Source organism: Dermacentor albipictus, chromosome 6, assembly GCF_038994185.2.
Source record: "Dermacentor albipictus isolate Rhodes 1998 colony chromosome 6, USDA_Dalb.pri_finalv2, whole genome shotgun sequence".
Classification (NCBI taxonomy): Eukaryota; Metazoa; Arthropoda; class Arachnida; order Ixodida; family Ixodidae; genus Dermacentor; species Dermacentor albipictus.
In genome coordinates, this window is record NC_091826.1 from 92,702,488 (window position 1) to 92,846,666 (window position 144,179).

At 44.5% G+C, this 144,179-nt stretch overlaps 2 protein-coding genes across 6 annotated transcripts; both read right to left on the bottom strand.

The window, feature by feature from the left end:
• Nucleotides 1–12,228: 12,228 nt before the first annotated feature.
• LOC135907523 (uncharacterized) lies at nucleotides 12,229–65,153 on the bottom strand. Of its 5 annotated transcripts, none has more exons than XR_011515341.1 (8): nucleotides 64,955–65,153; nucleotides 64,529–64,663; nucleotides 55,591–55,729; nucleotides 50,644–50,783; nucleotides 47,305–47,413; nucleotides 34,092–34,744; nucleotides 14,895–15,039; nucleotides 12,229–12,362 (listed from the first exon to the last, which is right to left on the bottom strand). XR_011515341.1 is itself a non-coding variant. In XM_065439217.2 (6 exons), exons 1-6 carry the CDS (start codon nucleotides 65,022–65,024, stop codon nucleotides 34,168–34,170), a joined length of 1,170 nt encoding a protein of 389 aa, XP_065295289.1. In that variant the 5' UTR covers nucleotides 65,025–65,152; the 3' UTR covers nucleotides 32,833–34,167. The 5 variants fall into 5 exon arrangements, 1 of the variants encoding a protein (XP_065295289.1); XR_011515342.1 differs by lacking the exon at nucleotides 14,895–15,039 and adding an exon at nucleotides 16,377–16,395; XR_011515343.1 differs by lacking the exon at nucleotides 14,895–15,039 and having other exon boundaries at nucleotides 12,230–12,362.
• A 34,745-nt stretch (nucleotides 65,154–99,898) lies between these two features.
• Nucleotides 99,899–124,638, bottom strand: LOC135907522 (uncharacterized). Its single transcript, XM_065439216.1, has 6 exons — nucleotides 124,508–124,638; nucleotides 124,088–124,225; nucleotides 116,947–117,085; nucleotides 111,005–111,144; nucleotides 107,636–107,744; nucleotides 99,899–101,024 (listed from the first exon to the last, which is right to left on the bottom strand). The coding sequence occupies exons 1-6, from the start codon at nucleotides 124,575–124,577 to the stop codon at nucleotides 100,622–100,624; spliced, it is 999 nt and encodes a 332-aa protein (XP_065295288.1). The 5' UTR covers nucleotides 124,578–124,638; the 3' UTR covers nucleotides 99,899–100,621.
• Between the last annotated feature and the right edge of the window lie 19,541 nt (nucleotides 124,639–144,179).

The window sequence follows — 144,179 nt, forward strand, 5'->3', positions numbered from 1 at the left end:
CCTGGGTATGAAACGACTAGGGTAGTCATTGCGGGTTAGTTCACGGTGGATCGTCCGTAATTTCTTCTTTAGTGCATCGTCGCCTGAGCAGACGCGTACGGCGCGTGTTATCAGAGACGACACTACGGATGTCTTATGGCCGACAGGGTGACAAGAATTAAACTTAAGATAACGACCTGTGTGTGTAGGCTTCCTGTATACCGTGAAGGCGAGAGCGCCCCCATCCCGACGAACCAATACATCCAAGAAAGGCAACGAGTTGTCCCTCTCGTGTTCCACAGTGAATTGTATGTGCGCATTTTGGGCGTTCAGGCAGTCCAGAAAGCGTTGGATGTCTTGTTTCTTCAAAATACAGAAACAGTCATCCACATAGCGGTAAAAAACTTTAGGTGCCGGGTTGAATGCAGCCAGCACTTTCCCTTCCAAGGCTTCCATTACTAGATTGGCCGTGGGGACCCATATTGACGCTCCCATTGCCGTGCCATGCGTTTGCTGATAGAGGCTGCCACCATAAGAAAAATACGTGTTGCTTAGACAAAACCACAGCAGCCCGCTGAGTTCGGGGACATCGAAGGGCGTGCGACCAGCAAGACCACTGTGTGCTTCTAGGGCTCCTTTGCATGTGGCTACTGCCAAATCCACTAAGATACTAGTGAAAAGCGATGTGCCGTCGAACGAGACCAAGGCGTCATCTTCACTCAACGTGATGTCCTTTATCTTTGCTAAAAATGCGGATGAGTTTTCGACGTGCGTCGAGGTCTTACCGGCAAGAGGGCTCAACACCTGGTGAAGGTAGCCCGATAGTCGGTAGAGCGGTGATCTGGTGAAGCCGACGATAGGACGAAGTGGGACGTCAGGCTTGTGGACTTTTGGCAGGCCGTAGATTGCAGGGGCTGATCCGCTCGTGCAGAGAAAACGGTGATAGAGACCCACGTGGTGCGGAGGGACCAACTTGAACAGTCTGGTCAGCAATTTTTGGAGTTCGCTTTGTAGTCTGCTTGTAGGGTCATAAGCCAGAGGAGCGTACGTATGATGGTCTTCAAGAAGGGCCAACATCTTCTTGTGGTAGTCGCTCCTATCTAGCAGGACCGTAGCGTTCCCTTTGTCGGAGGGTAGAATGGCGATGCTACTGAATGGCTTGCTTCTCCTTTACCGACGAATGCTTTCTTGCACCGTGTCTCCGCATACCGGAAAGTACACCAATGGCACGGGTGCAGGCTTCTTCTTGCACTTCAGAGGGAAGTCGACTGACCGCACGTTCGACTGCACAGACCACATCTCTTGGCCTTGGCGGTTTTTCCGTGTTGAAGTTTAAACCACGGTACAGTACCGCAGCCTCCTTCTCGGTCGGTGTGTACGAAGATAGGTTGATGACGTCTTGTGCGTCTTGTGACATATCCGGGCGGAGTGCCTGTAGTTTCCTGTCTTGTGACTTCTATGAAGACGTTCTCTCGTGGTTGCCATGTAGTTTGCATGCAGCTGCACTTTTGGGATGTCCACTGGGATCAGGTGCTCAAGCTGCCGACGTGCAAAAAACGTATCTGTTTCCAGCTTTCGAAGTTTTTCGCGGCATTCAAGAATACGCGCTTGTAGGAGCTTCCGCTCAGCCTGACGGATAATCTAGTGGCCCCACGACGTAGTCACTGGTCTTCCTAATCGCAAACTCCTCGACGTTAAGTCTACGTAGTCGCTCTCGGCAATCCCAAGACAGCCTTCAGAGTTGTCGCATCACTTTTGTGACAGTAGAATAACGAAAGCAAAACGCCGATGCAATTGTTATAATAGATGTTATGAACGCCAGCTTCAGATACAAGTGGATTCCAAACAGGCATCAAGCTAACAGCAAAGACACTCGCAATGTTTGTAGCTGACAACGCGGACTTTGTGAATGCACGATGAACCGATGTCGCTCGTGTGGTGTTCGCATTGTGTGTCGTCCGATCCTCGGATACTTTTCTCATTGTCTTCATATCTCGGCTGCGTCACTAACATCGGGCGGTTTTTTGTTGCCTGATATCCTGCACTATAAGCTCATCAAAGTTTATCATTCACTTAAAATAGGTGCAAAATTCTCCGACCCCACCCAGTATTTCGCCGGCGGTTTGCCTGCGCAGCCACGCATATGAGTGCCTCAATGCTGTACTGATTGCTTTGAACTATCATCGGAACAGAAAATTAGCACTAACATACGTGCGGGCATCACATTTGGCGGTACGCTGGAAGATATGCTACAAATGCGCTGTATTACTTATCGACGCTGGCATTAATGCGTCTGAAACGTCTGGAGGGCCCTGTAACGGCTTTTGCAAACAGCGCATTCATGTTAGCGTTCCAGTCTCATACGATAGCCCACAGCGTTTGTCATACAACCTGCCAGCGCATATCCTTCGTCTGCGAAAAAAATGAATAATGGAAAAGAAAAGCCACCCGTTCCGGCGCGCATGGCGCGCAGAGAGAGAGAAAGAGACAAAGAAAAAAATGAAGGAGGAAAAGGCGCTCACACTCCTCCGAGCGCGCACGCCCTCCCGCGCGGATCTACTGCGCATGCTCGGAGCTCTTGCGCATGCGCGGCGGTGCGCCGTCTCAACGAGTGCACCAGGCACGTAAACGGTTGTACCCAACGTTACTAGACTACGTTCAGTTTTCAAACTCCCGTGACTGCGTGGACCCACCACCCATCTCGTGGCGCTGCTGTCGCACTTTGCTCGGTCAGCGCGGCGCGGACAGGGCGACGAAGCACTGTCCGTTGTTTATGCGTTTTGGCGCGTTGTATATATGCGTGTTTTGCTGCAGTCTCGGTGCATTTTTGCGACACTCTTATGCGTTTTAAATGCCCTGTGGGTTTTGAAGAGTTTACGGGCCGTATCATCCAATTTTATTTACTGACGCGAATGCATATTTATGCAACGTTCCTGCAGCGATAACTTACTTTGAATGTGCAAGTCTGCTCGCAAGGGATCAAATCTCACGTAGGTTTCAACATTGCACTTGTGAATGCGGTGCTCTGATGAAAGAAATAGTGCTAGCTTCATTTTTTTATCCCGAAATGAAGCGCTGAGAGTGTGTATATACCGTGTTTCCCAGCTAACTTCAGCCAGAGTTTTAAAATATGCGAATGCTGCGTAGCTGGGCACAACCAAGGTAATGTTCGCCGTAGCTTTGAGATATTCAAATTATAAATCCGCCCAGTTAGGTAATGCGTAGTTAATTCATTATTAATTAAAAGTTATCCAATAATTGTTGGTGTACTTCTTAATTCACTAATGAATAAATTAGTTCATCTATTTATGTAATTCGTTGCCACCACCAAAGGTCCAGGTTTCAAGGACCGTGGGTTCGAGTGCCTTAACTCTATTTTAATTAACTGTGCCTTAATTAACTTCGCCTAATTCACTGAGCCTTGACTGGCCTCGTGAACTGCCTCGATTGGTTCGCTTGGGCTCCCGTGACTTTCTTGGACCATCGTGTGGTCGCGCTAACATCGCCTCATGCGTTCGCATTATTATTTAATTAGTACTAAGCAGCAGCAGCTGATTACAACTACTAATCAGCTACTTACAGCTACTCATCAGCAACAGCTGATTAATATAGAGCGCAGTGGACGGCCGGGGCTGCTGCGGCTCTGGACTAAGGACTCCACAGCGCACTCTGGGGCAGCGCAGCAGCATTTTCACAGCTACGTAAAGTTTTTCAATCAATCTCCTAAACGCGAGACTATACAAACATTTAAAGACGCATCGGTGAAAACACTTGCTGAGTACGCAAGTTGTGAAGTCTGAGGACTCAAGCCCCTTCGCCAACGCAGAGCTGCGCCCGCGTAGAGCTACTTGCGGTCCTCCCGCCCTCTGGCGGCAAACCAAGACAAGGGGCCACCCGCGATGTATGGCGCCTACGGAGAGTTTGACAACTGAACCTAGTCTAGTAACGTTGGGTTGTACCGGTGTGCGGTGTCCCCTGAACATTGATGTCTGTGTATGCGTGTATTCTTTGTGGCATCACACGTCAACTGCACTGCACGGTAAGCTTTAGCAAAGATGTTTTGCGTCAAAGGTCATGATTATGTGAGCGCATTTCGTAGCGCGAACCGGCTGCATGTAGCGCAGGCGACTTGGGTATCGTGTCGGTTTGTCGTTGACATGGTTTGATAACGCGCTCTTGTTCTCGCTTCTGCTATACCGAATGTTTTACGGTGAGCGATCGCTTGGGCTTGTTGATTTTAGCATTATAGTTTACGTGCGTAAAAAAGGAAGTACACCAAGTTTTAACTTGATACTGAGCTACCACTAAGCGGATTGTGTGTGTTAGGCAGCCAGTGTGGTAGATCTCATTTCGTGGCGCTGATCCGGCCGCGATGAATGCTGCACCGCATATGTAGTGAAATTCTCGTGCCACGCTTTACGTATATATCTCGAAATTGTGTTAGCATCAAGAATTTTCAAACAGACAGGCATAGTTGAATAACTGCTAGCGTACTCGGATGAAAGGCCGTGTTTGCGGGGCATTGTTACGTTTCGCCTACGACGCGCGGTATAGCCGGCGCGGATGCAACGGACGTCGGGGCTTCATTCAAAGCGGCGGACATTTTGGCCCGTTCGGAGCAGCCGCAACGCATCCCCGCCAAGCGCGTCCCGGCATGTTCAGCGCCACGTGTCTTTGTGTGTGCGTGTGTGTGTGTGTGTGTGTGCCCACGCTTGTCAGAGCGCGGCAGCCGGGGAGAGGAGCTCCCCAAGTGTGAAGCGAGGAGGTCTGACCGGCGCCGGCCCGGCTGATGTGTCCCTACACTCGTCTCAACATGTCTCTCAGCTCGTCCGTAGCCCGCCGTCACGTGGTCTCATCCCGTGACCTTCCTTCTTGCCCGCGACGCCAAGAGTATAAAAGCAGCTGCCCCCGGACGCCGAGAGAGAGGCTCCGATTTCTTCTGTTGAGTAACGTGCTCTCCCGTCTCTCCACTTCGGTCGACCTGACCGCCCGCTCTTTGCGATGTTAGAATAAACAAGTTGTTCTGTTAGCAGTCGACTTATGCTTTGCGGGGCCTTCGGATGCTTCCAGTGTGCCCCAGGCCACAAGGCCAACGCTACCCTTGGGGCTTGCGACCCATTTGCAACAACTCGTGCCAGCGGTCCGATTGCAATAACGGGTGTCAGCACTGAGGTTCCAACAGCATCCATCAGCAGTGTGTGCGCTGCCGTTTTCGCATAGCTTAAATGTAGCAGTATTTGTAAGGTTCCTGGCAACCAATCTAAATGTTTTGGGAAGTTACAGCAAGCAAAACACGATACTTGAAGAAATAGCTAGCAGAAATCTCTAGATTCACCCAATCTATTTATATGCAACCACAAGCGCTCTTGGATCATGAAACCTACGATGAGCTCAATCACTCGCAGCTTCGCAACTTAGCCGAAAAAATTTGAGAACAATAAATTAGTCGCTCCGGGAAGCACCGTTACACGTTTCAAATTGAAGGCATAGCGTTTGACAGTAGTTGGAAGATTTGTTTTTTGCCTATTTTTTAAACAGTTTAGTAGCAGAAGTTCTCTTTCGAGCTATATGAAAAACGTTAAGCGCCTTCCGATGCTTCGGCGTTATGCAATTTACGTGCTCTTAATCACAAGCAAGCTGCTGGCGCAGATTCGCATTGTGCCAGTCGTGCATGGTATGAAGCCATTTTCGTGCGTAATAATTGTTCCGGTTTTCATTACTGTTGCATGTAGGGCCGTCGTCTTGGACAGACTGCAGACAATATGCGCTGTACAAAAGAAAAAAGAGCCAGATTATCAATTTGGTGGTCTTTTCTTAGTAGATAACGCACAAATTATTCAAATAATTTAGTGGACATTGCATTTGTTCTACCCTTATCAACACACCTTAGAGATCGTAACATGTTTTAGTTGATAAGTAACCTGATCAGTACGCCCCCATTTATGTGCATTTTACTGAAAGTGTGGCAAATGTATTCATCTCGAAGTGTGGGAAAAGAGACTTTGCAGACTGTTCTAAGCGGAAATAAATTGCAAATCTTAACTTGATTGTTCAAAACTGCAGTCAGTATGCTGCGCATGTTCGTTCGGCACGGGCATATTGCATTAACACCTGAAAAATGTGCACAGTCCAGCCGGGTATCTTTGTTTCCACAAGTATTATTAGAGGAATCGTTTGGGATTCTCGCATTTCCTTTATTTTTATATGTACACTGTGTGTCACATGAACCTGTCTTGAAACAAAACGTACCGTTGCTGGCACCGGCGACCATTACGGTTGTCTAACTGCTTATCATACTGTAGTATAACGAAACATCATAATGGTACTGATTAATAGTGCCATGTAATCTTTAGTCAGAGGTAAACAAAGTGAACTAGAGGCATAAGTGATGAGAGCAAATTATATTGAAAACCACTATTGAGCCGTAAAAGTAACTCGTTGTATAACTCATTGTATAGTTTTGCCTCACATTGTTGCATTTGCTTTACGTGTGTCTGTTTCTTCCGTGCTGTACTCGTGTGGCCATCAATTACCAACTTGCCGAAGCCCTTGTCAGCTTTACTAATCAAGGGATTCAAGTCAGTTGAATCTATTACTGCATGTCAAGTGACTGACGTATTATTCGTTTTATCTAAATATTATGGACTGGCAGTACTTGGCAAGCATTAAACCACAATATTTTTTATTGCACTTAAGCTGCAGGCGTCATAGAATGCCAGAACATTTTAATGAAAACAGCCAGGGAAGGCTTGGAAAAAGATCGGGAAATTTTAATATGGCCACATAGGTATGCTGTCTTGTTATATGTCATACAAAGTTTCCAGAGAATCTCTGTGTTGAATATATTTTTAAAACGTTTCACCTGATAAAAATTGAAGGAAATTGGTTCCATTTATTGAAAAAAAAGAAAGTCAAGCATACTGACAAGGCATTTCTTACTCAATATGTTTTTTTTGCGGTAACTAAACGTCCTGAACCTCGATAGCCTAGAAAAAGCTTTCATCTTTCAAAGCACCATACATAATTTACTGTAATAGAATTCATTCGAACTATACTATCAGTTCTCTTTCCTAGGAGGTGCATATCTGTCGTGCCATGACACAAAGTGCTCGTGTGGTATTTCCGGTGCTCATGTGGTATACCGAACTTGGAAACCTGTCAGCGCGCCCAAGAGGCCTCATTACCTGTAAGAAATTAAGTGACCATATCAAAATAATCAACCCATCTGCCTTCTGTTGAAGTTATGGCCAATGACCCATTGATTTAAAAGTATGAGAAAGACATTTAAATGTTTATTAAGCAAAATAAATTACAATCTTAGGCATGATAGTGTGAATATTCCAGTCACGTCTTCTGAAAATATCCCTCTGCACGGGCATACTTAGCTAACAGCCAAAAAATGTACAAACAGCCCAACTGGGTAACGTTTCAGCAATAAGTATAGAGACCGTTTGGGATAAGTATAATAATGCATCATATATGAACTTGTCATAAAAGGGAACATACTGTTGCTGGCACGAGTAGCAGTTGTGACTGTTTAATTGTTCACCATACCGTGCAATAAAACATTGTACAAAGGTACTGATTTGTATTGACAAGCAGCCATTAGTCATAGTTAAACCGCATTAGGTATTGACTTAGATGGTTTGAGCAGATATATTAAGCTGCTTAATGAACATACAAAGAATACACACTTGTTATTTTTGCCTCATATAGCTGCATCTACTTATTTGCAGCATACTCCTGCATCACCTTTGGGACTAATGACACAAAGGTCAAGGCCAGCCCGGCGACCATGCTTGCCAAGGAGTAGTGTAAATATTTAATCTGTTTCCATAATAGCATACGACATGAATTTAAGGAATTCATCTAATATATCGAGCAATAAAAACGGTGAATGCATTGCCGGTGCATTTGTTTTATTTTTCGCACTGCATAATTCAGCACTATATAAATTCGTTCTGTTTATGCAACATATATGAAAGTACAGCTGGTTCAGAAGCAGTATTAATCTACCAATGGTAATGCATAAGTGCAGATGAAAAGGAACAGGTGCACATGCATAAATACATTCAAAACTTTTTGCTACCGCATGTAAACAAAAATGTAAACTAACTTGTAGATAGCCGTTATGGAGTTATGGCCTTATACACTCTTTGTAGACTTGTCTATAAAATGTCTGTGTCTATAGAGTGTCGATAGATTAATGAAAATTCATGTTTGTTGACAAATGTCTGCAGAATGTCATAGAAAAAAAGTGTATCGGACTATAAAGTCTGTTTTTGTAGACTGAAGTCTATAGAATGTCTATACGCTATCTATATACATTTGTATATAGACATTCCTTAGACTTCAGTCTGCAAAAGTAGAACTGTATATATAGTTCTACTTTTGTAGACTGAAGTGTATAAAATGTCTACAGACAAATGTCATATGTAGACATTCTATAGACTTCAGTCTACAAAAGTAGAACTGTAAGCCTATACACTTGTCCATAGACAGTCTATAGACTCAGACTTCTTATAGACTAGTGTATGAAAAGTGTATGGCCAAAAGTCTATAGACAGCCTATAGACAGTCTATAGAATCAGACTTTTTATAGACTAGTCTGTAAAAAGCATGGCCATAAGTCTATAGACTGTCTATAGGCAGTGTATAGACAGTCTATAGACTCAGACGTTTTATAGACTAGTCTGCAAAAAGTGTATGGCCATAAGTCTATAGACAGTCTATAGACTCAGACTTCTGATAGACTAGTCTATAAAAAGTGTAACCATACGTCTATAGACAGTCTATAGACAATCTATAAACTCAGACTTTTATAGACTAGTCTATAAAAAGTATGGCCATAAGTCTATAGATTGTCTACAGACTGTGTATAGACAGTCTATAGACTCAGACTTTTTATAGACTAGTCTATAAAAAGTGTATGACCATAAGTCTATAGACTGTCTATAGACTAGTCTAAAGAAATGTCTATAGACAGTCTATAGACTTGATAGACAAATGTCTATAGACTGTCTATGGACTTTCTATAAAAATTTTTGTAAGGGAAACATTCATATTTATAGCACAACACGCTATATTCCGCAACGTCAGTGATTATTTGTTTCTGAAATGGGGTGGACTGCAGCAGGTTATTGATTATTCCATAAAATCATGTGTTCTTCGTGTAAGCAGCTAGATCATTTAAGGCACATTTGGATGTCTGTTTCGTGCCTTCGATTAGGGGCATGATTATGTCTTACCTAAATAACATTTGTCCAAAATATCTATCCACTCCCTCGAAACTAGTTTTCATTCGCAGGCACTAATGGTATGTAGTTATACTTGTGCCCTTTCTTTGTTTTTGCCTACAGCATTTTCCTTCAGAATATGAAAGTCACTGGACCAATAAGGCCATATGTACTTTCTCCACTGCTAAATGCGAGCATACATATTGATTCGGCACTTGCACTTGGCTTCACAGGTTAGGAATATCGTTGGTGCCAGCAATGATGCGAAGGCGGTGGTTGACAAATCAAGTATTGTCAAATGTCCTTCGGTATCTAAAGTGAACACTCAGTATTTGGTAATACGGAACGCTTTAGAATAAATTTTTAATGTTTTAATTCGTCATCTGAGTGCTGCGATGCATGAAACTGGAGAAGAGGTGTGAGAAATTTTATCTCGGCAGCCGTAGTACTTGACATCGCCAGGATTACACGTAGTGCATCGCAGATACCGACCTTTCGGGCGACACCACCAACCCTCGCACTCATCCCAGAGCTCTCTGCGTATCCGAACCAACTGCTTACTTGTTCGGAATGCCTTATGTGTACCTTAAAGGGACACTAAAGTGAAAAATGATTTCTTCTGCATCAGTAATTTACCGTTCTACAACACCAAAACCACCACTCTTACAACGATAAGACGTTTGGTAAGCCAGAAAAAGCGCAAGAACAAAATACGGGTGGCGACGCCTGCATGAGTTCCCGCACCTGGGGGCTGTGACGTCTCGGGTTTTGATGGCAGCTTCTAGGGCCTACTAATTATATATAGCGGTACAGATCGACTACATTGTGTTCTAAAGGAACCAAATAATAAACATGGCAAGTTTCGGGAACCTTTATTCAGCCAACGTTGCCCAAATGCGAAAACATACTTTGGAATCCCTGACGTCACGCTGACGTACCGGCGCTGGGGTTTCGGCGCGGAATTCAAATACTGATACTCGGACCTTCATTTTCTCATCTAATAATCAAACTATTTTTTGAAATGACTGCCTCCAGGGTTCTCAAACAATGCTTCATTAGTCTAAAGTGATTTATTGTTTTGCTTTAGTGTCCCTTTAAGAAACAACGCTTAGTAATGTGCGGTGGAATAACGGAATCTCAATAACGTTGTGAATATACTATACAGTGTGAATATTCCTTTATAATAATAGCGAATTCGTGTATTCAATGTACATTAAAACATTCAACATCAATTCGATTCGTGTCTGGCGCTGTGCGATTCAGTCTGAAAGATAAGTATTCGCACACCCCTAAGAATTGTCCGCGTGTTCGACGCGAGCAATGCCTTTTCCTTTAAAGACAAGCTTAGAAAACACTTGCGTGGCCATTCAGCGAAGGGCCGAGGAGTTTATCAGAACAATAGGCATCCTTTGAAGCGCATATCTATATCTTTCCAAACTGTGTAATGCTGGTACCATTTACTCGCTGCCAATCTGTTTTGTTAAAGTTGACATTGGCAAGACTGGCCGATGCATTAACATCCTCCTGACAGAGCACAGCAACTCGTTCAAAGGCGTACACCTAACCCACGTTTGTCAAGTCGTTGTCTGTCGCGCTGTTTGGCTCCGGATACCAGCCACCGTGTGAAGTACACCGACAACATTGCGGAAGCTTTCCACATTCGCACGCACCAACAGTCTTGCATGAGCCATCTTTCAGTATCTCTAGCAAAACGATAAGTGCTCCTATCTGAATTATCCTTAACCACACGCGCTTAAGCGTATGCGTGCTTTTGTAGCCTTTTATTATCGGTATTGAATGCTATCTTTCTGTTGTAGTTTTGTTGCATTACGTTTGGCATGTAATTGTCACATGCTTCCGTTCAGCCTTCAGGCCAAAGATAACCCTTGGCTCGTCCTTTGATTCACCGTCAGTGTCTGTTTATTGTACTTCTGTATCAAGGATATATTTAAATGCCGCAAGGACGCTATACCATTTTAATGACAATTCAATGAACTGTAAGTCTGGCTTACCTCCTACCTGATTAAGCTCGTAATACAGCTCTGCGCCACGCCTTAGAGTCAACCAATGTGGAGGTGCCATCGTACAAGTGGCTACATTCCCTTAACTGTCGTTTACACGAGACACTATTAATTTAAAATTTATTGATCTAGCAGGCCACCATACTCACTTACACCACGTAGTTACACCACGTAGTTTCCATTGGCTGAAAATTTAGAATCTCAGCGTCTGTAGTCTGCTTTATAGGCTCTAACGCATTGCGTTTAAGGAACTGCGATACCTGATTTTGGTGCAGAAATATATATTCATAAATTTGGCACGCCAATATATTTTTACGCTAACAATTACTCGAAATAGTTGTAATAAAACACGACGCCAAAAATCAATAATTTTCTTCCAGGGGTCGCCAGAACTTACCCTTTTCTCTCAAATGCAGCAAATTTCATTAAAATGGAATCAGTGGTTGTTTCCCGAAAGCATTTTTGCCTTTTACATGCATTTCAGTATGTTGATCCCAAGCGAAATTAGCTTTCTAAGCTGCGGGTCATTCTTAGAATTTTTCGTTGCCTGCGCGACACAGTAAAGCGCTTCCTTCACTATTGCGTCATAGAGGCCTCAAAGAGTGTTAGTGAATTTCGCGAGCGTAGATCATTTTCTTTACTCTCCTTCTTCCATCTCTCATCTCTACCTTCATTTGTAGCTGCATGCCATGCATATATCTTGGGTAGCTTCTTGGAATACTGACAAACCTTTCCTGTTTCTTTGTAGTACTTCTTTTCTTTATTGTAATCCTCCAATTTAAAATATGCCGAGAGTAAAGTCAATTTTATACTTTTTTCCTCTAGTGGCTGCAAATATCCTATATCAAGCATCTAGTCCTCGGGCCACCTATACTTTGTGCATTGTTCGTATACTTGCGTATTGCAGCCTTACCATGTATGAGGTGGGTGTTTGAAAACATGGAAACTTACGTTCCACAGCAGCGTAAATGAAGTAGACTGCTTACCACGGCACACATTTTCGTTTGCCATGGCCTTTTGAAACGTTGAGTACCCTCTCTCCATCTTCTCAAACTGCTGTCTCTGGTGGTCTGGACAGAGGGCGTAGTCAGACATGCAGTCCTTTCCACTCGGAAAGAGGTGGGTGCTGCAGGAAAAATAAAGAATATAAGTAAGAGCAATAACAATATGTCGCACGTGCCCGTGCACGGGCCCCATGTGCCCTTTTCAAGGTCTCTTTACCTAGGTTGTGTATGTGCGACTTTGACAGAATATGTACACAATCTCTAAATATACTTAGACTAGTGTTGTACTTCTCTTTGTGTAACCGTTGTTACCCCGAAAGGCATCGTTTGTCGGTCGTCTTCTACTAACATCACTGCGTGGATGTCTTACACCGTACAATTGCCTTATTTCGTGTTTGCATTTTAGCATAGCTTGTTCGCCGTGTAGTACACAAATAGAAAAATTGCAGGAGGTTAAAGTTCAATTCTCTGTGGCGTATGAAAATAAACATTGTATGAGGTTTTTGAAGTCCTAGGATGAACTTCGACAAAATTATATGCATAGCCGTTAAGTGCATAGCATGTAATTCGCCTCTCTAATAAACTTTCGCTTCACATAGATTCCAATACATGCATTGGATTTACATGAGCTCTTTATTAAAAACGCTTTAATTACTCACCAACTTACACCGCAAGCAAATCAGTTTCCTCATAATGCAGAGAGGAAGCGCTAATCATGTGTGATAACGCGCAAACATCGTACCATGGCAGGTAATGAGCGGGGGCAGAGCATCCACGAATAAGGCCATGGAAAGTCTTTTCTAGAAAAGCGCTTTTTGCTTCGGGCAGACAACCACGTTTAACGCTTCAGCAAAAATACCTGTCCTGCCAATGAGCTCATTTTCTTACCCTCTCTTCAAATCTCTCTTGAAATAAAATTTTTCATGTTACGAAGTCTAAACTACCTCTGCAGCAAAGGAGAAGCTTTGCGACGAATTCTCGTAAACAATGCTTCGCTCCAATCAGTGAATTTCAGATCATCGGAAAATGATTGTAATGGCTTACCAGTTATTTGCAAGCGCCAATTTTTTGCCAATGAGTGACCGAGACTTGTGTCCCCATGCAGAGTCGAAACACATGCTTTGCGTTTCCCATGCAAGAAATTTTGTGACCTACCTAAGTAAAATGCATACAAATTGAAATATGGATGAGTTGGCCATGTTCCGCTGAGGTCGAGGTGCAGGTTCGAACCCAACTGCGGTGGCCCTCTTTAGATCGGTGCAAAATGGAACGACGTCCGTGAGCTAACATTCAGGAGCGTGTTCAAGAACCCTCCATGGTAAAAATTATTACGGAGTCCCCCTCCACGAGATACCTTATAATAATATCGTGGTTTCGGCACGTAAATCCCCACACTTTACATCAAATTTTTAATCAGTTGGCACTAATTCAACGCTGAATAACAGCATGAAAATGTATGCCGACAAAGGAAGCTGTTTTAAAAAAGCGCTGGCTCTTAGGCAATTTTTAAATACATATTGAGCTCCACAATATGACCACAACACCCACAATTGATTAAATTATTAAGCTACGTTTGGGCCTCTGCCTATATACATTGGTATGCAAATAGTTCCCCTTCAAGTTGTGCCCCATTCGCATCAGTTTGCGTCGTCTTTATTAATTCGCTGGACTTGCGTAATCCTCTCCTTCACGCTGTATGTAGTGCTTGGAAGTGTGGTCACTGCCCGACTGTAGACCCGACTTCCTCAAGGAAAAGGTTGATTTTGCTAATTTGGCTCATGGCTGGAAGAGACCATATCGTTACTAAAACAGCGGAATTGAGCGCAAGTGTACAGATCGAACATTCTCCATATGCATTTCTCTTGTTCGTGTTTAGTTCCACCGAAGCAACAAACGCATCCACTTCAGCATGCCTGAATCTCTTGTTTATAGCTACAATTGAACACAGAAAAACGCATTACGGAAGAATGTATACGTAAAAACGTACACGGAGAGATGTCACGCCATTTTTTTTCAGTAACACACTACCATATTCCAGCGTGGAGCATTGCACCTACTTAGCACCGCGTTCATGGGTGGATAACGTTATGGGAGATAACGGGTGTATTCTAACGGTATGCGACCCGTATTTTATCTTGATAGCAATTACATGAACTCTCGACGTGCGTTCGCACTATAGCGGCCATCGCTGCCGTCTAGCGTTCATATTAACAATGGCGTGTGCACCGCCCGAGTGTGTTTCATTTGAAATATGCATTTGCTCGCTTTGTTTGTTGTTTTATAACGACTGATAAGGAAGGGCGAGGTAAGTTACATCATAGCCAGCCTTCCCAGTAGAAAGGCAATAAATGGTAGCTACACTTTATCTCTACAAGATGAACACTGCATACTACGCACACAGAAACATACTAAACGTAGGCCTTAGCAAGTACGCGGGGTCCTTGGCATTGTTCAGGATTGTATGGATCCGCGCCCACTTGTGCGATCCATTTTGTCTGTGTGCGTCCGTGGGAATTTGGACCACGGTTTCCTTCTACTTTGTATTCAGTATCATGAAGGTACCGAACACGTAAATCGCGGCACGATTTAGTCGTTTCTGAGGTTGCTATATGGTGAAACCAAATAATTATCATAAGCTTGTGCTTGAGACAAACCTGTTACAGAGGTCATTCAAGTAGGTCTTCCCCGCACCTGGCCTCGAACTTAGAACGAGACGTTTGACGGTGAACGTGTACGCCACTTCCTAACAGCACCAGTGACGTCTTTCTACGTTGCAGCCTCCAGCTCTCTGGTTTGCTCCTGGAAAACCCGGCGAACTTTCCAAAGTCATGAAATATCTCTTCCCTCCGATGGAAGAAATATATTAGCGCATTTTCTGTTTCTTCCACTCGGGAAGTTAGAGCGAGGGTACAAGGAATGTGTGAGAATTGCCGAAACTTAGCTCCTTTCGAACAAATCAAATTCGTTAGAATATGTCCCAACATGACGGATCTGAGAGTCACACAGGGTTGTGCGGCGAAGCAATCTGCCGGGCATACATTGTTGCCACTGCAACTGTAAAGTTATAGCACACCGCTTGGGCGGTGTGCTATAACTGCCAGGCCATTCGCTCCGTTCTCTTCTTGTTGACCTTTTTTCGCAATAGATCGGAAGGACGCAGTTAAAATTATTTTATCAGCGCTGCGTGAAGGCCCACGCTTGCAGTGGTAAACGTAAGAATACCGGTGCGCACACACGTGTGAGAGCTTTTTAATTAGTTTAGACTGCTTCTGTTTGTCCATTTAAAAGAGTGATTAGTTAAGAATGAAGAGCTTTTTTTCTTCTTTTTTTTCTTGTCGCCAACTCTAGGACTGTTTTGCTCTAAAATTGCAATCCCTAAATCGTTTGGTGCAATATTGACACTGTCATAAGCCGCTCATTGATTGACGTGTGGCATTCTATTTATGTATGTATGTATGTATGTATGTATGTATGTATGTATGTATGTATGTATGTATGTATGTATGTATGTATGTATGTATGTATGTATGTATGTATGTATGTATGTATGTATGTATGTATGTATGTATGTTATTTCGGACCCATTTGCACCGGTTAAAAACTGTTTTATACGCTTTTTCTACTGCGCAGTTCATACTACAGAAGCAAAGGCATGGAAGCGATAGTTCGGTGATGTTGGTGCCCTTCTTCCTTTTGTAACGGAATTAGGTACGAAAAGTGGTCCTACTCAAATGGACAATAAAATATCTATACTGTCCAGAAGCCTTGTTTCCCATGTATGGGCAACGGCGGCCGCATTTCGATGGGGTGAAATGCGAAAACATCCGTGTACTTAGACTTAGGTGCTCGTTAAAGAAGCCTCGGTGGCCCAAATTTCCGTGCTTCCTCGCTGCGGCGTGCCTCATAGTCATATCCTTGTTTGGGTAAGTAAAACCCCATAATTTTTTTCATACAGCTGTCATCCATATTATTGAGCACAAACACAATACTACATTCCGTGCAACGTGTGTGACCTCGTTACATTGGCAAATGGTTCGTCTGAGCGGAATTCTTACGCAGGCAGGGTGCGGAATCCCGACCATATGTAAAAGATGTAGATAAAATGAAACTACAAGAGGTAGTTAGAAAGTGCTTACCTTCGCACGCCAGTGACACCTGCAAAAGAAAAGCTGTCTGGAAGAACATGGTAATAAATGGACTATTTTTTACCGCTTCCAGTCACCGTAAACTTGCAGGAGGGCTTCACTTTCTTCAGTATCGCCAACAATTGGTTTGGTAGGCCACCCTATGTAACGCCGGTGGAAGCTCTCGAACTCAGTTCGTTGCTGGAGTTTGACCTAATTTGAGCTCTGGTGTCCAGGCAGCGCCCTACTTTGATCAGCTTGATATTGAATGCTGATCAGCTCGTGAATGCTGATCAGCTTTGATCAGCATTCACGAGCTTGATATTTAGCTGAGTTCACCGAGAGAAAGTCGGTGCGCAACGTAATCTCACCTAGGCTTTTTTTTCATGAAGAAGGAACTCTCGCTTTAAAGGAGGGGTGACTATTCGAAATTCCAGGTCTTTCCTGCAGGTTGCTTTTGCTTAAATTCTGAGTACACAAATTTGCCAGTGCATCATGTTTAAGTGTAGGCTTCCCACGAGGTTTGTATCTGAAAAGATACGACCGATCCATCGTACTTAGAATGTGTGTCGAACAAAGCTTTCTGGAATTGTTTGAAATGATCGAATCCTGTGTAAGTATCTACATAATGTGTGCAATAGTATTAATTGTTCACTCTTCCTGCCTAGACGCAATCGCAAGTTCACATAGATCATCGTAAGCCATGTGTATAAAATGACGTTTTTCTAATGGAGGGGAAATGGAAAACAGCTGTGTTCTTATATTTAGGAGCATGTTAAAGAAGCCCAGATCGTCAGAATTACTCAGGAGCAGCCCACAACGCTGTACCTCATTTCTTATTGCCTCATATCTGGCATCGGCCAAGTTTACTGACACAGCGTGACTGAGTCTGGACGAGGCGCACTAATCCAGAGCGTTAACTTTCGTGTATACGATCACCCTCGCGTGATTTCGAATGTCTTGATACCGAACGCGTCGAACTAAGGTTAAGGCCGATAGCATTTCTTGCACTCTGCGAAGACAACGAGCTCCTCACAGTGTTATGAATCCTCTCGCGGCAGTATACTTCGACGCGTTCGGTGTAATGTCATGTGAAATCTAGCGGAAGTAATCGCGTCCCCAAACGTTATCGCATCGAAAATACCAGTCGGCAAGAAATCGATGGACGGAGACACACAGGTAACCCGTAAAAAAGGGCTACATGAAGAAAGCTTGACTTACAGAAAAAATACTAAATAACAAACTCAAGCTTTCATTGGGTGGTACACACAAAATAACAGAAATACTACATCTTCACGCACAAGATATAGATGAAGGGCACAGTCTAAAAATACGCAAATTAGCGGTCTTTAGGTGTGAATTTTATTGTCGACAACACCGAGTTAATTAAAAGCTAACGTCTACTCAACGCCCATTTACCGTTTCGATTTTTCACTGCCGCTTCGTATCCTGGCTTATCTCGCACTGTTGTCTAACGAGCTCAGGCGTAGCCATAAGCTACGTGCCATTCGAAAGCAATATAACGTCAAACATGTGGGAAGACTGTCTAAAACGCGACCACTTCCTTTATTGGCAAGCGCTTCAGAAAAGCTTCTCGGCCTCCTCTCTTTACGAAAACTAGTGCGGTAGTTTTTCAGAGTGTCGTCCACTGGGCATGCTTAGAAAAAGCTCGACCTCGGGAACTCGTGCCTAAATGTATGAGAATGGAAAGATCATTTTTATTGGCCTTAACTACAGTGAAATTGACGATGTTCTGACGCATCTAAAAGAAAGAATAAATATATACCCAGTATTATACGCAACTTTTTTTCTATTTAGGCCGTACATTTTTTTGGCAATATGGTCAAAATTGCAAAGTTCAAGACAGCTGTAGCGCGGAATTTAGAACACTGTAGCGCAACAATGAAAAGTGATATCATAATTATATTACATGCACTTCTTCACACTTCTAACCGGGTAGAATGTGTTTATTATAAACATCTCTGGAGTATACTACTGATATGCCAGCAGGACTATTACACATCCCTCTTAAAGGTTGTAATAATTTTACATGAACAAGGACATTACAAATAACATTTGACCGCTTCAGAGATTGTAACAGTGGCAGTGTACAGCACTGTGGTATCTTGTTTTGGTGCAACGTTTTGTACTTTTCAGCACTGTGCTTCAAATTTCTTATCCTGCCAGTTTTCAGCTATTTTTCTGTGAAAGTCAAGCCCTCAATCAAAATCCTGCTGCTTCAGTCCTAGAATTTAGCTTGCTCTTCAAAACGCAAGAAATATATTCACATCGGCTCCGCGGTGGTTTGATCATGGGAGAATAAAATCTCGTTCTGATGCTACATTTAGTTTATCTGCGTTTCACGTGGACTTGAATAGCGCAATCGGAGTTAGCGTCGAGGTAAATCTCGCTCCTAAATGAAGCCTGTAACTACACTCTAAGGAAGAATGGCACGCTCGCAGCTCATTTAGCACCAGTAACGACATGCGTCATATTTAACTCCATTCCTCAGTTTTCATTCTTATGATCAGTTATTCCGTCATGTATTCGAATAATGTGTGCTACACCAGTTTGCGATACTTCACGCACAACATAGGATGTCAAATTGAATGAAGAGCTTGGAGCAGAAGCCTACGTACAATGTGCAACCAGGACGTTTAAAAAAAGCAAGAACCAAACACGCCATAATTTGCTGGCGAATACGAAATATTTACATCAGCAATGCGCAGTAATTTGTCTCGCACGATTTTTTAACACGACGTCAACAGCACATGAACGACATCGATAATAAACACGTTGCGTCGACTGCCCTGGCAAAATACTGCGCAACCATATCAACAGGGGCAAAAGCACGTGTGAGTGCTACGGAGTAGAATCTATCTTCATGCCCATATTGGGAGTCATTGTGGTTCCAAGTGACGCCGCGCATCCTTAATGGCAACGACGGCCCCCAGTGTGTGCTAAATGCCTCAATCATGTACTGCGTTGTACAGGTGCAGTCAAAAGTAAATGGAAGGCGCGAGAACGTAGCAAACCGTGTCGCAGCTCTTTGTAACGCCGGCTCTGGTAACTCATTAGCCCGGCCGCCAGCAAGCAGCACGCGCTATCAGCCGACCCTTATCTGTAGCGTACGGCCATCACTTTTGGAGGCTCGAACGGATGCTTGTTGCTTTTCAAATGCGCCGCCAAGGATTTCTCTGGCGCTACCTGCGATGTGTTTGATGAGCGATTCGCGCAGCTTGATAATACTCAGCAGCGAGCACTGCCACGACCAACGCTGTTAGACTAGGTTCAGCTGTTTAACTCTCCGTAGGCGCCGTATATCGCTGGCACCCCCGAGCCTTGGTTTGCCACCAGAGGGCGGGAGCGCCGCAGGTAGCTCTACTCGGGTGCAGCTCTGCGTTGGTGAAGGTGCTTGGGTCCTCCGACTGCGCAACTTACGAATGCAGCAAGTGTTTTAACCGATGCGTTATTTAATGTCTTTATAGTCTTGCTTTTAGCAGATTGATTAAACTTTACATAACTGTGAAAATGCTGCTGCGCACCCGCGGAATGCGCTCGGGAGTCCTTAGTCCAAGGCCGCAGCAGCCCCGGCCATTCACTGCGCTGTACTAATCAGCTCTTGCTGATGGGTAAATGTAAGTTGCTGATTGGTAGCTGTAATCAGCTGTTGTTGATCAGTACTAATCAATTATTAATGCGAATGCATTGTATGACTCATGAGGCGGTGTTAGCGCGACCACACGATGGTCCAAAAGCCAAGGGAGTACAAGTGAGCCAATCGAGGCAGTTGACTACGCCAGTTAAGGCAGAGTGAATTAGGCGAATTAAGGCAAGGTTAACTAAAATAGAGTGAAGGCACTCGAACCCATGACAATTGGTGGCAGTGGAACCCGTGACCGTTTGCGTTAATTAGGGCGATGTTAAATATAGTTAGGGTTAAGACATAGTTAGTTAAGATATAGTTAGGGCACTCGAACCCGCGACCTTTAGCGGGCGTCGAACACAGTGCCCTTGGTGTTCATTAAGGCGAAGTTAATTAAGAGAGAGCGAATTAGGGGCATATTTAATTACGATAGAGTTCATTATGACACTCGAACTCACGATCACTGGTAGGAGTCGAACCCACTAATTTTTGTGATAATTAAGACGAAGCTAATTAATATTGAGTTAATTAAGGTACTCGAACCCACGATCGTTGGTGAGAGTCGAACTCTCAACCATTGGTGGTGGTAATGCTTTCGCATTTGTGCACGTAGGGATAAGTCTTTCTTTATGAAAACATAAGATATACAAATCAGACATTTCGTCAACGCAGTGCCCCTCGAGTTTTCATTATTGATCATGTAAAAAACAATTAGCTTATTAGTACTAAAGTTGCATAATCAGCCATTGTAGCTATCCCCAGGTCAATCGGGTAATTAATTAGTACTAATGGGCGCTAGTCATAAGCAGTTGTAGTGGTCAACAGGTCGATCCAAGCACGTTTAAAATAGCAGGAATAAATCCAATCACCTTCTCTCGATAAACAAGGTGTCCCAGCTAACTTTAGTCAGAGTTTAAAATATGCGAATGCCACGTAGCTGGCCAGAACCAAGGTAATGTTATTTGCCGTCGCTTGCAGATACTCAAATTATTGTTTTATCGCGCATAATTAGATAATTAGTCCTACTTATTTAATGAACTTCGCAAATATTGTAATTAGATTATAAGTGTCAATGAGAAAGTTGTGGAGCGACATTTAAAACTCCCGACACAGCTTTTTGTTCCTCAGTACGTGCTACATAAAAGTTTTTCCGAGCGTGAAAGCAGGCCGGGAATGCACACAAAGTGCCTCGAGCGGCGGGATCCTTTCACACTCGGAAAAACACTTTTATGTAGCACGTATTGAGGAACAGAAAGAAGCGTCGGGAGTTTTTCATGTCGTGCTACAATATTACCATTTACACTTTTCATACAATTATATATTTCGGAAATTTATGAAATAATTGGGACTAATTATCTAATTAGGCGGAATGAAAAAAAATATTTCAGCATCTCCAAGTGACGGCAAACAACATTACCTTGGTTTTGTTCATCTACTTGGCCTTCGCATATTTTAAAACTCTTGCTAAAGTTCACTGGGACACCCTGTACATACAAACTCTCAGATCTTCATTTCGGGTTGAAAAAGAAATGATGCTAGCGCCCTTCCTTCCATCAGAGCACCTCATTCACAAGTGCAATGTTAAAACCTACGTGAGCCTTGCTCGCTTGCGAGCATACTTGCGCATTCAAGGCAGGTTCTCGCTGCAGGAATGGAGCATAAATACGCATTTGCGTCATCAAATAAGATAGGATGACATGGGCCGTAAGCGCGTCAAATTGCACACGGCATTAAAAACGCACAAGAGTGTCGCAAAAAGCACCAAGACTGCGGCAAAACACGCGTGTAATGAACACCGCTAACACGCGTGAACAGCCGCGAACAGCGCTTCGCCGCCCCGTCAGTGCCGTCCTGACCGAGCAAAGTTAAAACCCCTCAAACTTCGTAAAGTAGTGCCACGCTTTGAAGAATTCCGCCTCCTCCTCGCGCGTTATGGCCGACGCGGCGTCGCTATTGGCCTAATAGCATCACGTGGGCCCTCGCGCCGTGCATCAGCACCATTTTCGCTCGAGAAGAGTCTACGAAGTGGCGACGAGTGCACGGTGGCGCCGTTGCTGCGCTCGAGCAGTGTAGGCGGCGCCACGGTCGGTGAGGGAGCGTGAAATAGAGGAGAAACGAGGAGGAGTGATGGCGGAGGAGGAGAGTGTCACTCTTTTACGAAGTTTAAGGGGTTTAAAGCAAAGTGCGACAGCAGCGCCACGAGATGCAAGGATCGGTGGTGGGTCCACGCAGTCACAGGAGTTTCAAAACTGAACCTAGTCTAGTAACGTTGGCCACGATTGTTTAGTCATGCTTTCGCCGTGAGCGACGGGGCGCATTTTGCGACGCATCTGAAAAGCAACAAGCATCCGTTCGAGCCTCCAAAAGTGATGGACGTACGTTACAGATAAGGGTTGGCTGATAGCGCACGCTGCTTGCTGGCGACCGAGCTAATCAGTTACCAGAGCCGGCGTTAGAAAGCGCTGTCACACGCTTTGCAATGCTCTCGCGCCTTCCATTTACTTTTGACTGCACCTGTACATGGAAACCTCCCACTGTGCCGGTTTTCACTCATTCTGGACAAGGCTCTCGCGGCGGAGCCTAAACGTAAGAAAAACACTTTTAAATCATTTTGGTCGTTGTCCTGGATCTCGCCTTTTTGCTACACAATTTAATTTTCACAATGATTGCTGGACTTTCAAAGTCTGACATTGTTGTTTCAACTAAACTTTATGTCTATTTATTTCTGTACTACTAGTTTGGCTTCAGTACCATTCAGGAGGAGCATCCCCCTGATAATACCTACAAACACTAAGTAAGAAAGAAAATTTCGTAATGGTGGTTTTCAATGGAAGGCTTCGGATGTACACGTCGTTTACTTCCATTGGCTAGTTCTATCCGAACATAGCAGGGTATCTCGCGATACCATTGTGTTTGGCTGGGATACAAAAGGGGATCTTTTCACTTTACAGCGGCTTTCTTCTTTTATCAGATACCTGTCTTTTGCTCCGCGTCAGTTTTTTTTTCATACCTCCGCCTGATAAGCAGGGAAGGCAACGAGAACTGGTTGAGTACGTGTCGCACTCGTCAAATACATGTACGGATATTGTAGAATGGGTGGATCGGCATTTTTAGTGCGCGGACACACGCTGACACTCGCAGTCACGCCCTCCACGGAAGAAACGAGAAGAAACAAGAAGCACACAACTAATTTGCTTTCTTGTATTTTTCAGTAAATGTTTTATTGCGATAGACATTATAGGGACACTGCAGGGAAACTTTTGCCGTCGGCGTGATTTTCCCGATGCACAGACGCCTAGAGAGAGAGATAAATTCATTTGGAGAATGGCAGAGAGGTCGGCCTGAGCTATAATTTGATCTGTCCTACTTCTCTACACACGCCTATGCATCCATAAATATATATTGAAATAAACAAAAATAAAGGAAATGAGCCGACAGCCGGATTCAAACAAAGAACGCCTAACACAGAAGCCTTATACTCGAGCCATTAGGCTACGGAAGTTTTCCTTAGTAGACCGAATAGAACACCCTTAAGAATGTCACGCGTGCGAGAGACGTGCGAGTCCGCTTTTCCTTCTACCCAGCTGGAGTTGCCTTGCGTGCTGCGCCTCACCAATATTTCACGACCGCGTATACACTGCACATCGTTCCAATCGTAGCTCATACCCACTATAGGTACTGGCTAATAAATGGCCTGTGTGCACAGAACTGTTATGTCGTCTACAATGACGTATATTCAGGGGCACCAACGTGTTTCACACGGTAACGTCTTCCGCGAGATACCACTCCTCCTCTACCTATCCGAAACGTCGATAGAGATCCAGGATAGAGATCATTCCTGGTTACAAATGCGACAACGACGCATTCGCCGAGCTGCTGGATCGACCTTTACAAGCATTTGCAGGTAGCCACACTCTAGCCGCGGAACGTTCCCTACCAACTCACCTCGCTTCCCCATATGAGTTGTGGCGATGCCTGTTCCGTAAAAACCTCCGACTGGATGGCCGTCACAGTGGTGTACCTCTCGTCCGAATCACTGAGAACGGACGTAAATAGCTTCATTGTGCAAAACACAGTGCCATATGCCTCGGGGATGCGCGGGTGCTCATTAGCGGCTACTTCAATGTTCACGCCCTCTGTCGCGACGAGTGCCTAATCATGTTCCTTTATGCCGAACTTGGACGTCGTAAACTATTGGACGTCGCGCAACCGTCGACATGCAACAACACGTGTTTACATCTTGTCTTTGGAAAGTGTGCCGCATCCCAGGTGCTCTGTGTGCCATTTCCCACATATTTCAGCGACCACAAGGCGCATATCGCGGTATCCGATGATACTCTTCTCAAGTGTACATTTTGGGCGCGTGGCAACGTTTACGCGTGTCTGCTTTGCAAGCTTACAGTTATTGGAATTCATGCTGCCCTGAAATGCGGTCCTTACTTCTTCTCATGTGAATATTCTGAGAGAAATTATAGGAACGTTCCAGGCTTGCGGCCGACAGCACGCGAGGCTCGCTCGCCCAGAGTTGCAAGTGGCATGACCTGCTGACACTGCGATGGCGGCCACCTCAATCCGACAGTGACTCGAGAAGGCTCTTCTCCTGGTAGCTTCATGTGACTTATCTTCCCCGGGCCATGTATTATAGTAAAGTGTGTTCTTCTCAGTTTATGACGTGTCAGTAGGGAACGCATGCGCGTTGAGACAGTCACGCGTTGGCCACGGCAGGCGATTCACATCGCACCAGTGTTCTAATGGAAGCTGCTCCGGTAACCGAGTTCTCTCCTTTCGTGTGTGTCAGCGCACGTCTTCCGCGCGTGTTTACTTACGCATATTATGTTTACTCCAATTAATAATGCCACTAAATCTGAGTACCTTATACTTGAGTATTATATTTGAGGATACGTCTGCTGACAACACACAGGAACATTAGGTAAGCTTCCACTACATACTTGAGGTGCTCAAGTGACTGAAAACAACAGTCCAGCAGTTTCTGTACAATAAGTTCTATCACTTCATTGTGCAAGTGCAGCAGCCAACTGGAAATATGCTGCTGCAGGTCCATTTTGCCTGTCAAAAGCATGAAATCAAACAAAATATTTTTTATCATGCTTCAACACAAAAACAGGGTACTTGTTGCGGGCAAGCTTATACTGCACCAATGGAGTCCAATCAAGGAGGCTTTCAAGCTTCATGCATTTGAAAGGCCCATCACAACTGATAATGCTGTAGAAGAGGATAGCATGCTCATATCTTGTGTGGGCAGTTCTTAATAAGAAAAAGTTATTGCCATTACTGGCAAGAATAAGCCTAATCTCACCAAAAACAGGAGCGCTATCCGTCCGCCTCATAACAACAAGCATGTCCTGTTTGTAAAGCATGCCACGGATAGTAGCTTGACTGGCCGAGAATATATTACCTTCTTCAATGATCACATCGCGTACTTCCTTTTGTATTTCTGGTGTGCAAAGCTCACTAGAGAATGAGGAACTATTGACTAAACCATGAATAGCTGCTCCTGTGTCCTTATATGCCTCAAAAAGCTGATGGCACTCAGAAAGTGTACGCATCAATTTCCTGAAATTCTGGCAATTTCTTGCACACTTATGGAAATGGCTGTGCTTACTTTCACACCTCATTGTCCACATCTTTATCAGTGGGCCAAACTGTGTAATCAGAAACGCGTAATGAAGCAGGTAATGATGCTTAGGCTTCATGGCAACATGAGGGAAGAGGTGTGCTCTCCCCGTCATGTAGTCCTCTATAAGGTCTTGCAGCCTCATAACCATGGGGAGTGTGATACTGTCTGCAGTAACAAGATGGGCGATTTCAGGAAGCAAAAGAACTTGTTGCCAGATATCATTTTCAGTAGACTGAATTGAACCAAGTAGAAACAATGGAACAAAGCGCACCATGTTCCAGTTTTGAACCGCATGGCCTCCTAGTGGTTTTTTGAAGTGAACGTCACACAGCCGGTCCGCCAAATCATCATGTGTAAAATGAAAACAACTTATGCGCTGATTAAGGTCTTGAAGCAAAATCCACTTGAGAACCGTTACAAAATGGTTATTATGCCAAGAAAGGTCAAATGCAACAACACCCTCAAATAAATCATGGGCCAAACAAGGAGGGAGACCTGGAGCACACACATGGAAGTACTTCAGTTGATTGAATAAGCAATTGAACTTCACTCCTTTTTCTATACTTGAACCATTGGCTTGAGGGCTTATAATGCACTATTGTTATTGGCTGGTGTTCTGATTTCTGAAATACCTGATAGTGCATTTAGAGAAAAAAGTCAGCTCTTTCAGTCATGCAAAACCACTGATGTGACTTGCAGAGCTAAACTTTTCCACAAAGCCTCCAATTCCGTGGCTTCCAAGGCTATCTCCAAGGATGGCAGTCACAGTGCCAAACAAACGCATTCCTCTTGAAGTTATGAAATGGCCAGCTTCCAACTTCTTCAGATCATCAAGCAAAGGCAGAAGCACTTTGGCCTGCCCAAAATATGCAAAATAATTTTCATTAAAGAGCAAGCACAACTTGAGAGAATGAGCTGCATATCTTTTCCATGGATAGAGATTACCGATGAGTAAATAAACAACAAGAAGTTTGTGCTGCTTGTTTGCAGAACCAATTGGATTCACGACCTCAAATGCATCTTGAAAGAGTATATATAAGCTTCAGTGCTTCAGGATGCTCTTGTAAAGTGGAATAGACTGGAACATGTTTCCATCAGTGAAATCTTTCAGGACACCAGGGGTCTCGGGCAGTATCCTATCGCACTGTGATATCACATCTTCATTTTCAAGCGTGGCTTCAAGTGTACTTAGAATTGGTACGTAATGAAAAGTAGCGTTCTTGTTCTTTTTGTTTTTCCCCAACAATATTTCTACAGGTGATACACACAGAAACTCTTTCTTGAAGAAAGAGGAATGGCTATGTTGTGTCCTGAACACACCATCTCGTGCTCGATACAGTGCCAAAACATAATCACTTTCATGTTTCATCTATCAGCTTATATATGTCATCACTGTTAACAGCATTTTCCCTGAGTTTTTCTTTGAGACAAGAAGCCATTGCTGAAGCATTTTCATTCTGTATGTCATATATAGCCTCAGAAATAATTTCACTGTAGATGATGGCACATGGCACTCAGATAAGAGTCGCAGTTACAGATGGGCAAAAGCATTGCTAACGTCGTTCTTACAGCTTTCTTGCATGCTGCCCTTGATGCGGTGCCAGCGTACTAGGTAACTCTTCCTTCTCAGATGAATTGCTTCCAGTTTGTTCAGCATCGTGTGGAGGGGTCGCAACAGTTGCTGAAACAGGCCTAGGCTATTGACCTTCCACATCTGATACTCAGCAAAGGTAATTCCCGTGGTAACGTGAAAGATGGAAAGAAAAAGATGCCTTCTTATTGTATGCTTTCTCACATAACGGGCTTGTCACTTTTGCACTTTGAACAATGTGAAGTTTCAGGTGGGCAATTAGAGCTTTATGTTCTTTACAAACTTGCATGCAGCTCTCCATAGTGCAGACTAAGTCACAACGCTGCACACTGATGCAAACAGCTTTCTTGTTCAGCACGTCTAACCCGTCTGTGTTCCCGACAGAAGTGACTGTAGAGCGAGCCAACTTGGCAAAATTTCTTGTAGCAGTCTTGAATAGGGCATTTCACATAAGAATTATTCACATTTTTGTGCAAAGCCACATGCCTGAGAAATGTGGAAAGTGTAGAGCTAACACAGCCACATATACTGCAGGGGTACATCTGAAAAGACCACAACAGCAACGAACAGCATTACTCAAACGAAACATACTGGGGAATGACCACACTGTCCGATGTGCAATTTAAGAGTAATCATCCAACCTGTACACACTGCATTGATCCCGCATTCCTTTCACATTTTGGTACATGTTTTTAAATACTAGTTAGCAAAAATGCTCAAACAGCAGTATCGTACAAGTAAGTTTAACACAGGTGGCTCTTAAAATACAGCATTGTAGTGATACAAGCATATCGAATTCCAGTGCGTAATGACCAGCTAGAATTTCCAAGACAAGTGACGCAGATTTTCGATAGCCATTGTATTTTTAGAAGTTTTGATCAGCCTTTTTAGACTTAATTTACCCGCCGTGGTTGCTCAGTGGCTATGGTGTTGGGCTGCTGAGCACGAGGTCGCGGGATCGAATCCCGGCCACGGCGGCCGCATTTCAATGGGGGTGAAATGCGAAAACACCCGTATGCTTAGGCTTAGATTTAGGCGCACGTTAAAGAACCCCAGGTGGTCAAAATTTCCGGAGTTCTCCACTACGGCGTGCCTCATAATCAGAAAGTGGTTTTGGCACGTAAAACCCCAATTATTATTATTTAGACTTAATTTTTATTTATTTAGATGTGGCTCCCAAATTTCATCTTATGAATTGCCACCTTTTTACTGACTAGAAAAGCCTTCCTCATAAACTCTAAGCACTGGATCCAAAGAATCTGTGGTCGAAATTCCTCAGTATGGCTACAGTGTATTTCTCAGCACGCAGAGACCACAGCGCATCCTACTGAGCGCTCTGTTTAAAGGGTGCCCAAGAATGCTTTTCCAAGCTAAATTGCTGTCTTGTACGGTTAAGTTCAAAATAATTTCGCACTGACATTTTTGACGGCAAGATTTTCTTTTAATACATTAGCAGCGTTCCAGACTGATTTACCATTGATTAGTTGGAAAATTCATGCCACCTTTGCTGATGCTGAATGAACTGAGGCAAATTCTGAAAGAGATAGTGCTGCTAATGGAACTTGCCAAAACTTCACTGCCATATGCCCTGCCCAACTACCTATATATTCGCAGTAAATGGGAATATGACACAGTTTTATACGCATGCTACAGGGATATGTTCCAATGGCATAGGAACTGAATGGCACTCGGCCTCGACAGACTCCGGCGATGCTTCATGAGAACTTCAAAACACATTCAGAAGCTTCAGCATTGCCTTACTGCACCGCAATGGTGCTGCTGCTGCCATCAAATTTCACTTTTGTTTGTTTGCTCATCTTCACCATGTACAAATGCAGATGTTGGTGGTCATTACGCTGTCAGCAGCCGTCGCTGGCATATCGATCAGTACTAGCTAGACCAACGACGACACCATATAAGCAAAGATTCATGTTATCCTTGTCTGACAGGTTTGTTGGGACAACGAAGCGACAAATCCGGTCATAGGATGATCGCCTGACCTGTCCTAAGCAGATCGGTGGCTCAGCAAAACCTAAGCGAATGAAGCCATGGCTCGAATAGCTCAGCTTGTCTGATACCTTGTGAGTGTTAGAAGTCACCGGACCGAGCTACATTTCATACGTGCACACTTCAAAAGACATCAGCGATAAACATTTGCTAAATTCTTTCATATTAATGGACGACGGTCCCCTTTTGTGAGCTCCGAGTCTGCAGTGCTTGCGACTCCTACGCAATGTCAGCGACTTGGTTATCAAGTGTTTCTCAGGCGGGCGATCGCATAAGCGCTTCCTAAAGAATTATTGCACTGCGTAAACAAAGAAACGTACAACCAGTGCAAAAGATAAGAGATCATTTATTGTAAGAAGAGCGCAGCTCGCGTTTTATGTTATGCCAATGAGCAGTGGATGTCTGCACACGGCTATGTAAAGAACATCGCACTAGAGTGCTGTCATCAGCATATTCCTGCGGAAAGTCCCTGCTCATGCAGTAAATGCGGTATAGTTTACTGTTATCTTGAAGGTAACCATTTAGCGAGTGCACGAGCTTTTTGCTAAAGAAGCAGCAGAAGAACGCAAGCAGTAGATATAAAAATTATCACCCACAGAGCCAAAGCAAGTATCTGGCGCGGCTGAGCGGGCCGGGGCGAAATAATGGCTAAAGCAGCTTCAAACCCAAATATCGACTTAATGTCATTGATAAATGTCCTGTGGCCTTGCAAATTGGCAGTCGTGTTGATGACATTCAGTTAGACGGCATTTGGAACGACCGCGAAGCAAGGGTATGATTAGTTCCTTATCTCATGCGAATGCAATAAACGGGCAATACTTTCAACTCTCCAGAGTGTGTTGACCCATGCACCGTAAGCATTCTTTGGCGAGTACTCGAGCGAGGTCACGCAAAAAGGGCAATACCTTGTATATGCAGAAAAATGTGTAATTCGCAGACATTTGATCCTTATAATATTGTAAATGTAGGTGATTGGTAGCTTTATAAGAAACAAGAAACAATTGAAGCAAAAACGAAACATAAAGAGAATACCCATATAGATACATAAGGCTCCTAAAAAATGCATGGGAAAATTTATGGTAGGGGTGGGCCTACTTGAAGTTTGGACGTGAGCCTACTGCAAATTGGGGGGGGGGGGGAGGAACTTGGGGTGGGCCGACTAGAAATCGAGAACTGGGCCGAGGCAACTTTGGGGGTGGGCCAACTAAATTAGGCAACTCTAGTGCCGGCATTCTTTTTCGAACGAAAATGAAAACGCACTATCTTAAATCTCGCGACATCATCTATGTACGATATTACTTGTGTCTCCATAAATAAAAAAAAACAGTAACAAAAATAACGTACTCTTGTGAGCTCTACATGGACGAGAAACGAGTTTGAAAATTCCGCGCTTTTCGAGTCACTGCACAGACAACCAATCACGTACTTCCCAAGCTTAAAAACTTCCCGCGGTTTATTCACTCTGATTTTGTGGTGCGGAAACCTGCCAACAAAGCAATATGTCTGCACCTTTAATTTTCGTGCAGATTATAGTGCTCATCCGCGTTCCTCACTTACATGCTCTCTTTTCTGCGCGCTGTGTATCCTTTATCAGACACAGTGAAGCAGAAGTGGCGAATCGGTGGTGAAGCGGCTTTCGAGCCCAAGCCATTTCGAAAGAATAGCATTCGCTCTCAACGCAAACGCAGGTGTGCCTTTGATTCTTTGCAAGCGCATAACGACGCTCCAAACTAGTTTTGGAGACTCCTAGTCTTAAGTTCTCTAGTGGAAGAGACCTGTAAACTCAAGATTTTGCAAGGTCCCTCAGCGATTCATTTTAGATGCCCTTTCGATAGCAGTACAGGCCCGCAACAAGAATTCCAAAAGACAACATAAAATGTATCATTCATGCCTTTAAGAATGTGCACCACTCACCGTTTATGTGAATAGCCTGTACGGTGAAAATCACAGACGCAGCTTGCCGATACCGCCGCCGGTCACGTCCATCATACATTAGTCCCGTCAATGCATGAATGCAGGACCCCAGGAAAAGTAAGGACTCCGGAATGTATACTGTTTCTCATTTTGCGGGTTAATATTACGCACTATAACTTTTTGGCGCAAGATATGCGAAGTGACTCATAAAGAGTTGCAAGTATATTTTTAATCACATTACTTTTGTTACAAATATGCCCACGTGACCAACCGTTCGGTGATTTGGGGGGTAGCAGCTCCAAGAACAGAAAATTTCAGTTTTTTTCGGGAACGTGTGTCTGTTAAGGGTGTAAAATAGATATTTTCTCTATGAGAACAAAAACGTTCCGTAAATATACCTGTTGTTTGACACACATTTCTTACAGTGTACCACTGTTCGTAGCACGCCGAATTATCATTATTGCAATGGTTCTGAGTAGTACACACGTGCTGATGGGCGAGTTGGTTATAGATTAATAAAACGAAGGCGCCAAATAAAACAATGGACGAAGGAAGGTGACACGGGGACACCACGTAGGTGCACGTAGGCGGACAACCACTTGCTCTTACGTGGTTGTCCCATGCCGCCTTCCTTCGTCCGTTGTTTTATTTGGCGCATTCGTTGTAAATAGGTTTAAATATTGCAAATGTTCGCTACATACAAAATTTTGCATAGTACGAGAGAAACTTTACTCCTCTAATGTTATATTGTTTCCCTATAGTATCCAGCGCTGTCCAGAGCTGGATTCGACAAGTTCCCAAAATAGCACTACGTGCAATAAATTATTCTTAAGAGCGCAATATCGCTAACGTTAGAAAAATTTAGGATGCCCTTATTATTGAAAAATCGCACATGAAGTCAATATAAATTCTGTGACCTGTGACGTGGATAATGAAACGTTTCACGACAAATTTATTTTTACCGTGCTACCATTACAGCATCCTACATATGAGCAGGTATCGTAACCATCGAGGCGCTCATATAATAGCGGGGTTCGTAAGAATATGCGCCGACATGTTTTGGCAGCGAACATCATGTTTGTAGAGGCAGCAGGCCTCTGACAAACAGCCTTTACGACCCAAAGGTTTTTGCGGTTTCGGCTCCTCATTTTTCCTTCATCAGCTCCGCCCTCCCACTGCTACACAGTGCGCCGCCACTGATCATACCGCTGGTGAGTTTCTTCTGTGGCGACATAGCCTGTGGTCGCCAATACTTAGCGCGAGCATATCAGCAGAAACAAACTCTGAAACTTCGGCTATTCGATTTGAAAGCATACCTTGCAGAGACAACTTGCTGCGCCAGGCAGACAGTGTCACTCTTGTTCTCACACAGAAGTCTTTAATCATATTTGCATAACATTCTCGAGCAACGCCGTACTCTCTTTACAGCAGGGTTCACTTGTACCTAGAGTGAATGCGCACTGGCCGAAGTGCTCCGCTTCTTCTGCGTCTGCAGTGGGTGACCACTATAGACTTTGAACGTGACCTGGTACTACAGCGACGGTCCACGAAAGCGCACATAAGGGTGGGAAGTTGAGGGGCGATCAACCTGTATACAATGAACAATGGCTCATGAATGAATGCACAGCATAAGTCTACTGCTGTTGCAGGGCATGAAGCATACCTCCATGGATGTAATCTAATTATTTATGCAAGGCGAGCAACCCAAGTGAATAACAAACTATAAAGATAGCTGCGTATCAATTTTCTGCCATTTTTCTACGCTAGCTGTATCATGGTCATGAGCATATTTTACGTGCACCTGGAATAATGTAGTGCCGGATTGAAAGCTTTTTTTTCCCTCAAAAAATAAATTGTCTGCACTCATGCATATCGCAAAAAAATTACGCAATCAATCCTAACCGGACTTTCTTTTTTTTCTTTTTTAAGCAGGTAAGCGGAAAATCTATCCTGTAAAAAATTTTGACAGACTTTTTTCTTTTTTTGCACAGAGCAGACTTCTAGGCACATGTGGCTTAAGCCTGCGTTGGCGTCTGAAAGCGGACGCTAGCCGGTGATAGGTTGTTCATTATTTTTACCAGGCCCAGTGACAAGTTTATTAGGCCTTGAAAACTTTGTGTAAAAAAGTATAAACTGTGCCATTGTGCCGCACTTGAGATCATGGAGGACAATGCCCAGAGCGCCAATTCATGAAATAGACAAGATCAGCACAACACCCAGGTGTTATTTTCATATTGCAATGACGCGGGAAAAAAAATCGTAATGATTGGATTTTTTTTAATGCCTTCTTCCTTTATTTTGACGTAAGAGAAACATTTCGGTAAGTAAACTGACAGTCCATCTTTTACGTTACCGTATTCAGGTATACAAGAATTGACATATCGTCGCTTTGGTGCTCCAAGCACATCTTTTTAAGCTCGGATCCGGTTTTCAGCCGATGTAGAATACCTGCGGCCACGAAAACTAACCCTCGTGCCCGAGGACCCTACAGAATATTACTATATCAGTGTTTCCCTACTTTGTTACTGGCCGATATTTCTTTATTTCGTCCAACGAATGATGAGGGTCATTACAGCAGAATCATACACAACACATGGAAATCACTACCAGGAGTGTTTAGTTTATCGTTGACAAGCATACACTGGTTCGAAGGGACGTCTCAATTGTCATATTGCTCGCGACAAGCAGAGTACTTAGCTTATCATCGACTGCGCAAGTTAAGATAGCTACTACATAGAAGCACTGACATTTATAACGTTCAGACCGTGCAACCAAGTATGTCACCTTTTGCCGAAAGAATACGTCTCGCACACGCACTGATGACGATGATCTTTCCAAGCCCCTAATTGTAGTCCTCAAATTTACACTTTGAAGTTACCCCAGCCCTGTAGTTTCTCCGCAAGACGGTGGTGTAAACAAAAGTGTCCTCACCTTTTTCGCTGATCACAATTGCAGATCGCGCGTGCACCTGGTGACACTCCTCTTAAAATTTCTAAGCACCTTCAGCTCAAATCTTGAGCAAGCCAAGTGCGACTAGAACAAGGACTCCCAGTGCGTTCGTAGCGGGTGCGCTACTGTGGGGCGCTTTTGTAGCCGCTGGTGTTTGTGCAGTCACCGTAAAAGTTTCCACTGATGTCGCAGACGAAGTTGACGTGTGCTCCTGCGGCGTCGTGTTCACAGTCGTGACCTGAGTGCTGGCCTCGGTATACTTGGTCGTCGAAGGCACCTCAGTGGATTGCGACGTGCTGACTGGAGGCGCTTTTGTAGCCGCTGTTGTTTGTGCAGTCGCCGTAAAAGTTTCCACTGTTGTCGCGGACGACGTTGACATGTGCTCCTGGGCCGTCGTGTTCACAGTCGTGACCTGAGTGCTGGCCTCGGTATAATTGGTCGTCGAAGGCGCCTCGGTGGATTTCACCGTGGTGACTGGAGGCGGGGTCGGCTCGGGCTCCGCGTCCCCGTCGAACCAGTTGAGGTTTCTGGTGGCTGTCAACACCGACTTGACTATGTCGAGATTCTCGGCATCAGTGGCATTGACGCACTTTTCCACTGACTTGTTTACGCACGCGCTGAATCGCTCGACCAGCCTGTTCGAAACCAGGGGACACAACGTAAGCGTTATAGATAAATTCGCTCGTACAATACCGTCAAACACGAGTATGCAAAGACAAGGCAAAGCAAACAACGTGAAAGGGCATTGAAATAACAACAGACACTGTATTTTGAAGCATTGAGTAAACGACCGAGGTGGCTTAGCGGCTGTGAAGTTGCGCTGCTACGCGCGATTTCACGGCCGCATTGAGGTGTAACCAAAATGCAAAAAAGCTCGTCTACCGTGCTTTCGCTGCACGTTAAATACCGTGGATGGAAGAAGGAGACCTGTCAGAAGCTGTGCCAATATGTGAGTCAGTCAGTCAAGAACTTTACTGAAGTCCTGAGGAGTTTCAATCCGTTGGAGATCCCACGCGGAGAACTCCTCCGGCAGAAACCGTAGGCGACACCCAAGTCGGGACGGGAACGTGGTGACGCTCCGCCAGTTCTTGGGCCCTCTGGACGGAATATGTGAGCAAGAATCTTTTTTTTTTGCCCACAGAAAGCACACGCGAAACGCAATAAACAGACGGTGCAAATCAATGAACGTCGATTATTGCCATCTGTTTCATTACTTTCTCTTTCTGCATTTAACATAGAATGCGTCGGGATATAACATCGGTTGGTAGTCATCTGTCCTGGGCTTTCTCGCTCTCTAATTTGTCTTCGCCTACTCGCGATCTACGTAATACTGTCAATGTCACACCAACTTTCCCCAATATGATGAAATATGGCAGTGCACTTCGACACATCGGCGTAACCTATTTATTCCCTACAGCATATATGTCTTAAATGTGCAGTGACCCTCCTTATGCAGAAGTTGCAGATTGGCATAGAGAACCTATGCTACATGATCCCAGTATGGAATGGTTCGTAATATATTCCCGTCTTCATGATGGGGGCAGTTAAGTTCTGCAGTCACCAGGTGTTCGAAAGGAACCAAATCCCGTATTGTAAAATAGGTCCAATGCTACAGTTCTTCGCAAGAGTGAATTTCAGCCAATCCTGACATCTGATACATTGTTAGCGAAGGCGGTGGACCACTGTCAAAGACCTTACGAAAGAAAAGCTCCATGGATTCGGTCCAACTTTACTTTCCATAGATGCAGTGCAGCGCTGCACCTGCGTATAAATTCGACTGGGCGAAACAAATTACTGAAACGAAACATTTTGTTTGCATTGCGGACCCGTTGCTTGCGCCCGCATTGTTCTGTCTCTTAAAGGGCTTTTGACCTCAACCATAAGTTGCGACATTCCGCGCGCTGGCAGGTTTTGCTCCAGTCGTCCCATTCTGCGCGATGTCCAGCCAACAAATGTAATGCGGTGCACGAGCCCGGCTGCCCCTATATGGCGTCGTTAGCCCAAATCTGCGGCGCGAGTATTCGCAATGAGATGAGGCTTGCGTTTAGTGCGGCGAAAATCCGGAAACCGCCCAGCGCGTCCCAACGGAATGAGAAGGGATTGACGCAGCGAAACCCGTAGATAACGTAGACCTGGAGCGCATGGATTTAATGTGAACGGCAGCATCAACCCGTCAGCAGGCTAGATAAGCAAGAGACGTTTAGAGTATTGGTAGGAAAAAAGCAGGAAAAACTGTGATACGATCCTTTACTTTACACAGTAGGTAGACGAGGTACAATATGTACAATGCAGATAGAGAAGCTCAGAGGGAAAAGAACATTAAGGATATCTGTACTAAAATTCTACAATTACCTACATTTATAGCATAACTGATTAAACCAAGCAGGCTAGGTGATCATTTGTCACCGCCGAATTTCAAAAGGGATGCCAAATAATCATTATCATCATCCGGTGCACTAGAAAGCGGTCGTAGACCGACCGCACGATACCTTAACGTGCCCATATCCTCCCTCTTCACCTGTTGCCGAATATATTCACAGGACACATCCAGGGCCTTTCTTCAGCTCTGCCTCGAACATTTTGACGTCTGGACCATCTCGCTCTCCAGTGGCCCCTTATTTTAAGGCGAAAGCCTTATGTGGCTAGGTGCAATGGCTCACACCCGAAGAAAGTGGCGTCTAGTCCAGTTATGCAAAAAGTATTGTCATTAGGAATGGCTCATACCTACGTAAGCAAGCAGGAACTTATTGGCCGAATATAGGTGAAGAAATGAAAGATAGAAAGAAAGACCCAAAGAAGAAACAAAATAATAAAGAAAGAAAGAAACGGGAAGGAGAAAGGAAGAACCTTGATGTAGTGCATTAGGCGCTCGCAAGTGTCCTTGAGGAGGTCGACCCACAGCGCCATGCGTTAACTTCACACTACGGCTCGATATGCGTTGCAAGAAGTCCTGAGACAGATGGTACTATAACTTAATGCATTACCACGTGTGCAGCAGGCCTTCGCCTGCATGTTTTGCGGGAGTGTAACATGCTGCCAAACTTTTTTTCCGGTATGTTTATACATTGTTACCCATTGATTTCGTGGCATTTATGTATAAGAATGATTTGTAGTTCTAAGTAAACCATGTTAGGAGTCTCACACCATTTATTGGCTCTGAACTTGTGGCTTATCGTAGATGGCAGAGTTTATAAGGTTGATGGCGTCTCTTTCCTTCTTTTTTGTTTTGCACTTAGCATTGCAGTTATTAAGCATTTGATGTATAAGGGAATTGCCGCGTTGTGTGCCCACTCTGTAGTGCGATGATCTTCGTGTGATACCAGTATCTTATCGTGTGTAGCGTTTCCATATCTTAGTTTTCATTTGAAATGCGTGTTGTTGTGTTTTCATTTCAATGCACGTTTTCAATTATGCACTGAACATGCGGGCTATATTTTGTGCAAATAAAGCTTTTTGTTACGTTGACCTCGTACAGTAACGCTTCTTTTATGTTGATGTAGCTTTTGTTATTCTCTTAACCAATGCCTTCCTCAAGTTCTGTAAGATAATAATAATAAATATTAACAATTTTTTTAATTTACTATAATAAAGATCGTGCGGAGACATGCGGATGAGATAAGACGCAGACAAGACAGGCGGATTTAGATATTCGGTGTAATTACCGGTTAAATCATGCTGTTCATGTTTATGGTAATGATTGCTTGAGCCGCTACGAGAATGCACTAATAGACAAGAATAATAATTATCTAATGGTGGTGGTGGTGGTGGTGGTGGTGAATTGTAGCAACAGGCGGGTTTAGCCTGGCGAACAAGGCCGGCAATTGCTCCGCCCGAGCGTCTCGCACAATACCGCTGAAGGGTTTCACCACGTGTCCATCAAACCAGTCTCTCTTAAAAACTCGATGAGGAGACGTGAAGTTTCTTTTCGGGCTATAACTGATCCCGCGGGAAATATAAGGTGTTGCAGGCGCGCATGCGGAAGGTTCTTGCTTTGCAGATTCTTCAGGAGAGTGTCTCTTTCATCTTGGAATTGCTGGCAGGACCACAAAAAGTGCTCAATGTCTCCTGTCTCGTTGCATGCCGAACAGTTCGGAGAATTGATTCGCCCCGTTTTAAATAACCAGGCCGGTGTATTTGCAGATCCTGTCCTTATTCGATATAGAAGTGTGGCTTCCTCTCGGTGCAATCGCTTGGTTACGCAGGGCATATGCGGTGGAACCCAAAGCGACGCAAAGTGATTTCGAATGTCAGATTTTTGCACTTGATTACTCTTTGGGGCCTTGATTTTGGGAGGATGATAGAGCGCGGCGTATGCAAGCGCATCAGCTTTTTCGTTTCCTGAGATACCAATGTGGGAAGGAATCCATTGAAACTTTACTGTGAAGCCTTTGTTGTTGAGCTCTTTCACGATGGCTAGTGATTTGCGTGGGAACTTGAGGGATGGCAAACCACGGTATATTTGTTGTAATGCGGCCTTTGAGTCCGTAAGGACAACCACATTCTGCGGAGGCAAAGCCTTTAATTTGCGCAGAGCAGAAGCTATTGCTGCGCCTTCCACAACTGTCGACGAGGCTATACAGTCCAGACGGCCAGACCACGTATATCTTAGAGAGGGAATATAGAATGCAGCTGCACAGCGGTCTTCGTCTGCCTTGACAGAGCCATCTGTGTATACTTGTAGGTGACTCGGGTAAATCGTGTTCAGGTGTTCCAGGACTAATGACTTGGCTTCTGCAGATGGAATGCAGCTCTTTGATTGCAATCGTGGTACACTTAAGTTGCATGTGATGTCCTCGAATGTCCAGGGTGGTTCTATCCTTTCCCTCGATCTTGAGCAGCGCAATCCTAATACGCGAAGCGTGTTCAATGCTGCATAAAAATGTGAGCGCGGCCTGTTACCTATACGTCGTAAGAGCGCTCTACCGGGCGTAGACTCACTCAATCGTAGGAGCTGGATCATCAGAGCCTGGGAAGCCTGAAGCCGTATAGGGCGTGACTCAGCTTCGTAGAGCACTTTCTTGTTTGACGCTGGCTGAGGGACTCCAAGGCAAAGTCGGATACCTTTTCTGTGGATGGCTTCTAAGCGCTCGTATTGGCTGTCTGAGGGTGACATCAGAGGTAGCCGATACAGGATTCGACTTGTAACCAACGCTGTATGTAGCCGTAGCATGGACGTCGGGTGGTTGCCCCAGCGTATGCCAGCGACTCGCTTGAGCACATGTAGCCTGGGTGACGATGACGCCACAACGTGGTCAACACCGCGGCGCCAGAGTAGCCTGTGGTCTAAGGTAACGCCCAGAAATCGGACGTTGGTGACTTGTCGAATCTGGTATCCGTCCAAATTCAGCGTCAAACGTGTAGATTTTCTTTTCACTCCAGGAAATAGTACGAATGATGATTTTTCTGCTGATAGTGATAATCCAATCGTTGCCAAGTGGCCCTGAATTGCTTTTACTGCTCCCTGGGCTATTCGTGCAAGGCGGCGATGCTGGTAGCCGGAGACCCAAATGCAGATATCATCGGCATATATAGATATCTTCACTGGTGTTCGATGGTTTAGTACTGTTGGGAGGCTACTCATGGCAATGTTGAATAACAAGGGAGCTAAAACACTCCCTTGTGGCACACCACGAAATATACGTATTTCATCGCTCAACGTGTCGCCAAGACGAACTCTGATGCGACGATCATTGAGGAACGTATGTATGAAGTGCAAGAGATGACCCGTGACGCCTATAACTTGCAACTGGCTGATGATGGCTCTTTGAGACACGTAGTCGTAAGCCTTAGAAACATCCATGAAAACAGCAAGTGTCGACAGGCCATCCGCACTGTAATGCTCTATGTGGCTTAGAAGGTCCAGTACATTGTCTTGAGCGCTTAGACGCTGCCGAAACCCAGTCATGCACGATGGTAGTTTTCGACCCTCCTCGACATACCAAGTGAGTCTTGTGCACGCCATCTTCTCCATTAGCTTCGCTGCACACGAGGTCAGTGATACCGGTCTGTATGAGTCCAGAGCTGCAGGATTCTTTCCAGGCTTCAGAACCGGTACCACCCATGCTACCTTCCATAAATGTGGGATAGCCCCACTGGCCCAGACTTGGTTAAAAAATGCCAGCAAATCACGCCGTCTCTCAACCGGTAGGTTAGTCAGCATCTGATTACTGATGAGGTCAGGTCCCACCGCACAGCGACGTCGGAGGCTGCTCATAGCTAGTTCCAGCTCTCTGAGTGTGAAAGGAGCATCCATTATAGACGACGATAGCGGCGGTGGCGGGTTGGTTGTGCCAGCTGACCTTCCGGAAGAGTATATTTCAGCGAAGTCATTCGCAAGGCAAGCGAGTGTCTTGCCTAACTTCAATGCTAGGGCTTCAAATGGCTTGTTTGGTCGAAAGTTTCCAGCAAGGTTATTAACGACCCACCATATCCGTGGAACTGGCGTGAAGACCGATAGGCTTGCACAAAATGATGCCCATTGATCTCTTCTTAGTTTCCTTGTATAACGTCGAATTACTGCGTTAATCCTGTTATATATAGTCTTCATTGATGGGTTGCCTTTCGTCCTCATCAGCCTCCGTTCCGCTCTTCTACGGGCAGCGCATAGATTTTTGAGCTTTAGATCGGGAGCGGGGAAGTGGTCGGGTAGCTTCAGCTCAGCGGTAGCCAATCTCTTGCTACGTAGCATGTCCGCGAACAGGTTTCCAGATGATTCGCTTAGGCCGTCTCTGTATGTATCCCAATGCGTCACAGGACAGGATCTTCGGCCGTTGGTTCGATATCCAGCAATGTTAACGAAGACAGGAAAATGATCACTGCCCATTCTATCTTTACTAGTCGTTGACGATGCGAGGATGTCCGTTGAGTGTAACGTCAAGTCAATGACACTGTAAGAGGCCGGTGGTCGAAAAAACGTTGGCTGTTTGTCATTTGCCACGCAGAGTCCCTCGGTGTTTAAAGCTCTAACAATTTGCTTTCCACGTGCATCAGTCGCCTTGTCGCCCCAGAGAGTATGGTGCGCGTTGAAGTCGCCACATATAATCCTAGGAGCTGGGCAGCGGCTGCAGAGGTCTCTGATAATTTCTCCCATCGAGACCTTCAGGCGAGAGCTCACATACACAGAGGCCACGCTGAGGCTTCGATTTCCCAGCCGCAATTGTACAGCAGTGACTTCCAAAGCACTGCTGCAAAGGTCTTGAACTGGAAGAACGTAATGTGGTATTTCACGTCTCACATATAGCATGGCGCTTCCGTTCGGAAATGTTGGAATACTTTGGTTTCCATGTGCGACGTAACCAGCAATTGTTCTGGAACCTGGAAGACCAGCCTCGGACAGGGCCAATATTGGCACAGGCATGTTGCGTAAGAAAAGCGACAGTTCAGGTAAATGGCACGCAAGACCCGCACAGTTCCATTGCATAATAAGTGGCACCTGTGGATGAGATGGTGAACATTGTGTCCTGACCGCAGCCATATTGTTAGGTGCTTTAAGAAGAGGTAGAGCTGAGAATCACTGACTCGAGAGCGAGGACTACTTCGAGCATTTCCTTCATGGAGCTAGCCGGCATCTTCTCTATGTGTGATCGCAAGGCCTTGAAGAGAGCACGTAGCACCTGCTGACAGTTCTCCTGTGGTGTGTTTTCATCGCAACGCGATTGGGGTCGCTGCAGTACAGACACATAACTTCGCTGTTCCGGTTGTTCAGCAGTCTTCTCTTCTACGGGGCCTCTGTTCATTGATTTGACTGTTTTAGCCGGTCCGCTGCGCGATGGCACCACTGTGTCCTGGATTCCTGGAGAAGGCTTCAGGCTTGGAAAATCAGTTTCACTCTTTGAGCTCAATTTCATTGCGTCTGACTCTCTATGTCTTTCTGTCGTTTTCTTCGTCGTATTTTTCTCATCGTTCCCTGTTGGCCCCAAGATAAACGTTTTCTTACGCTTTATTGCTGCTGCCCGCGTAGGACACTTGCTATAACTAGCTGGATGACCACCACTACAGTTTGCACATAGAACGTTCTCTCTGCACGCGCATTTTTTGAAATCGTGCGGTCCTCCACATCTCTTACACCGCTGCTCACCACGGCAGTACTTGGCCACATGTCCATAGCGCTGACACTTGAAGCACCGAGGTGGTGTCTCAACGTAGTCAATGGTCTCGTGTCTTGTGAAGCCCAAGTTGATCTTCTCTGGACGGTCTGTATTTGGAGCGAACGTAAGAACCACGGAGCTGGTTCGCCTGGACTCCCAATCGGTTTCGGAAATTTGGACGCGTCGCATGACTCTCCTTGCATGGTAAACTCCTTGTGGTTTAAGGTATAGCAACAGTTCCTCGTCAGTGTACCACTTCGGTACTCCTCTAATAATGCACGTGTTTTGCAGGTACGAATTGGGCACGCGTGCTGAGATTGCAGTCCCTGAGATCGACTTGCAGCTGAGAAGGGAATTCACATGCTCTTCTGTCTGTACATCTAGAAGCAGGGCTCCTTGAGCAGTAAATCGGCTCCTAACTGGCGATGCGCCAAGAATTTTTTCAATATCCGTAGACAGAACAATGGGATTTACTTTTTTCAGGTCGGCTCCTTCTGTAGCTGGCGTAACAATCACTGGGATTCCGATGGTCCTCTTCTTGCGGTGACGCACAAGCCTGAAGCCTTCATCGTCCAGATCTGTGATGTCAGCTATGTCACAAGCGTCAATAAGCGTAGACTCGTCGTCTGTTTCTGTAGCCTTGTATCGCTTACAGTCACGGTTGCTCTCAGGGTCAGTCGGTGGCCTCTGCCCCGGTGTCAGGTCAGGCGTAGTCATGACGGGGCGCTCGCCGCTACCAGATCGGGCTCTTCTGCAGGCTCCTATCGAAGCGACGGGAGGCGAAGGCCCCCCCGGCCTCCGGTAGGGAAGGTACCTTGGCGAGTCGTCCGACGTCTTCGACAAATCTATTTGACAAAACGTCGAAAAAATTCAAAAACACTAGGGAGCGAGACAGCAGTGCGACTGTGCCGAACCAAACTTCTTCTTCTTCCTCCAATAATTATCTAACTTGTAATTTCACGCTTCGTGCACAATCTCTCACTCCATACAGCATTGAAGCTTCGGCACGCAGCTGGAGATGGTGCTCAAGCGTAGGCCCGTCACACTGTGAGCAGCAATACACACAGATTTTCCTTAATCCGCCGTGAAACCTTTCTTACAGCGTGCTGCACCTTAGCTAAAACATTCATTGTGCATTTTCACTTCCAGTGATACTTCACCCCGAATATTGTCATTTGAACTGGCTCACAATGGACGCTAACAATGTCAACACTAGAAACGTATTTCAATAGGTGAATGGAAGGGGATAACTGGCGGCTGTGTATACCTTCTTCTCTGACGACTGTGATATAAAATTTGTAAACAGGGATAAGGTGCCTCAGAAAGGCTGGCCAACGTTTCGATAGGAGGACCTATCTTCGTCAAACCCGCCGTGGTTGCTCAGTGGCTATGGTGTTGGGCTGCTGAGCACGAGGTTGCGGGATCGAGTCCCGGCCACGGCGGCCGCATTTCGATGGGGGCGAAATGCGAAAACACCCGTGTGCTTAGATTTAGGTGCACGTTAAAGAACCCTAGGTGGTCAAAATTTCCGGAGTCCTCCACTACGGCGTGCCTCATAATCAGAAAGTGGTTTTGGCACGTAAAACCCCAAATATTATTATTATTATCTTCGTCAAAGGTGGCCTCGTCATCCTCGGCATGCTAGATTTAAACGGTTAATGCAGGGACGCCACTTTAAAATCAGCCGCGAGTGACAACACCCGCACGTGACGTCACTGCACTAACCGTTTAAAGCTAACATGCCCAGGATGACGAGGCCGCCTTTGACGAAGATAGGTCCGCCTTTCGAAATGCTGTCCAGCCTTTCTGAGGCACCTTATCCCTGTTTACAAACTTTATACCACAGTGTGCTATTCCATCTGTCAGCCCCTTTCTTGATTTTGGACTTCTTTTCTGACGACAAACTTTCGCAGAGATATAGATAAGATAAGATATAGATAAGATAAACTTTCGCAGAGAACCCCTTCTACATATCCACGTAAATGTAGTGGTGTTATGCGTATGCGAAAAAAAAAGACAGATTTGAGAATAAATAAACGCCGACATACGCTTCGCCCCTTCTACACCTTCAGTCATCATTTCCCAATCAATTGGGGATCATAGAGCAGGGCAACATTCTTTTTTGTCACTTGATTCAAGCCGCAGCAACAGTAGCAGACCACTTGAAAGCCTCCTCAACGCCTGAGAAGCCCTCGCCTGTGAGCGCCACGGAGCGCAGAAGATGCCGGCCACACCAAGCACAAAAGTTACATTCTCTCCGTTCTATAAACCGGCCAGCACGCGCAAATCATGGAGCTCATGCGTCAACTAAGAAGCGTCCTTGGCTGGATGCGCTAGTGAAGCGCGGTTTTGGCCATGTCCCCAGCATTCGCCAAATACGCGGTGGCGCGTAGCTGCACATAAAATAATAATTCGGAAACGAACTCTTACGTCGTGCTACCCGGTGATGCGCGCTTTAAATAATTTTGTGCACTAGTGCATGTTTTAGGCACGTGCGGATATCCATGTACAAAACCTAGTGAACGTCTTGATCAACACGTAGAGTAGTCGTTAAACCAGGAGTCCAGCAGTTATCAATAGCGATTTGGCGTCATGAGCTCGGATTAAATGTCCCATTGCGCGAACACTACATGCATGTAGCATCTCCATACCGTTTGTATTAATAGGTCATGGACAGGTGTGGCAAAAAACTTTGTGTGGTGGAATTTAGGTGCACCATCAAAAACGCTGCCTAGCAAAAAAATTACCTCGAGCTCTTCTCTTCAGCTCCCCTTACCACTCACAATGCAGCTTCCGAACGTTAAACCGCGCGAGGAAGAAACTAGAATTGTACGAGTTTATTTTTACCACTAATATTACTAAATAACCAGTCAATAAGATCATCAACAAACAGCTAGACTTTTCGCGATGATCCAGTTGTTTGTTGTTCGTTTGTTCATAGGATAATAATAATAATAATAATAATATTTTTTTTATTCACTTCAATTCGTACAACGGATTAAATGACGGATGAGAGCCCAGTGGGCTGTTTTCCGCAAAATTCGTGTGCAATTCGACTCGGAGAATTTACTGCTGTGAGAACCCCCAAAGCCAGTGCTAGTATAACGTGCAAGTGGTTCAAACAATATATTCTTCCTGTTGGCGCCGTTCCCGCAGAGTGAAAGTTCTTGAAAATTGCTAAGTTCTGCCTCAGATATTTTTTTAACGTACTGCGTTTCATCTTTAACCAGAAAACAAAAACTACAGTGACGTTTCACTTCGTGAGCACGGTCTACGCGCAAGCGCATCGGTGCCATTCCTATATCACTGCGATAGCAATTATGTTGGCACTCCAGGCGCATTTCTGCCATCGTAGTCACCTCGCTGTCCTGTATTAAGTCCACGGGCGATAACGTCCTGCCCGCGACCCGCATGCTGTATGTGCGAGTGAAAGTGTGTGGCGGTGAGCCACCGATCGTGCGCTGAACCTCGTGCGCGGGCGCAAGAGGAAAGTGGGGGAGCCAGCGCGCTGTCATTTGTCGCGTGGTAAAAGGGGGTCGGCGGCGTTGCACTCTGCCAGCAACTTCGTGTTGTAAGGCCGCGTGCGCATTATCTTCAAACCGATCTGCAGCATGTAGGCGCACCGACGGCGCCGACGACTCATAGATGCCTGGGCGCTGTGTTCTCGCCGCTTAGTTAGCGTTGAAGCGATCGACAGCACGAATGTCACTTCGCTCGTTGCTGTAGCCGCGCTTCCAGAACGGAGTACCCTATTTGCGCGGTCAGTGCGGCTTCCTTAGTATTTTAGAACAGTAATTTACTAATGAATACCAGATTTCAAGTATATTTAGGTTCTTCTTTGAGTGGCTACTTCTCTTTCTGTTCTCTCACGACGGTAATACGACATCTTGCACTGGCTGCATGGCTGAAAGAAACGAACGGATGTATACGCAAATAAGGGCAGACAAGACGAGCGCCTGTATCCATGTGTGTTGGCGCCTGATCACAGGTCGCGATCTTTCGCCAACTAGCCCTCAACAAAGAACACCTCCCTGCACTGACTCGTTCCCCCTACACAACGAAGTATAGCATGCTAGACGAGAAGAAAGTGGGTTAACTGAGATGCCCGATTTTTATTACTCATATCGTGACAAGCCAACAAACACTGACACCAAGAACAACAGAGGGGAAATTACTTGCGCTTAATAAATGAAATAAATTGGTTGAGCATCGCATGCGAAATGCGAAGGTTGTGGGAGCGTTCCCAACCTGCGGCGTTTTTCTTTCGTCCATTTTCATTATCAATAATTCATCGTTTCTTTATTTCATTTATTAGGCACATATAAATGCCCCTATGCTGTTCTTCGTGTCAGTGTTTGTTAGCTTTTTATTATATAGCATCCTAAGCATTTTAACACCATTATGGGTAACAAGAAGGGTGTTCATTCGGTGCCACGGCTCACAGCCGCTCTTTTGAAGGGGTAAGGTCGAACTGTTCATAGAAACAAACTTAGTTTTGTTTCCTTGCAATCTTTTGTGGGAACCAAATAAGACGATAGCTGCAACGGACAACACAAAAGCTGCGCGTACTGAACTGTAATAACTATCGCGCTCTAACTATCGCGTCATGCATTGACGCGCACATCAGGAAGTTCAAAATTATTAAGATTTCAATTGCGCTTTCTCCCATAACAAGTGTAATTCGAGCTCACTGTTGCCTACAATAAAGTTTGCGCATCCTCAATGCTGAGGGTGTTAATAGTGGAACAAACGTCGGTACACGTACGTCTGTCAGAATATTTAAAGTGTAGACCAGTGCCAGCGACCACACACCATAAAGGCAGTTGAACTCCTTTCCAACGTATTTTTTTTTCTCACAGCAGCAATCATTGTCTAACTTCTGTCCGTGCGTTTTATTTCCTTAACGCTCCGCATCCCATACTTGCAGATCACATGAATGTAAAGCGCAATATCAGCGTGAGATAGAATTCTTGACTAGAGACAAAGGAGCGCCGAGGTTTCTACAAAAGGAAGGAAGCAATGCAGGGAACGCTCGTTGTTGTAGGACAATGATACGACCCAAGAGGTGTAAACAATTTAGGGTGGTTTTGTAAGGTCGATATACTCACGCAAAGGTTTCTTTTCTGAAGTCGCGCAGACGCTGAGCTGCACGGGGCTTCTTGAGAGCACACTTTCTCAAGACAGAGACGTCAACACAGTGGCGGAGGAACACGGGAGCTGGTGAAGGGAGAGTAATAAGCATTAAGTATAGTGATTCTGTGGAAAAATGCGGCGAGTTGGTTGTGTGTTCAACTGCAATGTTTACAAAAGTCGCCTGAATCACTAATACGTATTCGTTTAATCTGGTTTCTCTATTCTGACTCTACGCTTTTCTCACACACACTCGCAAAGTTTCAGTGTTGGTTGCTAAGCAAATTGCTTATTCATTCAATGTGAGAAACATGATTAAGTCACCACATTTCATTGTTTTATTGTTACAAATGTACTCTCTATAGTTAGGAATAAAGTCAGGTCGTCTTAATTTGTGTTCGTGCCGAAATGTGTTCGGAATTTGTTGCCCTAGACAAGTGAAGGTACTGATCACAGAGACATTCAGAATATAGTTCAGTGCTTGCACATCACGCATTCACATGTATAGAAAGCAACTTGTAAACATGAGTTTTCACTTCAAGCAATGAAACCGATGAAATCAAAGAAGCCTTGAGCTCTGGCCCAACTGTGCTTTTCCTACCTAAATGCACGTGAAGCAGAAAGTCTCATATTCACCAGCCAATGAACCTATTAAATAGCTGCATTGAATAAAAAAAGTTACGTTCAAGTTTAGCCAATGCTTTTTAGGAAATTTTGGTATTTGACAGCTTTTTCACTAAAACTGGGAAACATTTCACGAGAACACCAACATTCATTCTGTAGGCTCAACTTCAAAACACATATCGTGGTTCTGCGGGTGACACTTTGGGAGTGGTTTACAAAAGTAACTTAGAAAGTATGAATCACGTTTTACTTGAAATTCTCGTCGAAGAGTCTGGTTTAAAAAATTCTGGGGGCGTTACGTGCCAGAACCAGGGAAAATCGCGAGGCATACTGTATACGGGGGGTAAGCTCCACAATCATTTTTGCCCACTTGGGTAACTAAATCTAAGCTCACGGGTGAACTTGCGTTTCACCACCACCTAAATGCAAACATTCCCCAGCGGGATTCGAACGTCTGACCTCGCGCTTACCAGCGCAATGCCATACCCGCGAATCCACCTTGACAGGTGATCGTTTACTGAACAACGAAAAGTCCATATTTCCTCGAGAGTGAGGTATGCTCCACTCCTATGTAATGCGTATGCCAGTTTCGCCCATTTGAAGTGCTGCTAATAAGTGTTATCTGTAGAATTTCGGGATGTATTCTGTTCTAGTTTTTTTTTCACCGTGCCGTATGTGTAGCCTTTTCTTTTTGCTTTTGTGACTTCTATTGTGTTGACGCCAACCGTCCTTAAAAAGCCTTAAATGCGATGGCTTGCTACAACCGGTGTAATGAAAACATGTTCTAACATTATCGCTTTTATCTTTGCAAGCATACTACCCACGCCCCTCACTTTGACATCCGTGCGTAGAGGGAAGAAACTATCATTCCATCCTGCAGGTGTCGCGTGGTTAGATGGCGCTGTTGTCGCACCACGCACGATGCAATCGGGGCTAAATTTAGCCTTGCGCGTGATGTTTAGAGTCATCGCTTGTCATACGTTTGTCCATCGTCGTAGGAACGGTCGTGTTTGAGAGAGCTCACTATGCCATAGTAGGCAAAATTTGTAAGAGTGAAACGGATGTTTATCAGTAGATCTAACGCATACAAATGTGCAATATCTTGAAATAATTTAACGCTGCCCTCCTATGAGCATTTCTTTCCTATCCGCCAGCATGCAAAGCTCGTTCATATTTTGTAACTTTCAAAAAACATTAACTCATGCAATGGCGCCTTTTAGTCACACATGTCTTTAAACAAGCGATATTGCCAGTGAAATAGTGTAAATACAAAGGGAGGAGCTCACAAGATATATGAACTCGTATATGGAAAGTTCACGTCGCTAGGCACTATTTAAACATTTAAAGGAAATCACACAAACGAAAACAACGAATAGATGCATGTTTGCCAATATCTTTTTTTTGTGTTTTTGCGCTTCCATACAACAAAGGAAAGCTTTACATTAAAGCACAGGTGTATCTACTCGCCACAGCGGAGATGCTCTTGGTTGTCTTTCAAATCGTTGTTGACGTGTATCAGCATACGAATTCTCACAATTTCTGCGTTGTTTATTCACCTGTCTGACCTGTCAACTTTATCTGTCGCAGTCATATTTTACTGATTTATGCCACGCACTAATATTTTAGGAACATCAACCAGGCCACACTTCCACCTTTTCTTTGTGCATGACATAGGGGAGTAAACGTCCTGTCAACGTCGAGAAGCCGATTTCCCAATTAATAAGAACTGTCAACACTGCGTTCATTTCGGAGCACATTACCGCCGTTTGTTTGCACGCAATGTGGGTGAAATGCGATACAATAGCCATTGTATTGTAAAAGCGCATTCAAGTTAGTGAAAAACCAAAAACCTGTCGTTCACTCAAGGCAGGCTGACGGTGAATACATTATATATGCTCGATTTGGCTTAACTGTTTACGAAAAAGAAAGCATATATCCTATTCATAGATGAACATTATTACAAATTTTCTATGTCTGTGAGCATAGGCTCCTATAAGGTTGGCAGCGTTCATTAGATCGGTAACACTCCCATTTACTACCTGTTACAAAAAGGAATGCTTATGGAGAAAAGTAAGTTTTGCCGCATTTTCGTAACCGTTGTTTGGCGTTCGAGAATTGTGGATTACCCGAAATACCAAGTTTTAACCAAAAACAAAGAACCCTTGCTTAGACGTCAATCAGGGCGCAACGCTTGTTTCTTTTTTTTTCCACGATGCGATCAACCGAAGCGTCTGAATAATATGGCTATGCGAAGAAACTGCCAATTCATTTCGAATGGATCGTTCAGATTTTCAACAAATGAAGCTTTATAACCTGCAACGCTAGGGCAGAAACTTGCTTAACATTGTCAATACAGGCATACGGACATCGTTTGAAATCAATAGCGACAACAACTGTTACATTATTCAAAGTCAATTCGAAAATCATTCAACATTCTATTAGTATCAGATTTGTCGTCAAAAATATTTCATTCCTGCACCCATAATTGATGTTATTTCAAGTGCAGGTATATCAAGTTGGAGCAGCACCTGAAGAAACATCTTACATGCCAATTACAGACACACAAAAGCACAGAGCGGCACGGAGTAAATTGGTTCAGGTGGGGAAATAAAGGTGAACTTCAAGGGATGCAAATACAAAGACGCACACGACAATGCTCTCTGAGCACACAATAAATGTGCGGCAATACTCACAGACGCGAACATCGCGGTTAGTGATCATGGAGTGAAGAAAATTGTAGCCCTGTTCGTGCCGAAGAAACTGTTGCTTTTCACTTTCCAAACAGCCCGAGTAGAGGAATTTGCACCGAGTGTGGAGCCGGAACTCCTCAGGCCTGTAAATAAACGTTTTTATAAGTGTGTTGTATGAGTGTGCTGTAGTAGTGCTAACAGCTGTTGTCAATTGTTCAGGTTAATGCACATGCATTACAGATTCTGCACATATGTACACACGAAACGACTTGTCTGCACTCGCCAGTTCTTCGCACTTCCACTTTATTTCTAGAAGCGCCCTTTGGGATCTATTGCGTCAGACCTGAAAACACAAGAAATTGAACAACACGCTGCTTACAATGTTATTCACAAAGTACTGTTCTGTCCTCCATGGTAACAGATGAATTAGCAGTATCAGTGACGTGGTAGAGCAAGCATTGCCAGTGCGCTGCTGTGAAAAAAAGTTCAGTTTCCTCCGCAATGGCGAATCATTGCTTGCGATAGCAAATTAGTAGACAGCTATACGAAGTGAGGATGGTAGTTTTCGCGGTCACGTAAGCTTGGAAACATTCGCTTACTAAGTGAACGAATTGCTGGCTATACCGTAATTGCGAGTAAATGTAAGCGTGAAATGACAGCCGTCAAGTCAGATTGGGTGGCGGTAATATTAGCCATGGTTTTAAAATGAGCTTAGTGCATGTTCGCAACGGCACACTCCACCAAACCACGCCGTATTGCCCACTGGTCCATATGGACACTGTCCAGGTAGAAGAAATCCGACTGAAGGTGGCGCGACAGGCAGCCACAGACGCTAGGGAGACTGAGCTCACTGTCCAACTAGAAAAAAAGAAAAGCGCCTACAGGAGGCGCCAAGAAACGTGGCGCCATCTCTCGATGTGAGATTCCAGGTTTATTTTAGGCAGACGCCATTGTGGTGCTGGCTAACAAGCAAAGTAATTTGCAACGTCTGGCTGATATCTGTGGACAGGAAGGCAATAGTTTAGGTTTCGAATGTAGTGTTCGAAATATGGTGTTGTCGTATTCAATGAAAACAGTGACCAGACAGTGGCAATACAGGGACAGGAAATACCTCGGGTAAGAAAATATAAATACCTTGGTATAAGAATAAATGAAGGAAATAGATATACGGAAACACAGGAACAAACAATAACAGTAAAGGAGAAAAGAAATGCAGCCATAATGAAACACAGAGCGCTACGGGGATACAATAGGTACGAGGCGCTTCGGGTTTTTGGAAAGGTGTAATGATTCCAGGACTTACTTTTGGAAATGCGGTTGTTTGTTTGAAATCAGGGGTACAATGAGGACCAGATGGCAACCATACGTCAGTGGGACGCCTCGTATTGGGCGCTCACAGGAAGACTTCAAATGAAGCTGTGCAGAGTGATATCGGCTGGACTAGTTTTGAAGTGAGGGAAGCGCACAATAAACTGATTGTCAAGAACGACTGAGGAATATGGAAGAAATAAATGGGCTGGGAGAGCATTGACACATCTGTACAGGAAAAACATTGATTCACAGTGGAGTAAAAGAACTAGGAAGCTTACCAGCAAGTATGCCGCCTGTAGGGTGGGCAAACCAGCAACAATGAATGTCAAGCGGAAAGTCAGAGAGGCTCAAATAATATCGTGGATGGTGGCAATGGAAAAGAAACCTGCCATGAGCCACTAACTTAAGAGCAAAAAGCTAAATCAGAAAAAAAATCAATTTATGGTAGCTCAAAAGGAACTCATTACATTTGGAAGCGAGATCAGGATGCCTTAGAACACGCACCTATAAAGCGGGATATAAGATGGAAGATGAAGCGTGTTCTTGCTGCGGTGAAGCTAGGGAAGCGATGGATTATATTTTATTATAATGTAAGGACATCTGCCTAGCGGTCGGTTACGGCACCACTGGCGTCCTTAAAGCCCTTGGGTTCAGCGAGATCAGGGGAAAAGTGTGGATGTGCGCCTTACAGATTAGTAATGCGCGATTGGAAGACTGTTGGAAGAAAAGTAGGGAAATGACAAAAGCTGCAGACGTACAAAAGCAAAATTTGCAATTGGGAGTCAGAGAGTTTCATTGTGGGAACTCATACATTGTTTTCTTTTTTATTCTTTTTTAACCTAGGTAGGAAATTAGGCAATATAATAGCAAGAGCTTGGTGGCACAACCCGCCGCCCCGTTCCAATAGGTACGCTCATAACATCCATCCATCCATCCATCCATCCATCCATCCATGTCGGAAATGACAAATAAAACTTCAGCGCACTAGGAGTTACAGCTTAGCAAGAACACGGAAACAATGTTTTGTGACTTGTTTGGGCCGTAACTAGCTCATGTAATGTGGTCCTATACAAAGGATTAGGGGTTAGACATGACGTAAGAACATTATTTGAGTCCTAAAAACTGAGATCTAGGGGAGCCGAAGGCTCTCCCAGATCAAGTCGGTGGCTCCGCCCCCGATGGGACCAGGAGACAAAGTCCCGCCGCAATGTCGTGAGCCCTCTGTACAACCTGGAGTTGAAAGTCAAGGTTGCTGCTCTTGAGGGATTACTCCTATTGCTCCGTCGTGATTGGTGAAGAGGTGTTAAGAGCTGGGCAAAGCCAGAGCATGTGATCAAAAGAGCATGAGTCGTGACCACATTTAGGGCATGACTGTGAGGGATGAGTGTCTATCCGCTTAAGGTAATGAGGAGTGGGATAAGAACCGGTTTGCAGAATTCTGAGTGTGCCATCCAGGGGCTGCATTTTCTTAAGTTTTCACTGGTTGGCCGGATGACCCCGTTTTTTTCGCAACTAGCCGGGACGTTCACGTTTTAATGCTCGGATAACGGCACTGGCTTATGATTCCATTATTGGGTCGCAGACAGCGGGAGCTAAAAGCATGCCATGCTTAATAATTAATACCGAGCATCGCGTCAGCGCGCACAAGAAAACATGAACACATCACATCAGATAAGCGCGGACCCTCGCTGTCAAAACGCTGGTGTAAGCAAGCGCAGCAGCAGCCGCGAACGAAATCACCTTCGTGCTGTTTATCGCTTCAGCGCAAGAACGGTGAGAACACACATCGCTTTCATCGTGTGCACATCGCTTTCAAGATACGGCGTCGTGACGATGCGCAGCCGTGCAAAGTACGGTCTTGTTGGTGAAGTCGAAGCCACACCTCCCTCCCTCCCACGCTGCCTGTATGTATGGCGCGCGATACTTACCCGCGAAGGTCATTTCCCCTTGAGCACGGTGGCGAAACACGCAGTCACTGCCGGAGCACAACACCACCCCTCCTCCTTCCCTCCCATCCTCCAGCGGCCTTTCGAGCGACGGAAGACGGCGCGTTTGCTCTCCACTCTCTTCCTTCTTGCGCGCCAGATTGAGCCGCGATCATCGTCTTTCCTCGTCTGCTTTCATTTGAACAGACGGCATACGACGCGCGGCGACGGTCTCGTTGCCCTTGGACTTTATACGGAACATCACGGCGATGGCGGTAATGCGCCTGCAGTGTCCATACGACTGCTATCGCAATAAAGGTTTGGCAACGAGGCGACAATACACGCTATTTAGGCGAGCAACGTTTTTTTTTTTTATGGCCTCTGCACAGCGGTTTGTGTGAGGGCAGTATAAAATAAGGCACGTGGCGAAGCGAACCGGTGTCGAACTCGAACTTCTGAAATAATCATCAGCTCGCAATATGGTGGCGATAGAATAGGGTGTGCAAACCCTACTCTGCTTCCAACAAGGGCACGCTGATATCATATGAATGTCGTGAGTGAATGAACCTACATTGTATAGTGGTTCTGTATAAGTTGTAATGCGTAGATGAGGTTGTCAAGGTGAAGATGAATGCGGCAGATTGGGGACATAAGGTGAGGTATCCATCTTGTCTGATGAATGATTGTCTCGTGAGCTGTATTTGTCTGTCTTGTGCTTGGGGAGATTTCTTTCTTTAATTTTTGCTTCTTCATTGTTTTTCTCGCAGGTATTTTTCGGGAAAATTTTGGTTTAGCCGTGTCAAAAGAGGGTGTCAAAGGAGGGCTTCCTTTCCGGTTTTTTTATCAATTTAAATTAGGGAACACCTGTTTCGTCAGGTGTCTATTGATCACAGTGGCGTGCGAAACAAACAAGCAGGAAGTCGGGCACAGCCAAGAAATTTTTGGCTGATGCACGTCTGTAAGTAAACAGCAACTATTATCACCTAATATCTGACATCGTTGCTGGTTTTCCGATGCCGCTCTCCTCCCCCGTAGCTCCCAATCTGCAAACCTGTACAGATGGCGAGGTAACTTCATTTTCTTGCAAGTTTCACAAATTAGTGTGAAATATTTGTGCACCTAAGCCACCACATTTTCTCAACACATCACTGCCGTTTAAATTGAGCAGGCATGATTCACTTCGGTCGAACGGTGACCAAATGGCAGCGCTCTTTCAGGTGACGTGTAATAGAAGAGTAGAGATGAGCGCCCTTTCAATGCCCGACGTTTCGTATACGCTATGTTTTCTCTCCATAGCCACATGTCTCGCTAAAAAAAGTCTAGGTTTCGTGATGAGGAACAGCGATTGGGCGTTGGAGTGAAGCTTAAATGTGCTTCCCCTGTTCTTATGCTTCGCACCGAGCCCTAGACTTGACGCTATTCATGTTCGCGCGTCAGGTGTCGCGATGCACCGGGGCCAAGTCACCAATCACTAGCCACGCATGTGGTCGTTCTTGTTCATCTTTTCCTTGTGAATAAAAATCTTTATCTGATTGCGAGAGTAGACGACAATCGTACTGTGGGAGCGAGTGCCAGTAGAAAAGTGAAAAGGAAAATGAAAGTCTCCGGCCGCTACAGCTTTCAATTAGTGGCATACTTCGCTGAAACACAATTTCTCCTGGCAGCTTTTAAAATCAGGACCTGTAATTGTAATATTAAATTCCAAGTTACGTACTTGTGGCAGAAGAACAGGGCAAAATTATGGCTCTTGCGTGGAGCAGAAATCCAGCATTCGATGATAAACTTCATGGACAACTCATGGTAGCAATGGTAGGCGACCTCCGGGATGCACCAACCACTCTTGCTGTCGCTATCTTTGTTGGACAATAGGAAGGAAAAAAAGATGTTGCAAATAGACATCTACAATAGTTTCATGATTACTTACTGCAATTCTGCGGCAGAGACACGGAGCAAGTCACCGAAAGCTCTAACATTGCGACACTCATTTATCTGTTACAAATGCAACTTTCCATCTTTCGTGCATGTGTGACTGAAATAATGAAAACGCAAACTTTTTGCACTCTAAACACATTCTTTCTTTTATTCTGACTTCATTACTTAAAAATGTGCCTATTTTACCGAGTCATTTCCGCAACTCCTTTGAGAATTATTATGTCCCATCTTCGTAATATGTTCAATCGATAAACTTTTCGTGCAATGACAAATCACGAGGGAAGAGCTCCGGACCGCGTTTGCACACTCCACATACAACGCCTATAGCGATTCGAAGCTATACCGTGTAGCCAGCCACTGGAAGCCGTCGCAGTCTAGCGTTATGCGAGCGGAGGACAGTTGTAGAGCTGTGATGTTACTGTTCCGTTAATTGAGCTGTCACTCTTGACAAGCAGGGCTCGGTATGGATCATTCGAATATATATATATATATATATATATATATATATATATATATATATATATATATATATATATATATATATATATATATATATATATATATATATATACACATGTATAGTCAAGCACTCCACACCCTAGACATGCACTGAGTCTAGCTGTGCGCACTGGAAGCTATATGCTCAAGAACACGGTGTTCCTTTCATGTCACCATGCGTACACTTAGCTCGCTGCACACTTGAGTGGCTTTTTACAAATTGTGGCTTCCGAACACTTCTTTAGCCACGGCAAAGTAGTTTTTTGGCCAAGTGTCTAGATGCTATCGTCAAAAAAATTGGACAGAAACCATCGACACCACTTGCCAATGTAAGTGAATATCCGAGCGCTTCTAGAAAGCTGTTCCTTTTTAGAATTGAAAAATGCAGTTTACGCTAATGCAAGAATGCATGAGGAGATTTAGGTAGTGTTCGGTGTTTTATTTGGTAAAAGCGTAGAAAACACAGACATCAAGTGTCTCTCAAAGAGGTGTAATAGTTGGCGTTCTGCCAATTCACGTAGGAATTAGTTAATTTGAGAATTTTATTTATTAGCCAAATCAACGTGGCGATTTGTCGGGCACATTATGTCCGCCTCAGCAGGAAATTCATCGCAACAGACAGAATGGCGCCCCGACTGTCTTGTCGCAAAAAAACCGGTTTGAACTGAATAAACAGAGATGGTATTTATATATATATATATATATATATATATATATATATATATATATATATATATATATATATATATATATGTACTGCGCACTATTTGTTTGGTCGCATTAAAGAGAACTGAAACTAAAATACGGGTCAGCGCGACGGGGCGTGATTGGGAGAAATTAATTTATCAAGCAAGTTGCGAAAGTAAATAAAAGAACTGGCAGAAGGCTTAGCTTGGTTAAGCCTGGAAGATTGCGAAAGCAATACCCTTGGCTACGCCTTGGTTCGGCTGACGGTGTGGACATGGTTGCCCTTTGTTAAACTTATGGCTATACATCATCCGACATAGCGCAAGGCAGCGCGCCGACCACTGCGAGGAGCCGAGCTGTAGCCCCATTTATCCTCCTAGCGAGACATCACACCAGCGAGCGCCCTCTCTCGGTAGCGCCGCAGCAGCGGCGCGCAAGGCTTCGCCTCCACCATCGATGCCGCGAGCTGGGGCCCCGTCTCTCGGTCTGGCGTGACGTTACACGGTCACGTGACGCGCAGCTGTATAAGGAGGCGCCACGACCACCGATGGGCTGAAACTGCGAGCAGTATTGCTTTCGAAATAAAAGAGACTTGCTACGAACAGTGCTGTTAGACAGTGAACATAAGCTACAAAAGTGATTGCCTCCGTTTTCCTAAATTCAAGGTTTCATTATGTTAGCATTCTTAGCTTACATCAACCATTTCCTGTCTATCTATCCACCCTCGTACGCCACCTCTTCCACTTAAAGAAATCCTTACGAATTTGATCCTTTGCTAGGCGATATAGAGCACACAGATTGCTCAAACATAGCAGCATTATATTTAAGCGCTGCGCCATGAATACCTATGGGCATGGAAGGAACATTTCTCAGCGTTAGCACGCAACGACTGCCCATTGGCGCGATGTCGGAGGCCACGCAAGAGAAACGGGCCGTCACGGCCGTTCCGCCAGCTGGCGCACAGTATTCACACAGAAGAGTGGCAGAGGAGCCCGGCTGCAGTACATGGTTCATGCGGGAAACGTTTCGGCACGCACCGACGCACCACCGAGGTAATCTCGGAGGCCACGCAAAAGGGCGAAGACTTCGCCGGCGCGTCGCTCGGACAGTGTCTCAGAGGAGATTGCGAGAGAGGAGCTCGGCTGCAGTAAGGATTATTACATGAGCCGTTTCGGCGCTGGCAATATGGTTGTCACCACATTCCTTGATTGCTAATCCCATCGACAACCTTCGCAATATGCGGTCGGTAGGAATTCTTCATTGCCTCGTTTTTTTTTCTTTTGCTTTATTCCTTTACGATCTAGAGCTCCCATGATGGGTCGGCCAGTAACCATTCACCATCTGGAGATGTTCAGGAGTTGATAGTTAAAACAGTGTACTTGGTGCAATAAAATATTCATGCTGCTTGGCGAAGATGGAAACCTTTGTGCTTAGGTTTACTTCGTCCAGCATGAAAGTATGATATACAAGCGCAGGAGTAAAGGTACAGTAAAAATAACTAGAAATAGGAAGTCCAGCTGTTACAGTATATAGCAGGCTGTGGCCAATACCGAATTAGTTCTCTCGCATGATATTTCCATTCATATGCAACTACAATCGCAGTGTCACACGAACTTGAATAATGTGTTCCTGGCTGTACTTGTAACATTGTGGTATTTTTATTTATTAATTGCGTTATTGATCTGGGTATTCTGGCGACTTGCGCAAATTTGCCTAAAGCAAGAATTTAGTGCTTTTGCAAAGCGTTCCCTCTAGGCTCAATATGCAACAAGTTTATCTGCAGAACGCGACAAAAGCTGGCATTTTAATCTATCCATATCCCATCCTGTCACTAAAAAACTCCCATTATTGAAATGCTTAGCAGTGTATGACAACGCACGTTCGGTATTGAGGTTTTTATTACCGAGGTTATCTGACAAGTCTGTAACAGAGGTTCAGGAACGGCTTGGAGCTGCATGCTGTTTTTGTTACTCCGCGCATATTTCTGCGCACCCTCCGTCTTCTTATCATCTGGCCCAGCATAACACAGCTGCACGCTGGACTGCATGGTTGATAGAACATAGCGCTACCACCACGGTACACCCGATGGCCTGAGGCATGGCCCCTCGAGGGAATCACTGCGGAAGACGTCGCCTCGGCCATCTTCGCCGGCTGGATTCCCGCTTCGGGACCCCTCGCCGCGTCACCACCGACCAAGGACGACAGCTCGAATCGCACCTTTTCCGGCTGCTCGGGCTGACATTCGGGTTCGAACGCTCGCGGACCACCAGCTACCACCCATGCGCCAACGGGATGATCGTACGTTTCCACCGACAGTTCAAAGCAGCCATCATACGCCACCCGAACTCAACCTGGCCTGACGCCACCCCAGCCGTCACCCTAGGTCTTCGCGCCATCCTCAAGCCCGACATTCAGGCTACACCCACAGAGCTCGTCTACGGGGAACCCCTCCGTCTCCCAGGCGCATTTCTCGCTGCACCGCCATCCACCACCGCGACCGGAGATCCCACTGATTTCATCGCCCGGCTCCGACGCACTATCGCTGCCCCCCGCCCGTCACCTGCAACTCACCACTGTAAGACCGCCCCCTTCGTCTTCAAGGATCTGGCAATGTGCTCGCACACATTTCTCAGCGACGACACCATCCGCCGGCCTTTACAGCCACCTTACAGCGCACCCTACCCAGTTCTCCATCGCGACGACAAAACCTTCACCCTGCGCATTAACGGGGACGCCGTCCGCGTCTCTATCGACCGGCTGAAGCCGGCCTACACCCATTCCGCGGAACCAGGGAATACCAATGCACCCACAGACGTCCATCCACGACCACCGAAATCGCAGCCTGCTTCTGTCACTACAGGCAGCGTACGTCGCGTACGCTGCCCAGATTTTTTCAAGCCCTGCGGGCTCTCCACTCCACGAGGGGGGGGGGGGGTAGGGGGGTTATGTAGCGACACACTCCATGCATATTTCTGTGCACCCTCCGTCTTCTTATCATATGGCCCAGCATAACACAGCTGCACGCTGGACTGCATGGTCGATAAAACATAGCGCCACTGTCGCTTCACCCGAGGCATGCGTCACCGATGGTGGCTACACAAACAGGCTGCCTGGCTGAGAAAGACCGCCTTCTACCTTCCGCTACTGGGACGAACGTAGCGTTAGCATGCCCGTCCGCTGCCATCGTTAGTCGAATAAAGAAGCGTTACGTTTTTATGTTGGGATTCGTCTTTCGGCAGACACGCCATCCCACACTGCCATCGCTTCAAGGACGACAGTTTGGCGCTTCCTGGCGAAAAGATGCCAGCATTCTGAGCATGTGTTGGTATCGGTTGGCGAGCGTTAGTAAATAAGAGCAGGTGACCCGCTTCTCGCAGCCGAGCTAGAGCCAGTTAGGTACCCAGCTAACGATGTCATATATTATCCACGTATTTAATCAAGCTGAATAGCGTAATGAAGGTATATAATTTTTCTTTGCAAACCGTTAATGCCAATGCCCTGCAAAAGATACCTTTGTCAAACATGGTGTTCGTCAGCTTTAGCTGTATATTACCTAGTTAAGACTAGTTTTCCATTACATCTAAGGACTTTTATAAGCGGTGCTGTTAATGTTACTTTTATTGTTGCAGGCCTCCTGATAAAATTATCCGCCGAGAAAGTGTAAGAACTATTTTTTGAAATAATTGCAGCAAGCAATGAGGAAGATGCCTAGCAATGCGATGGGGTATATCGCGCATGATTTATTTCCGAAAATGAAAAGGTATGTTTAATTGAAACCTCGGTGAATTTATATATAAATCTATAAGAAATATTAGACATTTTTTTGTAAGACAGCAAAAATACGAATCAAATTTAAAGTTTCATAGTACAGAACGAGCATTTTTCTTACTAAAATGGAGAAGACTTTGTACAACTTTGTGCCTCAATACAAAAAATTAAAGAGCCAGCAAAATTTGAAGCATGCCTCAGAAATCATGATGGAACTGAACTATTCGCCGCATCAATTCTAAATGTCTGACTGCAATAAAATTCGGCAGCAATATAGAGTGCCACTGGACCACCTTCGTATATAAAATTCATCCTGTGTACGTATGAGAATATGTACATGACTAATATACATATTTCGATGTAGATCACAACAAAGCACTCGCAAAATTTAGAAATTTCAAATTTTTTAGATCGGAATGATACCTAAAATGTGAGAAAAATATACAAGTAGCACAATAGGGTCTCCCAGCAATGAAAATGGTAAAAAGAAAACACTACTTCCTACTACTACTATTAGGATCACTACTAATTATTTTAGGTTAGCGAAGGCTAGGATTCACCTCAGTTTGAAGAGAGCACAAGTAAATCTGGTCAAGAAGAAACAGGTCAACTTAGAGGCAGCAAGGGTAAAACCAGATAAATTTAGGCTGGTACTTGCAAACAAAAATGCAGCCTTATAACAGAAAGATGATGATTATGACATAGAGATAATGAATGAAAGCGTAACTAGGCTGGCTTCAGAGGCTGCAATTGAAGTGGGAGGCAAGGTACCAAGGCAACACGTGGGCCATCTCTCAAGTAATAAAGGACCTAATAAAGAAAAGACAAAAATGAAAGTGTCAGACTCAAGAGATGGAATTCGCGGAACTGTCAAAACTGATCAACAAGGTGAAAATAAGCGATATTCAAAACTATATCGCGAGAAAGAGTGAAGAATCCGTAAAAAATGGGCGCAGCCTGAAATACATGAGAAAGAAACTTGCCATAGGACAAGCCAAGATGTAAGCTCTGAAATATAAGCAGGGTAATATCATCAGCAACCTCGAAGATATAGTAAATAAAGCGGGAGAATTGTATACTGACCTGCACTAAGGAGTCAGGATAATTCCATTCGAAACAGTAATGGACAGGATACAGAAACTTCTATAGCTAGCGATGACGTCAGAAGGGCCTTGCAAGACATGAAACGAGGAAGAGGGCAGGAGAGGATGGAGTAACAGTCGATTCAATCAAAGATGTAGCAGACGTATAGCTTGGAAAACTGGCGGCTCTTTACATGAAGTGTCTGTCGGCTGCAAGGGTCCCAGAAAACTGGAAGAATGCAAACATTATGCTGATTCACAAAAAGGGCGATGTTAAGGAATTGAAAAATTATAGGCCCATTAGCTTACTCCCAGCATTAAATAAAATATTTGCCAAAATATTCTCTAATACACGAAAGGCAACAATGGACTTTAGTCAACCGAGGGAATAGACTGGCATCAGGAAGGGACACTCTGAAATGGATGACATCCATATCATCAACCAGATTATTGACAAATACGCACAGTACAATAAGACTCTCCATAAGGCTTCCACGCTTTCATGCTTTCATAGATTACGAAAAGGCATTGCATTCAGTAGAGATATCAGCAGTCATAGAGGCATTACGTACTCAAGGAGTACAGAACGCTTACGCAACCGCCTTGGAAAGTATCTACAGAGGTTTACAGCTACCTTAATTCCACACAAGAAAAGCAGGAAGATACCTACAAAAAAGAGGTCAGACAAGGAGGCAGAATATCTCCAATGCTATTCAATGCGTGCTTGGAAGAAGTATTCAAGCTATTAAACTGGGGAAGGCTTAGGAGTAAGGATCGATGGCGAATATCTCGGTAGCCTTCGGTTTGCCCATGACATTGTTCTATTCAACAACAATGCAGACGAGTTACAAAAAATTAATTACTTTGTTTAAAATACTTTCAGGGTCCAAAGGAACTACAGAAAGAAACGGGGGGGAGGGGGAATAGCAAGGCATCCAGCAAACAAAAACAAATATTACAAGGCGTGTTGTAAAGGAATCTTGAACTTGTGCTGGTCAGTTATACTGGCGATTGTGGAGGGAAGGTGGTTCCATGTGACATTTGTTCTAGGAACAAAAGGGTCATTACACAATTTTTTCCGACAAGAAGGTAGATTGAGGTAAATGAGTGGTGAATGATTGAGGACGTTAAGAGAGAGAGTGTAAGAGTGGTTTTGAAGATTAATATGCAGAAGACAAAGATAATGATGAATAGCTGGGCATGGGAACAAGAGTTCAAGATCGCCCGTCAGCCTCTAGACTCTGTGAAGGAGCACGTTTACCTAGGTCAATTATTCACAGGGAACCCTCACCATGAGAAGGAAAATATTAGAAGAATAAAACTGGGTTATATCGCATACGGCCGACAATGTCAGCTCCTGACTGGAAGCTTACCAATATCATTGAAATGGAAGGTTTACAATCAGTGCTTTTAACAGTGATGGCATGTTGGGCAGACTTGCTGACTGAAAAAGAAGCTTGAGAACAAGTTAACGATCGCACAAAGAGCGATGGAACGCAGAATGCTAAGCATAACGTTAAAATACAGAAAGAGAGTGGTTTGCATGAGAGAGCTAACGGGTATAGATGATATTCTAATTGACATCAAGAGAAAAAAATGAAGCTGGGCTGGCCATGTAATGTGCCAGTTAGATAACCGTTGGACCATCAGGGTTACAGAATGGGTACCAATAGAAGGGAAACGACGTCGAGGACGGCAGTAGACTAGGTGGAGCTACGACATTAGGAAATTCGCGGTCGCTAGTTGGAATTGGTTGGATCACACAGTAATCACACAGGAGTCATTAGATCGCAGGGAGAGGCATTCGTCCTGCAGTGGGCATAAGATAGGCTGATGATGATGATGATTATGACATAGGAAGAATATGTGAGCGATTGGTAATTAGCTTATCCGAGGAGCCACTTCATAAGCAGGAGATGAAGCATCTTGAGCAGAGAGGTGTTTAATAGGTATAGTCGAATTTGTATATAAGTAGACATAAACTATTACTTTCTCATTTCTTATTACACACTTAAAGCGTTTTATCACACTAGAGGTGGCAGCATGCGAAGCATCGCTGGAACAACACATGTTGCGCGCATGAAATAGCTGCCAGAAGGCGAAGCCCGTCGCGATGATGTCATTCCATCTAAAAGACGACAAAAGAATCGGTGATGACAGTACCACAAAACTTTCGAAGTTGCCTTCACATATTTGCTTAGATCATGCCATTTAGTTATCTGAAATCATATAGTGGTTTTGGTACATAAAAACCAATATTTGAATTTATTTTAATGATTATTGTATTTGCCAAAAGCTTATGATATGCACCTTTCTCGCCATTTCCTTTTGAATGCCTACATGCATCGCAGGTATTGAGACAAGCAAATCAATACATAAATACCTAGGTAAATACATAAATATGCATACTACAGTTACTGACCATGTTAGTGCAACTTACGTGTGGCCTTGTTACATTTACTCCCACATTTTTGTTTTACCTCAAATTTGTTGACAACAATAACGAAGGATGTTCGTCTATACTGCTTTTAATTCCTGGCCCTTCTTTATTATTTTTAGAAAGTCCCACATTCTCTTAGAACAAGCCAGGATTTCTTGCGAATGTCTAACTGTTTTTGCGGGCGGATCCCAAAGATGGTGCAGTCTAACACAGCAGTAAGAAAACGCGGAGTGATACCGCCTCACCGTGCCGTGGCAGCGGTCCTTGAGATGCTGTCTCACTGGTCGGAGCCGGAGACGCCGTTTGGGACGCTGAACTACGGCTCACAGACGCTACATGGCTTTTGGAACTGGTGTTCGAGGAAGTGGCACCCGGAATACCTGTCGAAAGGCGGAGTAGAAAGGCGTGGTGGAAACGGGAGTGGTGCTCATTGTCCACAGCTCAACACAGTGTCACGAATAACAACCTGCGAAATAATGCTAAGCGCTTTCTTAGATGGCAACTGGGGTTGGTTCTTTATATTTATTTTTTGGCTACCCAAAAGCGATACAGTATGTGGTATTCGCGTTTATATTCAGACCATACTCTTCGCTAGAACGTTTCCACTTGATACGATTACAAAGTCCAAAATATATTACACTCCTAGATGTGAGCCCTGATAGCTTGCTTACCGCTTGCGATCACCGTTCCCACGAACAAGCAGCAGAGTGCAGCAACGACGTTAAAAAATCGAGGCGCCATATTGATAGGCTTCTACTGAAGGTGCTGCCAAGATCCAAATACAACTCCATACGCCGGCGCATCGCTCTTGTACTTATAGCCCTATCACATGCACGAAAAAAATAGATAGGTAAAAACGAATTCCTAAGTTTTATCTCAAACGTCATTGACGCCCTTCATTGTCTGAACAGGGAACTGACAGCGCGGTGTTCGCCTCGCCAGCCCCTAGTTTTTCCGTTGTTCGATCTGTTACTGTCAAAGCTCGCAAGGCGCTTTCAAGGCCATGCTTATGAAAGCATGCGTATTTCAGGTTGTTGCTTGGATGGGGCGTGTTCATAGCCCCGGTAGCTCTTTTACTATCGACTGCTGGAATGCGAAAGCACGTTCATAGTTTTGGTAAACAACGATTAAAAAAGGTTTTAGAATAGTCATTCAGCTTTGGACTTTATGTGTCCAGCAGATAAATATTGCTAATCAGGATCAAATCGGGAAGAAAGCAAGCATTTATTGAAATCTTTTATTTTCCTTACTAGAATAGATAGTATTTTTTATGTGAAGTCTGTAAGCACTTGCATTTTTTTCACTACTTGATCTAATCGAAAATCGTAAACTGCTTCATCGGTTTGTTGGTTTTAAATAATTATTTATTGTTCTAACCTGACTGCTTTTCAAAACACCGTGATTTCCTTGTTGCGACCGTGTAGTCTCCTTGCTGTGATGCCTCATGCGATCATTTATTCACCAGTGGCCCTTTCCAAATTAGACATTCTAGGTAACTCCTGTGGTTACACACACACACACGCACACACACACATGCACACACACGCGCTCACACTCACACACCCACACACACACGCACACACACACACAAACACACACACACACACACACACACACACACACACGCTGGATGGAGCAAGAAAATTATTGGAAGAGAAAGTCGTGCCGCACGACTTCAGCCATAACGTATGGGGCCAACACGTGATGCTCACGTCAGCGTGCGCTTTAGGTTTAGTGCTCCCACCCTGCAGACAAAGCTACGGCAGGCGGGCCTTACGAGGGCGTATCAATTAGAAACTACCAGGAACCAAACGTTCGCTGCCCGTACACTGATTCTCAGAAGTCGATTGCTGGGACGAGACTGCGAAGGGAACGGCGGCTCGTGCCGTTTTCTTTACGAGGATGGCTGCTCACCTTTAGTTTATTTCCTGGCTCCAGAAGAGCTTCGGAACTAGGCATGCGGGAGGTGCGAGTTCCACTCCCGCCTGCAGGCAGAAAATTGTCCTTTCTTACTTCTTGCTTCTTTCTGTCCTTATTATTTCTTGAATTGCATGATATATATTAACCGTTACTTTCCTCTATGCTCTCGGAAGTCTTAGTGTCTGCGGTCACGCGTGGTTATACATAAGGAACAAGTCGAACCCCTCGGTTTCCTTTTGTCTTGTCCAAAAACAAATATTTGTATTTTTTATTCTGTATAATAATAAATATAACTTATCAGATTACTGTAATAATAATAAATATTGTAAGTCAAAATGTGTTTTTACACTCCGAACAACAATTAGGAAGCCTTTGTGCATCCGGCGACAAAAGTTTATGGACCACGATGTCTACTAAAACGTTCAATAACCGAGCAGTCTTTAGCAGTAGCCAGTAAAACTGTATACGACTGTGTTGTTAGCATATTTTGGTCGAGGATCGAAATGTAACTAAGAAGCTGCGTCGGCAGGTAGCGGAGATATTCAGCTTTATCTGAGGTTTCACGGTCCGTAATGTTTTGTCTGCGAGTGTACATTGGGCGTTGCACTACTACACGTAAGGCTATGCCAAACACAGTGAAAGCTGTAGAAGTAGTGGAAGTATGAAATATAGAAACAAATATCAAAATTCAAAGTAGGGTGGGAAGGCCAGTTAATATTACGACATGATCATCTTCAGTTTTACATAACAGAACTAATGAATATAACCCCGGAACATGTTTATACACAGTGTCTCAAGTAACATGCACGAAGATTTTAGCACATGCAAATGCCGCGCAGCTGGACGGAACCAAGGTAAGGATGTTTGCCGTCGCTTGAAGATATTCTAAGTGTTTTTTCGCATGCCGTCTAAGTACATAGTTAGTCATAAAAACTGATTTGAGTTCTCAAATAATAAAACTAGACGAAAAATATCCTTGAGTAAATTGAAAATCCACATGAAAAACTCCCGATACAGCTTACGGTTGCTCAATTTGTGCTACATAAAAGTGTTTTTCCGAGCGTGAAAGAAGCCCGTTAATGCACGAAAAGTGCCTCGAGCTCACCTCGCGCGTTGGTGATTTGGCGTAACAGCCAATGAGCAGTTCCGCTGCTGCAAGTACCACCGGCTTTTTCACTCGATGGGCCACTTGAAGCTTTCGCATGAAAATGAAGTGCTGAATAAAATGTCATAAGAAGCATGCCGAAACACACGCTTTGTGGTTTGCAAATTAGAATTGCGGTGGTTTACCAGATCCCACTTTCCTGCGAAAAATGCTACATATACCAGACGGCGTTATCCCTGCACTATCACCTGAAGGAGCACCGGACCGCATTCAGCGCTCTAGCCAAAGCCGGCTGCTTCACCTACCACTACTGCAAATAGAAATGCTTCCCGTGTTTTGATAACACACCTGTGCTCAGATGGCTCCGCAGTTGTATTGGTATGAAATTATTCGAAGCTTTTTGCACATTAAAAGCTGCTGTTGGATGCTTAGGCAGACTGTCTTTGGCTCTCGGAAAGGAAGAAGATTCATGTCGCGATAGGAACCTTCGAGTCAATGCTTTGTATCGGCTAGTCACCCGTGATGGTCTGTCCTTTGCTCTATTGTCTGCGCATTCGCTTACCCATTTGTCTCCGCATTTGTTCGCGCATATGAAGGTCCCCATGCGTGTCCTTGGGTGATTAAGATTTGTCAGTTGAAGTCGAACGCTGTCTCCTATCCTTTTTCCATTAAACATTTTCCTGCGCTAGACATTATATTGCAGCTCAAGGAACAGCACTAACTAGCCCACCTCTCTACTTTAGTTACGCAGCTATTTCCATATTTTAGTCATAAGAAACAACAACATAACAAAACTCTAAACACGTGTCGAGATTGACAAAGAAAAACTGAGCGAAACAAAACAGGAGAAAACGTTTTGTAAGAAATGTTATCCGTGCTCAAAATCCGAACCAAACAATTATTTTGTGCTCAAGCTTAAAGAGTGAAAAAGAGCGCAAGCACAAACATGCTGTTTTAATATATAAACACGCTCATATTTTCCTGTTCACAAAGAAATGAGCAGGTTGATGTCAGTGAGCGAAACCGGTAAATTATCCAATTCAGATCTCCGTTTTCAGGGAGAAGTTCCTAGCCTAAGTATTTTCTGCAAATTACGTTTGTGTCAGAGTTGCAATAATCACGATGGACTTGTCGCTGCTTGCATAGTGTGAGCACTCAGTGAAACTGATGCACAAATGTTTCCGCGATGTCAGCCTTCACAGAATTGGATCAGGCGTTTTCCTCTGTAAGGTGGAAGACGAAGGGCGCGCAGGTGTCATCTCCATCGTAATCAGTGCAGGAACGCGTCCGGACAACTGTAGATTGGTCGGCTTTATTGTTTTTAAGGAAGTGAAGCCGAAAAAAATCAGTGCTGCCAGAGTGTGGCATGGCACACATCGTCCAGCCTAATTTATGTCGAAGGTAGACTGGAGAAGCTTCGAATCTGATGGCCAGAAAGCAGCTGGACGCAGCTGGACGTGGATACAAGACGTGGGAGCTGATTTATCCCTTTCTTCATTGCTTCATATACCACAGAGGTTCGGACTGTTGTAAAAATGAATCCTATTGCCAAATTATGCCGCAATAGTTAAGGTTTGGCGTTTTGATGGAAGCTAAAGGGCAACATATTCTAAATCACTAGTGGTGCGATTTCCTCCAGGGCTCATTGAAAGTGAGAGAGAATTACCTATTCCCTCCTCTATGAGCGTCGGGCAACAATTCGCACAACTTGGAAATTATTTGTGCTCCGATCTCTTTATACCTTTTTAGAGATAACCGATTATTTTTCTGCGTACGATACGTCTCAATGGAAAAAAGCGGCTGACGATAAACATGTGCTGCAGTTTTATCTGCAAATACAGAAATCAAACTCCCTTATAGCTCTTTCAAGGCGAGTAGAGTCAAAGATTTGAAGCTTTATGATATTTTTCGTGACTTCTTTTCAAAATATAATTCACTACCTCTCATAACTGCCATCAGTTACCGAGAAAGAGGGTTCACATCCAGACATAGACCGTGTTACTGTCTAGGAAATAAATTCCGAAGCGTTCGCTATGAATAGGCTGGCCAGAGGCTGGCCTCCTGTCAACATGAGGCTAAATCCGTTCCTGTTCTTCATGCAGTTCCTTCTTTTCTGGACAGTCACGGTCGGCGCGTTACAAGATGGAGCACAACCTTTTATCATCGCTGCCACCCGTGCCCAAGATTACGCACATGACTGGCAGCACTACAACGACACCTGGGCGTCATCGCGCCGTGGACTATCGACGTCACCCGCAGCTATAAAGAGCCCGCCTTGGTCACGACAGTGAGTCGTGACCAAGGCTAAAGGCTAAAGGATAAAGAGCCCGCCTTGGTCACGACAGCCTCCTGTCAACATGAGGCTAAATCCGTTCCTGTTCTTCATGCAGGTTAGTAACGAAGTTTGTACTGTGAAATCGGACAACCCGTGCTTTTTCCAGCTGACGTGCCCACACTGTCTTTGCATTCTCTGTCTGAATGTTCGAAATGTACTATCGCTACTGATAAGTGGGGACGTGGAACCGAATCCTGGCCCCACGGTAGACCAACAACTCGCTGAGTTACTTAAAGGGCAAAAAAGCATCCAAAACAGACTCGACGAAATTGAATCCAAGCTTAATATTGTTGAGGCAGCCACATTAGCTATCACAGAAGTTAAAACTGAGGTGCTTAGGCTAGAAGGGACTATTCTAACTATGGAAAGTAAGCTGATAGAACTAGAAGACCGATCCAGGAAAAATAACATTATTGTGTTCGGGGTTAAAGAGCAAGATGATGAAACGACAGATAATTTGAATGAAAAAGTGATTAACGGCGTTTTTAGCGAGACCCTAGACGTGACTGTTTCTTCGGCCGAACGGATTCACAGGATAGGCCGCAAGCAACTCAACAAACGCCGACCCTTGATAATAAAACTGACGGACCACCGTGAAAACATGGCCATTTTGAAGAATTGTCGCAAGCTGAAAGGGAAAGAGGTCTCGATTTCGGAAGATTTCTCAGCCCCAACCAGATTGAAACGTCAAAAATTCTGGCAGAGCACCTCAGAATTAAGAAAAGCAGGCGGAAAAACCCAGTTGGTCAACGACAAAATTAAAGTTAATGACGAACTGTTCGAATGGGATGCTACAGAAAATAAAAGGGTTCCTGTTAGAAAGCCTGACGTCAGTAAGAAGCAATGAACTGAAAGTGGCAATAAACAGCCATTTTGTTGCCTGAACCTTAATGCTCGTAGCATTATGAATAAGTCCGATGAAATAGAAAGCATCATTCTGACGTACAAGCCACATTTAATAATAATAACCGAGACTTGGCTGCACAGTGAAATCAGCGACGATGAGGTAACGCCACCGGGCTATCAAATTCACCGCACGGATAGGGATTCCCGAGGTGGTGGTGTCGCAATTATTTTCCAAGAAACGCTACACGTGGAGAAGCTTCCTGGCGTACCTGGTATCGCGAACGTAATCTTAAAGGTCTTTCTCGATGACTTTAGTCTCGTAGTAGCAGGATTTTACAGGCCGCCTAACTCAGGTAACTCCTTTTTTGAGAAACTTAATGAGTTTTTATGCGCTAGCAAAAGTTATTCTTGGAATTTGATTCTAGGTGGTGATTTTAACGTACCGTCCATAAACTGGAACAGTAAATTCCCAGACCCCTTATGCAGCTCTGCCGAGCCTTTCGTTGATATTATTCTTTTCCATGACCTAACACAACTAGTTAGCGAACCAACTCGGATACAAGGGGAAACCATGTCTATTCTAGATCTTTTTCTTGTCAGCAATAGCATTCTTAATCGCAACCCGACAACGTATGTTCTCGACGGTATATCCAATCATAAGATGGTAAGCCTATATGTAGATTTCAATTGTATAAAGAAAATCAAGAAACAGACATCTATGGTACCGATTTTTGCGCGTTATGATGATATGAGTATATTGGACCAGCTTGACATCTCGTTTTCACAATTTCTTGTCCACTCTGAGTCTGGGGAATTTTCCGTTGATGACTTGTGGCTTTTCTTCAAAAACCTTGTTTTAAGGTGCATAAAAGATTTTGTACCATTCCGAGTGAAGTGTGTGCAACGCTCAAACCCATGGATGACCAAAGACATTGTACGCTTGGGACGAAAGACGAAAAAGATCCGAAAGAAACTTCGTCGTAGTCCCTCCGAAGATACCGCGCAAAAACTTTCGTACATGCGCCGACAGTTAAAACACGCTATCAAAAATGCTAAGGTCAATTATGACAGTGTAACTATGAAAAAATTTCTTCTTTCGTCCCCGGCAAAATTTTGGCGTCATTTCAAAAAAAAAAAGAGTACAATATCGAATCTATGTATTGATGGTAGACCTGTTATGGATCCATTTGCCATTGCGAGTTCATTCAATGATTACTTCTGCTCAGTGTTCACGAAAGATGACGGCAATCAGCCACACTTTACACTACCTCACGAATGCCCCGCTATAGGTGACATATCAATAACTGAGGAAGGCGTTCTCTCGCTTCTTTTGAAAGTGGACAGCAAAAAATCCCCTGGAATAGACTGCATACCCAATGCCTTCCTCATTAGGTATGCCAAATGGTGCTCGAAATATTTAACCATAATATTTAAAGAATCCTTACGGCGAGCGGAACTTCCACATGATTGGAAGTATGGAAGAATCGTCCCCGTTCCTAAATCACAAAATCCATCACATATTGCGATATACCGGCCGATCTCCATTTTATGCACATGTGTGAAGACACTTGAACATGTCATTTTTAAACATATATCGGAGTTTCTTGAAAATAACAACCTGATCGATTCCAGACAGCCTGGTTTTCGTAAGAACCTGTCAACGGTAACACAACTACTCGAAACCGTTCATGATTTTGCTTCATCATAGGATAGGCAAAGCCAGGTAGACATCATATTCTTAGATTTCGAGAAAGCCTTTGATCGCGAGTCCCTTCCTAAACTGCTTATCAAAATGAAAGCAATATTCAAGAACACTACATTATTATCCTGGATAGACGCATATCTTTCATTGCGACAGCAGAGTGTTTCCATCGACCGCATTAGTTCCAGTCCGGCCGCAGTTTTGTCAGGCATACCGCAGGGATCCGTCCTGGGACCAGTGTTCTTTTTAATTTTTAATAATGACATTACTCAAGACATACCAGTGAAAACTAAGTTGTTTGCTGACGATTGTATATTGTATAACGTAATTCAGCATCCGAATGACCAGGCTCTTCTAAATTCATCTCTATCTAAAACAGATCATTGGTGTTCTGAGTGGCAAATGAAGGTAAATGAGAAGAAAACCGTATCGATGACAATCACAAGAAAACGGATTCCCCTACACTACCAATATTCAATAAATGGCCGCAGTCTTTCTTCAGTAGAGACTTATAAATACTTGGGTGTCATGATCACGCCTGATCTCAGGTGGAACACGCATATCAACTACATACAAAAAAAGGCCATGCAGAAGCTTGGGTATCTGAAACGTTCCCTACGTCAGTCGGCAGAAGAAATAAAGTTACTGGCACATAAAACACTTATTAGGCCGATTCTTGAATATGCTTCCGTCTTATGGGACCCATTTACTGAATTAAATATAAGTAAACTCGAAAGTGTCCAAAGGAAATCAATAAGATTCGTCTATAATTCATATAGCTGGCACACATCTCCGACTCAGCTGCTAGAAAAAGCTAATTTAGAAACACTTCAACTAAGACGCCATCGTGATAGGTTGAAATATATGTATTTAAAATATCATGATAATTTACGTATCAATAAGGAATTGTACATTCAACAGGTGACTCGTCGTTCCACACGAGGAAATCACTCGAAAAAGCTCAAAGAATTCGCCTGCAGAACCGATTGCTTCAGTAATTCATTTTTTCCTCGAACTATTCGAGAATGGAACCGTCTCAGTGCACACATTGTCGAGAAACCCACCATGCAGTCATTCTTAAGTGCTTTATAATTTCATCAGCCTTCAATTTTCAGCAACACTTATCATCTCGCGACATATGCTATGGTTCTCCCGCAAAATGCTTCGATAAGTGATGCATTACAGCAGTTTGTCATATCGAGCGACGCGCATGTGCAGCTTGAATGGTCCATGTTCTGATTTCTTCTTTCCTTGTCAAGCACTCTGTCAATATATCATTGTACGATTTTTTATATCTGCAGCACGAGTTTGTATGCAAGCGACCTGCAAAGTATTGGTCTTTCGCTACTTTTCAGTGCGTAGTGCGAGCCTTGTGTATTTCATTCTTGTCTTGTTATTTTTGATCATTTTTTCATATGTACTGTCCACTCCTGCCTACGGCCTTCTCTGAAGGCTGGCAGTATTTCTCAAATTCTCACATCTATTACAAAACTTGTACACTACTCATTGATTGTTGTGTTAGAATAACAGCTGTAGAAAATTACATTTTTGTTTGCCTGCGAACGTTTGGAACGGATGGTTTCTTCGTATGGGTTATCCGGGGACTATACAACATTGAACGAGGCACACCAGAACATATCCTGAAAGTTTGTACAATCACATTGGTTAAACAATGTTCAGTAGGTGAAACGTATGTGCATAACAGGAATGGATTACGTTATCGCTTGATGAAGCTGTAGCTTTATCAATCGTTCAGGATTGCCTCCCTGTGCGTCGCTTGAGGTCACTGTACCGGACATCCATGGTGACGAATAAATTGCGCTGAGAAGGGTCTTGTTCAATAGGAAAGAAATTTCGAGGCTCCGGTTCACACACTCATTTGTATGGCATGCATGAGGGCATCAGAAACGGGGCTTGGCTAGCGTAATTCCCAGTAAGCAATCAACCCGTACAGCAGTAGCTAGCTCTCTACTGAATAGAAATTCGTATGGGCCTCTGACACTTTTTCATGAGAAAGGGGGCATGGTGTGCTTCGAAAGGTCCATGCCGCCCTGCATCAAAAAGCGTGCCGTATTATCGATGCTACCTTGATGTATGCCTGTCATTCAGGCACAATTCGAGCCAGATGCACATAGAGAGATGTCATCCTTATAGATCAAGATAATAATTGGGAGGGATGATAGCGGCGAACGCTATCGATTCGTATTCTAGTTTAGGCAGTCTTCCCGGTAATGCTCTCCAAGCAATAATAATGGGTTAAATGGTTAGCACCCTGGCCTCATCCCCTCCCCCGGCCTCTAGCTCTTTCGTCGTATCCAGATTATTTCTCTGTGATTAGGTAAAACCCACAATTTAAATTGCTGGTCACAAGGTAAATTACCTCGTGACGAGGGTCAGTCAGTCGTGATTGACCTCGTAACGAGGTCAATCACGAGGGTCAGTGAAGCTGCTGCCTCGAGTAAAACTGCTACATCAGCCCTTGACGTAGTCCGGACAGTACTGTACTATCCATGCCAAAAGCGGATGGAGAAATAGATGCATAAAGCAGCTTAGATAGCTGGGTAGTCTGAAGAACGGTTTTCAAGATGTATTCATAATTTGCCCTTATATTTTATTTAATGATCTAAGAAAACATTGCCAGTTCGAGGGTCCGACATGTCTGCCAGTATAGGGCAGACATTTTAAAGTCTTTAATGAGAGCTTCCTGATCGAAAGTATGCATTCAGTAAATGTCACCAGTACTATTTCAAACTATTGAAAGTTCTATTACAAGGAAAATGGAGAACAAAGAAACGATGAAACTACCTTTTCTAATAGAAATCTTGAGCACCTTGTAGGAGTGGCATACGTGGCTTATTGCGCGGCGAGAAATAAACATTTCTAATCTTAGAGTCTAAGGTCAATATATCCGCTCAAGCCTAGCGATCTACGACTTTCTCCATTTTAGCACTTTCTCGTTAATAGACGGCTAACTCAAGCCATGAACTGCCTAATATCACTCGCATACATAGGGAATAGTGCTTGAACTGACGTGAAAGAAAAGGAAGATACGATATATGCGCTGTCTTTGAACTGAAAGTGCATTGGCACAACTGTTAGTCGACCGATGCCTAGTCTGAGTTGACCGGAACGTTCGTATTTGACGCACCTCGCGCTATGTTCCACAACGTCGACGATTATTTGGTTTTTATAGGTGCGGTGGACTGCACCAGGTTATTGACTAATCAATGCAATCATGTTTGCTTCATGTAAGCAGCTAGATATTTTGAGGCGAATTTGGATGTCTGTTTCGTGCATTTTATCACGGTCCTGGTTATGTCGTATCTAAATTATCTGTTGTCCAAACTGTCTGTCTATTCCCTCGAAACTAGTTTGCCTTCACAGGTGGTGAGTCTCTTGTTATGTGGTTACGCTTCTTTTTACCTCAACCTGCCACATTTTGCTTTAGCATATGAAAGTAACTGGACTAAGCGCACATGTCTTTTCTCCACTGCTGAAAAGCGAACATGCGTATAAGATTCTGGACATGTGCTTGATTTCGCAGCTCATGAAATTTGTTGCTGCGTGCAATTATACGAAGTCGGTGACTAACAAAGCAAACATTGTCAAAGCTGCATCGGTATACTTAGTGAACACTTATTATTTAGTAATACGGAAGGCAATACATTCTGATTCTTTTAATGCGTGGCTTGAGTTTTGTCACATTTTTTTCTTTCTTTCATAGTGGTTATTATAGTAGCATTCAACCAGACGTTCACCAGTTCTGCATAGTCAGAGAATGGAGGGCACAATGAAAGTCACACACAAAAAAGGCAACGTTCCTACTGTGAGTAGAAACGTTCGTTCAACTTTAGAAGGGTGGCAAGGATAAGCATCTCACCAAAATAGGGTACCAGTCTGGTTGTACACCGAGTCCATCATAAACATCTTTTAGGTGTAGGGTCATTTGGATAAAATGTACCTTTGTAGGTACCAAAGTTCCGGCGTTTCGGTCCATCATTCGCGTTTTCCACAAACTGTGCACTCCCATGACAAAAAACATATCGAAAGGTGCACTAATATCAGAGGTTGGCAGCAGGTATCGCACAGTATGAGCGTTAATCTCAATGTCTTTCTTTAAAGTCCGTTGGAGTAAATCCCAAAATAGGATGGCGTTGATGCAGCTAATAAAACAATGTTCAGTTGTCTCTGGTACTTCACAAAGGCGACAGTTACCCTTTTTACCCTTTTTCCCTTTTTTCTAGCCATGTTTTAACCGGTATGGTTTCACTGCGAACTTTATAAAAAATGTTTTGCAGCAAGGGGATAAATACATTTTGCGAACTCGCTTTAGTACATCGTGGCCTGGCCTTTTAGGGTATATTGATCGGTAAAGTGGAGGCGGAAATAGCATGGACCGTAAGACTTTGTACAACGTTTTGCGCGGCACAGAATACAAGTATTCAGTGGAAAACCGAACTCTCAGGAAACGAACCGCCAAGTAAACTTCTTGCATGAACCCCGCCAAGCATAAGCGCGAAGAAAAATTTGAAGAGATAACTGAATGTGACTTGCATGAAACTGAAACAACATGAACTGAAATGTGACTTGCATATATGACCGAATTATAGGATGCGAAGTATCGCGAAGAAAGAACAAACGAGGCACTATTCACCGCACATAAAGATGTACTAAGCCCAGCCCACCTTCACTAACAGGCCTCAAAATATTCTCTCGCCTTATGGGCTCAAAAGTTGAAGAACATACGAAGGTTGCAAAGATAGGGTGAAAGCGTTGGATGTATTGCCTAGCACAATGAATAACTTGCAATACATAGAAAATATTTGTTGCCAAGAACTCCTTGCAGGCTTCGGCTTTCCCCAAAATAGAAAGTCGTTGTGGAAGGAATGTCTGGGCATAACTTTGCAGGGCCGAAACCCGTTCTTTCCTGCAGTGTGCGCTTAATTTATAAGCGTCTAGCGGCACGCCAATATACTTTGGCGGGACATCAGTCCACTTAACGCCTGCAAACTTCTCTTGTGTATAGCACCATGAGCAAAACCATGAGCCTAAACTTTTTGAGGAGTTCATTGGCGCTCCTGATACGCTGCCAAATTCTTCTAATATCAATGCTACCTTTTCAACACCGGGCTTATCCGTGCAGAAGAACGCTAGATCGTCTGCAGAAGCTAAGACTTTTACTTCATTACCCAGTATATTGAAGCCATGAATGTGACTCGACTGAATTACGCTTAAGCATAGTGGTTCCAGGTAAAGGGCGAATAGTAGTGGGGACATCGGGCATCCTTGTTTGGCTGATGAGCAAATAGAAGTTAGTTTGGAGAGTTTGCCATTAATAACTAAGTGAGTAGTACAACAGATGCCACAGACTTCATGTGGGCAGCTTTGGTACTCTACATTGCTCGGCTATACGTAGCGCATTGTGGATGCAGTGTTTTCTGGCCAATTCACCATCCTTCGCACTCATCCAAGAGCTCTGAGTATTCGAACAAACTGCCCACTTGTCCAGAATGCCTTATGAGTGCCTTAAGAAGGAACGTGCAGTAATGTGAGAGGCAATAACGGAATCTCGATAACGTTGTTTATATACTTGCATGTGAACGTTCTTTTATAATAATGGCGAAAGGGTGCATTCAGTGTTCGAAATGTATTGAACGTCAATTCAATTCGCGTCTGGCGCTATTCGATTCAGCCTCAAAAATCACTATTCGCACACCCCTAGATAACTATCAATGCGTACGAGGCAGCCAATGTCTATTTCTCGAAAGACAAGCTTAGAAAAATTTGCCCAGCCATTCAGCAAAGGGACGAGTAGTTTATCAGAGCAGTAGGTGTCCTTTGAAGCGCGTCCCTATATCTTTACGAGCTGTGTAATGCTGGCGACCTCTACCCGCTGCCAATCTCTTCTGTTAAAGTTTACATTGGTAAGACTGGTCGATGCATTAACATCCTCCTCAGGGAGTACACCATCTCGTTGAAAGGCCTCCACCATACCATGTTTGTCGTCATTGTCTGTGGTGTTGTTCGACACCGAATAACGCGCAACATATGAAGCGCACCGACGACATTGAGAAAGATTTCCACATTAGCACGCATCAACACGCTTGCGTTAGCCATCTTTCAGTATCTCTAGCAAAACGATAAGTGAGGCTATCTGAGCTATCATTAACCACGCGTACTTGCGGGTATGCGTGCTTTTGTAGCCTTTATTTATCGGTTTTGGTTGCTATCTTCATGTTTACGCTTTTGTCGCGTTCCATTTTGCATGTAATTGTCACATGCTTCCATTCAGCCTTCAGGCAAAAAAATGCAACGCTTGTCTCGTCCCTTCATTCCACGTCAGTGTCTGTATTTTGCACTGCTTCGTCAACGATGAAATTAAACGCCGCAAAGACGCTATATCCTTTTGATGCCAGTTCAGTGAGCTGTAAGCCTGGCGGAATAACCGGAGTAAGGTCGTGTTACAGCTCTTCGCCACGCCGTAGGCTCAACCAATGTGGAGGCGCCATCGTACAAGTGGCTGGCTGCATTCACTTAACTCTTGTTTACACGAGACACTATTTATTTAAAATTTATTTGTGTAGCAGGCCATCGTATTCCCTTTGGGCTGTATACGAAGGCATGCACCACGTATGCCTAACTTTATATGAACCAGAAAGTTAGCTGCCTCGTCTTTTTAATGACTTCTTTGAATAGGCCGAAATGAGGCAGTTGAAATTTTTGTGAGCAGCACTCTCGTGAGGGTCCACGCCAGCCCTGGTGAAATTAAGGATAGTGGTGTGGGCACACGTGTGAGAGCTTATTATTCAGTTTCAATTGCTCCGGTTTGTTCATTTCAAAGGGTCATTAGTTAGCTGTGAGGAGCTGTTCTTCCTTACTTTGTTTTAGCGGGTCGTCAACTCTAGGGCTGTTTTGCCATAAGGTTGCAATGTTTAAAGGGTTTCGAGCATCATTGGCATTACCATAAGGGCTTATTGATGTGTTGCGTGTTATATATATATATATATATATATATATATATATATATATATATATATATATGTGTGTATATATATATATATATATGTGTATATATATATATATATATAGATATATATAGATATATTCGTCATATTGTATGGTGAATTACTGTTTTGATGTATGAAACAGAGTTTGTCTAAAGTTTGTATTACTCCTCCTGTATAGGCCCTAACCTGGGCCTGCATCTTTTTTAATTATTTCATTGAATGTGTAAACAATAAATAAACAGATATATTATGCGAGCATCCGACGATGTTCATCCTATGGCTCGAAGGACCGTGGAGCATGTGCGATGGGCATCTGCGTTCGCATTCTTTTCGCATCGAAAACACAAGAAACAACGAATCAGAAGTTTTCAAAGTGCAGTCTTCGAAATCAAATCAAAATTACCGCTTTCGTGTATTAGTGTCTCAGTCATTTACAACGCAGAGAATTTAGATAAACCAGAAAGCGCGTATAACAGCTAGGTCATGTAATCATAACTTTTCTTTGTACTGGCGCCTCTTTCACTGAAATTAGATACGAGAGGAAGACGGCGGGCACCACAGCTTATATAATTGCTGTCGGCAAGAGGCTCTTCGCCTGCAAGCAGTGTTGGCAGTTCGACATGGCTCTGGCTCAGTTCTATATGAAGCACATGGTAAATATGAAATGAACGTTATTTCCTAATCATGCTCACGCTGAGGAGCAGCAGGCTCCCTGAGCGTGATTTTGAACATCACTCCTCTTGAAGAACTTAGTGCCTTAAATGTGTCTTAAAATGCATGTTATCACCCACCGGTTTATGAGTGGGGGGATACGTAATAATGCGCTACCCGCATACGTGTTTCTCCGCAATCCGGAATTCAATTCCATCACGTTGGCTATTCCAGCAGGAGATGTCTGCGTAGCCGTTAAAAAACTATTCTCTATGTTGAAGTCGCATGCAGAGCTGCCGAAGGCAGGAAGTGTACACAGACTATGCCTGTGCGGAGCAGATTATAGTTCCAGATTTAACCGTCTGATTACTGGCAGGATTAGAGAGTTTTATTTTTCATTAGCACGTGATATGTTACAACCATACGTAATCTATAATTGCGCTAACGCATGCGCATCGCACTGTGCCAATTACTGTGGCGGTTACAACCGGTAAATTTAATGGTCACCCTATAACAATGATTACGCTGCTACATGGCAGCACCCCATAGAGCTTAGATTGTCTGGTTCAATGCCGATTCGCGTTTGTCACTGGCTTTCGGCCCTGACAGCAACAAATGAATTGCAATAACCAACATCACTTTGTCGCATCTCAAGCTCACGTACGTTCTCAAATACGCATCTCAAACTTTACCTACGTTTTGGCGTTATTATTGAGATCAACTGTTTGTTTTTTGGTGGTTAAGACTACATAGGCATTGCCAAGCAGTAAAGCTGGTTTGATTTGCCTTAGCACATGGCCCCACAGCATTAGTGCTGCTGATGCTTTGATGATGCGGAACGTTTCGAAGGCCTAAATGTTGACTGCGTTATAAATTTAATACTGCTCTCGAGGAAACGGCAAGGAGAATCCGAGGAGATGGTGCGGCGCGTCTGGACATTAATCAGGGAATAAGGTCCTACTAAAGCTGACTAAGGGGGCTGCAATGAGCTGCTGAGAAAGCGTGCAGATGAATCGACGCCCCGCTGTTCCACTCATGAAAACGTAGCCCTTAGTTACAACAGTTACAACCAAAAAACTTTTGTTCCATCCCTCGACCAACAGTGAGGCATGTATTGACAACATGGCAAGCCGACGCAGAGCAGAAGACGGGGCGCGGATGAACACATCTTCTGGGGTATTTAACCTTCTTATTGGTAAAGAAGGCCTGGAGCCCCCCTAGTTCTGCGGGGAACATCTGAGATGGAGTCTACCGAAACTGGGACACCATAACTACTAGTTTTACAGCGAAAATATTACTTAGTCGGACGGGATTTTTCGTGGCGTGCTCACTCGAAAAACGGCAGCTGTAAAAGGTGTTTGTGTTTGAGTTTACGCGCAACTGAATTATATTTTCCAGTGTATTCATGTCGGTAGGTTGTGTGTAATTTGTACTTTACGAATTCTGTGACATGGTTTACTTTGAGAAATTGAAATAGTTCAATAACACTTCTACCAGGTGGAGGGCCTAGAAGAATGAGGAGGCACAAGGATGGACCTGAAAAGGCTGCTGGGAAAAGGCTTTGCCTTTCAGTTTCCGCGTAACAGTATTGTGTACATGTTATCGTCCCTGCGGAATTGTGTCGTGATTGTGACTTAGTGTTCATATTGTCTCTTGATGAAATAAAGTTTTTCTCAATACAACAGTATTATGTTTTTTTTCGTATACTGGCATTACAATCCGAAGCTATTAGCTCTGCAGTTTGTGTGTAAGTCGTACTTAGCGCATTTCATGACGCAATTTACTTTTGAGCATTATTTACTTCTATAAGGCACTTAAGTTTCGATGACGGTCTAGAAGATTGAGGATGCATATATGCTGCACTTCCGCAGACATGCGTTATCGCGTGATGTTCTTCGTTTGTTATCGTGGTACTAGTCTAAGGTACGCAGTAGTTTCGCTGTATATGCACTTTTACCGGGTGAAATGGAGGCGGACATTCTTAAGATCCGTCGGGAAGCACCAGCATTTGGAGGGTGCCGGTAATCTTGATAGGACAACTACCAATATGGTGTGTAGGTTGATATAGTGTTTATCCTCTGAAAAACTAGGGAAGCCGTCATCGAAATGTAGAGCATTTGGCATGTAATTTTCGTAGTGTTCATTGCACCCGAAGCCATAAACTTCAACACCATGGTGCACCCCGGGTGAAAACGTTCAGCTGCTTAAAAAGTGCTTTGTTTTTGTAGCACCGATTTGTCCAACCTAAAAACTGCTTTATTCCCATTTTCTACTGTGCAGTTCAATACTATGGATGACAAGGCCTGAAAGCGACATTTCTGTGATGTTGGTGCTCATTTATTTTGTAAAAGAGTTAGGTACGTAAACTGGCACTACTAAACTGGGCTCTACAATATCAACACTATCCAAGATGCATTGTTTCTTACAGATGGGCCATGGCGGCCACATTTCGATTGGGCTGAAATGCGCAAACACCCGTGTACATAGATTTACTTGCACCTTACAGAACAACAGGTAGTCCAAATTTCCGGAAGCCCCCCACTATTACATGCTTCATAATCACTTCGTGGTTTTGGCACATCAAACCCCATATGTTTTTTGTTATAGATGTCATGATATTATTGAGCCCAAACATAATTCTACGTTCGTCAAACGCATGTGATGCATTGGCAATTGGCGAACGTTGCATTGGCAAATGGTTGGTCTCAGCCGAATTCTTACGCCGGCAGGATGTAGAATCGAGATCATATGTATAAGATGTAGATAAAAGGAAATTACAAAAGGTAGTTAGAAAGTCTTTACCGGCGCAGGCCAGTGATACCAGCAGAAGGAAAGCTGTCTGGAAGAGCATGTTGATAAAAGTACTATTTCTTACCGCCTCAAGTCACAGTAAACCTCCATGAGGGCGTCACTTTCTTTAACATCATCAGCAATTGGTTTGGTAGGTGGCTCTATGTAAAACCTCTGAAGTTCTACAAGTCTGTTCATTGTTGGAGTTTCACCTAATTTGAGCTCGGATGTCGCGGTACAGTCCTGCTTTGATCAGTTATTCACGAGCTTGATATTTAGCTAACTTCACCGACAGAAAGTCGGTGCGCCATGTAATCTCGCCTAGGCTTTTTTTTCTCTTTTTTTCATGAAGAGAAAAGTTTCACTTTAAAGAAAGAGTGACAGTTCCAAGCTCGACGCTTTTCCTTGACTTGCTCTCTTTTATGTAGCTTTAAATTCTAAGTAGACAAATTTTTCCAGTGCATCATATTTAAGTGCAGGCTTCCCAGGAGGCTTAAGAAAAATGATGAGACAGATTTCGCTCATATTCTAATGTGTGTTGAACAAAGCTTTTAAGGAATGATTTGAAATGGCTCCTATGTGAGCATGTACATAATGCAAGTTATTGTATGACCTGGTAACTGCTTCTGCCTAAACGCCATCACAAGCTCACATACATCATGGTTACGTTTCCCGCTTGGGCCGAAATGAAATGCAAAAACACCCGTTTATTTGTATTTAGGTATACATTAAAGAACCCTATGTAGTCAATATTCTGGAGTCTCCCACTACATTGTACCTCATATAAGATCGTTGTCTTGACACGTAGAACCCCAAAGTTTATTATTATTTTTTCCTAACATAGTCTCCAGGGTAAACCCATTTCTTCTTGCCTCGTATCTGGGACCGGTCCAGTTTAATGACACAGCGTCTATGGGTTCAGCCGAGGAGCGCTAATCTAGAGCGATAGCTTTCGAGCATACGGTCACCGGGTGATTACGCAAGTCTTCGCGCCGAACGCGTTGAACTATGGGTAATGCCGGTAGAATTTCTTGCACTGCGCGAATATAACGAGCTCCTTACAGTGTCATTAACGTTCTTGGCGCGTCTGGTGTCCCTTCATGGGAAATCTAGCGATAGGAATCGCGCCCCCAAACGTTATCGCTTGAAAATAAGCAAGAAACAGATGGACGGAGAGAGGTAGGAAAATCGAGCAAGGGGGCTAATAAAGAAGGCTTAACTTAAAGAAAAAAACACGAAATAACAAACAAAAGCTTTCCTTAGTTCGTACACACAAGATGACACAAATACTGCCACAACGGCACGCACAAGCCATAGTTCAAGAGCAGAGTCTGAAATACACAAATTGCTGCCTTTAGATGTAAATTTCATTGACAATACCTTGTCATTCAAAAACTAACGTCTACTCAACGCCCATCTAGAGATTCGATTTTTCACTGCAGCTTTGTATCCTGGCTTACTGCGTACTGTTGTCCAACGAGCTCAGGCGTTGCTATAAGCATTGTGCCGGCCGGATGCAATATAGTATCATACACATGTAGGCAGCCTGTGTAACTTGTGGCCACTTCCTTTATTGGCAATCGCTTTGGAAGAGCTTCTCGGTTTCCTGTCTTTACTACAACTAGGGCGGTAATTTTTGAGAGTGTTGTCCACTGTGCATCCTTAGAAAAAGCTCGACTTTGGGAACTTTTGTCTAAATGCATGAGAACGGAGAGATCATTTTTGTTGGCCTTAACTACAGTGAAATTGACGAAGTTTGGCGAACTTAAAAAAAGAAAGAACTTTCTACCGACTCTAATAAGCAGTTTTTTTTTATTTAGGTCACAGATTATCCTACAAATATGGCTAAAAAGTGCAAATTTCGAGACGACTGTCGCGGGGAGATTGTTTATTTATTTATTTATTTATTTATTTATTTATTTATTTATTTATTTATTTATTTATTTATTTATTTATTTACTTATAAATGCAGTGATCCTAAACAAGATCTTAGAAGCGTGGTGAACGAGTAAGTTTTCAAAACAAAAAAAAATAGAAAAATGGGGAACAGCACTAAAAAAAATTATTCACACAAGCGCTTCACACAAGCGCAAACAACAGGCGCTAGGACAAGCGCTTGATCGTTACTTCAGTGATTCTTCCCAATCATACAGTCAAACAGTGCTAAACAGTGCTAAAGTGATAATGAGTCCTGTGTTACAGTTTAATTGGCCACCTTATTCCGAGTTAGTATAGTTCAAGGAAAAAAGGAATGCTTGAAGCAGTTGGCACGTGTTGTAAATAGAGTTACAGCTAGTGAGTGTCGCTGTCTAGTAGAATAAACTGTTCTATAGGTGATAATGTGGGACGTGTCGATGTTGTAGTGACCATTTATTAGTTGGAAAAAGCATTTTAGACGACATCATCATCATCATCATCATCAGCCTGATTACGCCCACTGCAGGGCAAAGGCCTCTCCCATACTTCTCCAACAACCCCGGTCATGTACTAATTGTGGCCATGCCATCCCTGCAAACTTCTTAATCTCATCCGCCCACCTAACATTCTGCCGCCCCCTGCTACGCTTCCCTTCCCTTGGGATCCAGTCCGTAACCCTTAATGACCATCGGTTATCCTCCCTCCTCATTACATGTCCTGCCCATGCCCATTTCTTTTTCTTGATTTCAACTAAGATGTCATTAACTCGCGCTTGTTCCCTCACCCAATCTGCTCTTTTCTTATCCCTTAACGTTACACCTATCATTCTTCTTTCCATAGCTCGTTGCGTCGTCCTCAATTTGAGTAGAACCCTTTTCGTAAGCCTCCAGGTTTCTGCCCCGTAGGTGAGTACTGGTAAGACGCAGATATTATACACTTTCCTCTTGAGGGATAATGGCAACCTGCTGTTCATGATCTGAGAATGCCTGCCAAACGCACCCCAGCCCATTCTTATTCTTCTGATTATTTCTGTCTCATGATCCGGATCTGCCGTCACTACCTGCCCTAAGTAGATGTGTTCCCTTACTACTTCCAGTGCCTCGTTGCCTATTGTAAATTGCTGTTCTCTTCCGAGACTGTTAAACATTACTTTAGTTTTCTGCAGATTAATTTTTAAACCCACTCTTCTACTTTGCCTCTCCAGGCCAGCGAGCATGCATTGCAATTGGTCCCCTGAGTTACTAAGCAAGGCAATATCATCAGCGAATCGCAAGTTACTAAGGTATTCTCCGTTAACTTTTATACCCAATTCTTCCCAATCCAGGTCTCTGAATACCTCCTGTAAACACGCTGTGAATAGCATTGGAGAGATCGTATCTCCCTGTCTGACGCCTTTCTTTATTTGGAATTTGTTGCTTTCTTTATGGAGGACTACGGTGGCTGTGGAGCCGCTATAGATATCTTTCAGTATTCTTACATAGGGCTCGTCTACACCCTGATTGCCTCCATGACTGCTGAGGTTTCGACAGAATCAAACGCTTTCTCGTAATCAATGAAAGCTATATATAAGGGTTGGTTATATTCCGCACATTTCTCTATCACCTGATTGATAGTGTGAATATGATCGATTGTTGAGTAGCCTTTACGGAATCCTGCCTGGTCCTTTCCTTGACAGAAGTCTAAGGTGTTCCTGATTCTATTTGCGATTACCTTAGTAAATAGTTTGTAGGCAACGGACAGTAAGCTGATCGGTCTATAATTTTTCGAGTCTTTGGCGTCCCCTTTCTTATGGATTAGGATTATGTTAGCGTTCTTCCAAGATTCCGGTACGCTCGAGGTCATGAGGCATTTCGTATACAGGGTGGCCAGTTTCTCTAGAACAATCTGCCCACCATTCTTCAACAAATCTGCTGTTACCTGATCCTCCCCAGCTGCCTTCCCCCTTTGCATATCTCCTAAGGCTTTCTTTACTTCTTCCGGCGTTACCTTTGGGATTTCGAATTCCTCTAGACTATTTTCGCTTCCATTATCGTCGTGGGTGCCACTGGTACTGTATAAACCTCTGTAGAAGTCCTCAGCCACTTGAACTATCTCATCCATATTAGTTATGATATTGCCGGCTTTGTCTCTTAACGCATACATCTGATTATTGCCAATTCCTAGTTTCTTCTTCACTGTTTTTAGGCTTCGATCCTCCATTCCTGAGAGCATGTTCAATTCTATCCATATTATACTTCCTGATGTCAGCTGTCTTACGCTTGTTGATTAACTTCGAAAGTTCTGCCAGTTCTATTCTAGCTGTAGGATTAGAGGCTTTCATACATTGGCGTTTCTTGATCAGATCTTTCGTTTCCTGTGATAGTTTACTGGTATCTTGCCTAACGGAGTTGCCACCGACTTCCATTGCACACTCCTTAATGATGCCCACAAGATTGTCGTTCATTGCTTCAACACTAAGATCCTCTTCCTGAGTTAAAGCCGAGTACCTGTTCTGTAGCTTGATCTAGAATTCCTCTATTTTCCCTCTTACCGCTAACTCATTGATCGGCTTCTTATGTACCAGTTTCTTCCGTTTCCTTCTCAGGTCTAGGCTTATTCGAGTTCTTACCATCCTGTGGTAACTGCAGCGCACCTTGCCGAGCACGTCCACATCTTGTATGATGCCAGGGTTAGCGCAGAGTATGAGGTCTATTTCATTTCTAGTCTCGCCGTTCGGGATCCTCCACGTCCACTTTCGGCTATCCCGCTTGCGGAAGAAGGTATTCATTATCCTCATATTATTCTGTTCCGCAAACTCTACTAATAACTCTCCCCTGCTATTCCTAGTGCCTATGCCATATTCACCCACTGCTTTGTCTCCAGCCTGCTTCTTGCCCACCTTGGCATTAAAGTCGCCCATTAGTACAGTGTATTTGGTTTTCACTCTTCCCATCGCCGATTCCACGTCTTCATAGAAGCTTTCGACTTCCTGGTCATGATGACTGGATATAGGGGCGTAGACCTGTACAATCTTCATTTTGTACCTCTTATTAAGTTTCACAACAAGACCTGCCACCCTCTCGTTAATGCTATAGAATTCCTGTATGTTACCAGCTATATTCTTATTAATCAGGAATCCGACTCCTAGTTCTCTTCTCTCCGCTAAGCCCCGGTAGCACAGGACGTGCCCGCTTTTTAGCACTGTGTATGCTTCTTGTGGCCTCCTAACTTCACTGAGCCCTATTATATCCCATTTGCTGCCCTCTAATTCCTCCAATAGCACTGCTAGACTCGCTTCACTAGATAACGTTGTAGCGTTAAACGTTGCCAGGTTCATATTCCAATGGCGGCCTGTCCGGACGACATACACAACTTTTATCACTTATAGTAGGCAAGCCACTCCGAAATAAAAGGTTAGTGATAGAACGGCGCCCATGCGTGTTGTAGATGAATCGAACGGCTTTTTTCTGTAAGCTTTCTAGCTATCCAATATCGCTTTTAGTGAACGGGTCCCATATAACTACAGCATATTCTAAAACAGGGCGGACGAGTGTTTTGTATGCCAATAGAAGAGATGTTATTGTGGAGGATTTTAATACACGTCTTAGAATAAACAACTTGCGGTGACAGTTTGCTATTACTGCGTCAATGTGTTTTGACCAGGAAAGATCATTTGTTATGTACAAGCCAATGTACTTATAATGCGCTGCCTCTCACAAAAAAGCGTTTTCTGTGCCATAGCAATATAGCAGTGGCTTCTTTTTAAAGTTATCCGCATAGAACTACGTAACTCAACAATGAATATAGATATCATAATTTTAGTAGGTGCGCAAAAAAACTCAGACATCTCAGACATCTTGACTGGGCAAAGTAGGTTTATTATAAGCAACTCTGGAGTACATATACTACTAATTTTTCACAGAAATCTTGCAAATCTCTCTTAAAGATTGTAAGAATTTTGCGTTTACAGTAAGAATAAATATAACTTGTGGCCTCTTCTGAGACTCTAAGAGTTGGAGTTGACAGTAGTGTGGATTCTTGTATTGGAGCAGCGTTTTGTACATTTAAGCACTGTGCTTCAAATTTCCTAACCTACCTATTTTCGCCAATTTTCTTTGGAAGTGAAGCCCTAAATGAGCATCCTGTTTGCTGTATTCATATGATTCAGCTTTGTCAGCTAAAGTCAATTAATTTTATTCAACCCGGCTCCACGGGGGTCTACTCTTGGGAGAATAAAATGTGATTCTGATGCTATCTTCAGTTTTTGGGCGCTCCACGTGCACTTGAATACGATAATCCGAGTTAGCATCGAGGTAAATCTCACTCCTAAATGGAGTCTGCATCCGCATTCTGAGAACAAGTGGCATGCTCGCCACTCATTTAACACCAGTAACGGTATGCGTCCTATTTAACTATATTTCTCAGTTTTCGTTCTTATGACCAATTATTCCGTCATATATTCCAATAATATGGAAGCAGAAGAGTACGTACAATATAAAACCACGAAGTTCCTAGGAAAGCAAGAACTAAACACACCCTCATTGGCTGGCTAGTGTTAGAGACGTAAATTAATAATAAGCAGTAATTTGTCTCACACAATTTTTAACATAACTTCAACGGCAAAGGAACGACATTAATAAACAACCCTTGGGTCGACTGCCCTGGCAAAACACTACGCAACTACGTCACACACTGTCAGTAGAGAAAAAAACTCGTGCGATTCCTAAGGATGGGAATCTATGGTCGCGCCTTTATCCGCAGTCATTGTTTATGAAAACCACATCGCATCACGTGTGATAAATTCCTTAGTCATGTCATGTCTCCTACATGGTAACCTCGCACTGTGCCGGTTTTCACCGACTGTGAACAAGGCTTCCGTGGAAAAGCCAAAACATCAAAAATGCTTTAAGGTCAACTTTGCTATTTGTCCAGGACTTTGCCACTTTACTGCGCTGTTTATTACTGACAATGATTCCTGGGCATGCAATGTCTGGCTTAGCCGGTCAGTTACATACCCACTCTATACTTGCAACTGTACTTTGTATCCCTTTATCTCTACATTTCCAGTTTTAAGTACCGTTCATGGGAAGGATTCTCCTGACATAGCCCACAAACAGGCATTAAGAACGGAATTTTCGCGATGCTGGATTCCCCTGAAGGGGGGGGGGGAGGCTTCGGATGCGCACCTAGTTATCTTCCATGACCTAGTTCTGTCCGAGCATGTTAGGGTGTCTCGCGATACCATTGTGTTCAGCGGGAATACAAAAGAGACGCTCTTTCTTATATAATATCTTTCTGATGTGCTTTTATCAGATAACTTTTTTTGCTCCCTGTGTGTTTTGTTTTTTCATACGTCAACCTGATAAGCAGAGGCGGAAAAGAGAAGTCGTTGAGTACGTGTTGAACTCGTCAAATGCACGTGCCGATATTCAAGAGTGGGTGGATCGGTATGCAGAGCTCGTTGACTTAGGCTGACACACGGAATCATGCCCTTCATGGACGAAACAAGAAGAAGAATCAAACAGCACACAACTAATTTGTTCGTCTTGCATTTTTCTATAAAGCTTACATTACGATAGTGATTACATCGGCACTCCAGGGAAACTTTCGCCGTCGGCGTGACGTTCCCAATACACACAAGCCTATGCATATATAAATATATATTGAAATAAATAAACATGTAGGAAATTAGCCGAAAGCCGGATTCAAACAAAGGTCCTTTAGCACAGAAGCCTGATACTCGAGCCATTAGGCAACTGACGTTTTGCTTAGCATACCGAATAGAATGTCACGCGTGCAAGAGACGCTTGGTATTTTCCAGTCCGCTTTTCCTTCTACCCAGCTGGAGTTGCCTTTCCTGCTGCGTCCCGCCCATATGTCGCGACCGCGTATACTTTACGCATCATTCCAGGAGTTATTGTTCACCATTCCAGTAGTGGCTCATGCTTTATATTGGTGCAGGTCAACAAATGGCCTTTGCGAACGGAACTGTTATGTCGTCTACATTGACGTATATTCAGGGGCACCACCGTGTTTCACACGGTAACGTCTTCCACGAGGTACCACTCTGCCTCTGCCTATCCGAAACATCGATAGAGATCGAGGCGGACATTCCTGGTTACAAATGCGATAACGACGCATTCGCCGAGCCGCTGGATTGACCTTTACAAGCATTTGCACGTAGCCACACTCTAGCCGCGGAACGTTCCCTGACATTTCACCTCGCTTCCCCATACGAGTTGAGGCGATGCCTCTTCCGTAAACACCTCCGACTGGATGGCCGTAACAGTGGTGTACCGCTCGCCCAAATCCCTGAGAATGGACTCCAATTACTTCATTGTGCAAGACTCCCGTGTGATGTTCCTCGGGGATGCGCCGGTGCTCCTAACGTTTGACTTCAATGTTCACGTCCTGCGTCGGGACTAGTGCCTCGTCGTGTTCCTTTATGCAGAACTTTGACGTCATGAACTGGTGGACGGCACGCAGCCGTCGACTTGCAACAACACCTGTTTCCATCTTTTCCTTGGAAAGTGTGTCGCCTCCCAGGTGCACTGTGTGCCATTTCCCACATATTTCAGCGAACACAAGGCGCATCTCGCGGTAGCCGATGATACTCTTCTGAAGAGTACATTTTGGGCGCGTGACAACGTTTACGCGTGTCTACTTTGCAAGCTTACAATTATTGAAATTTATGCTGCCCAGACAATGCGGTCGTTATTTCTTCTCATGTGAATATTGTAAGAGCAATTAAAGGGACCTTCCTGGCTTGCGGCCGATAGCATGCGAGACTCGCTCGCAGAGATTTGCAAGTGGCCCGATCTGCTGACACTGTAATGGCGGCCACCTCGATCGGACACTGAGTCGAGAACGCTGTTCTCCTGGTAGTTTCATGTGACTTCTCTTCCCCCGCGCCTGGTAGTAAGTGAAGGGTGTTCTTCTGAGTTTATGAAGCGAGGCACACTTGCAATGGTGAAGAAAATGGCCGCACGGAACGTATGCGCGTAGAAGCAGCCCCGCACTGCCCACGGCAGGCCGTTCACATCACACCAGTTTTCTAATGGAGGCTGCTCCGGTCAGCGAGTTCTCTCCCTTCGTGTGCCTCAGCGCATGTCTTCCGCGCCTGTTTACTTGCGCATATAATGTTTACTCCGATTTATAATGTCACTAAAACTGAGTACCTTAATTGAGTATTATTTTAATTTGTTCCTATCAGATGCATTGTTTTTATCTTGTAGAGAAAATGTATGATTTTCTTTCGCCTCCTGGATGGTTGAAAGATCGAAAGTCCAAATATTTGTTACAATTTTCTTTAGTCATCGACACAGCCATAGAAGTCAATTGTATTTCGTAATGGGCATTTGCTGAATACAAATCCATGTATCCATGTATTCATCAAGTCTCCTAGATCAACGAGTGGCCCAACTTGTCTAATAACTTCTGCCACTAGGCATGTATTCGCGGCGATGATGCCGTCATGTTCATTGCTTCGTCATCATTCCAGATTCGCCATCCAACTCTGACTGAGCCAGTTTTATTTGGCGCCTTCGTTGCAAACATCCAACTGCCATCTTGCCACCATCGTCGCGTCATCTTCTTCATGTCATCATCGTCACGCAGTAATGATCTTAGAGTCGTCATACAGTCGACATGCATTCGTCGTGTCGCAATGGGAGCGGCGTCACCTTTTCCGCGAGCATTCTGTTTTCAATGGCAGTCTTGTTCTCACCCGCTTCAGAGGTGCCGGCGTCCGTTCCTTGAGGTCAGCATGGCAGATACTGTTAGAGCGCTGCCATTGGCTGATACGTGCCATCAAACCAGAAGCGTCTTTGTATCAGTGAGCTTCTTCCTGATGGTATTGTGTGAAATAGCTTAGGTAGCGATCGAAAGAGTCTGAAGTAAGAGAAAATCTGTGCTTCGTATCTCGATAAGAGTTGTGTGCTTCCGTAAGAAGCCTAATAAAGTCAGCTCACGCTCGGCCAAGGCCGCAAGTATAAGAATTAAACTTTGGCCACACTAATGGCCGGGAGCTTTGAACACTCAAGTAGGCTTGAACCACGTGAAACTTAAGGTCAGGCCGAACGTACGCTTTCCAATGCGCGCTCACGCCTGGTCACTCCTGGCTAGAGGTAGACGCCTTGGCATACATCGCTTCGAATGGAGCCATTTAAAGCGCATCAAAATGCACAATTTGTTTATGACTACTATTCGCCGGTCAAGCTGGTACAGGAGGAAGCCGGTCCGCAACCACGTAGTACGACCAGATTGAAGAACGTGGGACCGAGTGAGCATTTCAGCCCTGTCGTGCACATATATGAAATGTTGCGCTATACTTGCTATAAAGTTGTATGCACCTGCATGTGCTTTGTAGCGTGGAAACCGCGGTCTCCGCAGGGTGCCGCGACGAGCCCGCTCACTAAGCTTAATCACCGATTAATCTATTCGAACCCACTTCTAGCCTACGCACAGTTTCAAGGACAATTTCAAGTGCTAGTTCGACGGTAAGGCCGGGATTTGATTCAATATCTCCCGAAAGCAACAACAACAGACATGCAGAATTTTTGTGCAAGAATAAAAAGAACAGCACCAAACGCCGCATCTTATCATACAATTCGGTCGGGCACGACACCGCAACAAGGCAGTAAAGGCTGCATTTTATACATGATGCATCTTTGAAGCAACCAACCTGAATAAACAGCAACGGTAAGCGTCCCATACGTTCAGCGGTGTCGTGCCGAACTGAAGTGGTGCCTTGCTGGCCTTTATATCCCGCTTCATAGCTTGCGAGGGCGTCAGTGAAGGAGCCATGTTGCCAGCCACCATTAGAAGAAGGAACCAAACTTGGTAATCCGTGCACTTTTGGAAACCGGGCAGAAATGCTTGATCAGCCCAGCCCGGCCAAGGTTCGAGAACCCATGGAGATAAAGCACCGAGGAACGTATTCTGCAAAAACAGCAACAGTAAGCGTCCCATCCTTTCAGCGGCGTCGTGCCCCTGATGGAAAAATTTTCAGTCTTTTAAAACTTGAATGCTTCTTTTCTAAGTCGAAAGCCTTAGATCTGTATATTTCAAGGTAGCGTTTTGAGGTAAAAATGCTATCACGTGACCAAAGGAAGGCCAGAAGCGAACCGAACCGTGTCCTGCCGTGTTAAGATATGACTGTTGATTACCAAATTAATGATATTGTATGGAAAATAACGAATGTGAGCGCAGAGTGAGCAGCGTCGGCAGCATCAAGCGCGCAGCAGAGGACCGAGCTAGGGGACTGTGCTCGATGCATCCTAGAAACAGCTGTCGCTACGAACCTCAATAAGAATCCTTTATAAGTGGTGGAGGTCCAGGGTAACGTTCCACTCTACCATCCTGGAACTCCGTTCTCGGACGCTACCCTCTGCCGTGTCGGACGCCGACAAGCAGACTCTTCCATCGCCACCCGTCCCTTGCGCTGGCACCGTTCACCAGCGGGTGCCTCCCATGTTCAGCGGAACCGACGACAACGACGTTGAAAGAGTGGCTGTTGTCCTACGAACGGGTGAGCGTTCACAACAAATGGAATGACTCGGACAAGCTGGCTTACGTATCATTCTATCTCGCGGCCATGGCCAACCTCTGGTTCAAAGATCATGAGATGGATATCCGAACGTGGTCGGCATTCGGCACGTCGATTACAGAAGTATTTGACCAACCCGCCATCAGGAAACTCCGAGCCGAGCAGCCTCCGAGCCACAGGACACGGGGCAGACATGCACCAGCTATATATAAGACGTTCTCGAATTCTGCCGGCGCGTGAACGCTGCCATGACGGAAGCGGGAAAGACCAAGCTCGTTATGAAGAGAATCGATGGTGACGCGTTCCAGATGTTTCTAGGCAAGGACCCGCGCACTGTTGGCGACGTCATGAACTTGTGCCAGAGTTATGACGAATTATGTAAGCAGCTTGCTCTGCAAGGCGTCATCCCACACCAAATGTGGTGTCACCCTGCAGCCTGGCCACTGGCCCCGAACAAGCCTCCCTAATAAACCAAATCAAGGATTTCGTCCGCGAAGAAGTCGTATGACAGCTATCTCTGGTGTCCTTTACTCAGCAGTCTGCCAGCACATTGCCGTCTCATCTCCGTGATCCATGAAAAGGTCGCGGAAGCGCTGCCCGCTGTTCACCAGTAGGATGCCGTGGCTACAGCAGTCACTTATGCTGCGGTCGCTGCAATTGCTCCTCACAGTGTGCCCGTACGTAGCTTCCAGCAGCCTGTGCACCACCCTTCCCCTCCCGTCCCTTGGGCCACCACTGCCGTCCGTAAGCCGAAGCGTACGCTAGATAATTGCCCTATATGCTTTGCATGTAGGTATCCTGGTGATGATGCAGGGTTCTGCCGCCCCCGATCGCAGGCGTTCGGTGCCGATCGACGAGCGCCCTATCTGCCGTCCGATCCAAATGCACTTTACGGACCCTTCGACCCATCACGAGCTCGCTCCCAGATTGATCGCCATCGTCGCTTCGAACGCCTCCGGTTACCCTCCGCACGTCGCCGATCGCTTTCCCCTATGCGCCGACAGCCCGTCTCTAACGAAGAGGGAAACTAGACGACGCAGTTCCCGAGGCAAGAACTGCGCAAGAGTCGACATGCCGAAGTACTCCTCCTTTACATGCTAATGTAATTGATGCGTTTATCAAAGATGTCGCTACAATCGCCCTCGTCTATACCGGCGCCGCTATTTCAGTTATGGATGCCTAGTTATGGATGCCAGGCATCGTAATGTGACGACGTCTCTGTCTGGATTGTCGCTTCGAACGGTGAGTGCTCAACCCCTTCGCCTTACCGCAGCTTGTACGGCCCGTGCGACCATACAGGTCGTTCTTTCATCGTGTCCCCAAGCCGTTATTCTAGGGTGGAATTTTCTCTCACGCCACAAAGCCATCATATATTGCACTCGGGCGTAGACTCAACGTTCCCAACTTGGTGACCTAGCCTTGGTCGATGCTCATCCTGCCGCTAAAATTGCCGTGAAAGAAGACACCTGTATTCTTCCGCACTCTTCAAGATTTCGTACCAGTCTTGCTTAGTACTACAACCGACAGGACGGTCTTGTTCATGCCCTCTCATCGCTTTGTTACCCGACAAGCGCTTCCTTTACCCTTTGTAGATCTTGACCTTACCACCGGTGTCAGCACGATGCCCACTTACAATCATCTTTCATCGTCGCTATCACTACTCCGCTGCAAATACCTTGGTTACGTCGAGTCGTTCGATTGAACACGAATTGTCTCCGTGCTCTATGAAGTGCCTTCTGTTGCCTTCCATGAACTGAGTGCCCTGTCCGTACCCTACTCCCAAGGACTGATGTATTCAGCCCATTCATCGCCGAAGACCTGACACATACGCAGCAATCTCCACTTCTCGCAATACTTCAGCTTTTCCGCCGTTCTTTCGGCGTTGCGCAAACATCTCTTGGCCGTGCATCGACTGTCGCTCACCGCTGCGACAAACACCATATCGCGTCTGCGCTACGGAACGTCGCGTCATTGCAGGCCAGGTCGATGACATGCTCCGTCGAGGCGTCATTAAACCTTCACATCACCGATGGGCCTCTCCCGTGGTACTCGTCGCAAAGAAGAACGGTTCCATTCGCTTCTATGTTGATTTTAGATGGTTGAACAAAACCACGCTGAAGGACGTCTACCCATTACTACGCATCGATGATGCTCTGGACTGTTTGCAGGGAGCCGAGTTCCTTTCTTGGCTATAGTTGCGGCCAGGCTATTGACAGGTTCCGATGGGAGAGGCCGATCGCCCGAAAACTGCCTTTTTACACCATACAGCTTGTATGAATTCACCGTCATGCCTTTCGGACTTTTTCGGAGTACGAAAGAATGATGGATACTGCTCTGCATGACCTGAAATGGAAAATCTGTCTTTGCTATCTTGACGACATTGAATTCTTCACCCCTGATTTCGCAACGCACCTGCTCCGCCTCCAGCACGTACTCACGTGCTTGACCATTGCCAGGTTGCAACTTAACCTGAAGAAGTGTCGATTTCCTGTTCGTCAGCTCACAATTTTATTCCACGTCATGTCAAAGGAGTGCATTCGCCCGGATCCCGAGAAGCTACGTGCTGTTACTGCGTTCCCAAAACTACCACTATGAAAGAGCTACGCAGTTTTATCGGCCTCTGCTCTTACTTCCGACGATTCGTTCGAAACTTTGCGTCAATTATATCGCCTCTCACGCAGATCCTTGGTGGCGCTCGAGATCTCTCATCATGGTCTCCAGAGTGTGACGACGCCTTCGCAACCTTGCGCCGTCTTCTCACGACGCCACCCATTCTTCGCCATTTTGACCCTCAAGCACCAACCGAAATCCATACCGATGCAAGCGGTGTGGGCCTTGGCACTGTGTTGGCACAGCGTCAACCTGGCCACACAAAATACGTCGTCGCGTGCGCGAGTCGCACGTTAACCAAGGCGTAGACCAATTACAGCGTTACAGAAAAGGAGTGTTTGGCCGTTGTGGGCGCACTTGGCAAGTTTCGCCCATATTTATACGGCCGATCGTTTCACGTAGTGACCGACCACCACGCACTGTGTTGGCTGTCCATGCTAAAAGACCCATCCAGCCGCCTTGCCCGCTGGGCATTGCGAGTTCAAGAACATGACATCCACGCGTGGTTTACCTTTTCGGGCGAAAGCACTCCAACGCTGACGCGCTATTCCGATCACCACTTCCCCCGAACGCCAGTTGCGACTCCTCCTGCAAGTCCACATTGTCCTCCCAGGACTTTGACAGTATCGCTGCTGCACATCGTAATGATCACTGGACTGCCATCTCTGTTCGACTTTCTCTCGGATACGTCGAAAGTTCCAGCGTCACGAACGCTTCCGCGCCTAGTTCCTCATTTTGAGATTCGAGACCAGCTACTGTATCAAGGCAAGTATGCCCCGGAGGGACTTAGCATGCCAGTAAGTGAAGTATCTGCACCTGTCTTCCAACCTTGCACTGTATTCAACCCGCCGTGACATCCCAGATGCTAAGGCGTTGCGTTGACGAGCTCAAGGTGTCGGATTTGATAACGGTAGCGGTGGTTTCATTTCAATAAAGCCGAAATTCCACAACGGCCGTGTACTTAGACATAAGTGCTCGCTAAAAAAACCTGATGACCAAAACTAATTCAGGGTCGTTCACTACAGCGTGCCTCATAATTATATGATTGATTTGGCACCTAAATCGCTGAACATATTTGAATTTTTTAAAATTCAGGTGATGGTTTCTGTGCTGAAAATAACCGTTTACAATGGTGACATCATTTACTGATTCTTGCAAGTGCGTAGAACACAAGCAGAATGAAAGAGGAAATAAACCGTGCTGTCTCTCACTCTACGTGCTTGCCAATGTCTCTACCAACCAAATCAAAGAAACATGTTAGCTGCCTTCTATTACTGCGTATACAATCTCTACATTCAAAGGTGTGTCATGATCGATTGCTGACAAAGCAATTGGTAATAAAGGCCTCTGCAAAAAAAGTTAACTGGAGAAATGGGTATCAATGAATGTGTTTAGAACTTGAAGGCAGTTACATGAAACATGTAGTCTCACACTACGTTAAACGTAGTGACAGCAATTCCAGTGCGTGTGGTTCAACCGGCCGCTTCCAACAAATTAGAAATTGTTCGATTTGATCATAAGTAATAATGGAGCGCGATATAGCTATCACTTTTCGTAGCACGCCGAATTCTCTCTATTCTAATGAATTTCAATACTGCAAATATTGCGATATCTCACTGCACATAAATGTTTGCACATTACGAGAGAAAGATTGCTCTTCTAATGTTATTATGTTTTTTTATAGCAATCAGCGCTCTCCACTGCTGGACTTTACAGGTGTCCAAAATAGCACTACATGCAATAATTCTTTCATAACCACGCAACATCGCTAACGCTATGAAAATTCAGCATGCCTTAGTCATTGGAAAATAACACATAAAGTCGATATCAGTTCTGTGGTCTGAGACAAGGACAATAAAAGGTTTTACGACAAATTTCGCTTTACCGGGTTGCCATTACAGCCTCTTACATATGAGCAGGCCACATAAGCATCAAGGCGCTCATATAAATAGCGGGGTTCGTGAGAATATGCGACGACAGGTCATGTCCGCGAACATCAAGTTTGTAATGCGGCCGGTCTCAACAAACAGTCTTTACGGCACACAAGCTTTGCGGTTTCGGCTGCTCATCTGTCTTTCATGTCCCTCCTGCTGCTAGACAGTGCGACAGTGTGCCACCATTGAACATGCAACTGTTGGCTTCTTTCTATAGCGACGTATAGCCTGTGATCGCAAATATTTAGCGCAAACATATCAGCACTGTCCAACTCCGAAACTTCTTGTATTTCATTTGAAAGCATACCTAGCAGAGCCAACTTGCTGTGCCAGGCAGGCATTAGCGCTCTTGTTCTCACACAGAAGTCTTTATTCCCATAGTTGGATAAGATTCTCGAGCAACGCCGTACTCTCTTTAGAGCAACGTTCACTGCTACATAGAGTGAATGTCTACTGCCCGAAGTGTTCCGCTCCTTCTGAGTCTGCAGCGGATGCGGACTATCTACTTTGGACGTGCCCTGGTACTACAGAGACGGTCCAAGAAAGCTCACTTAGGGCACAGAAGTTGAGAGGCGACTAACCTGAAGACTATGAACAATGGCTCACGAATGAACGCACAGCATAAGCCGACTACTGTTGCAGTGCATGAAGTACAACGCCATGTATGTAAATTAAATATTTCATTAGGCCAGGTGAGGAACCGAGGTGAATAAATAAATATAAAGATAGCTGCATATCAATTTTTGGCCTTTTTTGGACACTAGCAGTTTCGTGGTCATGAGCATATGTTACGCAGACCAGGAATAATGTAGTGCTGACATGAAAGCCTTTTTCCCCCAAAATAAGATGTCTGCACTCATGCCTGCCGCAAAAACTACGAGGTCCACCCTGAGTGGGCTTTCTTTTTTTTGCTGTTTAAGCAGAAAAGCGAAAAATGTATCCGGTAAACAAGTTTGACAGAACTCGGTTGCACGGAGCGAAGACTTCTAGGCAGATGTGACATAAGCGTCCGTCGGCGTCTCAAAGCGGACGCTTGCCGGTGACAACTGGTTCATTATTTTTAACAGGTCCAACGTCATGTCTATTAGGCAGGCCTTGACAACTTTGTGTACATAAGAATAAACTGCGTCATTATACGACAGTTGAGAACATGAAGGACAATGTGCAGAGCACAAATCCATGAAATAGACAAGGTCAGCACAACACCCCAGGTGTATTTTACATGTTGCAATCACGCACGAAAAAGAATTCATAATGATTGGGTGTTTTGTATCTTCTTCCTTTATTTGGATGTAAAAGAAACATTTCATTAAGTAAATTGGCAGTCCATCTGGCACATTACAGTATCCAGGTATACGGTAATTGACATATCGTCACTTTCGCACCCCGAGCACATCCTGTTAAGCTCGGATCCGGTTTTCACTGCATGTAGAATACCTGCGGCCAGGAACACTGTCCCCTTCGCAGAGGACCCTATAGAATATTGCTATAACAGCGTTTCCCTACTTTGTTACTAGCTCATACTTATTTATTGCGTCTAACGAATGATTAGTGTCATTACAGCAGCATTAAACAAAACTCCTGGAAATCACTACCAGGAGTGTTTAGGTTATCGTTGACAAGCATACATTTGTACGCCGGAACGTATCAATTGTCAGAACGCTCGCGACAAGCAGAACACTTAGTGTATCGTCGGCTGCACAAGTTAAAATAGCTACTAAATAGAAGCACTGATAATTATAACGTTCAAACCATGCAACCAAGCATGTCAACTTTTGCCGAGAGAATACGTCTAGAACACACACTGATGATGACGACCATCCCAAGCCCCAAATTGTAGTTCTCAAAATTACACTTTCAAGTAAACCGAGCCCTGTAGTTTCTCCACAAGACCGCACTGGTGTAAACGAAAGTGTCCTCCTCTTTCTCGCTGATCACAATTGCGGATCGCGCGTGCACTCGATGACATTCCTAAAATTTCTAAGCACCTTCAGCTCAAATCATGAGCAAAACAAGTGCGACCAAAACAAGGACTCCCAGTGCTTTCGTAGTGGGTGCGCTACTGTGAGGCGCTTGTGTAGCCGCTGGCGTTTGTGTAGTCGCCGTAAAGGCTTCCACTGTTGTCGCAGACGACGTTGACGTCTGATCCTGGGGCGTTGTGTTCACAGTCGTGACCTCAGTGCTGGCCTCGGTATACTTGGTCGTCGAAGGCACCTCGGTGGATTGCGAAGTTGTGGGTACGGGCGTGGTCAGCTCGGGCTCTGCGTCCTCGTCGAACCAGTTGAGGTTGCTGGTGGCAGTCAACACCAACTTGACTATGTCGAGATTCTCGGCATCAGTAGCATTGTCGCACTTCTCCAGTGCCCTGTTTATGCACGCGCTGAATTCCTCGACCAGCCTGTTCGAAACCAGGTGACACAAAGTGAGCGTTATAAATACATTCGGTCCTACAATAACGTCCAACGCGAGCATGCAAAGACAAGACAAAGCAAACAACGTGTAAGGGCATTCAAGTAACAAAAGACACTTTATTCTGGCGCATTGAGTAAAGGACCGAGGTGGCTAAGCGGCTATGACATTGCGCTGCTAAGCGCGACTTCACGGCCGTGTTTAGGAGTGGCCAAAGTGCGAGAAAGCTCGTGTACCGTGCTTTCGCTGCACGTTAAAGAACCGTGGATGCAAGAAGGAGGTCTGTCAAAAGCTGTGCCAATATGTGAGCAAGAGTCTTTTTATCGCCCACAGAAAGCACACGCGAAACGCAATAAACAGACGCTGACAATCAATGAACGTTGATTGTTGGCGCCTGTTCAGTTAATTTGACGTTCTGCATTTACCATATAATGCGTCGGAATAGATCATCGCTTGCTAGTCATCTGTCCTGGGCTTTCTCGCTCTTTGATTTGTCTTCGCCTACTCGCGATCTACGTAACACTCGCAATGCCACACCGACTTTCCCCAAAATGATGGAACATGGCAGTGCACTTCGACACATCGGTGCAACCCAGAGTGAACAAGCTCGAGCGTTGCACGGCAGTCCACCATTACGTCTTAAGCATCCCCCCCCCCCCAAAAAAAAAGATTCCCTATTTATTCCTTACAGCATAGATGTAGTAAATGCGCATCAGCCCTCCTACGCAAAAGTTGCAGATTGGCATAGAGAAACTATCCTACATGATCCCAGTATGGAATGGCTCGTTATATATTCCCGTCATATTGATGGGGGTGGTTAAGTTCTATTGAGTCACCATGGTGCTCGAAAGCAACAAGGCCCCGTATTGTAAAATAGGCCCGATGCTACAGTTCCTCGTAAGAGTGAATTTCAGCGAATCCTGACGCTGGACACATTGTTAGCGAAGGCGGCGAACCACTGTCAAAGACCTTACGGAAGAAAAGCTCTGTTGATTCGGTCCAATTTTGCTTTACATAGATGCAATGCAGCGCAGCACCTGCGTATAATTTCAATTGGGCGTAACAAATTACTGAAACAAAGCCTTATGTTTGCATTGCGCACCCGTTGCTTGCACCTGCATTGTTCAGTCTCTAATACCCCTGTCACACTGGGAGTTTTAATGTCATTCGAATCGAATGGCATTCGATGCAACGAATGTCATTCGCCCCCCGGAGCTGCTACACTCGAAAAATTAATGTCATTCGGTGGCGATATCAATGGCGATGATTCCGAAAAAAACGTCGCAACTAAAATAGAACAAGGTAGGTATAAAGTGCTTGCATAAGCATTCCATAACTTTAAATATATATTTGGAACGTCACTTCACTGAAAAAAAAATATTTTAGTAATGCGTATAAAAAAGTTGTTCTATTTCAGACTATGTGGCCACTATAAGCCAAAACAAGGCTTAGCCACCTGAGTAGCCGATAAATTGAAAACAAACAAAATGGCTGACATGTCGACGCTGGACGACGGCGCTAAGTTGCAGGAGGTGAAGCGATAAGTTGCTGCGTACTTTGCATTACGAGCAAGGCATAATAATCAGAGGAAGCGATTAGACGTTCTATGACCGACGAGCAGAGTGGCGGCAACATGGACGGCGGCATGGACGGCGGCCAGACGCTACTGAGCAGGAGAGTAACAACATTTTGCGACAACCTGCCGCACAGATTTTGTCTCTTTAGAGTAACAAGTCCATTAAAACACGCAAACGTTATTGTTTCTATACGAGTACGGTTTTCAATTTTCAAATACTGTGTCCTGTTTTGCTTTGTTTCTGGGGTTGAGAGTACACATTCGCTCCGAGTGCGAAACCGAATGAGTTTCTCGAACTCATTCGATTGCCGAAGTCATTCGGTGCTAATGACATTAAATATCGCTGTGTAGCAACCGAATAATGTCATTCGATGCTAATGCCATTCGGTTCGAATGACATTAAAACTCCCAGTGTGACAGGGGTATTAAGTGCCTTTCACCTCAACCATGGCCTTCGACATTCCGCGCGCTGGCAGGTGTTGCTCCAGTCGTCTCATTCGGTGTGCTGGCCAGACAATAAATGCAATGCGGTGCACGAGCCCGGCTGGCCCTAGATGGCGTCGTTAGCCCAAGTCTGCGGCGCGAGTATTCGCAATGAGATGAGGCTTGCGTTTACTGCGGCAACAATCCGGAGACCGGTGAGCACGTCCCAATCAAATGAGAAGGGATTCACGCAGCGAAACCCATAGATAACGTAGACCTGAAGCACATGGATTTAAAGTGAATGGCAGCATCAACCCGTCAGCAGGCTAGATAAGCAAGAGACGTTTAGAGTATTGGTAGGAAAAAAGCAGGGAAAATAGTGACACGATCCGTTACATTACACAATAGGTATACCAGGCACAATATGTACATGGCAGATAGAGAAGCTTAGAGGGAAAAGAAATTTAAGGATATCTGTACTGAAATTCTGGAATTAACTACATATTTAGCGTAACTGATTAAACCAAGCAGGCTAGGTGATCATTTGTCAACGCCGAATTTCAGAGGGGATGTAAGGTAATCATTGTCATCATCCGGCGCGCCGGAAAGCGGTCGTAGACCGACCGCGCGATACCTCAACGTGCCCATATCCTCCCTTTTCATGCGTTGCCGAATATTTTCACAGGATATATCCCAGGCATTTCTTCAGCTCTGCCTCGAACATTTTGACGTCTGGACCATCTCGCTCTCTAGTGGCCCTTTATTTTCAGGTGAACGCCTTAAGTGGCTTGCTGCAATGGTTACTACCCTAAAAAAGTGGCGTCTAAGCCATTTATCCAAAATGTATTGCCATCAGAAATGGCTCATTTATATTATGGGCTTTTATGTGCCAAAATCAATCTCTGGTTATGAGGCACGTCGTAGTGGGGGAGTCCGGTAATTTCGACCACCGGGGGTTCTTTAACGTGAGCCTCAATATAAGTACACGGGTGTTTTCGCCCGTGTACTTATACGGCCGCGGTGCTTGGGATTCGAGCCCCCGACCTCGTGCTCAGCAGCCAAATACCATAGCCACTGAGCAACCAGGGCGGGTAGGAAATGTCCATGCCCGCGTAAGCAAGCAAAGGCGCATTCACCGAAATATCAATGAAGAAACGAAAGAAAGAACGAACGAAGGAAAGAAAGACTGAAACAAGAAACGAAAGAAAGAAAGAAAGAAAGAAAGAAAGAAAGAAAGAAAGAAAGAAAGAAAGAAAGAAAGAAAGAAAGAAAGAAAGAAAGAAAGAAAGAAAGAAAGAAAGAAAGAAAGAAAGGGAAGGAAGAAAGAAACAGCCTTTATGTAGTGCATTAGGCACTCGCATGCTTCCTTGAGGAGGTCGAGCTACAGCGACGTACGTTTACTACATATTGCGGCTCGTCATGTCTAGCAAGAAGTCCTGAGACCGATGATAGTATAACTTAATACACTACAACGTGTGAAGAGGGCCTTCGCCTGCACGTGTTACGGGAGTGTAACATGCTGCCGAACGTTTTTTCCGGTATTTTTCAACATTGCTGTCTGTTGATATTGTGGTACTCATGTGCATTAATCGTTTGTTTTTCTTCTATGTAAATCATGTTAGGGGTCACACACCGTTCATTGTCTCTGAACTTATGGCAGATCTTAATTGTTAATGCCTCGTCTTTCCTTTCTTTAGCACTTAGCATTGCAATTCTTAAGCAAATGATGTATAACGCAATAGCCGCGCTCTGCGCCTACTCTGTAGCGGGATGTTCTTCGTGAGATAATTACAAGTATCTTACTATGTCTAACGTTTCCAGTTCTTTATTTTCATTTCAATTGTGTTTTGCTGTTGCGTTTTCATTTCAATGCACATTTTCAATTATGCATTGAACATGCGGGCTATACTTTGTGCGAATAAAGGTTTTTGTCACGTTCAGGTATTTTGTCCCGTTGACCTCGTAGAATAACGCTTCTTTTACGTTGAGTTAGGCTTAGCTTTTCCTTTAAGCAATGCCTTCCTCAAGTTCTCGAAGATAGTGATAATAAGTAGTTATATTTTTCAAAAATAACTTAAATTATATGCCTTTTGCGGACACGCGGATGACATAAGACGCAGACAAAATACGCAGATGTATGTATTCGGTGTATATAACGTTTAAATAATACTTTTCAAAATTATGGTAATGGCTGTTTGAGTGGCAACTATACTGTACTGATAAATTAGAATAATTATCGCACAATCCGTAACTACATGCTTCGTGCCAATTATATTTTCTGCGATCATCCAGTTATTTGTTGTTTGTTTACACGATGAGAGCCAAGTGTTGTGTTTTCCCGAAAATTAGTGTGCGATTTGACTCGGAGAAAAAATTATGAGTTTTCACCTGCCAAAACCACTTTATGATTATGAGGCACGTCGTAGTGGAGGACACCGGAAAATTGCGGCCACTTAGGGTTCTTTAACGTGCACCTAAATCTAGGTACACGGTAGACTCGGAAAATTCACTGCTGTGATATTAGGGGTAATGTGTCATGATGAAGCATTAGGATTTACTGTGCAAACAGTACAATTCTCTAGCTCTCCCACCTGCAGTGAATGTTGTTTACGGTTCTCGCACTTTGATTATCATTAGCCCTTTGACCAACTGCATTTGCACTGAAACACAAAAGCCAGTGAATTATAACGTCCAAAAGGTTCAGTTAATATTTTCTTCCTGTTTGTGCCATTCCCGCAGAGTGAAAGTTCCTGAAAAGTGAGTCTCTGATTTTTTTTTTTTACGCAGTACGTTTCATCTTTAACCAGAAAAAAAATTACATTGACGTTTCACTTCGGGAGCACGGACTACGCGCAAGCGCAACGGTGCCATTCCTATATCACTGCGATTCCAATTATAAGGCCACTTCAGGCGCATTTCTGCCATCGTAGTCACCTCGCTATTCTGTATAAAGTCCAAGGGCTGTATGCTGTATGCGCGAGCGAAAGTGTGTGATGGTGTGACCGATCGCGCACTCATCCTCGTGCGCATGCGCAAGAGGAAAGTGGGGGAGCCAGTGCGCTGTCTTTCGTCGCGTGGTGGGAGTGGTAAAAGGGGCTCGGCGCCCTTGTACTCTGCCAGCAACTTCGTGTTGTACGGCCGCGCGCATTATCTTAAAAGCGATCTCTAGCGTGTAGGCGCACCGACGGCGCCGACGACTCATATATGCATGGGCGCTTTGTTCTCGCCGCTGAGTTAGCGTTGAAGCGATGGACAGCAGGAAGGTCACTTCGCTCGTTGCTGCTTCCGCGCTTCCTCACCTCAGTATCCTATTTGCGCGGTAAGAATGGCTTCCTCCGTATATTATAATGGTAGTTTACTAATGCATACAAAATTCAAAGTAAATTTATGTTCTGCTTTGAGTAGCTACATCTCTTTTTCTTCTGTCCCTTCTGTAGTACGACTTGTTGCACTGGCTGCATGGCTGAAAGGAACTAACGGATGCATACGTAAATAAGGGCAGACAAGACGAGCGCCTTTATCCATGTGTGTTCGCGCCGGACCACCGGTTGCGATCTTTCGCCAACTAGTCCTCAACAAAGAACACCTCCCTTCACTTAGTCCTTCCGCTACACAACGAATTATAACATGCTAAACGAGAAGAAAGGGGGTAGAATGAAAGGCCCGATTTTTATTAATCAGTTTATAAGAAGCCAACAAAAACTGCCACCAAGGAAAACATAGGGGAAATTACTTGTGATTCAGCAATGAAATAAATTGGTAGAGCATCGAACGCGAAATGCGAAGGTTGTGGGATCGTTCTCCACGGCAAGTTGTCTTATCATCCACTTTCATTTCCATAATTTATCGTTTCTTTAATTTATTTATTAAGCACAAGTAATTTCCCCTTGTTGTCCTTGGTTTCAGTGTTTTTTGGCGTCTTATGATGTAGCCTGCTAAGCATTTTACCACCACTATGGGAAATATAAAGCGCGTTCATTGTGTCCCACGGCTAACACCTGCTCGTTTTAAGGTCTAAGATCATATTGTTAATTGGGAAAAACTAAGTTTCGTTTCACGGCGACCTTTTGTGGGAAGCAAATAAGACGATAGCTGAAAGGGAGAACGTAAAAACTCCGCGTATTGCACTGTTTTAACTATCACGCTCTAACTTTCTCGTCATGCATTGAAACGCACATCAGCATGTTGAAAATAACGAACATTTCACACTCTAAATGCTAAGGGTGTTAATAGTGGAACAAAAGCTGGTACACGCACGTGTGTCAAAATATTTAGAGTGTACCCCAGTGCCAGCTACCATACACTATGAAACCAGTTGAACGCCTTTCCAACGTATTTTTTTTTCTCACAGCAACAATCGATGTCTAACTTCTGTGCGTGCGTTTTATTTGCTTAACGCTCCGCATCCCATACTTGCAGATCGCATGAACGTAAAGCGCAATATGATGGTGAGATAGAATTCTTGACTAGAGACAAAGAAGCGCCAAGATTTCTAGAAAAGGAAGGAAGCAATGCAGAGAACGATCGTTGTTGTAGGACAATGATATGACCCAAGAGGTGTAAAGACTTTTAGGGTGGTTTTGTAAGGTCGATATACTCACGCAAAGCTTTCTTTTCTGAAGTCGCGCAGATGCTGAGCCGCACGGGGCCTCTTGAGAGCACAATTTCTCAAGACAGAGGCGTCAAGACATTGGTGGAGGAACCCGGGAGCTGGTGAAGGGGGAGTAATAAACATTAAATATAGTGATTCTGTACACAAATGCGGTGAGTTGGCTGTGTGTTCAACTGCAATGTTTACAAAAGTCACCTGAATCTCTAATACGTGCTCGTTTAATTTGGTTTCTCTATTCTGCCTCTACGCTTTCCCCACACGGACTAGCAAAGTTTCAGTGTTGGTTGCTAAGCAAATTGCTTATTCATTCAATGCCAGAAACACGATTAAGTCACCACATTTCATTGTTTTATTGTTACAAATGTACTCTCTATAGTTAGGAATAAAGTCAGGTCGTCTTAATTTATGTTCGTGTCGAAATGTGTTCGGAATTTGTTGCCCTAGACAAGAGAAGGTAATGATCACCGAGTCATTCACAATTTAGTTCAGTGCTTACACATCATGCATTGACACAAATAGAAAGCACCTTGAAAACAAGGGTGTTCACTTCATGGAAGGAAATAGATGAAATCAAAGAAGCCTTGAGCTCTGGCCCAACTGTGCTTTTCCTACCTAAATGCACGTGAAGCAGAAAGTCTCATATTCACCAGCCAATGAACCTATTTAATAGCGGCATTGAATAAAAAAGTTACGTTCATGTTTAGCCAATGCTTTTTCAGGAAATTTTGGTATTTGACAGCTTTTTCACTAATACTGGGAAACATTTTACGAGAATACTAACATTCATTCTGTAGGCTCAACTTCAAAACACATATCGTGGTTCTGCGGGTGACACTTTCGGAGTGGTTTACATCGGGAAAAAGTAACTTGGAAAGTGAGAAATACGTTTTACTTGAAATTTTCGTCGAAGAGTCTGGTTTAAAAAATTCTGGGGGCGTTACGAGCCAGAACCAGGGAAAATCGCGAGGCATACTGTATACGGGGAGGAAGTTCCACAATCATTTTTGCCCACTTGGGTAACTAAATCTAAGCTCACGGGTGAACTTGCGTTTCACCACCACCTAAATGCAAACATTCCCCAGCGGGATTCGAACGTCTGACCTCGCACTTACCAGCGCAACGCCATACCCGCGAAGCCACATTGACAGGTGATCGTGTAGTGAACAACGAAAAGTCCATATTTCCTCGAGAGCGAGGTATGCTCCACTCCTATGTAATGCGTATGCCAGTTTCGCCCATTTGAAGTGCTGCTAAAAAGTGTTATCTGTAGAATTTCGGGGTGTATTCTGTTCTAGTTTTTTTTTTGTCACCGTGGCGTATGTGTAGCTTTTCTTTTTGCTTTTGTGACTTCAATTGTGTTGACGCCAACCGTCCTTAAGAAGATTTAAATGCGATGGCTCGCTACAACCGGTGTAATGAAAACATGTTCTAACATTATCGCTTGTATCTTTGCAAGCATACTGCCCACGCCCCTCACTATGACATCCGTGCGTAAAGGGAAGAAACTATCATTCCATCCTCCATGTGTCGCGTGGTTAGATGGCGCTGTTGTCGCACCACGTACGATGCAATCGGGGCTAAATTTAGCCTTGCGCGCGATGTTCAGGGTCGTCGCTTGTCAAACGTTTGTCCATGGTCGTAGGAACGGTCATGTTTGGGAGAGCTCACTATGCCATAGAAGGCAAAATTAGTAAGAGTGAAACTGATGTTTATCAGTAGCTGTAACGCATACAAATGTGCAATATTTTGAAATAATTTAACGCTGCCCTCCTATGAGCATTTTTTTCCTATCCGCCAGCATGCAAAGCTCGTTCATATTTTGTAACTTTCAAAAAACATTAACTCATGCAATGGCGCCTTTTAGTCACACATGTCTTTAAACAAGCGATATTACCAGTGAAATAGTATAAATACAAAGGCAGGAGCTCACAAGATATATGTAACGAACTCGTATGTGAAAAGTTCACGTCGGTAGGTACTATTTAAACATTTAAAGGAAGTCGCGCAAAGGAAAACAACGAATAGAGACATCTTTCCCAATACCTGTTTATTTCTTTCTTGTTTTTTTGTTTTTTGCACTTCTATACAACAAAGACAAGCTTTGAATTAAAGGACAGGTGTGTGTACTCGCCACAGTGGTGATGCAATTGGTTGTCTAACAAATCCCTGTTGACGGGCAACAGCATACGAATTCTCACAATTTGTGTGTTGATTATTGACCTGTCGGACCTGCCTACTTTATCTGTCGCAGTAATACTTTACTGATTTATTCCACGCATTAAGATTTGTGGAACATCAACAAGGCCACACTGCCACCCATTCTTTGTACGTGAAATAAGATAGTAAACGTCCTGTCAACGTCGAAAAGCCGATTTTTGCAATTAAAAAGAACTGTCAACACTGCTCTCATTTCTTAGCACATTACCGCCGTTTGCATGCACGCAATGTGCGTGAAATTTGAAACAATAGTCATTGTCGCATTCAAGTAAACGCGCCTAGTGAAAAAGGAAAAAGCTGTCGTTCACTGAAGACTGGCTGATGGTGAATACATTAATAATGACCATTTTCGCATAACAGTTTAACAAAAAGAAAGCATATATCATCTTCATAGATGAACATTATTACAAATTTTGTATGTCTAGGAGCACAGGCTCATACAACGTTGGCAGCGTTTTTTAATTTTGTTAACACTCCCATTTACTACCTGTTACAAAAAGGCACACTTAGGGAGAAAATTGAGTTTTGTCACATTTTCGTAACGCTTTTCCGGCGTTCGAAATATGCGGATTACCCACAATTCCAAATTTGAACCAAGAAGAAAGAACCCTTGCTTTGTTGTCAATCAGGGCGCAACGCTTGTGCTTTCTTTTTTTTTTTTTCTACGATGCGATCAACCGAAGTGTCTGAAAAATGCGAGCGAACTGCCTATTCATTTCGAATCGACCATTCAGATTTTCGACGAACGAAGCTTTATAAAGTGCAAAGCTAGGACAGAAACTTGCTAAAATTTTCAATATTGGCATATGAATATCGCTTGAAATTTTTTGGGACAACGACTGCTGTTTTATTTGAAAGCAATTCGAAAAGCATTCAATGTTCTATTAGTGGTAGATTTGGCGTCAAAAATCTCCCATTCCTGCACCCATAATTGGTGTTATTTCAAGTGCAGGTATACCAAGTTGAAGAGACACCTGAACAAACAACTGACATGCCATTGACAGACTCCCAAACGCACAGAGCAACAGGAAGTAAATCGGTTCAGACGGGAAAACAAAGGTGGAGTTCAAGTGATGCAAATACAAACACGTACACGACAATGCTCTCTGAACACACAATAAAAGTGCGCGGCAATACTCACAGATGCAAATATCAAGCTTGGTGCTCATGAACTGAAGAAAGTCGTAGCCCTGTTCGTGCAGACGGAACTGTCGCTTTTCACTTTCGAAACAGCCCGAGTAGAAGAATTTGCACTGAGGGTGGAGCGGGAACTCCTCGGGCCTGCAAATAAATGTTTGCATAAGTGTGCTGCATACGCCGTTGAGTAGTGCTATCAGTTGTTGTCAACTGTTCAGGTTAATGCCCATGCACTACAGATTCTGCGCATATGTACACACGAAACGACTTGTGTGCACTCGCCAGTTCTTCGCACTTCCTGTTTATTTCTACAAGCGCCCCTGAAATCCATTGCGTAAGACGTGAAAACACAAGAAATCGAACAATATGCGGCTTACAATGTTATTCACAAAGTGCTGTTCTGTCGTCCATGGAAGCAGATGAATTAGCAGTATCAGTGACGTGGTAGGGCATTGCCAGTGCGCTGCTGTGAAAAAAAGTCCAGTTTCCTCCGAAAGGCGAATCATTGATTGCTATAGGAAATTAGTATACAGCCATACGAAGTGAGAATGGTAGTTTTTGCGGTCACGTAAGCTTGGAAACATTCGCTTACTAAGTGAATAAATTGCTGGCTATACCGTAATTGCGTGTAAATGTAAGCATGAAATGGCAGCCGTCAAAGCAGATCGGGTGGCGGTGATATTAGCCATAGTTCTAAAAATGAGCTTAGTGTATGTTGGCAACGGCGCACTCCACCAAACCACGCCGTATTGCCCACTGGTGTATATGGACGCTGTCCAGCTAGAAAAAAGCCGACTGAAGGTGGCGCGACAGGCAGCGACAGATGATAAGGAGAACGAGCTCGCTGTCCAACTAGACAAAACGAAAAGCTCCTACAGGAGGCGCCAAGCAACGTGGCGCCAAGCAACGTGGCGCCATCTCTCGAGGCGAGCTTCCAGGTTTATTTGTTGCGGACGGTATTGTGGTGCTAGCTAATAAGCAAAGAGATTTGCAACGCCTGGACAGGAGGAATTTGATATCTGTGGACAGAAAGGCAAGAATTTAGTTATGAAATTGAGTGCTACAAAATCAGGTGTTATGGTACTCAATGAAATCTGTGAACCTGCAGTGGGAATACAGGGTCAGGAAATACCTCGGGTAAGAAAACGTAAATACATTGGTATATGGATAAACGAAGGCAATAGATATATGGAAACACAGAAAAAAACAATAACAGTAAAGGGGAAGAGAAATGCAGCCATAATGAAGCACAGAGCGCTATGTGGATACAATAGGTACGAGGTGTATGTGTGAAGGTGTAATTGTTCGAGGACTTACTTTTGGAAATGCGGTTGTTTGCTTACAATTGGGGGTACAATGAAGACTCCATGGGAAACAAAGGTCAGTGCGACGCCTCGCATTGGGCGCTCACGGGAAAACTACAAATGAAGCTGTGCAAGGAGATATGGGCAGGGCTAGTTTTGAAGTGAGGGAAGCTCACGGTAAAATTGAATATGAAGAACGACTGAGGAATATGGAAGAAAGAAAATGGCCAGAGAGAGTGTTGGTGTATCTGTACAGGAAAAACTATAATTCAGAGTAGAGGAAAAGAACCAAGAAGCTAAGAACTAAGAACAAAGAACGTCAAGCGGAAAGTCGGAGAGGCTGAAATAATGTCATGGGTGGCGGCAATTGAAAAGAAACCTGCCATGAGTGACTACTTAAGAGGAAATAACGAAATGAGGAATGAAATACTTTATGATAACTCAAAGGGAAGCTCATTACTTTTCGAAGCGAGATCCCGATCTCTTAGCACACGCACCCATAAACCGAGATATAAGAAGGAAGAAGAAGCCTGCGCTTGCTGCGATATAGCTAGAGGAACAATGGAGCATGTTTTATTAGGATGTAGAGGCATCGGCCCAGTGGTCAATTTAGGCAACACTGGCCTCCTCAAAGCCCTAGGGTTCAGCGAGAGCAGGGGAAAAGTAAACATGTCCACAATAGAGATTAGTAAGAGGCGATTCGAAGATTCGGGGAAGAAAAATAGGCAAACGTAAATAACGGAGACGTACAAAAGCAAAGTTCGCAATAGGGGGTGAGAAAATTTGGTTGTGGGTATTCATAGTGTTTTTTTTTTCTATTTTTAACCTATGAAGGACATTAGGCAGTATACAGCAAGAGCTTAGTGGCGCGACACACCACCCCATCCCAAAGTCGACGCTCATAACATCCGTCCATCCATCCACGCCAAACCCGCGCGACGGAACTGACAGAGAAGTATATGGTGTCCAGCATCTGGGCCTTTGGAACGTCGCTGTCGGAAATGACAAATGAAACTTCAGCGTACTAGCACTTACAGCTTAGGCAGAACTCGAAAAGAATGTTTTGTGACTTGTTTGGGCCATAACTACCTCACCTAATGCGGTCTTATAGAAAGGGTTAGTTGTTAGACATGACATGAGAACTTTATTTGAGTCCTGAGAAACTGATAGCTAGGGGAGCCGAAGACTCCCCGACATCAAGTCGGTGGTTCCACCCACGATGAGACCGGGAGACAAAGCCGCGCCGATATGTTGTGAGCCCTCCAGACAGCCTGGATTTGAATGTGAAGATTGTTGCTATTGATTTGTTCTTCCTATATCTATGTTGTGATCGGTGGAGAGGCGTTAAGAGCTGGGCACCGCCAGATCATGTTATCAAAAGAGCACGAGTCGTGACGACATTTATGGCACGGCTGTGAGTGGTGAGTGTCTATTCTGGTAAGGGACCGAAGAGTGGGATACGAACCAGTTTGCAGAATTCTGAGTGTGCTAGCCAGGGACCACATTTTCTTAAGTTTTCACTGATTGGCCGGATGATCTCGTTTTGTGTCGCAACATGCCCGGATGTTCACGCTGGAGTGCAGCGATAACGACTCTGGCTTATGACTCAAGGTTACCAGAATGTCGCCGGCAACGGGACCTAAAAGCATGTCGTCCCTAATAACGAGCATCGTGTCAGCGCACCCAAGCAAACATGAACACATCACACGAGATGAGCGCGGACACTCACTGTCAAAACGCTGTGTTTAGCATGCGCGTCCGCAGTGGCGAACAAGGTATGATCCGTGTGCACGTCGCTTTCAAGATACGGCGCGCCTGACCGCGCGCAGCCGTGCAAAGTACGGACTTGTTGGCGGAGTCGAGGCCACCTCCTTCCCTCCCACGCTGCGTATACATATGGCGCGCGGTATTCAGCCGCAATGGTCATTTCCCCTTGCGCCCTGTGGTGAAACGCGCAGTCACTGCCGGAGCACAACGCCGCCCCTCCTCTCTCCTCCCATCCTCCAACGGCCTTTCGAGCGACGGAAGACGGCGCGTTTGCTCTGCACTCTCTTCCTTCTTGGGCGCCAGATTGAGCCGCGATCGTCGGCTCTCCTCGTCTGCTTTCATTTGAACAGACGGCATACGACGCGAGGCGACGGTCGCGTTGCCCTTGGACTTTATACGGGACATCACGGCGGTAGTGAAAATGCGCCGGCAGTGACCACATGATTGCTATCGCCGTAAGGTTTTGCAACGAGGCGTCAGTGTACGCGTATTGGGGCGAGCAATGATTAATTTATGGCCTATGCACAGCAATTTGTGTGAGGGTGGTATCATGTAAGGCACGTGGTGAATTGAACCAGTGTAGAACTTGTGAAATAATGATAAGCTCGCAAACGGTGGCGGTAGAATAGAGTGTGCAGACCCTATTGTGCTTTTAACGAGGGCACGCTGGTACCCTATGAATCTAGTGAGTGAATTAGCCAACAATTACAGTGGTTCTGCACAAGTTCTAATGCGTAGATGAGGTGGTCAAGGTGAAGATGAATGAGGCAGGTTGGCAACACAAGGTGAGGTATAGATTCCGTCTGATGAATTACTGTGTCGGAAGTTGTGTTTGTGTATCTGTGCATGGGGAGATTTCTTTCTTTAATTGTTTTTTCTTCATTCTTCTTCTCGCAGGTGTCTTTTTGGCGAAATTTCGGTGCAGCCGTGTCATAGCAGGGATTCCTTCCCACTTTTTTCACATTCAAATAAGGGAACACTTGTTTAGTCAGGTCTCTGTTGATCACAGTGGCGTGCGAAACAAACAAGCAGGAAGTCGGGCACAGCCAAGCAATTTTTGGCTGATACACGTCTGTAAGTAAACAGCAATTATTATCGCCTAATATCTGACATTGTTGCTGGTTTTCGAACGCCTCTTTCCTTCTCTGTAGTACCAAATCAGCAAACCTGTACCCATGGCGAGGTAACCTCATTTTCTTGCAACTTTCACAAATATTCGAGCTCCTAAGCCATAGCTTCTTCTCAATCTGCCACTGCCGTTTGAATTGAGCAAGCATGATGGACTTCATTCGAACCTTGATGAAATGACAACGCTCTTTCAGCTGACGTGCAATAGAAGAGTACGCACTTGGGCTGGTTGGTACATGATTACGTGCAGTAAATAGCGCTAAACAATAGGACAAGGAGAGGGACGCACACAACAGAGCTGGCTAACAATCAAGTGTCTTTGTTCTTTCTGCAAGCATATATATACTCAAAAGTTGTAATTAATGCGATAGGAAAGCAATCTCCTTCGGAAGGAAAGAAATAGATGGAAGGCTTGCGCATGCTTCGCCTCTTATATGAATGTGAAAAGCTTCGGAAATACGACATAAGCGGTCATCGCGGTATCTTGAAAGATAGGTGACATCAGCCGCATTCATTGCAATTCAGTGATAATTGGCCATCTCTAGCTCGTTTTTGAACTTTGTTTGAGCTTTCGCGCATGTGATTATTGATGCATCACCCCGTTTGACCAATATAAAAATCCTTATATCCAAGCGTAATCTTATAAACCACACAGCCACAACACCTACCAACAAACCTCTGTCTGTGCTGCTTTTTACAACGTTATTTGTTGTTCTCGGTCACCCGATTGACTTGATGGCACAGCCTAGCTAACTTATTTCTGGCAGTGAAAAGCAATCTAACGCCTGCCCTGCTGGCAACCTTCCCCAGATTATGCGCAGCCTGGTGAACATATGGGATAACCGTAACCATTTGCCGTGAGTGTTCAAAAACGAGCTGGAGATAGTTAATTATTACTGCGTTGCAATGAATGCGGCTGCAATCCGTCTTTTAGTAAAGTGACCTATCTGCCAAAATACCGCGATGACCACGCGCGCCTCATTTCCAAAGTTTTCCACATTCACATTAGCGGCGAAGCAGGTGTAAGCCTTCCCTCCATTTCTCTCCTTCCGAAGGAGATTGCCTTCCTATCGCATTAATTGCAATTTTCGCCCCCGCGCACGCTGAATCCTGTTAATTCTATGCTTAGAGATAGCGGCAGAGTATATATAAGCTAACTGAAAGAATAAAGACACTTGGTTGTTAGTCAGTGCTGTTGCCTGTGTCCCTCTCCTTGTCCTGTTGTTTAGCGCTGTTTACTGCTCGTATGCGTGTAATAAAAGAAAGGGAATGTGCACCTTTTCAATGTCTGACGTATCGTATACGCTGTGTTTACTCTCCATACCATAGCCGCATGTATCCGCAAACAAGGTGTACGTTTCGCGATGAGCAACGACGATTGGCCGTTAGAGTGCAGCTTAAGTGTGCTTCCCCTATTCTTATGCTTCGCACCGAGCCCTAGACTTGACGCTATCGAGGTTCGCGCGTCGGAGGTTGTGATACACCGGTGCCAAGTCACAAATGACTGGCCACGCTTGTAGTTGTTGTTGTTCATCTTGTCCTTGTTTATAAGAATTTTACCTGCTTACGAGTTTAGACGACAATCATAATGTGTGAACTAGTGCCAGTACAAAAGCGAAAAGGAAAATAAAAACTCCCCGGCCGCTACTGCTGTCAATGAGTGGCATATTTGGCTGAAACGCTCTTGCGTCAGGCAGCTTTTCAAACCAGGACCTGTAGTTATAATATTCAATTACAGATTACTTACGTAAGGCAGAAGGGCAGGAAAAGCTCATCGCTCTCGCTTGGTTGAGGAATCCAGCGGTCGATGACAAACTTCATGGACAACTCATGGTAGCAAAGGTAGGCGAGTTCCGGGCTGCACCGACTGCTTCTGCTATTGCCATCTTTGTGGGAAAATAACAAGGAAACAAACATGCTGCAAATAGACTTCTACAATAGTTTCAGAGTTACTTACTGAAATTCTGCGGCATAGATATGGAGCAAGTTACCGAAAAATCTAGCATTCCGACAAGCATTTATCTGTTACAAAAGCGACCTTCGGTATTTCACGCATGCATGGCTGAATTAATGAAAGCGCAAATTCTCTGCACTCTAAAAAACTTTCCTTTATTCTCACTTTATTAGTTTTAAAAAATCTGGCTATCTTATCGAGTAATTTTCGCAACTCCTTCGAGAATTGTTATGTCGCAACTTCGCAATGTAGTCAATCGATAAACTTTGCGTGCAATGATAAACTTGTGAACTTCAATTTGAAGATGCCATTACAGCTAGAAAGCTCCAGCGTTACACTTGCCCCTTGAAGGCAAGTGCTGCGCTTTATGTCCACACGTGCAGTCTTGGACAAAAGTTTTGAAATCACATAGCGAGTGAATAGTTACGTACCGATTGGCACAGAATACATACAACGCCTATAGCGATTCGAAGCTATAGCGTACAGCCATCCACTGCAATCCGTCGCAGTCTATCGTGATTTGGGCGGATGACGGTTGTACAGCGGTGCTGTTGCTGTTCCGTCACTTGAGCTGTCACCCTTGGAAAGAAGCGCTCGGTATGGAGCAATCATTATATATATATATATATATATATATATATATATATATATATATATATATATATATATATATATATATATATATCACTCCGCGCCCTGGGCATGCACGGAGTCTAGCTGTGCGCATTGGGAGCTTTGTGCTCAAGAACAGGGTGTTCCTTTCATGTCACCTTACGTAAACTTTGATCGCAGCGGACTTGAGTCACCTTTTATAAAATTCTGACTTCCGAACACTGCTTTAGCAAGCACTTTTTGGGCCAAGTGTCTAGATGCTATTGTCAAAAAAATTGTGCAGAAACCATTGACACCGGTTTCCAATATAAGTGAATTCCCGAACGCTTCTATATAGCTATTCCTTGTTCGAATTGAAAAATGTACTAGACGCTATATGCATGATGGCATGAGGATGTTTAGGTAGTTTTCGCTGTTTCGTTTGGTAAAAGCGTAGAGAACACAGACAGCAAGTGTTCTTCAAACAGGTGTAATTGTTGGCGTTCGCATAATTAGCGTAGGAATTAGACAGTTAATTTTTGAATTTGATTTATTGGACACCTCAACGTGGCGATTTGTCGGGCAGATAATGTCCCCCTCATCAGGCAAACCATGTGAAAAAACAGAATGGCGCTCTGACTGCCTTTCTTTTAAAAAAAAAATCGGCTTGAACCCAAGAAACGGCGAATATATATATATATATATATATATATATATATATATATATATATATATATATATATATATATATATCCAGGTTGCAGAGAAATACGCAGTAAATATACCTTGCTCCCCGCTGTGCAGCGCACTATTTCCTTGGTCGCATTACAGAGAACTGAAAATAAAATACGGTTCAGCACGATGGGGCGCGATTGGCAGAAATTAATTTATCAAGCAAGTTTCGAAAGTAAATAAAAAGAGACTTGCTACGAACAGTGCTGTTAGACAGTGGCCATAAGCAACAAAAGTGATTGGCTCCGTTTTCCTAAGTGCAAGCTTTCATTATGTTAGCATTCTTAGCCTACATCATCCACTTTGTGTCTATCTATCCATCCTCCTACGACGCCTCTTCCACTTGAAGAAATCCTTACGAATTTGATCTTTTTCTGGGCGATATGGAGCACACGGGTTGCTCAAAAACAGCAGCCTCACACTTAAGCGCTGCGCCATGAATACCTACGGGCATGGGAGGAACGTTTATTAGCATTAGCACGCCCCGACGACGCATTGGCGCGATCACGGAGGCCACGCAAAAGAAACGGGCCTTCACCGATGCTCCGCCAGCTGGCGCAGAATATTCACACAGAAGAGTGGCAGAGGAGCCCGGCTGCAGTACATGCTTCATCCGGGAAACGTTTCGTTACGCACCGACGCACCACCGAGGTAACCTCGGAGGCCACGCAAAAGGGCGAAGACTTCGCCGGCGCGCCGCTCGATGGCGTACAGCGTCTCAGAGGACATTGCGAGAGAGGAGCCCGGCAGCAGTAAGCGGCTATTACATGAGCCGTTTTGGCGCTGGCAATATATTCGTCACCACATTTCTTGATTGCTAATCGCATCAACAGCCTTCGCAATATGCGGTCGGATGGAATTTTTCGTTGCCTCGCTTTTTTTCTTTTGCTATATTGCTTTACGCAGCCAGGGCTCCCATGATGGATCGGCGAGTAACGATTTACCGTTCTGGAGATGTTAAGGAATCGATAGTTAAAATAGTCAACTGGGTGTAATAAGATATTCATGCTATTTGGCATTGATGGAAATGTTTGTGCGCAGGTTTACTTCGTCCAGCCTGAAAGTGCGATATACAAGCGTAGGAATAAAGGAACAGAAAAAAACTAGAAATTGGATGTCCAACAGTTACAGTAAATAGCAGGCTGTGGCCAATACCCTATTGGTTCTCTCTCATGATATTTCCATTCAGATGTAACAATAATGCTAGTGTCACAGGAACTGTAACACTGTGTTTTTGGCTCTACTTATTATTGCTCTATTTTCATTTATTATTTGCGTTATTCGTCTAGGTATCCTGGCGAAATGCACAAATACAGCTAAAACGAGAATTTATTGCTTTCGCAAAGCGTTCTCTCTAGGCTTATTACGAAACAAGATTGTCGTACATCACGCGACTGTGGCTGGCATTTTAATCTATGCGTATCGCATCCTGTGACTGAAAAACACTAATTATTGAAATACTTAGAAGTATCAGACAACGCATGTTCGATCTTGAGGTTTTTATGACCGAGGTTATCTGACAAGTCCACAGCAGATGTTCAGGAACGGCTTGGAGCGGCATGCTCTTCCTGTGACTGCCATCGACTGAAGGACGGCAGTTTCGCGTTTCCTGACGAAAAGATACCAGCACTCGGAGCATGTGGTTGGTATCGGTTGGCCAGCGTTGAAAAATAAAAGCAGGTCGCCCGCTTCTCGCAGCCGTGGTATATCAAGTAAGGTGCGTAGCTAACCACATATTCTCTTGCCCGCGTGTTTAATCAAGCTGAATAGCGTAATGAACGGTCTATAATTTCTCGTTGCAAACCGGTAATGTCAATGCACAGCAAAAGATACATTTGTCAGACATGATGTCCGTCAGCCTTCCCTGTCTATTATCTAGCTAAGACTATATTTCCATTACGTCTAAGGACTTTCTTAGCGATGCTGTTAATGGTACTTTTATTGTTGCTTGCCTCCTAATAAAATCATCCGCCGATAAAGTGTGAGATCCATTTTTTTTCAAATAATTTCAGTAAGCAATGAGGATGATGCCTTGCAATGCTACGTGGTATATCGCGCATTGTCTACTTTCCAAAATGTGTAGATATGCTTTATTGAAACCTTGCTGAATTTATATACAAATTGCTTAGAAATTTCGGACATTTTCGTAAGACAGCATGAAGTACAATCAAGTTTAATGTTTCATAGAACAGAACGAGCACTTTTCGTACTGAAATACAGAAGACTTGGTTCAGCTTTGTGGGTCAATACAAAACATTAAAGAACCCATTAATTTGAAGCGTGCCTCAGAGATCATAATGGACCTGAACTAATCGCCACATCAATTCTAAATGTCTGATCCGAATAAAATTGGGGAGCAATACGGCGAACACTGCACGACCTCCGTAAATAAAGTTCATCCCTATGCGTAAATATAGAGAATATGCGCACGACAAATGCACATATTGCGGTGGAGATCGCTACAGTGCACTCACAAAATTTTGAAATTTGAACATTTTCAATGATACATAAAATTTGATAAAAATATATAAGTAGCACAATAGGGGCTCTCAGCATTAACAATTCTCGAAAGAAACCCCTACTTACTGCTACCACTACTATGACCATTACCAATGATCATAGGTTAGTGAGGGCTAGGATTCACCTCAATTTGAAGAGAGAACGAGTAAAATTGATCAAGAAAGAAACAGGTCAACTTAGAAGCAGTAAGGGTAAAAGCAGACAAATTCAGGCTGGTACATGCAAACAAATATGCAGCCTTAGAACAGACAGATGAAGATGACATAGAGATAATGAACGAGACCGTAAATTGACTGACTTCAGAGGCAGCAATTGAAGTGGGAGACAAGGCACCAAGGCAACCAGTAGGTAAGCTCTCCCAAGCAACAATAAACCTAATAGAGAATCTACAAAAATTCAGTGTCCAACTCAAGAGATAAGATAGAATTCACGGAACTCTCAAAACTGATCAACTAGACGAAAATATTCGCAACTAGAATGGGACAAAGGCTAAAGAAGCCGTAAAAATGGACGCAGCATGAAATCAGTGAGAAAGAAACTTGGCATAGGAGAAACCAAGATGTATGCACTAAAAGATAAGCAGGGTAATATCATCAGCAATCCCGAAGATATAGTGATAGAAGCGGAAGAATTCTATACTGACCTGTACACTGCCCAGAGGAGTCAGGATAACTCCATTAGAAACAGCAATGAACAGGATACAGAAACTCCTCCTATAACTAGCAATGACATCAGAAGGCCCTTGCAAGGCATGGAACTAGGAAGACCGGCAAGAGAAGATGCAATAACAGTCGATTCAATCAAAGATGGATGAGGCATATTGCTTGGAAAACTGAAGGTTCTTTAACGAGGTGTCTATCGACTGCAAAGGTCCCAGAAAACTGGAAGAATGCAAACATTATGCTAATTCACAAAACGAGAGAGGTTAAAGAGTTGAAAAATTATAGGCCCCTTAGCTTACTCCCAGTATTATATGAAATATTTACCAAAATATTGTTCAATAATATAAGGGCAACACTGGATTTTAGTCAACCAAGGAAACGGGCGGGCTTCAGGAAGGGATAGTTTAAAATAAATGACATCTATGTCATCAACCAGGTTATTGTTAAACCGCCGACAACACAAAGCCCCTTAATATGGCTTTCATGCTTTTATAAATTACGAAAAGGCATGGGAAAAGGCTTACGAAAAGGCATTTGATTCAGTAAAGATACTAGCAGTCATAGATGCATTGAGTAATCAAGGAGTGCAGAACGCTTACGCAAATACCTTGGAAAATATCTACCGAGGTTCTACAGCTACCTTAATTCTACACAAGAAAAGTAGGAAGATACATATAATGAAAGGGGTAAGACAGGGAGACACAAGCTCTCCAATGTTATTCACTGCATGCTTGGAAGAAGTATTCAAGCTATTAGACTGGGGAAGGCTTAGAAGTAAGGAGCGACGGCGAATATCTCAGCAACCGTCAGTTTGCCGATGACAGTGTTCTATTCAGCAACAATGCAGACAAGTTACAAGAAATGATTGAGGACCTTAACAGAGAGAGTATAAGGCTGGGTTTGGTGAATAATCTGCAGAAGAAAACAATAATGATGAATAGCCGTTCTACAGAACAAGAATTCAAGATCACCAGTCAGCCTCTAGTCTGTGAAGGAGTACGTTTGCCTAGGTCAAATAATCTCAGGGAACCCTGATCATGAGAAGAAAATTCGTAGAAGAATAAAGATGGGCTGTATCGCATACGACCGACATTGTCAGCTCCTGAATGGAAGCTTATCCTTATCATTGAAAAGGAAGGTATACAATCAGTGCTTTTACCAGTGCAGACAATTGGGGCACAGAACTGGAGACTGACAAAGAAGCTTGAAAGCAAGTTAAGGATCGCGCAATGAGCGATGGAACGAACATCGCTAGGCATAACGTTAAGAGACAGAAAGAGAGTGGTTTGGATGAGAGAGCAAACGAGTATAGATTATACTCTAATTGACATCAAGAGAAAAAATGGAGCTGGGCAGGTCATGTAATGGCCTGTTTGATAACCATTGGAACATTAGGGTTACAGAATGGGTACCAAGAGAAGGCAAATGCAGTGGAGGATGGCAGAAGTCTAGGTGGAGCCATGAAATTAGGAAATTCGCGGGTGGTATTTGGAATTGCTTTGCGCAGGACAGGAGATCGCAGGGAGCGGGCTTCGTCATGTAGTGGACATGAAACAGGCTGACGATGATGATGACATACGAAGAATATGTGCGCACTTGGTAATTACCTTATAAGAGGAGCCACTTCATAAGCTGGGGATTAAGCATCTTGAGTAGACAGGTGTTTCATAGGTATAGTTGAATTTGTATGTAAGCAGACATGAACTTTTACTTTGTCATTTCTTATTACTTACTTAAAGCTTTTTATCACACTGTACGTGCACTGAACGCTGGCGGCAGCTCGCAAAGCATCGCTGGAACAATGCGTGTTGCGCGCGTGAATTAGTTGCCAGAAGACGAAGCGCGTCACAATGATGTCATTCCATCTAAAAGATGACAAAAGAATCGTTGATGACAGTATCACTAAACTTTCAAAGTCGCCTTTATATAATTGCTTAGCTCATAACTCATGCCTTTAGCTATCTCACAATCATATGCTGGTTTTGGTACATAAAAACTCATAGTTTAGTTTAATTTTAATAATTATTGTATTTGGTAAAAGCTTATGATATGCGCCTGCTTTAGCCATTTCCTTTTATAATGCCTACGTGCATCGCAGGTATTGAAACAAGCAAACCAATAAATAAATACCTAGGTAAATACATAAATCGACACACTACAGTTACTCGCCATGTTAGCGCCGCTTACATGTGGCCTTGTTACATTTCCTCCTACATTTTTTTACCTTAAACTGGTTGACAACAATAACGAAGGGTGCTCGTCTATTCTGCTTTTAATTCCTGGCCCTTCTTTATTAAATTTATTAGGTCCAGCATTCTTTTGGAACTAACCGGGATTTTTTGCGACTGTCTAATTGTTTTTGCGGGTGGATCCCAAAGATGAGGCAGTCTAACACAGCGGTAAAAAACCGCGGCGTGATATCGCCTCACCGTGCCATGGCAGCGGTCCTTGAGTCGTTGGCTCTCTGGTCGGAGCCGGAGACGTTGCCGCTTGCGACGCTGTGCTACTGATCTCAGCATCTCCATGACAGTTGAAACTGGTGCTTGAGGAAGTTGTACCCGGAGAACCTGTCGAAAGGTGGAGTAGAAAGTCGTGGTCGCTCATTGCCCACAGCTCAACACAGTGTCAGGAATAACAACCCGTGGAAATAATGCTAAGCGCTTCCTTAGATATAAACTGGGGTCGGTTCTTCATATTTATTTTTTTTTGCTACCCAAAAGCGAAACAGTATTCGGTATTCGCGTTCATATTGAAACCATAGTCTTCGCTAGAACGTTTGCATTTGATACGATTAAAAATTCCAAAATATCGTACACTCCTATAGTTATGAGCCCTGATAGCTTGCTTACCGCATGCGGTCACCGTTCCCACGAGCAAGCAGCAGAGTGCAGCAACGACGTTAAAAAACCGAGGCGCCATGTTGATAAGCTCCTACTGAAGGTGCTGCCAAGAGACAAACACAACTTCAGACGCCGCGCGCATCGCTCTTGTACTTATAGCCCTATCACTTGCACCAAAAAATAGCTAGATAAAAAAATAATTCATCAGCTTTAACTCGTGAAGCCATTGTCGCCCTTCATTGTCTGAATTGCGAACTGATAGCGCGGTGTTCGCCGCGCCAGCCGCCAGTCTTTCCGTTGTTCGATCTGTTAGTGTCAACGCTCGTAAGATGCTTTCAAGACCATTTATGTGAAAGCGTGCCTATTTTATGTAGTTGCTAGTATGGGGCGCGTTCATAGCCACGATAGCTCTTTTCCTATAGAGTGCTAGAATGCGAAAACATATTCATAGTTTTGACTCGGTAGTAAAAAACGATTGAAAAAAAGCTTTTCGAGTAGTCATTCAGCTTTCCACTTTATAGGTGAAGTAGATAAGTGTAGCGAATCAGGATCAAATGGGGAAAAAAAGTAAGCATTTTGTGCAATCTTTTATAGTCCTTTAGAGTCAGGAGTGGAAAAGGACTATGTAGTATCTTTTATGTGAAGTCTCTGTCAGCGCTCTCATCTTTTTCAGCACTTGATCTAATCGAAAATCATCAACTGCTTCATCAATTTGTTGGTTTTAAAAAAATAGTCATTGTACTAGGCTCACTGCTTTTCAGAACACCGCGGTTAACTTGTTGTCACCATGTAGTCTCCTTGCTGTGATGTCCTGTGCGATCATTTATTTACCAGTGGCGCTTTCCAAACTAGACGTACTAGTTATCTCCTACGGTTACGTAACACACACACGCGCGCGCACACGCGCACACACACCCACGTACACCCACGCAATGGATGGAGCAAGAAAATAATTGGAAGAGAAAGTCGTGCCACACCCACACGACTTCAGCCAAAACGTATGGGGCCAACACATGACGCTCACATCAGAGTGCATGGTAGGATTAGTGCTCCCAATTTGCAAAGCTACGGCAGGCCGGCCTAAGGAGGGCGTGTCGATTAGAAATTACCGGGAACCAAACATTCGCTGCCCGTACACTGACTCTCAGAATTCACTTGCTGGGGTGAGACTGCGAAGGAAATGGCGAAGGGAACGGAGGCTCGTGCGGTTTGCTTTACGAGGAGGGCTGCTCACCTTTAGTTTATTTCCTGGCTCGAGAAGTGCGTGGGCACGAGGAACGCGGGAGGTGTGGGTGCCACTCCCACCCGCAGAAAATTGCGCTTTCTTGCGTTTTGTTTCTATTTTTGCTTCTTATTTCTTCAATTGCATAAAACATATTAACAGTTCCTTTCCTCCATGCTCTCGGAGGTCTTAGTGTCTGTCGTCACGCGTGGTTAAGTATAATGAACAAGTCGAATGCCTCGGTGTCCTTTTGTCTTGTCCGAAAACAAATGTTACAATTTCTTTATTCTGTATAATAATAAGTAATACTGATAAAATCACAGTAATATTAATAACTATTGTAAATTAAAAGCTTTTTTTGCACTGCGAGCACCAATTCGTAAACCTTTGTACCGAGCAGCGCTCAGAAGTAGCAAGGAACACTGTATGACAATGTTGTGAGCATATTGTAGTCGAGGCCCGAAATGCAAATACCAGGCTGCGTTGGCAGATAGCGGAGATAATAAGCTTTTTCTCAGATTTCATGGTGCGTAATGTTTTGTCGCCGAGTGTACATTGGGCTTTGCACTACTACACGTAAGGCTATGCCAAACACAGTGAAGGCTGGAGAAGGAGAGGAAGTATGAAATATAGAAACAAATAGCAAAATTCAAACTAGGGTGGGAAGGCCACTTAATATTACGACATCATTATCTTCAGGTATACATAACACAACTAATGAATATGACCCTGGAATATCTTTATTAACGGTGTCCCAAGTAACATGCCCCAAGATTTTAACACATGCAAATGCCGCGTAGCTGGACGGAACCAAGGTAAGGATGTTTCCCGTCGCTTGGAGATACTCTGATTATTTTTTCGCATGCCGCCTAAGTACATAGTTAGTAATAACTACTGATTCGACTTCTGAAATAATAAAACTAGACGAAAACCTTCCATGAGCAAATTGTAGATCCACATGATAAACTCCTGATACAGCTTACTGTTGCTCAATACGTGCTACAAAACAGTGTTTTTCCGAGCGTGAAGATGGCCCGTTAATACACAAACAGTGTCTCGTGGGCACCTCGCGTGGTCGTGACATGGCGCAGCAGCCAATAGGCAGTTGTGCTGCTGCGGGTACCGCGGTCTTTTTCATTTGATGGGCCATTTGAACCTTTCCCATAAAAAGAAGTGCTGAATAAGAAGTCCTAAGAAGCATACCTAAAGACACGCTTTGTAGTTTGCAAATTAAGATTGCGGTGGTTTACCAGATCCCACTTTCCTGCGAAAAATGCTACATATGACAGACGGCGTTATCCCTGAACTATCACCTGAAGGAGCACCGTACCGCATTCAGCACTCTAGCCAAAGCCGGCTGCTTCGCTTAGCACTACTGCAAATAGAAATGCCTCCCGTGTTTTGATAATGCACCTGCGCTCAGACGGCTCCGCTAGGTGGTTTGATAGAAATGTATCCCAAGCTCTTTGCACATAAATGCTGCTGTTAGGTGCTTAAACACACTGTCTTTGGCTCTCGGAAAGAAAGAAGTTCCATGTCGCGATAGGGACGTTCAAGTCAATCATTTCTGGCGGCTAGTCACCCGTGTTGTCCTGTTCTTTGCTATCTTGTTCCCGCGTCCGCTTACCCATTTGTCTGCGCATATGTTCACGCACATGAAGGTCCCCATGCGTGTCCTTCGTTGATTAATATTTGTCAGCTGAAGTCTAACGCTGTGCTTGTCTCCTCTCCGGTTTTCATCAAACATTTTTTCTGCACTAAAAACTCTTTTGCAGCTCAAGGAACAGCACTAACCAGCCCACTTCTCTTCTTTAGGTATGCAGCTATTTCCATACCTTAGTCAAAAGAAAGAACACCATAACAAAACTATTAACACCTGTTAAGGTTGACAAAGAAAAACTGAGTGAAAGAAACCAGAAAAAAAATTTGTAAGAAATATCTGCGCTCGAAGTCCAGACCAAACAATGATTTTATGCTGAAGCTAGTTGGCAAGCTAAAGGAAGTGAAAAAACACCGCAAGCATAGTCATGCTGTGGTAATATGTCAACAAGCACATATTTTACTGTTGACAAAGACGTGAGCAAGTCATTGTCAATGAGACAAACCCGTAGAGTATTCAAAGCTGTTCTATGTTTGCTGGGAGAAGACCATAGCCTAAGTGCTTTCTGCAAAGGATGTTCGTGTCAGAGTTGTAATAACCACGACGGACTTGTCGCTGCTGGCATACTGTGAGCACTTTGGGAAACTGCTGGCACAATAGTTTCCGCGGTTCCAGCCTTCACAGAATTGGATCAGGTGCTTTTCCATGTAAGATCGGAGATGTAGAGCGCGCAAGTGTCATCTCCATCGTAATCAGTGAAGGAACGTGTCTGGACAACAGTAGGTTGGTCGGCTTTGTTGTTTTTAAGGAAGTGAAGCAGAAAAAATCAGTGCTATGAGATAGTGACATCGCCCACGTCGTCCAGTAGGCCAACGTATGACGAAGGTACATTGGAGGCGCTTGGAATCTGATGGCCAGAAAGCAGCTGATACACGACGACATGGCACCTAGTTTATCCCCCACCTCATTGCTTGCTACACACACCGGTTTTGGCTGTCGTGCAAATTGATCCTATTGCGAAAAAATGTCGCAAGATGTTAGGTTTGGCGTTCTTATGGAAGTTAAAGTGCACAAAATTCGAAATCACTAGTGGCGCTATTTCCTCGAGGGCAGATTTACGGTGAGAGAAAATTACCTATTCGCTCATGTAGGAACTTTGCGCGACAGATCTCACAACTTGGAAATTATTTGTGCTCCAGCCACTTTATATCTTTTGAGAGACAGCAGATAGTTTTTCTACGTACCATGCACCATAACGTAAAAACATGGCTGCCAATAAACATGTGCTGTTGTTTTATCTGCAAATACACATATGAAACTCACTGAAACGTTGTTCACGGGGAATAGAGTCATAAAGTTAGCACTATATGGGATGTTTCCTGACTTCCTTTCAAAATATAATTCGCTACCACTTTAAACTGCAATCAGTTACCAAGGAAGAGGGCTCAAATCTAGGCGCGGAGAGTATTACTGTCTAGCAAATAAAATCGAAAACCTTTGCTTTGAATCGCACACTCTCTCACGTCTATTAGGAAGCTTGTACACCACTCATTGATTGCCGTGTTGTGAAGGCAGCTGTAGAAATTTACTTTTTTGTTTGCTTGCGAACAATTTAACGGGTGGTTTGTTCCTATCGGCTATTAGAGGGCTGCACAACATTGAACGAGGCACACCGGAACATAGGCTGAGGGTTCGTGCAATCACATTGGTTAAGCAGTGTTCAGTACATGAAACGTGTTGTGCATAACAGGGACGAATTACGTTATCGCTTTATGAAGCTGTAGCTTTATGAATCATTCAGATTTCCTTCCATGTGCGTCACCGGCGGTCACCGTACTAGAGGTCCCTGGTGACGAATAAATTGAGCTGAGAAGGGTCTAGTCTGATAGGGAAGAAGTTTCCAGGGTTCGGCCCGCAGATTCCTCCGTATGGCATGCATGAGGGTACCAGAAATGGGCTTGCGTAACGTAATTCCCAGGAAACGATCAACTGGTACAGCAGTAACTCGGTCTATGCACAACAGAGTTCTGTATGGGCTTCTGACACTTTTTCTTCAGAAAGGGAGCATGGTGTGCTTCGAAAGGTCCATGCTGCTCTCTATCAGAAAGCGTGCCGTATTATCAATGTTGCTTTGAAGTATGACTGCCATTTAGGCACAATTTCAGCCAGACGCATGTAGAGAGATGTGACCCTAATGGGTCAAAATAATATTTGAATGGGGTGATAGCGGCTAAGCCTATTGACTCACATTTCAGTTTAGGCAGTCTGCCCGTTAGTGCTCTTGAAACAATTAAATGGCTAGCACCCTAGCTCCACCGGCCTTTATCACTTTCCTAGTAGCAAGATTATTTCTCTGTTATTAAGCCAAGCCCACAATTTAAATTGTGGGTCATGAGGTAAATCACAAGTACATCCCGTTAAATCACGAGGGTCAGCGAAGACGCTGTCTAGACTAAAACTTCTACATCAGCCCTTGATGTAGTCCGGATAGTACTCCACTATCCACGTCAAAAGCGGAGGGAAAAAAAGATGTATGAAGCAGCTAAGGATTCCCGCAGCCGGGTAGTCGGAAGGATGGTTTTCTGGCTGTATTCCCAGAGTGCACTTTTATTTAATGATCTAGGAAAATACAGCTAGTCCGAATGCCAAACATCGTATATACGTGAACAGCGTAGCGGAAAACCGTATAACTGCCTACTTGTGCACACTGATCAGAATGTTTTTTCGCGGAGCCCACGCCACGAGAACTTTTGATGCTGACCGTTACCGCCTGGAGTCTGAGCTTCGTGCTAATAATAGAGCTCTTGGGTTGTATCAAAAGGGCGCGGCGGGGCTGCGATACTGTGTTTTCTGAAACAAAACACTGTTCGAGTGGAAGAGATAGCTGGGCGTATGGGCATGTACCCGTGTTGTCTCGTACCGTGTAGCAACAGGGAAGGGCTCTGATAAAAAAAGAACAGCCAAATGTGCAAGAAGTGTGCAAACCGATTCCGAGTTCCTTCTTGCTACATGCATCCCCATTGTCCCGTGTTTTGTCGCAGTCTACTGCAATCGCCGACCGACTGATAAGAAAGGGGGCGTGCTCAGTGTAAGGGCAAAGACACCGCGCGTCTTGCATAGCCGAAACTTGTGCTTACGTTGTAAGGGGCCTTCCTTTACGGTAATTTTTCTTATAGACAGCTTGAACGTGAGGTCCAGGGCGCAGCTTCTTATCGTGCTGGTCCTCCAACATGGCAGCTAGGATGACGTCAGTGTAACCAATTACCTGTCATTAGTGATCTCTTCAACGTAATAGAGACGCGTACACTGCCTGCGTCTCTAAAGAACCACGGCAGAACCGGCAAAACCAACGAACGAGAAGCCAACATACTGAGTTTGTTACCCTGGCAGTCGTTCAACATGGCCGCTGGGACATCATTGCAAGCAATCTATAACCATTTCACTAGCGGTGGTTTCATGAGAGTAGCGATATGACATGTCACACATCTCATTTTTATTGACAAATGACTGCCCAAGTCCAGTGAACTTATAATAAAATAGTGGCTAGCATCGCTGCTCCACAGATACCTTGCTTTATTTATTGATGCTATGAGCAATGGCTAATAATCATAAAAACATTGTTACCTAAAACTGTTCGTAATAATAGATGCAATCCAATCGTGTCGTCAGCCATATCATTATCAAAGGTGGCCAACGAATGGTACACGGCCCATCAGAACGAAAGGTCTTCAAATTTGGCCTCAGTTTCCGTATTGGTGCACAGGAAGTGGGTGCGTCAAGACGTCACGATAAACCTGGTGGCTCAGTTCTCAGGTAGCTACCACATTAGAGCATAACTAATTGGGGTCTAATGATGCCATCGAATTGAGCTCATCACTTTTGCTTATTTTGACGTAAAACCTTTTCAATATCGGTCAAACGGGGTCACTTTCTGATTCAGCATGTAATGAGAATGTTCCATAGCATTATTAACGCGAAAACGTCAATCGCCTTATCTCGCACAGAGTCAGGCGTTGGCGCCCCACGTAGAGCGTCGGACATCACTACGGCGAAAATAATTTCGGACCGAATTGCGAACCACGCATGCCCGACCACTCTTCTACCACCAATGCTGCTCACACCTTGTCTTTCATTCCTTACAAAGCTACGTCTGGGAATTCGGAGAACGGCAGCCCCCAAACAAATGTAACGGAACAAAACACAGACAGCACATATCCTTTATGTTAGCTCTTAGAGTGAAATATTAAAAGTACGAAAGTGGGAATAATTGGGGATAAAAGTTAATGGAGAATACCTTAGTAACTTGCGATTCGCTGATGATATTGCCTTGCTTAGTAACTCAGGAGACCAATTGCAATGCATGCTCACTGACCTGGAGAGGCAAAGCAGAAGAGTGGGTCTAAAAATTAACCTTCGGAAAACTAAAGTAATGTTTAACAGTCTCGGAAGAGAACAGCAATTTACAATAGGTAGCGAGGAACTGGAAGTGGTAAGGGAATACATCTACTTAGGGCAGGTAGTGACGGCGGATCTGGATCATGAGACAGAAATAATCAGAAAGATAAGAATGGGCTGGGGTGCGTTTGGCAGGCATTCTCAGATCATGAACAGCAGGTTGCCATTATCCCTCAAGAGAAAAGTGTATAATAGCTGTGTCTTACCAGTACTCGCCTATGGGGCAGAAACCTGGAGGCTTACGAGAAGTGTTCTACTCAAATTAAGGACGACGCAACCAGCTATGGAAAGAAGAATGATAGGTGTAACGTTAAGGGATAAGAAAAGAGCAGATTGGGCGAGGGAACAAACGCGAGTTAATGACATCTTAGTTGAAATCAAGAAAAATAAATGGGCATGGGCAGAACATGTAATGAGGGAGGGAAGATAACAGATGGTCATTAAGGGTTACGGACCGGATTCCAAGGGAAGGGAAGCGTAGGAGGGGGCGGCAGAAAGTTAGGTGGGCGGATGAGATTAAGAAGTTTGCAGGGACGGCATGGCCACAATTAGTACATGATCGGGGTAGTTGGAGAAGTATGGGAGAGGCTTTTGCCCTGCAGTGGGCGTAACCAGGCTAATGATGATGATGATGATGAATAAAAGTACTAAATAGCTCTGTGACCTCTTCTATTTTAAACTTCATAAAATAGCTGCCATTTTGCCTTCTGCTGGACGTACGAGCCAGCCGCAGTGCCTTACGATCAGAAATTGGCCTGTTCGTCATCCGCGCCCTCACAGAAGCACCAGAGTACGAACTCATAGGCCTATGGTATCACTCATGCTTGTGATCTTGGTATTCATCACGCATAATATCTGTTTGGTAGCCACCATCTCGTACCATTCTTATTCTTCTCGGGCACTCAGAAAGCTGCTCAGTCGGTTTTCTTGCGCTTCCTACTAGCTGCTATGAATGTTGACCTCCACCTTTCCTTTAAAGTGTCGCATGTTTTACTATTGCATCCATAATCACTTACTAAAGTACCTACTGCTGCATTTAGTTCGGTTAGGGTCACCTGGTCGCGCAAAGAAGGAATGATTAGTTTCCACATGTCAGTACGTTCCTCTGGCCTTCCTTCGAGGTTCAACACGACAATGAAAACTCGATGATCTGAAATCTGTCCCGCGTCTACAGGGAGATCGAGGATGCCGTAATGGACAGTTTGCGATAATAATTATGGGGATAAATACATTCCACCTAGAAGACATTGCAATTGCTTGTGCTGGCAGGTGGCCTCGAAAATTTTACTATGCATAATTATGCATCTGATAAACTGTACGTTATCACTATACGTATTATTTGAATTATTCAGACGCATGCGTATTGGAAGCATTTTGCGTCGCTTCTCGTGAGTCCCGCACGGGGTCGAGTGCACAGTTAAAATAGCCAACCCTGAAGGATGGGTGGTTGTATAACACGAATGAGGAGAGTTGCAAACAAGTCATTGCGGCCTGGACATACGGCGTGTCTGCAGACGTTCAATGTGCGAGCTTTTCTGTCGCCCCATAAGAGATCACAAGCTAATACACGAGCTTCTCAATCAAATAGGCGGTGGCGTCCTTGCGGCACCCCACGAAAAACAACTCCTACACCGCTGAATCAACCAAGGCAATATAAAAAATCTGCTTTTAATGAACATTCATCAAAACATTTGAACCTCTTGCTTGTCTGGTAAATGACACTCTCGAAGAATGAGGAAGTAGACTTTGTTTCTCGCGGATAAAAAGAATCATTTGTGCGTTAAGTATCAATATGTGCAAATACATGGAGAATGAGTTAGTAGCACACAAAAATAGACGAAAGCGAATGGCTTGCCACAAATATCTTGTGCACTGAATCGGGGTCCAACATCGTTAGAACACCTAGAAAGCAGGAAACTAAAAACGGGCACAGGAGCAGCCGCCGTAGCGAACCCAAAATGCGCACCGCTTGTGTCATACCCCTGTCACACGAGCAAGTATAACTGCGGCTAAGCTTAACCATGGTTCACAGGGTTGACCGCGGTTAACGCGAACGCTGTTTGCCAGTGCTACACGGACTCGGTTCGGCAAACCGACGCGATCGCGTGGTCATCATGCGTGCAAAGCTGGTGAAACAAAGTTCACAGTGTGTGATAAAAACATAATAATTAGCATGCAGATACATCTTGTAGCAAAATATACGCTCGCCTCGTGACCACTGAAAACCTTTAATAACTCAATAATATTCAGCAGCTTGGTTATGTTCATATTAAGTCTTGCAAGGTATGGCATTCAGGCGTAAATTAATGCCACATTATCCAATCGTTGTCGAGGGAACGCCGCTTCCTTTAGTGACACACCACAGATTTCTCGGCGTGATAATAGACCGCAGTCTTTCTTGGACCACACATGTTACTGCGCTTAGTGCTAAACTGACCAACCTCATACACGTTCTTCGTGTAATATCAGGACTGAGATAATATCAGGACTGAGACTGAGATACGTAGTGCGCTGGAGAGCCTTCAGGCTCCCCAGCGCACTACGTATATGTCTTGACTTGCCACGCTGCACGTCAACTAAGGGCACAATAGCGAAAGCACGGGCTGGTCCAATCGACATATGCAGGTCTTGTGAACCTGTACGAGCCTATCTTCGCCTGCTAACCAGACACTCGCACCATCCACTGTCAACACTTCCAAGCACGAACCTTGATTGTGGTTTTTCTAAAGTTATTGCATGTCACGCAAGCATTATACCTGCAAGATTCCAGGTCACCGACATCCCCGCGACACCTCCATGGACATTGCCAAGACCACTAGTGAGGGTTCAGATACCCGGAATTATGAAGAAATCTCACGTTTACTCCATTGGCTTGAAGCAACTCACCCTGTCTCATATATTTACATTATATAGTGGGACTGTACAAGTATATACCAATGGTTCAGTCACGCCATCTGCCACAACGGCCGCATTTGTCATCCCACAACTTGGAATTACTCGTAAATTTCGATTAGACCACGAATCGACATCTACGGCTGCGAAACTTGCGCGATTACAGGAGGCTGTCCGTTTTATGAGAACGCAGACACCCCATAAATGGACGACATTGTGCAATGCCGAATACGCGCTACAGGCGCTAAAATACTTTTTTTAAAGAAAGGACGATACTATCTGCTCGTGCTGGAAATCGTCGAACTTCATCACAGTGCCGAGTTCAGTGGCCACGGGATCACCTTTCAGTGGGTGCCTAGTCATCGTGGCGTTTTTGGCAATGAACTCACTGACAGTGAGGCACGATCGGCCTCCTCTTCCTATGGTGAAGTACGGATTGCCTACTTGCGACCTGACACCAACTCCATGATCAAAGCGCTAACGCAGGACCTTACAAAGGCTTACAGAGCACACTATGACAACATTCACAGACGTCTACATATGATTGACCCAGACGGTACATTCTGTTTGCCCACGAAGCTTACACGGAGCAAAACATCGTTGCTACGCAGGATTCGGCTCGGCGTTGCTTTCACCCATCGCTACACGCACCTCATCGGCCAATCGAACAGCCCTGATTGTGAACACTGCCAGATGCCCGAAACACTGGAACACGTACTGTGTGAGTGCCCAGCATATATGATGGAGCGAAGGACGTTAGACAGTTTCCTAGCCAGCGTTGGCAGGCAAACACTGTCGGAGGAAGCTATCCTCGGCCCATGGCCTGACACTGCAATTTCAATGCGTGCAACGAAAGTATTGTTGAAGTTTCTGCAGGACACCAACTCGACGAGCGGCTCTAGCGAGACAACTGTCTCATGTACATAAGCACTCGCCGCTTCTCTTATCATCATCCTCCATCCCAGTACTTTCACTACCTTCCCTCTTCCCCAGTGCAGAGTAGAAGACTAGAGCGCACTAGCTCAGGTCGACCTCTCTGTCTTTCCTATCAATAAATTCTATTCAAGTCTTGCAACACTGGTTGCCGTAACCGGCGTAGCATTTACGAGAGCCAAATAATTTCATTGCGTTTCTTGTTTATCTACGTTGTCCTTGCGGCGTGTTAGCAGTTTGTGGTCAATATTTCCTCTGCTCCAGGCTACGAGTGTCCTGCGTCCTATAGGCTCTGCTGGGATTACTTCACATCGTGTGTTCTGTGCTCAAGTGGCTTGTGTGTGTGTATGTGTGTGTGTGTGTGTGATTCGAGAGAGGACCCTTGAGGCTGGTGCGATGGACCTCGTGGCTGCAACCAACACTCACGCTGAAGACGCAGATTTGTAATTTTGGGCAGCATTCGCCATTTATCACGCATCTGTTCAGCAGTGGCGTATACAGCTACTGCCCATCTTTGCTGAACTAGAAAAAGTGGGCTCTCACATGGAACGTGCTCGGCGCAGGAGCCGAGAGCATTTGATAGCTGCAGCACTGTCTTCTGGCGATCGTTTTTTTGACATACTCCAGCGAGATTTCCTGGTACGAAGCACACCTTCCGCCCCTTACTGACACCGAGTTCAGAGGGAACTTTAGAATGAACCGCTCGACCTTCGATTACATTGTGAGTGTTTGTGAGCCCATGAGACGGCTAGACACGAACATGCGAAAGACGATTAGATTAGATAAACGTGTAGCGATAGGACTGTATTGTCTCGCTACCTCTGCTCAGGACAGAAATGTTGCTAATATATTAGGTGTTCACCGTTCTACAGTAAATGTGGCGCTCCGCGAGTTTTGCACCGCTATTGTAGCGAGATTAGAGTCGCGTTACATAAGCTTCCCCAGAGGACGCGAAGTAGACGAGCACTTGCGCTGTTTCACAGCTGTCTGTGGATTTCCCCAAGGCATGGGTGCCCTGGACGGTTGCCACATTGAAGTGGTCTTGTAGTAAGGCAAACTTTTGTAGTCGACAAACACTTTCATTTCAACATATGATCTAATGTGCACATGGGAAAATAATTTCTGGTTCATTAGAAGAATATAAATTTTTTGGTAGCTTAGGTTGTGCACAACATGATTGCTTCACTTGCCTTAGTCTGAATTCATTTTCATGGTATTGTATTGGCGTGAAATATGCGGAACTTGACCAATAGCACTTTATCGAACTGATCTGGGTTTATAGAATGTACAACATATTTTAGTTGAAAGTGCGCAAGACATTCATAGTTGTATTACAAGAAGTTCACTTACAACGAATGTCACTTTAGCAATGGTTTGTCATTCACTTCATATTCATTTATTTGCAGCTTGCATGCGCTTCCTTTCATTAACCCAGCAGTCGAAGGGTGTAACTGAAAACAATCTCATTATACCCCTGCATTAGTGACCGCCTCTATGCGACAATAACAGACACAATTATGAAAGGAGGCTTGGTGATTCATGCATGACTGGGTCAAAGGGGATTTTTTCAGTGTGCTTAGTTGCAAGTTAGGGCTGGTTTCATTGTACTTTCGTTATTCATTTACTGAAATTTTAACTTTCAATATTTTTTTCTCAATTCACATTTGCCACATACTTCGTGTTTGCAGATTCAGTTGAGCTACATAGAGTCGAAATTCTTTACAACGGAGTGCTTGGGGCCTCTGAAATCGTTTATTATGCTCGTCCCTTCGTCGTAAAGGTAGTAGACCACTCACAGCATAACGGGGGTAGAATTATCGTTTGTTTTACAGGTCTTTTGATTGTAGAACCATGTGACTGTACATAATCGACTGTCTGAAGTTTCTGCTAATCGTCAACTAGCCTGGATGATACCAGGAACCACAACTGCATACATATAATTCGTGCACAAACCACATGGCCTGTGTGCTAAATTTGTGTATACATATTTACATTACTTTGTTTGCTAAGTTGCAGGGCAAGTAAAGCTACTCAGTATTAATGTGTCCAGCCATATTTATTAAGTGTATACGTAATTTGTGAGTGTGGCGGTCCCACTTAAGCAACCAGAGCCTAATGTTGTGAGCACTGATCATATGTCGATTTGGTGAAGGGTCGCTATGTGGTTTCGACTAAACATTACTAATGAATGCTACTCAGCGTTTCCACGCCTAAACTACTTACCAGAAGTCAGTGTGCAGATGTGTATTGCAAGGCCAGCATGAGAAACAGCCGAGCATGAACGGTTTTATTCACTGTTGGTCCTTGATTAGAAATATTTTACCATCATACGCGTCATGATGGCATTGATGTCATTAGCTTGCACTTGCAGCTGCACAAACTTTTTCATTAGCTTGCGCCTTTTTTCTCAGACTTTCTCACATGTAAAATTTCTTCGTTGTGCCTAGCCAGGAGCGTCTGTACTGTAGGGGCTGGTCGCTTGCGACCTGTTGCAAGCTTGCTTGCAACACTTGCCTTCTCACTATTCTTAGCCGCGCCTATCCTGGCATTCAAATGCCCTGGTAGGCCATCTATGCTGCAGGAAGGTGGGGATACTGGATCAGGGATGGCACCTCCCTTTTCAGTAGTAGTGGCTGCTGGCTGTTCCACGTCACCATCGGCTTTGAAAGCCAAACTGCCCTGCCTGGACCCGATCACTCGCCCACCTTCAGCAAGCTCTGTAAACTCCGGCATCTGTACAAGGCAAAGCATCAAAAAATGTACTACTACATTTTTAAGTTTATCATGCAAAAATGCAGTTTTGTGACACTTCATTATGCTGCACATTAAAATTAGGTTGTCGCATAACTTTCAAGGCTTAGTTTCGAGTGCATTTGTTAGTCAGTTATGGAGGGCAATGAATGCCAGAAAGCAAAGAAAAAATAAGTAGGAGAGGGGAATCTGTGACTCAGCCAAGCATACCATGAGCTTAAACAAGAACTGATAGAGTAATTCCCATGAGGGGCTATACATTTTCTTTTTCTTTTCACAAGGTGTTTTTCATAGTTAATTAAGTTCTTTCATAGCATATTCAACCTCTATCAGAAATATTTTCTGTAGTGTTCTTGCAACTCAACAATCTTGTGCTGACATTTTTCTGACCAATCATAAAGTGTGGCATTTTCGCGGTGTTCAAGTAACCGAGACTGAGTGGAAATTATACGTTGATAATAAAAAAAATATTAGCATACAACCCAAATACTCTATTTTATATCATCTGCTCGTTTCAGTTCTACGGAAAATTCAGCAAAAAAGTTGTACATAGTATAACTTGAAGAATGGCTAATTTCAGTTTCAGAGATGACAAATAAGTAAGAGAATTGTATACTAGGCATTCTTCCTCTGTTTAGCTCTACCTTTGCACTTTCATAAACAACAATCCGCTAGCCCCTCAAACTACGCTGTTATCGTAAATTACGTCGATGTTTTTCTCCACCAGGAATTCATCATTCATTGACAAAGGGCCAAGCAGGCTGTGAAGTAGCCAGTAGTAGGGTCATTTTGAGCTGTGGGACGCGGTTTTGGTGCAGAATAGCCTTCCTTCCTTAAGAAGGAAAGTTGTATTTCAGTGCACCCATTTTAGAACCGTGTGAAGATGTAAATACTATTCCACCTCGTGCATCTTAAAGGCTACGCTACAAACAAGTCCTGCATGCTCGAGCATTTCCATATTTATCATGATTTGTAAAAGCCTCTCAAAATTTTTTAGGTTACCAAGCAGATAGTGCCATGCAAAAAAGAAAAAGCATCAGAAGCAACTGAACCCACATTGTTATCAATTTAGTTCTGGTGGCATATGCAAAGGGCACGTATCGGCTGCAATGGCGTTATGATTGTTTGAGCTTAAAATGCTCTGCAAATTTAATTCCTCAGAAATCTGCGTTTAATGTTAACCAAGCTCAACTCATGTGCCATGTACTGTCCCCGCAAAACCTGATGATTCAGAATGAAAGGTTCAGAAAACTATGGAGCAAGTTACGGCAATGCTGCGCGCAGCAGTACAGAGATTCAGGCGAGTATTGTAAATGGAAAAAAAAAGTAGACGGCAAAGGTCCTTATGGCCTCCGTGTCATGCATTTCTTTCACATTTCGTTCGCTGTACAGACATTTCTGCCAACCGCAGCCTAAGTTAATGATAACATCGTCGGCCGCCTTGGGTTGTATTCAACTGTAAATGCGGCACGAGTCCCGAAAACAAGTGTAAGCGGCGGCAAGGAAACGCTCGTGGTAGCAAAGGAGTGCCTGTAAACTTAACATTGAAAAGACTGCGGCAGCACTATCCTGCAAGCGCACGCATTCTGGTGAAGTAACACTTTGCCGATCGAGCGACGCCTACCCCTACTCTCCTGGCGAAGCCTACTCCACGAAATAACTAGCAACCTATTTGGCTTTCCTAAACACCAAGCTTTTATGATTGCACATGTCAAACGGCACCTTCTGTACTTACCTATAGCGCATGCTCAGATTGTCGCTTTTCGGCCGCAGCTGCTTCATGATGTTGTACGGCGTATCTCCATGCGGCATCCCAGCGTTAACTTGTTGCTGTACAAAGCGACCGGCGACACGAAGCGTTCGCTTTCCAAGGCTGGCTGCACGGCGTAGTGCTCCCTCCTAACTTTTTTCCTTCCTCCATGCACAACGCAATGCTTGGTGCCTAGGCGATTATACATATTATGCAACAGCGAATCCGGTTCACTTACTTGCCTGACGTCAAGTGGTTTGACGCCCTTAGAACTATTATTTTTTCCGTACCGATTGGTCGTTGTGTCACTGGTTTCAGGACTAACCCTAAACATCTAGGACAAATTTTATGGCTGATCTTGACATCACTACTCAGACACAGCTAACATTTTAGCTGGACACAGCTGCATCAGCAGGGCAAAACCATTATGCTGTGAGTGAACTGTAGCATGCTGGGCTCTGTCTCACACGGGAAGGGCTTGTCTCTCTCAGACGAGAAGGTGGGAAGGGCACTACGCTTTTCGGCGTGGAGCTTGTTTGTGAGTCTTAGGTTGTTAGTGGTGACCGCAACGCAGCAGTAGTCACGTGCCATTTCTCTAATGGAAGCTGACAATGAAATTCCGGGCAAAGCAGCCGCGGCAGGCTTGAGCCACCGCGTGGCCGATAATTCAAGTGCACAAATCTGCCAGTTCAGTCATACCAGCCCACCGCGCGAGGTGGCAACATCAGTACATAAATAATATATATCACCATTTGCTTGTTTACTGATTTGCTTGTTTGCTGACCTTTTTTTTCTTTTTTTCTCTCGTGTGGTTCGCTCTTAGTGAAGCCGAATCAACATAGGATTCTATAAAAAAGCAGGCATACCTCCGTGGCCAAGTTCGCATTACCATTTTCAATGACGCGTTCGTTTGGAAGGCGCGTAAGCATGCCGAGGTCTTTCGGCCGTCCCGCTGCGAGGAACAAAGTTTGTATTTGCAAGGCTGTGCTATAGGCCGTAACGTCGCAGCTACGCTACCCACGAATATTTTCTACGTTTGCCCCTCGCTCACCCTGGCTAGCCACTGTAGCTCAGGCTTCGCGCATATGACTATGTTTCATGATGGTAGCGGATACCCAGGTTGCCTTGGTCGAGCCCAGTGTTGATGGCATTACGCAAAAGGTCTAATTACTGTCACATTGGAACACTTATAAACGCGACCATTTCCTAGACAGACAGGCCTTCTCTATGCAAAGCCACCTACGCCACTTCTATCTACTACAGACCTGCAATGCAACACCTATAAACACCGCCTGCTTGTTAGTAAGTAAAGCGGTTTATATGTAAAGCCACCAAGACCACAACCACTATAAGTGTGCCGGTATCTATTACGAGCCACCCTTTAGCGCCAGAGTTTCATGCGTATGCCACCATACATGTGGAGGTATTTCTTGAAAGAATGGACAATAGGCCTAAAGAACATAGTCTCCTGATTTTATGGCAGGGTTTCTTGTTGTATAAATTAGATATTTTTGTAATGTTATTTCAATAACTCGAGCAACCACGGTGTATCGGACGCGTGTACTGATTATATAAGCGCGGATGCGCATCGGTGATGCGCAGTGTGTACAGCGCGCTGCATTCATGTCTTTTTAAGCCACGCTCTCAATAAACCTTCGTGCTTTCCTGCACTGACCATGCTGCTGTAAGCGTCGTCTCCTTTGGCACGTTACACACGGAGGCTTCTCAAAATAGCATTTATAGCAGTTGTCATGGCCGTTCGGCTCCATGGGCTCAGCAGTTACGGTGGATGAGCGGGTCTCTTGACACAGTGCTGTTCTATCTAGCTCTCGTTTATTTCTGGGAAAATCAAACCGCTTCATCACCCCTTGCTCGGTCTTGATGGAAGTGGACCACTGCGCACGTCTGCCGTAAAATCCTTAGTCTGCCGGTGACGGCAGCGTCACCGGCAGCCGCCTCCAGGAAGCGGATCGGTCAACGGCAGCGACAACGAGGACCCACATGCCTACTCTCTCGGCAGTGAAGACCCTTCCGATGACGACTTCCTGGTGGTGCAGAGCCGAAAAGCGAAACGAAGGAACACTTCATCTTAACATCAAGCAAACAAGCAGTAAGACACATGAAAATGCCGGAAGCCTATACCATCATATTTGTGCCCATGCATCCTATTGTCAACATGAAGCTACTTAACAGGCAATCTATGTCGATGACAGTAGAAGGCCTGGTGCCAAACAAAATGTCGGACATTCGAGTGAACACTCGAAAAACATTCACTGGTGGTTAATGTCCAGCATGCGGATGCTCTACTACTCTACAAAGCGTAAAATACCTTTATGGCATTCAGGTGTGCTCTTACATCCCTCTGAGATCTGCACTAGTTTCCGGTGTCATCTATGACATAGACGTGGCCATCCTTAATAATGACTGGTCGATTCTTTTCAAGCCAGAATTTGATGAGATCATTGTTGATGTTTCTGGGCTAGGTAGTCCACGGTGCGTGAAGATTGAATTCAACGGTAAATACCTACTCTCGCATGTTAAGGTGGGACACTTTAGACATGCCGTGCAGCCTTCAATTCTAAAGCCTCTTCAATTCCGCAAACGCACGAAATTGGGACATGTGAGCAATGTCTGCGATAACCAGGCAGCATGCCCCCGCGGCACCGAGCCCCACGCTGCAGATAAATGTGAGGCCACTGTAATGAAATGTTCGAACCGCATCGGCTGACATAAGGCTTCATCGAAGAATTACCCACATCTTAAGAAGGAAATGGCCATCTTGGAAGAGAAAGTGAGAGATCATTCTTTTCATCAGCAAACTGCCGGCAAAATCAGGAAGCGACGTTCCCTTCGTCGATGATCCTTAGGAAGGCTGTTGCCTCTGCGACGGGCAAACCACCTCCTACAACATCATCTCCTTCTGTGCTGCCCAGGCCATACAATGCGGAAAGAAGCACGAAGTGCAAGGCCACTAACAAGACCACATCTGCGTAATCTTGGCTGGCCGTAAAGAAACGACAGCAATCACAGCTAACTTTTGATGGACAACCCCCGGCGTCTACTGTCGCTGATTTGTGCGACTAGCACAGCCAGGTGGCTGTAATGCTGTAATCGCTAATTATTACCATCCGCATGATACTGAACAACCTTCCAACATCAGTAGCTTGAAGTTCTCTGCAAATACTGGATGCACAAATTTTAGTGCTTGCTATCGTCGTTTAAGCACCATAGATCAACCAATAGTTCCCTTTCGCACTGAAGTTAAAGATGCATCGATCCTGCAATGGAATACCCCATGCCTCAGTATTCGTTTAGCGGATTTTCGCCTATTCATTGTTACAAATCGCTTCCTCATACTGGTCATTGGCAAACCTAATGCATCGACTCCACTCAGACTGCCTGGTTACGAATCTTTCGTCTCGTCCACTACAGGTGCGTGCTCCAGAGTAATCATATATCCACACGGACTATAAGTATGTCACTCACGCGGCATAGCCTCATGACGGTATCTAATATATCTGCTTGCATGTGAAAAACAAGGCTCTGTCATTTACACTAGTTGGAGCTACATATTCCCATCGGGTCGCTTTGACGGCAAGAGGCTTAAAAAGTATCGCTAATGAGGAACTGCCCCTGGATTGCCACAGGTGGTTTTAGCGCATCACCAGCTATGGAGAAGCACTAAAATTGACTCGAGAGGCAGGAATCTTGCCTCCTTAGCTGCCGACCATGATATGTGCTGTGTGAATGACGGCAGCCCTACATTTCTGCCAGGCCCTACCTACAGTAGCTGCTGTTGTGGCTAGGGTGGCGTTGAGGCCATGGAATCCACGAAGCCCACTGGCAACTACGTCAGGTTGTAGAAAATGAAGGAAAAAGGGTTTATTAGCTCAGTTAGACGGTTCCAGTACGGAAACCCACCCATGCAGGAGCAAGTTAAACGTCTCAGTTCACATAAGGACCCTCAGTCCTCAATCTAGAAAAGTCCCTGCTTTTATTTAAAAGGAAAGAAAAGTCTCTGCTTTTATTTAAAACTTTAATGGTTAGGCAAACTGTAACAGGCAGGGCAGGTTTTGGC

Bases quoted from the DNA above. Each gene is read 5' to 3' on its own strand.
- LOC135907522 (XM_065439216.1), bottom strand. From the start codon at position 124,577: ATGGCGCCTCGGTTTTTTAACGTCGTTGCTGCACTCTGCTGCTTGCTC. The intron at 117,086-124,087 runs GTGAGGCGATAT...TTTCCCACAAAG, and splicing joins AGGACCGCTGCCATGGCACG to ATGGCAATAGCAGAAGCAGT. The intron at 101,025-107,635 runs GTGAGTATATCG...GGTTTCGAACAG, and splicing joins TTCAGAAAAGAAAGCTTTGC to GCTGGTCGAGGAATTCAGCG.
- LOC135907523 (XM_065439217.2), bottom strand. From the start codon at position 65,024: ATGGCGCCTCGATTTTTTAACGTCGTTGCTGCACTCTGCTGCTTGTTC. The intron at 64,664-64,954 runs GTAAGCAAGCTA...GCCTTTCGACAG, and splicing joins GGGAACGGTGATCGCAAGCG to GTATTCCGGGTGCCACTTCC. The intron at 55,730-64,528 runs GTGAGGCGGTAT...TGTCCAACAAAG, and splicing joins AGGACCGCTGCCACGGCACG to ATAGCGACAGCAAGAGTGGT.